This window comes from Hemibagrus wyckioides, linkage group LG26 (genome assembly GCF_019097595.1).
Source record: "Hemibagrus wyckioides isolate EC202008001 linkage group LG26, SWU_Hwy_1.0, whole genome shotgun sequence".
NCBI classification, from domain to species: Eukaryota; Metazoa; Chordata; class Actinopteri; order Siluriformes; family Bagridae; genus Hemibagrus; species Hemibagrus wyckioides.
Window position 1 is genome coordinate 4,275,032 of NC_080735.1, and position 144,179 is coordinate 4,419,210.

The window sequence follows — 144,179 nt, forward strand, 5'->3', positions numbered from 1 at the left end:
TTACTCTCTGATATATATTTTATTGAGGGAAGGGGATTGTTTTTTTATTGCTACTTAGATCAGATCTTCTTTTTTTTTTTTTACTGTGCTTCATAAAACTGTTTGTTTAGGTATGTTCTCAAGCAAGTGTAATTATACTAGATATTGTCACAATTTCATTGTATACACACTTTAATTTTGTGACTTTCTTAGCACTTTTTAGTAGTCATTGCAATACGTATTCAACCACCACACTGTTTAGTGTTTAGATTGATTCTGCATCCTTATACTTATGCAAGGCACTGTATTTTTAAAATAAGAATTAAAGAGTCAGTGGTTATAGATGTTTGAGTCATTTACAGTCCAGGAATGATTATGTCTTTAATCTAATCTAATTGAACATGAATGTTTGTTAAATTACATACAGAAATGAGAGAAACCAAGCTGCCTATACATGCATCTTGATCACTTGAAATTATTATTGATCTTAAAAAAACAAATCAGACTATCTATCTTAACTGGCAGTAGAGGTAAGCTCTTTAACAGACCGGGTGCTACAGTTAATATTCCCGCAGTGCTGTTGGATTTTCTCCCCACCCTCATTTCATATTCTCTGAGGAGTCAACTCCGAGCAGCAGAGGGGTGGATTAACATTCAGCACTGTCCACCGCACCAACGTCTACTCATTCATTCAGAAGAGAGCAGGCAGGGACTGTCAGCACACACCAGGACCCCTGAAGGGGCCGTTTATCATTCAAGGACCTGTGTGAAGTATTATTTATAATAGCAGAGTTTTTCACTTTTGACAAGTTTTCTACCACAGAGAAGTCTTCAGGACAGAGGACTGTGTGCATGCTGGTTTCTCAGTAAATTAACAACTTGCTTTGGTGTCTAATTAATTAAAAACCAACAAAAGGATCTACTTAATTGCTACTTGCTATTGCTACTTAACTGTTACTTAAAGGATCTAAATAATTGCTGTGGTTTAACATAACATTCTACAAATGGTTAAAATGTTTGACATAAAATAAATTACAAGGAATAAAATACTTTAGTCTATGTCATTATATGAAAGTTATGAAATTATTTTCTTATATTGTTACATACCGAAGTGTTTTAGTAAGGTAAGTGCTGACACAATCGGAAGAACTTTTTTATTTCTATTTCTTTCTTTTTCCAGAACAGCTTTAAGCATTCTAGGAGCAAAATCTGTGAAGTCTGTAAACTGCCTCGTACTGTATCTTGGCCATAAACTGCAACAATCAAGAGCAATCAATTAATCTAATGACTGAGAAAGGCCTGAATCGTTATATATTCACCCCCATGTTTTACTAGGTAAAAGAATTGCAGTTTGAAGGCATATTTTATTTTTCTCTGAAATGAAACATACTCAAAAAAAAAAAAAACAACCTCTCCTCTTTCAGGCTTATTCATGTTGGTGTACTGGTCATGGACACATGCAATAAGTTCTCGAGCTTGTAAAATGCTTTTTTTGACTGTGCTTTAATTAGGTGTGATTTCCTTCTTTGGTAATTTTGAAGAGTTGTAGCTTCTGCAGTGTTTAGAAACCATATTGGAGACTTTAGTTTTCCACCTTCCCTTTCAGGGATCCATTTTTAGGTCCTGACTCACAAATTGACACTCACCAACTAAACGGTGTAGATGACATTAGAAGTTAGCCTTAAATGAACTTTTTTTTTAAACAAAGTCAAACTAATTGGCTGTCTCTCTTCATCACGTATATTTCAAACACCTTTCACTCACCATTTGTGAAGGCTGAAGCTGTAACCATGGGTTTCACCTGGAGATCAAAGCTAAGAAACAGTGACCTTCCTGTCAGTAGTAATACAATGATTAAATGAATGAATAATTTGAAGCAGTTGGCAACTTCATGGCCTGTTTTGAGAAACAAAACAATTAAACTGGCACTTATTAAGTCAGGAAAAGAGCCGCAACATGGTCTCTGGGCTGTTCGAGGTGGGTCCTGGTTTGAGTGGTAGCCTTTCTGTCCTTGTGTCCATGTTTTACATCAGAGGACATTTAAAGAGCCATATTTTCTAGCCTTCAACAAGACTCTTAACTGTCTACTGCTCAGAGTCATCCTTGAGTTTTATTCGGTCTCACAGTCTACCCAAATATATGTCTGGGTAGTATAAGGTCCTGAAAAAAACAGCCTGCGATCTCCAGAGAGACTCAGATTCACAATGAGAAGCCAAGTTTAGTTAGGTTTAGTTATGATTCAAAACTTTTATCACTATGTTTCCTTACACCCAAATTCTACCCTGAGTATTTGCACAAATAATTACAATGAATACACTCAGATAACATCAATCCATTCTCAATGTATTTGCATCAATACATATATAACAAGTATTACTGGATATGGAATGGTTTTAACATTACATTCACACTAAATATGTGGAACAAGGTGCACCTGTGTTCATTTCATATCCACCTGTGTCCATTTGCATGGTAAATATCACAGGATTTGGGCGATGTTTCAGCTAAAATGGCAAACAGGATTAGCCTGTTGTCATGAGAGCCAAGGTGGCCAATTTCTGTAAGGTTGCATAGCCTATTAAAGAATTCCTGGAACTGTTTTTATATATCAGTCCAGCTAGAGAACAGCACACAAAAAAAGTATTTTGAGAAAGTCAGGTGGATATTATAGTGTGTATCTTATTAAACATGCCTCAAACTCATTGAGCTTCCATAGAATCATGTCTGAGTTACCTCTGGAGAGGCTCCTTCCTAAGAAGAACTCATTGGCTTGTTTAAACATTATTAGTTGTCTATAATGAAGTGTTTTGATATTTGTACTGTATTCAGGAGTGTACTCTAATTTAATACAGTTCTTTGATGATACATCAAGTACACCTTGGTTAAGTAAATCCTTGTAGTGGAAATCTGGACTATTCTATGCAAAAACCTTCAATCTTAGGTCAGATTCCACATTTGGTCAGCTATAGGTGGGAACATCACTCTATCTGTCAAGAGAATGTCTGCTGCCTACCGATATTTGTTGCTATATCAGAAGGGTAACTCCAGTTAGCACTTTAGACTGCTTGCACACGGTTGTGCCAGTACAATACCAGCATATATAACTAGATCATTTGCATGTATTTACAGGCATCCAGAGGACCAAAAACAAAAAATGTCCTTTTCACTCATAGAAGAGTCTAGATGATGAAATCTCCCTGCAAGTAGTTATAGCTTAGAAAGTGAAGATATCTCGAATAAATTAAAAGTTACCTAATGTTTCTCATTATTATTATTAAATAAATATAAGCCTATTATAAAAAAAAAAAATAAGACAAGTAGGTCTGTTTCTAGTGCTTGTTCCACTGATTGACCCTGGGGCTGCTGGGAATTTAATCGACTGAAGATGAGCAAAGAGACTTTGCAGTCTCACTACAACTTTCCAACGGCTGCTACAGACAGCGAGCTGAAGAGTGTATTTACCAAAGTGATTCAGTGCTTTGTGTCTTTGAAACTTTTCACATGTCTCATGTATTTAAAATAATAATAATAATTTACAATACCTTTGCTAGCTAGAAAGCTGCCATTCTCCTATATTCTTAATGGACGAGTGAATTTATGTGCTATAAGTTGTTCTGTATGCCACTCTCTGACAGTTTGTAAATAACCCTGCTAATCGTTCTCTCAACAGAAAACTGTTTGCCCTGAGCCACAGCCATCCCTGGCTAGGTGCCAAGGGAGCAAATTTGGGTTGAAGGGATGGCATATTCTTTCTCCCTTGTCAGTCAAAGCAACATTAACCAGTCATGTGTGCTGCAGAGGACAGATAGTGCATTTCTTCTAGTGGGTCGTGCTGCCCTATGACTTATCGTGAGCAGTTAGAGAAGGTGGTGACTGGCTTCACGTGTTTCAGAAGAAGATTGTGGTAACCCTCAGCCTCCTTAGTTGCTGTAGCTGGTGTATGATAAGGGATAGCTGACTGGTGGGTGGAAACAAACGAGAAATTGGGAGAAAATTGGGATCCTGCTAATCATTTACAGTTACTTTTATGAATACATCTTAAATTTCAAAATGGGCAGCAATTTTTAACAAATTGTCCTTCCTACAATTATCCAACCTCTTATGGGAGGGAGCACTCATGAATGCCTGTAGATCAAATGCAGCCATGTTTAAAGCCCTAGCAACTACAAGATCATGTTACTCAGTTAGCCTAACCACACACCAAGCATGGTAACCACAAAAATACCAGAAAATTTTAAAGATCCCAGACGAGCCGGTGAGCAACGGGTGGTTTACCAACTGACAGTCGGGGGAGGAGACCAACTCGGTCCATACAATAATTAATCACAGTAAATCAATAACAGTACAATATGTGGGATTCTTCTGGATGCTGTTCCGGGGCAGCGTCCATGTGATGTGGCTCCTCCCCTCAGTGTCCAGGACTGGGTAAGCGGCCAACTACATCACATTCCCCAGTGGATCACGCTGTAGTAACAAGTTCATCACGCAAACAATAACCAATATATGTGCCGTGGCATGTAACAGCCGTTTACTACAAGCTATCCAGCTACATGCTAGAACAATTCTAGCAATCTACTCTAATCTACAAAAATAGTAGCAAGTTATTGATAAAAAATAGTTTAATTGGCCTCAGCTTGTCAAGTCCTATTCTGCTGAAATAATAAGGTGGGATAGACTGAGTGTCGAGCTCTGCTGTTTTTCTCAGCCTGATTGAGTGTATATAAGTGTGTGTGTCAGAGTAATGTACCTGTAAAAGCAGATGGAAGGTGGACACTTGGTTGTTCCTAGCAAACAGCTGTCCTACTGATTGATTTATGTCAATTGTCTGTGGTATTGCTTGGCTTGATGCAGAGATTTGGATGGAGTGTGATTAGTCCGTCTTATTTCACATGAACATTTGATTTCCTGGGGTCTTGGATAAAATATTTAAATGGTTTTGAATAAATGTTCGTGGAACAGACTAGAAGGCACAGAATATAATTAGAAATAAACACAGTTCTCCATTCTGTGTCATAATGGTCTGCTGTCTAATTGATTGTTTCTTTCTGCACAGTTTTACATCAGCAGACTTTGTTATTGTAATAGATGAAATAAATAATATATGCATACGCACACACATACCTATGGCCCATGAGTTACCTAAGGTCACTGTGAATAAGTCATGAATCTCTTTCTGCAAGACTAATGACAAATCCCACAAACTGTCTGTCCCATACCTTAAAGACCTTCTCCCCTCAGAGGTCACCATAATTGCATTTTAATCCACCATTAACATAAAGCTATAAATCATAGCAGCATAGCAACTGAAACGCTAAGGATGGGGCCTGCCTGAAATTAAAACACAGAGGGTGGGCAGGAAGAAGCATGACAGAGAGGCACAGAGGAGATGAGAAACGGTCCCCTGTCTTACATAGTACTACCTGATTAGGTCTCACTCAAGTTTTACATTATTTTCTAAAAGGCGAGAATTGAATGGTTTAGTATCCAGTGTCCAAAAATGCACAATGCTTATGGGATTTATCAACAGTTAGGAAACGTTTGAGGGCAAGTCAGGATTTTTAGTGTGGAATAATATCTTTTTCATAGCATTTGGACAGGCTGAGCTGATGCATGTTAGACCTTTGTACTGTACTGAGACCAGTGCACTGTACTGTACTGGTTAAAGTAGTAAATTACCTACCACTCATCAGGGTTGCATCTCACTATATTTGTCTAGAAAGGCTAAAAAATTGCTGTAGTTAAGTGAATAGTGGCTCAAGTAGTTAAGGTTCAAGGTTGTTGATCGTAAGGTCGGGGTTCAAGGCCCAGCACTGCCAGTGTTAGGCCCCTGAGCGAGGCCCTTAACCCTCTCTGCTTCAAGGAGTGCTGCATGGTAACTTCCCCTGTGTTCTGACCTCAGCTGGGATATGCGAAGAAAAGAATTCCACTATGCTATAATGTATGTGCTGATAACAAAAAGGCTTCTTCTTCTTCTTCTTTCCTCTCTGATGATCTGAGGGTTACTGTCAGAGTCTGACAGACCAAAACAAAAGTAAAACTTGGTGTTCCAAAATGCCACTGTTTTCTTTCCTGTATGCTGTATACTAGCTATATAAAAAATGAAATTAAATGCTCATTATTTAAGAAAACCAGGTTTTGGACCTGAAGATAAAGCACTATATCTAGTATTGATTTTCCCTTGTCAAAATGTTTGTCCATAATAATATAATTTTTTGGTGTTCTTCTTCTTCCTCCTTCCTCTGGGTGAAAAATAAAGCAGGATGTCAATGAGCATAAAGGAAATAGAACAAAGTCATGTTGCACTGTTCATGCCTCCCCATGTGTCCTCCTCCAGGTGTCCATCTGTCCCTTGCTCTGTTTATAAGCTGACATCTAGTCACAGTGTCTGAAATAAATAAATATATTTTGATATCAATAGCAACTAAACAGTGCATAAGCAGTGTATTGTCTGTCAGATTCACCATTTGCTCTTATTCTTCAATTTGATCTTCAAAAAACAAAAAGTATAAAGAAATCCAATGAGGGTTTAATTTTCTTCCTACTTCCTGTGGGATACTGAGGTGTATAATAAGATGAGTGAACATCTGTGTGTAGCAGCAATGATGTAAATGATCACAGTAACTAACTTGTATTGGCTGGAACACATGGGATAGGAGATGGTGGGGGGAAAAAAGGAAAATTGATGCTTAAACCATGCTAATAGGTCCCTAATGGAGAAAACTACAGGTATGTGTGGGTGGGGATTTGGTTTTGGGAAAATAATTACACAAGAAATATCAATACCTTTTTGTGTAGGAGTGGGTAGAAAACCCCTAGTACTTTACTGTACATGTGACCTCCATGTTCACTTATTATCCTGCTTGAGGTTACAGAAAGTGTGTGTTGCTTCTACACGACTTCCTGACCTTCAAGGAGAAAGAAAAGTTGGCCACAGGCTGCAGGCTGGATTTGTAGTGAATGAGCATCCACGCAGACCCCAGAACAACGTTTGTGTGTCTGTGTGTGTGTGTTTGCCCTTGTGAAGCTGTACAGCTTGAAAACTCCTGTGGCTTTAGAAGGATCAACACTGCATCTTGTTTGGTCTTCTCTCCGCCCACTAATGGTTTGCATTCTGTCTTTGATCCGTGCTATGGAAAACAGGGTAAGTGCATGTTTATGGTAGTGATACAATAACAGAATCCAAATCAGCCTCAATGCATGGCACATTTTTATGCATCTACTGAACTGAACGTTTTTGATCCAGCTCAGTACTTCCCTGAATCAGATACAGAACAGGAAGGACAAATGCTTAATTATGCCATTCTTGGGGGTTTCCCAGGCACTGAGATGAATAATATGACTAACAACACATTTCAGAAGCTATAGACAGAATCACTGCATGAGTATTATAAAGACCTGACCTTGCATGGAATCAGATTTATATCCCTTTTTCAATTATATTTAAATCTTTTTTTATGATTATATTGTTTGCCAAGAGTGTGACAGTTATAGAAATAGAAATATAACATACAATACATACTTTTACAAAAACTTACCATCAGGGTGAAAATTATGAATAAGGGTTTTTAAAGGTGGTAACATTGTGTTTCCTGTGTTACAGAAATAAGCTACCTGAGTTTCCTGATCCATATCTTAAAAGGACTGTCATCAACTGGCTTGGGCTTTAAGACTATAGAGGAAATGTGTCCATATTTAATCAAGCAAAGGCTGCGCACTCATTTTAACAGCAAGTTGTGTCCGTGTAGTTAATCTCTAAAGAATTTATTCAAAATGAACAAATGAACTTTGCAAACATGTGCAAGCTACGTGCCACATCTAATATGCTTGAGTGTTAATTAACATGGCCCACGAGTTTCATATCAGACTCCTTCTCTGGTGACTTTTTTTTTTTTTTTTTTTTTTTTTTTGCTGGGTCCTGTGGGATCCCAGTCACACTACACATCTCTATTTAGCTCATTCTTTAATCGCGTAGCTCATAGCTTCAAATATTATAACACCTAATAAAACGTGTAACTGAATTTGATTATGATTAACTAGCTTAGCAGTGAATTCATAAATAGAATACAACAGGCACTTAAAGATCTGACTCGTAATTATAAGACTAGAGCCTAGAGCGTGTTAATGTTATTCATTTGTGATCCCACACTGCCCCCTGGTGAGAATCTTTACAGCATTTCAGTACACTGAATATCAGAACGTTTGTTTTATGTATAAATAAACAGCATGATTTTATTATCATCTCTGCTTTCAGTCAGCAAGAATAGACTATACTATTATAGCTTTATTTTACTGGCACTAGAACAATCCAAGTGGTCATGTTTTTTATTATTATTATTACAATGTGTAACTAGCTGTAATCTAACATTACAAGATGATGATGAGGTCTACAGGCAGCTAGTGATTTACAGATCAATAGTCTTCACTGAGAGAGGTATGGGACTTTATTTAATGTCACTGGTTAGACCTGAGCAATCTGACTAATATGCTATAATGGCAGTGATGTAGAGTCATTGGCCAAGTGCTGTGCTTGAAAGCACACAACATTTATAAATGGGAGCTTACTGTGCAAAATACATGCAGCAAAAACAAAGGATGTAAGCATTTCAACTAAGCTGGATTTATGATAAATGTACCAGAATTATGGAGATGTATACTAGCAGTAAATTGAATCTGAGAAGTATTTGTCAAGAGGACAAAAGCTTCTCATGTAGACAGAATCTTGGAAGGAAAACAAGGCAATAAATGACAAAATATACAACCTGAAGTCATCATAAGAAAAAAAAAAAAAGGAAGACTATGAATACCAAGACCTTCCCTCAATCTAAACTGTGGTATCTGGCACCAAGATGTTAGCAGCAGATCCTTTAAGTCCTGTAAGTTGTGAGGTGGAGAATCCACGGATCAGAATTGTTTGTTCAACAAATCCCACAGATGCTCAAATCAGATCGAAATCTGGGGAATTTGGAGGTCAAGTCAACACCTTGAACTCTTCATCATGTTCCTGAAACCATTCCTGCAGTACAATTTTTGCACTGCAGCAGGCTGCATTTTCCTGCTGAAAGAAGCCACTGATATTATGGAATAAGACTGGCCTTAAAAGGGGTCTCCAGGTAACGTGATGCACACTCACCTGAACATCCACAAAAATGTGATTCATCAGACCAGGCCACCTTGCTCCATGGTTCAGATCTGATGCTCATGTGCGCATTGGAAGCACTTCCAGAGGTGGACATGGGTCAGTATGTTAACAGTGCAAACTCTTACTATTAATAATGAATGCTTTCTCACAGAATAATGTCACATTATGAAAAGATTACACATCTGCGTCCACCATTCATGCCTCTGTGTAAGTTGTTACCATAGAAACACGAATGTATTAGAATCAAAGAATTAATATAAACCTGTGATTTGATCAATGAATACCTTCTGACCAATCAAGAGCTATTGTAGAATAATAACGTTTATGAGATTATGGCCTAGTTATTACAAAATAGACTTTTTTTTATTGCACTGAGGCTGAGAAATGTAGCATTTGAGCATGATGTAAACAGGCAAATTGTGTCAAAGATTTAAAATTGCTGATCTGACCCGCATATAATTAAGATAAGAGTGTACCTTGTGTTTTCCATGTTAGCAAATTATGGGTGACATTTCAGCTCTTCCTCTCTTTTTCTAAGGTAGCTAACAGTGTGTCAGGTTTCTGCTCGGCTCTCTTGACATTTCTTGCACTTCCACGTCAAAAAGAGAAGAGGTATAAAACGTGGCAGAATTGACAGGTTCATCAGATAAGGTAGTGCTTAGTGTTCATAATATGCTAGCACTTATAGCTGCCCTCCATGCTTCTTTTAAACCTGCCAAGTGCTTCCGAAATGTTAAACTGCTGTGCCGCGATGAAAAATAACCGGCATTTACCTCCGAAAAGATTTTAATCCCAGCCCTGATGTTGGGCAGTTATGGGAAGGAGTGGTGCACATTACAATGTCCGATTCATATGAATTTTCATTAAAAAATAAATGTCCTTCCTTTGCCTTCTGTTTTATGATATTAACTGTTTCCCTCTACCATTTCTGAGCAGGTGTTATTGTACAGAACAATGGTTGTGGTGCGATTAGGAACCTCCCATGAGAGGTTCAGCCTCCAATTCAATTACTCTCAGCTCTCATTTTTTAAAAAGTAGCTTGTCTATTAAGTCCATTCAGGGAAATTCTGTTAGCAATCGTTCTGACTAGGAAGGAGTAGAGGTCCAAGAGAGAAAAACATTTGAAAATATTTTGTGTTAAAAAAAAAAAAAAACATTGACCATAATACACTAGCACACCTCGAAGTATTTTATTCCTCTTATACTGCAACAATGTGTCTAATATTTACAATTATTTATTTAGTAAAGTATGAGACTTACCATGTTGTAAAACTGCATAAAAAATCATCACACTCACCATATCATGCTTCATTCAGCTGTTGCTATCTCAACTAGATGCTTTTGTGCGTTTCTGACACACTGTTATCTATAAAAATAGACAGAATGACATCACAGGTAGTAAAATAATAATCTTAGCTCAAACTACTTTATTTCTCAGTACATAATTGGTGTCACTACGCATTATACTAAGGTGCTGCGAGTTCTTAGAAGTAATAATCCATTTTTAATTTTTTGCACTTTTAGGTAAAAAATACTATTACTAAGACACTGATTTGAGTCAGGACTGAATTTGGCATTTCAAGCTCTGGTTTGAGACGACACTGTCACCCAGAGGACTAAACATGAAACAGCATGTATAATGCAGACTTTTCTGTAGTTGTTTGCTTTGTAAAATGACCTTGAAATAAATAATAGCACTATATATAAGTATCAAAACACAATGATTTTTTTTTTTTTTTTTGCTATATTTAGTGAGTAGGAGATTGAAGATTAATAATTAAAAGCATATATTTATCAGGTGGGTGGAATCCCTTTCGGATGTTGACTTCGACGTCTCACAATTGTTTCCTGCTTCAGGGCATGTTAGTTGTTTTCATTTGCGAGAACAAACTGCGCTTGCTACACTCGATTCGGTTCTGACATTCTAATACAAACAGTAGTCAATTATTTTCATGTGTATTCTTGTGCCTCCTCCAGATTAATGCCACAGCTGCTTGAAGAAATGAAGGAGAGACAGAGCTACACACCTCGCTGAGGCTCTCGAAAGTAATTGAACTTATTAGCTGTTGAGGAGCCTAGATTAATTTATTCATATGCTTTGCACAAGCAGTAATCCTTAGAATATTGAAAACACTTAATATACTACATCTGCTTATCTAGAAATACATTTTTCAAGGATAATTGTGTTCTTGGGTGGGGCTGGAAGTGACTGAAGAAAGTATGAAATATTAAATATTAATTGTTTCCCCCAAGTTTAAAGCATTTTGTTTAAAATGAAAGCATTAAGAAGAGAGATATGATAAAAAGCATGTTTTAGAAAATGACTAATCAGTCATGTGTCTTAGCTGAATGTTTCCCACCATACCTTGCTATTGTTTTACTAACAAAACATGCACATAATCATGGTCCATGGTCTCTGGTGTATGTATTAACTCACTGTCTGGGCAGATTTCTTTTGCATTACATGTGCATTGTATTATTTCTCAATAATTAGCAATATTATATAAGCTTAATGTATAAATGATGTGTGAATTAGAACTCTTTTTAATCATTATTGGTTATTCATTTTAAACAACAACAAAAAAAAAAGCTTGAAAGATTGAGATTATTTATAAAAATTAAAAAAGGCTTCTCACCAATCTGCCAGTTAAAGCGCAATCATTGTGATATCTCCCCATGTTTTTTCAATTCTCTTTCATACCCAGATAGCACTCATCGGAAGCTGATTTACAATATAAAGCCAATCATTTAGCTTTAATGCACAGTGAATACATTCATACACACTTTTATTTATTAAAATAACAGAGAAAAGTTATTCTTATTCACAGTCATTACCCAAATGATGCAGCTACATAAAAGAGCTATGTGGCACTATACTAATTACTTATACTTATTCTCAGCTAAAAGTCTAGATAGATTTTGCTGGCCCAAAGCATAATACTGTTCATTGTAGGTCATGGGACACAAACACAGCTGAACTTTATCCACTGAGGGCTTGTGAGTGCTTTTTGACCACAGAATGAAGTCTTATAGTACATTAGTATTCATCCTGCATTTCATCTCTCCTTTCATACTCTTGTGGACTGCATGTCTTATTGTTGAGAATGTGAAGGGATCACATTTTTAATAACTTAATCTGGCAGTTTCTTTACACAATAGACAACAGGATAAAGGAATTTTATGACTTACTTCTGTAAGAGGGTCATATTTAAATACTGTAAAGGCCCTCAAACCACCCTAGCAGGATGATACACAAAATCATGTAATCATAGACAGGCTGTGGCACTGACAGAAAACTGCAGTGCCTAAAACCCCTGCTTTTAGGAGGCACCCAAACCACAGTGATAACTGGAAATGGATGAGAAAGAAGTATGTTGGCCACACAGACCCAGAGACTGAGGGGCTCTTGATCTAGTCAAGCATAGCACTTAATAGCTTAGCACTCAGCACCTTCAGTGATGACACAAATACTGCGTCTGGTGCTGGATATTTGGAATTCAAGAAACCTCCAGCATACAATTTAAGCCTGAGAGCTCTCGTAACAATTGACCTTCAACAGGTTTCTGCCTTTTCCACTTCCAGTAGACCAAACCTAGAAATTACGAAAGCACATGAGCTGCACTTTTGCATTCAGATGATGTGGACAGACATTTACTGCTGATTGAGGAAGTTCTTGCAGGCTGATAATGACCTTTCAGCAGTGTCTGAGGAGGGGTCTAGTTCTGCCCCTGCCAGCTCACATGCACCAATGTCAAACTCTAAGCTATCTGTGAAAGCAGCAAGCTTTCCTGTGACAGCAGGGTGTGCTTTGCCACAGTCCAAGTACTTGACAGCTTTCGTTTGAGATTCAGGCAGGTCCTAGTTCAGCCATGTGACACTGTGTCACATGCCTGCTACAAACGCTTGTCGTGCATCACTGACTGTCTCAGCAGATGAAGTGCTGTAGCCAGGTATGCTCCATATGTGAGTCCAAGTGTGTAAACCCACACTCAGATAAAAAAATATAATTCTGCAAAACATGTAGATTGCAGTTATGTTGTATATGCCGCTGCTCATGTTGGAACAGTGCATCTGACCTGCCTGTTGTGTGCAAATAAATCCTACAGATGATATCTTGTTGGTAGAAGGGTGCCGGGTCCTAATCATTAAGAAAACAGGACCACTCATGTAGAGCCTTCAAGAAAGCACACTCGGTTTTGTCTTTCAAGGCCTACAAGGGACATACAAGGCCTACAAGGCTGACTACCTTTTGGAGAAGCATTTGAACTTCCCCACCCCACCTCACTCATTCTCACAAAGCAAACTTCTCAAGGGCAGGGACTGGTAAGAGGGTGTTTAAAATGCTATTAAGAAGTTTTAAAGCAAAGGGAATTTAGTCAATATAGTCCTGAAAAACAGATTCCCTTTATGGTGTATGTTGGATGACAGACGTGGTTTAAAGCTGTGAAACCTTAGCACTGGTTCCTGTCCCCAAACCTATGCAATGGTATCATTGTTCCAGCACACAGATGGCTCCTGTTTGATGCTACTGGCTTCCCTCTCACACACTTGGGCTGGTTGATGGTGGGTTGGCAGGATGACAATGTACAGTTGTGAAGTCGACCTCATGCTTAGTTGTGTTTGCACTCTGGCTGCCCAATTTAATACCATATCCTGACAATTTTTCCTGCTGTGGTTCCTCTGACTCTCTAGACTGTACCAGCTGATCCAATTGTAAAATTGTACCTGAACCCCATGGAAACGTACCTACTAAAACTGCTGCATCCCAGAGCTTCTATTCCCATGCCCAGTGTCTAATGCTGATAGTACTATAGAAATACAATTTTAGTGGGAAAAAAATGGAAAAGAAATACTGATGTGTGTTACGTTCCAAGTTAAGGCTGACTCTAGATTCTGGTGCCTTTTTTTATTTAAATAATATACATTATATATATAATGCTGTTCATATTAGTATTAAAATAAAGGGACAAAAGACAAAAATGGTTTAAAGGTAGAACTACCATTTCATGAAACATGATTTTCGATTCAAAATGTTCTGTATAGGTTTTATCACAGCACACAATTTAAGCCACTATTTTAGTTTCAAAACAAATAACAGATGAATGCAATATACCATTCAGTTCATGCGTTCAACAAGAATACAATAACATTTGCTACATAACATGCAAAACATTTTCGTTTCATCTTATTCGTCATTAACAGCTTTATCCGGAACAGGGGCCTAGTCACATGGTTCAAGATGGAAATACACCATAAATGTGACACCAATCCAACACAGGGCATCACATGCTCTTACATATTCACATCTAGGGCAATTTAGAGTATCTACTGGCATGTCTAGGTGGGAGGACAGAGAGAACACATGAAACTCTACATTACTCTGACCCTGAAGCTGAGGCACCAACACTACATGGTATGGCACCATGCTACCTGACTATGGAGCAAGGTCATCTGAAATCAGTAATCAGGATTCTTTTTTTTTTTCTGTAATATACTAAGTTGTTGCATTTTGTGTGTGGCTTTCCCCTTTTGTGTGAATGCGCTGGTGTTGTCGGAGGTTAGACCTGCAAGTAAAACTTTTTCCACACTGTGAGCATTGATAGGGCTTCTCTCCTGTGTGAATGCGCTGGTGTTGACGGAGGTTAGACTTGCAAGTAAAACTCTTCCCACACTGCGGGCAGTGATACGGCTTCTCTCCTGTGTGAATGCGCTGATGAATCTGAAAACCTTCTAGATAATTAAAACTCTTCCCGCACTGCGAACAGGAATACAGCTTCTCTCCTGTGTGAACGCTCTGATGTCGTTGCAAGGTACTCTGATAAGCAAAACTCATCCCACATTCTGAGCATTTATATGGCTTCTCTCCTGTGTGAATGCGCTGATGTCTTTGGAAACCTCCCAGCTGAGCAAACCTCTTTCCGCACTCTGAGCACTGATACGGCTTTTCTCCAGTGTGAATGCGCTGGTGTTTTTGAAAATTTCCCATTTCAGTAAAACTCTTCCCACACTGTGAGCAGCAATACGGCTTCTGTCCGGTGTGAACACGCTGGTGTCGTCGGAAAGTACGCTGGTAAGCAAAACTCTTGCCACACTGTGAGCAGTGATACAGCTTTTCCCCTGTGTGAAAGCTGAGATGTTGTTGGAGAAGACTCTGGTGAGTGAAACTCTTCTTACATTGTGTACATTTATACGGCTTATCTCGTGTGTGAACGTGCTGGTGTATGTGGAGAGTACTTTGTTGTGAAAACCTCTTCCCACACTGTGAACACTGATATGGCTTCTCTCCTGTGTGAATGCGCTGGTGGTCCTGGAGAGACGTTGGGTGAGTAAAACCCCTTCCACACTCTGAGCAGTGATACGGCTTCTCTCCGGTGTGAATGCGCTGGTGTATTTGGAGATTAATCTTTTGAATGAAAGTTTTTCCACACTCTGAGCACTGATACGGTCTCTCTCCAGTGTGAATGCGCTGGTGGAGCTGGAGAGCGTTTTGGCGGGTAAAACCCCTACCACACTGTGAGCACTGATACGGCTTCTCTCCTGTGTGAATGCGAAGGTGTGTTCGGAAATTACCCTGTTGAGCAAAACTCTTCCCACAGTGTGAGCAGTGATACGGCCTCTCTCCTGTGTGCATACGCTGGTGTCGTCTCAGATAACTTGCTTGAGTAAAACTCTTCCCGCAGTATGAGCACTGATACAACTTTATCTTCTTTCCTGCGTGAATGAGCTGGTGTATTTTAAGATCACTTTGATGAATAAAACTCTCTCCGCATTCTGAGCAGTGGTAAGTTTCAATTTGCATTTTACTGTTAGAGGCTGTAATGCACAAAGTACTGGAGGAGTCAGCTCCAACTTGATGACTACTGGAGCTGTTGGTAGGCATCAGATTTAATATCTCATATGCAAATGCCCCTGAATTCATCAGTCTCCCATACTCATCATAGTGGCATCTCTTGATGTGTTTGTGGAAGTGAAATAAAGCTGTATAGGAAAGTGCACACAAGGAGCAGGAGAAGGGGTGCGACAGGATGCCATTCACCTCTGGAGCAAGACAAAAAAACACAACTTGAAATGGAAAGCAAAAAAAATGTAGTTAACAATATTTATTATGGACTTCTATAACAGCAATTGTAAAAGACTTCACTCTCCCTGCTATAGTAAACCAGATTGTCATCCAGGCTATGTATAAAGTATACAGCTTCCAAGCCTTTATCTCTTGTAAACTACACTGCAGTCATATGACCAGTTATCCCAAGTTTCACATGGCTGCTGGAAGCAACTAGTATGAGCCCATACTCATCACTGCATTCTGTCAGATTTTTAGAAGAGACATGATTACCAAGTTGGCTAATTCTATTCTTGCTAGCATTTAAAGTAATAATAAAATCACTCAAATCAAGGCCAATGAACATCAGTTCCATGTACAGTAAGACTGTCTACTGGCCACCTAACAGGTTGCTCAACGTCCAGTCAACAAGGACACTATCATCTGAACAGTGCAGTACCCAAGAAATCCAATAGTACAATATTATAGTATTTCACCAAAGAAATTTTAATAGTTTATATATCCTGTCATAGTCCAGCGGTCAGACACCTTCATTCCTTTTACAGCACTCATTCATTGGGCAGCCAGCAAACTTAATAGACCTTAACAAAATACTGTATTTTAAGATATTTGTGTAACCGCTAAAGGACTCCATTCAAGTGCAAGATTTGGACAGTGGTTCACTGCTGTGCTACACCTTCACAGGGGGAAAATATCTTTTCTGCTTATGAAATCTCATTATAACGCCATTGTGCTTGGTTGATCCTGGCATTCTCAAATATACAACTAGGTGCACACTGTTTTGTTTCTTATTAACAAGAAAATACATTGGGTATAACCTTTTGTACTGAACTGTACAAACTCAAGAATTGGAGTTTGCAGCCCTGCAACACTGTCATTTGGACAAACTGAGCTGATGTAGTCACTGCACAATGAGCAACCGCCATTCCTTGCCCTTATTGGGTATACCACATAGAATACTTTAATACCAGGGTGCCTGAGGGTTTGGGCATGGCCCTGTCCACCGAAAGCACACATAAGGTCGATGGAATTTTTGTGGCTTTGTCCAACCTAAAAGTACCCTGTGGCCAGTCTATTTGATGCTTTCATGATTCTGAAAGCTGTGCTCTCCTATCCAGAGCTTCTTTAGCAGAAGGTCCAAGAGCAAACCTAGCACACAGGGCTGGTACCACAGGGCTAATATTACTCTGCCCTGCAAAACAGAGTAACCCATGGGGTAGAGTGAGGGGTAACCAGGCAAAGGTAACCAGAGCCCCTGAGTTATGTGTTAGGGGATAGACTCAGCCATAAACAATATGCAGTACGGGCAGAGAAACCCAATCAAACATGTTGGCGGTGATTATCCAAGCTTATCAGTCAGTTAGACAGTGAAGAAAGTGGGAAACAAATGGAGAGATGAGAGGAGAATGAAGTTAACCTGACTTCACCCCAGTTTGCTCCAACTAGTAGGGCAAATGTGTGAGGGGTTGACAGTAGTGCCCCAATTAACCACCCTAGCCAAATGAGAAAGAATGTGAAATCCTCAGAGGAGATGGAGCCAAGGGTAGAACACAACCTGGCAGGAGAAAGGAAGTAAGTGCCATTACTGAGAAATGGCACAAAGCAGTTTGTAAAACTGACTTGTGAACTGCGCAGTGAGTGATGCCAATAAGCAAAAAAGATGCCAAAAAGAAACCAATTCAAAAAGAAAGAGTCTAGAAATATATGAAATATACACTCACTGCGACAGAAGAGAAGATAGGAGTTGATAAGTGTCACCAGCTTTGGAGGACTGGATACTTGTAGCTCCATCCATGGTCCCAAGCTGCTAAGCAGACAGCTCCATATGGTGAACATGTAGTTTGATGTATACAAGGCAAGAAGGGGAAGAAAGATGGCTGTATGACAGCCATATTTAATGCATACGCTGTGTCATACATCATTGGCACACAAGAAGGTCTCTGGGTGACTGTCACCACCCCTAGTTAGGAGGGGTGGAATACTGCCTGGGTGCTGAATCAGCAGGACTGTGAATTGTTAGGATATGGCTTATGGCTATGCCAGTTACATGCATTTTTTTTTAAAAATGCAAATATGAATTTCCAGCATAACCCTTCAAGTTCCATCATATAGAATATGCACAATGAATCCTTTTATATTATTATTGCCCCTCATCAGCCGGATGAGATACACAGGGATACAGAAAAATAAAAACGTCATAATCTAGTGTCAATTAGTCAGCTTAATATTCTCTTTGCACATTTAATATTCCTTAATTTTAGAGTTCCATTTATATTTATCTTCTATTTGAGCCTACAACATTTTGATGTGTAAGAATGCTCTGGATTTTATGACCCATTGTTTCTTTAATACTCATTTTAAATTATGAACACATTATTTACTCAGACTGGATCTGATTTAATCTGACACATCACAGTAGAGCTTCTCTACACTCTCTACTCTTTACATAAAGCCCAGCAGTTATCTACCTAAAGCTCTCATCCCATTTGTTTGGTCCCATTGTTTAGAATTAGTTCTACAGCTTGATGCTATCCTTCTGTAGACCAACCATTTGTATATGTGACTTAAATCAGTGATTAACTTAGCTCATGCCATGTCCCCAAGCTAGCTGTTGCTAGGCCTCTCTTTAAGAAGTAGATTCCCATTAAATCTCCAACACATCTTTTTTACACAGGAGTGTTGGAGAAGTGTTTCTGGTTTCTTAATACAGAATCAGTGCTAGGTAATGTGGTAATTTGCCAACCGCATGTCTTGGGAGTGTGAGTATATGTGTTGGTACTACTGGACTTGAGTACAGCATTTGACACCATTTTAATCATGATATTTTAATAGACAGGCTTGAAAACATGCTCGTTTAGACAGACTGTTACCATTGTTTTAATCAATTGGAATTATCCAGTGCCTAAAACCTATGGTGTCCCACAAGGTTAGGCCTGCTACATTTCTGTCTTTTAGTAATCTGCAAACACAGCTATGGAAGATATATCTAACATCACATGAACAAAACCGTCCATCACCTATACGCTATTAAGAGAAATACTGCTGTTTGGTACTACATCTGTCCTCAGTAAGGATGTTTTTACTCTAGAGCTTGATTTCAATGTATAATTAAATTATAAAATAAACATATATAATGCTATTCATGTTAGTATTAAAATAAGATACGATACAGAATGTTGGAGAAAAAGAGTTCGAAAACCATTTCATGGAACATAATTTACAATGAAAATGTTCTTTATATATTTTAGCACACTATTTACGCTACTATCTAAGACAAAGAAAACATGAATGCAATATAACATTCAACACATGCTCTCAACAAGTATACAAGACCATTAGCTACATAAATTGCAGAACATTTTCAATTTCATCTCAGTACTGTGTAACAGCTAATTCCTCATCAGGTTGTATCCCGAGCCTATCCCAGAAACACTGGGAATATACCCCAAACGGGAAATCAAACAACAGAAGAAATCACACACTCATGCATTTATTCACACATAGGGCATTTTAGAATATCCATCTACTGTCATGTCTGAAAAGTGGGAGGAAGTCCTTGCACGAACAGTGAGAACATGTCAAACTCTACACTACTGGACCCTGGAGCTGTGAGGTACCAACACTACCTGCTATGTCGCCATGCTGCCCAACAATGAACCAAGTGAACCTGAGATCAGTAGTCATAATAATCAGGTTTCTTGCTCTTGTGTCTTCAAGGTACGGCTTCTCTCTTTCGTGTGAACGCGCTGGTGTTGTCGGAGATTAGACTTGCAGGTAAAACTCTTCCCACATTTCGAGCAGTCATATGGTTTCTCTCCTGTGTGAATGCGCTGGTGTTGTCGAAGATTAGTCCGGCAAGTAAAGCTCTTCCCGCACTGTGAGCAATGATACGGCTTCTCTCCTGTGTGAATACGCTGGTGTATTTTAAGACTACTGGCACTAGTAAAATTCTTCCCACACTGTGAACAGGAATATGGCTTCTCTCCTGTGTGAACACGCTGGTGTACTTGCAATTTATGCTGGGAAGAAAAACTCTTCCCACACTGTAAGCACTGATACGGCCTCTCTCCCGTGTGAATGCGAAGGTGTCGCTGCAACCTATGCTGGAAAGAAAAGCTCTTTCCGCACTGCGTGCAGTGATACAGCTTCTCTTTCGTGTGAATGAGCTCGTGTTGATGCAAATTACGCTGGTGGGAAAAACTCTTCCCACACTGTGCGCAGTGATACGGCCTCTCTCCTATGTGGATGCGCTCATGTTCTTGGAGATGAGTCCGATGAGTAAAACTTATCCCACACTGTAAGCAGTGATATGGTCTCTCTCTTTTGTGAATCGATTGGTGTTTCTGCAAACCTGCCAGTTGAACAAACCTCTTTCCACACTCTGAGCAGCGATACGGCTTCTCTCCTGTGTGAACACGCTGGTGTAGCCGGAGAGCACTCTGCTGAGCAAAGGTTTTTCCACAGAGCAAACAGTGAAACGGTCTCTCTCCAGTGTGAATACGCTGGTGTGTGTTAAGATTACTCTGGTGAGTAAAACCCCTCCCACACTCTGAGCAGCGATATGGCTTCTCTCCTGTGTGAATGCGCAGATGTGTTCGGAGATTACTCCTTTGAATAAAACTCTTTCCACACTCTGAGCAGCGATACGGCCTCTCTCCTGTGTGAATGCGCTTGTGTGCTCGGAGATGACTCACTTGCGTAAAACTCCTCCCACAATGCGAGCACTGATATGACTTTATCTTCTTTCCCGTGTGAATGTGCTGGTGTAGTTCAAGATCGCTCTTTTTAATAAAACTCTCACCACATTCTGAGCAGTGGTGAGTTTTTATTTGCATTTGACTGTTAGAAGTTGTAATGCACAAAGTACTGGATGAGTCAGCTCCAATTTGTTGACTACTGGAGCTGTTGGTAGGCATCACATTTAATTTTTCATAGGTAATCTCTCCTGAATTCATCAGTCTCACATACTCCTCATAGTGGCATCTCTTGATATGTTTGTGGAAGTGAAATAAAGATGTATAGGAAAGTGCACACAAGGAGCAGGAGAAGGCTTGCAACAGGATGCCATTCATTTCTGGAGCAGGACAAAAAAAACAGAGAACTTCAAATGCAATGTTTTTAAAATTGTACGTTTTTAAAATTTTTTAGGATTGTTTTTTTTTTTTTTTTTTAATGAACTGCTTCAAAAAAAAAAAAAAAAAAAACAACAATAATGTTTATTGCTAGTATCAATTGTGGTAGCCAACCAAGCCATGTAATTTAACACAACCAATAACAAAAAACCTCTACATCTGAGGCACAACTTCATAACAAATTAATTTTCACACACCACTAGAAGCAGTATGGCACTTGGTAAATAACAAGTACAAATAGGCTCATTAGAAAAGGGGCTGATCTAACAAGAAAGTAAGGCAGCAGTCTCTGGTAGCAGCTTCAGACCAGACCTAAATCTGAGCATTCCCCCATGGAATGCTCAGTACACAGAAATGTCCCAGCTAAAGTGACAAGACACTGATACCTGTTATCATTGGATTAGCACGTGTAGTGACTCCCACTGCACAGAGCAAAATCCCATTGTACCTGCGGATGCCTTTAGTACATTCACTAAGCCAAATCAATCCGTCACCCACCAAACCTCAAACCCCATGCACTGAGTACCAATTAGACTATAAAAGAATGGTACCAGGGTGCACATTAAGTAAAGACGACCTTAGGATTTAATGCCAATTTGGGAAGCATGAACCAGCCAGAATCAGCCACATCCTACAACAAGCACTGCAAGTCATCAAAAATGCATAAACCACATAGTAGGCTAAAGAAATCACCAGTAGAAAGGCAGATTTCACTAGGTGGACTACATATTGCTCAAAGGGTCAGTCAAAGAGAGAATACTCCCATACCCCATTGTAGGAATGGTAAAGGTCTTAGGAGCAATAAGTATATTATCAAAGAGGAGAAATAATTATATCATCAATGCCCTAAACCAATGAGCTATCCACCACTCACAGTGAACCTGACTACTTGGCCCTGGATGAAACAGGGCAATGAAACAGGGCAATGCCAACATGAGTTGCAAAAAATAAACTGGATGGCTCTTTTATGACATGGAGGTTTAGGGTCCACTTGTTCCTAAATCAATACAAAGTTTTCCTGACTGGTCATGATTCTATCCTGATACGAGTGGTTTCTTCTTTTTCTTGTCCCAGCCCCATCCACAGGATACTAAGGCTCACTGAGAGGTGTTTTATCAAAACACCAACTGAGAAAATGTCTTAACGAACAACGGTGTTCCATCTGTTCAGTAAAATAACAGACTTCAAGGAACACAGGAGGTGTTCTGGCTCATGCGTCGCAAAACCTGACTATGCACATTATGTATTTTCCTTCGTCATCCATATATATGTGCATAGTTTGCAAAATAGGCCTGGCTCTAGGGCTCAGTCTGGCAGAACTGATTTTTGGACCATAAGTGAACAGTCCAATGAAGATATATATGTATATATATATAGAAAACAATTTCTGTTACAGCAGACTGATGACTGCAATTATGTTTAATGGATCTGTTTATTACATGACTAAGCAAAACTTTTTCAAAACTTATTAACAGATTCTGCTGTTGTTGTATATGGCCTTAACAGTACACCTTATACCTTTCAAAGACTAGTGAAACAATTAGGTTACATATTTATCCACAGTCTATGCACTCTGGATAACCTGCAGAGTGGTGTTTCAATACCTTGATACCTTCTATTTTGCAAGTCATGTGGCTACCATATGACACTATAAAATGCCACTGGTAATGATCTATGAGCAGACGCCCTTATCAAGAGCAACTTACACTACCGCTCAAAAGATTGGGATCACTTGCATATTTCAGCTTGATTTCAGCTACGGAGGAAGACTCCATCAGCCAATCCATCTTGTGGGAGATGCTCCAGGAAGCATGGGGTGAAATCTCATCAGATTATCTTGAAAATGACAAGAATGCCCAGGCTGTAATTGCTGCAAAAGGCGTTTTTTTTTTTGAAGAAGAAGAAGAAGAAGAAGGCAAAGAAAACATTCATCATTTCCATCAAAATCATTATTTCTAACTCTGACATGTCAGCATGTCTTGTTCTTTTGCTATATTTTCTAATGAGACTAATTTCGTCTGTGTTTCCTTGGAAAACAATAAAATTTTTGAATGATCCCAAACTTTTGAGCGGTAGTGTACATTTGGGTTAAGGGCCTTGCTCAGGGGCCCAGAAGTGGCTGCTTGGTGGACCGGGGATTTCACCTCACAACCTTCTGATCAGTAGTCCAATGCCTTAACCACTAAGCTACCACATCCCCGTTCCCAATGGAACCTTTTCCCTGAGTTTGGCTTAGGTTCTAAGAGATTGGGAACATTTGTGGTTATCTGGAGTTCATAGAAAATGATTATACACATAACCTAACAGACCACATCACCACTCTTAACACTGCCAGGAAGTGTTTCAGCAGCAGGATAATCTATGCCAACATATTACAAGGAACTGACTCACCATCTAAATGGAAGAACATTCACTGCACTCACCCCACTCATGTACCCCTTAGATGATCTGAAGAGGTGTATGCCAATGCACAAGTAACTGCAGCACAAGTCAAGGAATAGCATGCATTTTAGAGTCCATGAGGATAAAACTCACCTTGTGGAATTGCCCATCACAATGGTTCTGTGCTTCTAGGCAGTAGGGTAGGGAATATTGTACAGTATGACTCTTGTCATACTACAAGGTCAACTTCCATATACTTGAGGTCCAAAAGAGGAATAAAAAGTTTGGACACAAAGTTACTCTGAAACCATACGGTTGTCAGAGGAGGCAAAGCAGTCTTATTGCCAAGCCAAACAGTCCTCCCAGTCCTCTGTCAGGGTGACTGGCCAAAAAATCCACACTATAATAATATTCAATTTATATGAGCATTCTTTCTGTATGGTGTGGGATTAAGATACCAACACAGGGGGAGATCCCATACCTGATTCATGGCAATTAAAGGACACCTAGTTTCTTTCAGAAACACTCCTACAGTAAAAGCTCTCGGCATAAGTACATTCATGCCGTGCATACTGCCCCATTGAGCTGTTCTAGTGGGTAAGTCATTCTCCAGAGGCTAACCACTGATAAGCATGCCTGAAACCCACAAATACTATAAGCATCCATGGCCAGGAGTCCAGAGAGCAAAACTGGCTGTGGTCTGTTTGTGGGGGGTGCATGCACATGTCATCATGAGATGTGCATGAAGAAGGCCAACATATTCTAGATGGCTTGTTCCTAGATGAAGGCCCATCTGAACCCATCTTATGAATATGGCAGTACCCTTATAGGGCAGTTCTTAGAGGTGATAAAGCAGTTTGCCTACACTCATTTCTTTGGGTAAATTGAATCGTCACAATGTTAAAAGGCAATCCCTGAGGAAACTGTACATGTTGCACAGAGCCACTGATATGACAGTCTAGCTGAGCTACAACTACGATGTAGTTAAGGAATGGGAAACACTGGAACCATGGTAAATAAAAGGCATAAGCATAAGCAAGTAAACTACTGTTTTGTGCTTTTCTGACAATAGTAGTAGGTCCTGACATTATACCACTGCATCTTAGTCATTAAACATGTCACCAAAGAATGTTTTGACCATAAACTTCCCATCAGCAGCCCTTGTATTTCATGAATGGTTCCAAGGGGTGCGGAACAATAAGTAATATAGTGCAGGCAATACATATCCTTTCAGATGCAGCCACAGACATATTATCTTTATCTATATCAGATTTGGAACAGGAGCAGCTTCAGTCCCCTGTTGGACATATTTTGTCATTGTTTGTGAGCTTGCTCTGTGTGAGGCATTGACTTTGGCATAACAGATAATCCATATTTGATGCTAAGCCACCCATCTGCCTTATCTTTTGGCATCACTGCACATTGTAGGGATTAGGCTTTTGAGGCTATGTGTAGTATTCCATCATCCTATGGTGACTCCTGAATATGCAGACTGACAACTATATGCTTGGAGAGGTAAAAGAAAGGGGCAGGGTTTGAAAAAATACCAGATAGCTTGGCCATTTTGTCATTTTTTGGGCTTAAGTACCCTTTAACAAGTTCAAGACTGCTTCCGAAACTGAAGTTGGGACTATAAATAAATGTAGTGAGCTTTAAGCTGTAACTAAGCTCATTATAAAATTCAAATGAAATTATAACAACTTTGTGCATGTGCTCTGTGGTAAAGCAGCAGCAGAGATCTGGAACTCTTGTACAGCAAAGCAGCCCTGATTAAGAATACTTTGCTTCATTTTCTTCATGTTAGAGCAAAGGAATTGCTGGCTTTGTCCATTTGGAAGTATAGACAACAGAAGCTAAGATGCATTAAAGAAAGTCTTCGTTGTTCTGCTCCAGCGACCAGAATATAGGCAAAAAGGAAAAACATATTACAGAATACATCACTTTTCATATTTTGTCAGTCAAGCTGCAGACACCACCATTTTCCAACAGACTGTTAAACTGTCCAAATTGACAGTCATCACAATATTTTCAGAATCTGCCCAGAAGGCTTTGCTAAGAGATACCAAAGGTAACCTTGCTCACTGTGGATGCAAGACGATGAAGGACTACTAGCCCATATATGCAGGTAAGTGAAGAGCAAACTCACCCCAGCACAAGCCTGCTTCATTGTTATTATCGTGTAATTCCGAAGACAAACCCACTCCAGCACACTCTGGCATTCACATATGTCATGGTACCCTGAGGGCCCAATACAACAAAGGACACAACCACCTATCCACCCCCTATCCACAACTGCAAAATAGGCACAACATAGATTAACCCATTAACATGTAGTCAACTGAAGACCTGAGAAACCTGATTACCAGTTCTGGAGGACAGGTTCACCTTAAGCTCTGACTGTAGACACAAGCTGTTACACAGATAGCTCTAAAATTCCTGATGTAAATGCTAAAATGCCAAAGATAAAAAGAAGTAAAAAGAATGTTAGCCATTATTTATGCTATTTTACTTTGTCAAATGGTCTCTACCTATGTAGATCTTTACCCTATGGGCACAAGGTATCCAGGTGTCAAAACACCACCCCTGGAAGTTAGGAAGGGTGAAACAGAACTATTGTTTCTTATACACTTACCTGTGCAGCCTATTCAGATATTTAATAGTATTTGAGAGAAATTATACATGACTGATTAAGGCCAGTCTTGTTTAGAAACTTCCTAACTTTAACGTTCCTAACTTTATCCCCAGTATCAACAACCAATATGTTCCCAATGCCAACCCTAGCCATAGTCCTCAAACAGAGCTTGATTTGGTGGACAACAAGGGGGAAAGGGGCGAAATAAACTCTAGCTGAACAACATGCACTTTCATCCCATGTTACTTCCATCCCAGGGATACACCAAGCCCTGAATATCAGCAGCCAGCTCCAAAATAACAGCTCTTCATCAGTCCAGTTTGTCAATAAATATCTAGCACAACTACTTCTAGAATCTAGTTCTAGTTCAAAGAATGATTAAGTTGTGGTCCCACCAACAAGGGAACACCCTGGATTAACCAGTGACATAGTTCTACTTGGCTAGTGTACAGTAGAGCAACTCAAAATATTATTAAGCTGAAGAATAAAGTAAGTTGGCCCAGAACGGACATGGTCTATGCAAATTGCGATCTCACACGGATCTAAAATGGCTAATACCTTAAACTGTCTGCAGAAGAATAAAGTGCATGGAGCACATATAAAATATGCTTTAAAATCTTGGTCTAAATTAGCATAATAATATAAAAATATTGGTACATAACCATTTGCGGAACACTTTTTGTTCCAGAGGTATTCGAACGCAGGACTGAGATCTTTGACGTATTCCTCTTGGTAGCCCACTAGTAGCTCCTGTCCTGGTTTGATGGGTCGACAGCAACGATAGAAAATTCCTCCTTGATACTGAAATGCCATGAGATTCTGATCTTCGTCCGCACAAGCACAATTCACATACCTGAAAAATGAGAAATAGAGATAAAGCAAGAGGGGGGAGGACAAAGAAAAAACTTAGACACATGATAACAAGAATTATGTGGCAAGTGAAAGACAAGGATTAGATTTAAAAAAATAAAATAAAATAAAAATACTCTAAATTACTACAGGCTTGCTCATTAGGGATAAAATAAAATAAGGATAAAATAGTTTAATAATTAAATTTAATAATTTATTTTTATTTCTAGTTTTTTTCCCCTCTCCTTTCTTTATTTATCTTCTTTTGTAAAGCTGCTTTGAGACAATAAAAGGCGCTATACAAATAAATTGAATCGAATAGTTCCAAAGCAATTAGCGGCACATTCCTCACCTCATCCAATTAGCATGGACCTCATTCGTAGCATCTATGTATTCCTCACGCTGCCTGTCCTTGTATAGCTGCAAAAAAAAGAAAGAAAAAGAAACGTACATAGTTCAATTCTATACATTGAGAGAGCTTTTTTTTTTAACTAGTTATGAAGATGTCCTAGTGATTCATCCATGCTTAGTTTGAATTTTATATATTTAAAATCAATTTATCGTATATGCGATTATATTACTCACCACCCATGAATAACCACTGTTCATTGCTTCCTCTCTGTCTACCGGATCCCCCTGGTAGGGACCGAAATGTGCGCCGACTGGAACAGTCTCTCCCTTATTAAACACTCCCAGACCTGCATCAGGAACATCAGACTTCTGAATCTCTAGACCAGGAGGAAGGGTTCGTCTGGCACGGTCAGCGACCCCCATGGGGACAGGAGCGTCAGGAATGAAAAGAGCAGGACCGTGAACCTCGCACTTGTTGACGAAAAAGCACTTGCAAACCTCGCAGTCTGGAAGGAACAAACGCAACAGATGAAATGAGGGGAGGGAAAAAAGTTATAGACATGATTGTGTACTTTAACAATGTATATTAAGTAATACTTAATAGTTTTCTTATCTATGCAATACATTTATCATTCCTGATTTATTCATATTCCAGTAGGTCATCTGTGTTAAGTCATCATTTTATGGTTCCTCCTAGTTTGAGTTAGTTTATTACATAAGCATTAGCTTGTGTGTTGAGCAAGTTTATGATTTATCCGTTTTATTAGTGCTCAGTTAGTTACTCCTTCATTGTCCATGTTCAAGTAGTTTGTGTGTTTCCCGTGGTCACGAGTTTTATTTGTGTTCATGTAGAAATCAATTATGCACGTGTCTGTGGTTTATCAGTGCTGAGGTATTTTATCGTTCATTTATCTGTGTTTGTTCTTATCAGTACTTTATAAGTGTTTAGCTATGCATGTACCCACGTTTAAAGCAAGACACTAGAGATAAATAAAATAATCACTTCTTGTGCCATGTCAATCTTTTCCGATTTCTTTTTTGATAAATGGCATCCATCACATCTTATTTCTTACACTATAATCATATTTGACTGAACAGTTCATAACCTATGTATATTTTAATATATTTATTTCTTTCATAAACCTTATATGGGAGCACAAATATATAGAATCACATTTCTAAATTGCATTTTAAAGACACATTTCCTCATTTAATTTTTTTTTATAATGAGAACGGACAAAATCTTCGTTTTTAGAAGACAAAGATTCAGGATATTACAGAGAACATTATCCGAATCACTGGATTGGACATTTCAAACAAAAATCCTTCATAAGCTGAAAATTTATATTAAATAAATAAACAAACAAACATTTCTGTAAACAGTGCAAGGAATTTTGTTAAACAACGAGATTATGTTCTTATAAACCTCTGTACATGCAATCATCCAAAGATTAAATTTCTGGCTTTATTTCCAGTTTCAAATGATCCAAACTTACAAATATTTATTAAACTGAAAGGTTGTTTGTATAAATGTTTTTTTTGTTTTTATTAAGATATCAACCCACTGTTTAAAAATGCTACCTGCAGTGTCTTGCCTTAAACAGTTTATTTCGAGTATATAAAAACCATATAGTGCACCACATAGGGGGTGTGACCGAGTGGCCGTCGATGTGCCCTGCTGCCTTACACAGGTAGTCGTCATCTTCAGGATCTTCCTCCTTGATGCAGATGATATTCAGTCTGTCGAGATCGTTTCCCTGATCGTCGCTGTTTAGCTCCTCCAGGTTCTCTTCCTTCAAGCAGTATCCTAACGTGGACACGGATGCAGAAACCCACAGTCAAGACACATGCCGTGAGAAGTTCAACAAAGTTTACAGAGGCCATGTATCTGTGCACCTACCGGACTCGTCAGATCCAAACTCCTCGTCGAGAAGTTCGTTCTGCTCATCCGTGGGGTTTCCTTGTCCCTCAGAGTTTGACGTTTCTCCACTTGTACACGTCTGTTGCTGTGCATCTTCAACCTGATTGGCAATAAAAAATTGTCAAATTAAAGACGGGTCAATTCATTGGGATTCTTGAGTGTTTATCTGCAGGATGCTTTCACATATGTAGTGTTTGTTAGTGAACTTTGGTGTGTTTTAAATAAGGTGAGGACCAAAAAAAACAAGCATCTCCATGGGCGCGGTTTAATAAAACGAGTAAATAAGCAAAGGATGTGATGAATAAAATGTCTCAAAACACCAGTTATTTTTCTAATTATTGGGTAATATACAGAACGCAGCTCAGTGTTCTCTGCAGTGGCGGCCGGTCAATAGGGGGCGCTGGGGCACCGCCCCCTTAAAGTTAGCCAGAGAAGAATGCCACTTTAACACATTAACAATAATTATATATTTTAATATCGAAATAAAATCACTTAGTCGTACTATTCCACTGTTTGTCATATTATCATTTATCTAAAATTAAAAAAAATCAAACCTGTATTTCGTTCACGTGTGTGTGCGCAGGGCGCCGGACAAACTTTTGAAAAGCACATGACTTGAGGCTGAGCTTCTGATTGGCTTGTTTCTAATCGTCCTTGGAGCGCAGCACTCTGCGCCCTGAACCCTCCCACTTTTGTTGTTAGCGAATCAATAGTTTTTATAAACTTGGCCTCATGTGATTGGACCATTCTCAACGAGTCTCATTACCACTCCGCAGTTGGTCAGTTAACGGACAGGTACTGAGGAAGCAAGCGAAATATCTGGAAAATTCGCTTTTATCTTTACAAAAATATCCTTTCACAAGGTCGTTCAGGTGAAGAAAAGAATCAGGGAGTGCTTACCAGCACTTCTTACTGAATGCATTGGCCATGCTGTCAGTGGAAAACAGACAGGTGACTTTAACCTGTCTTGAGGCTGTCCTGTTTTTGAGGCTCACTGAGAAATTTGGAAGCCAGGAAGAATTCCTTTCCAAATAGTGCCACTGGCCTGTGATTATACATGTGTGTGTTTTTGTTATTTTTTTTTAATGACTCCTTCATTGCATCATTACTGATAATAAACCCACATTGAACTCAAATCCACTGATTCATTACATTTATTGCATGCTTTAACAAACATTTAATATTTTATCTTAGCAGTAATGATACATAATCACCTGATAAATGGCTATTTACAGTCCTGCATTACTAACAGTTTGATTTCAAGTTTATTTGCACCCCCTGAAAAACATTTCCAGCACCGGCCGCCACTGGTCCTCTGTGTGTTGGTGGATATTTTCACTTCACTCAGTAAAAAGTTTCAACAACATGAACAAACAGCACAAAGAATTGAACAGAAATAAACCCTTCACATGGCTGTGTTTTACCTGTGAGAGAGCAGGATCTCGAGCCTGCGTCCGAGGCATTGCAAGAGACCACCGTCTGTGGAAAAGTATAAAAACCTCATTTTATTCAAAGTATTTTTTTTATAATATGCAACAATAAAGCTTCACAAAAAGAAAAAAAAAAAGACACACCAACTACGAAACATACATAGATTTTAGTCACTGATTTCAAATTAGTGCTTATTCACCAAGGACTGGGAGGAAAACATTAGACTTATTCCCGATCTCTGGAACGTTAGCTAGCATGCTAATAGCTAGCTGGAGGCTAATAGCTGAAGCTTTGGAGATGAATGCAAACATGTCTGCTTTTAGTGAACCGATTATAGACAGGTGCAAGATCTCAAACTCCCTGTCATATATTACATTTAACATTTGTTTGTGGATTTATTTGTTGCATCGTGCTAAATGACCACACACACACACACACACATCTAATATATATATAAATTATACACAGTGAATTATGTAGATGTTTGAAAATGCATCCGAAGAACAATGCAAGCTAGCGCAACGCTGCAGCACGAACCCAAAAAGCTCAATAAAATGCTTATTCGTAAAGAAATCAAATCAATCGCATGAGATAAAAACAAATCAGAAATGAAGAAGGGCCTCAATTCAAGTGAACAATGAGCTGAACCAGCACTGCAACGATTCACTATGGCTGAATCCCAAACACCTTCCTATGGGATATGGAGTGCACTACAAAGGGCGTAGGCGCCATTATCATCACAGCCTATGTAGTGTACGGATACAGGAGATGGAAGTCGATTTGGGATTCAGCCACTCACCGTTAGCCGAGTAGCTCAGCCAAGCGAGGTTCTCAAGCACAATTACGAGCTTTTTATTTTTTATTTTTAACTAGCTCAAATTAACACAGTGATATAAAAACTCGGTTGAAAATGTTTTAAGATGATTAGCTGCGTGAGGAAAGAGAGCGAGACTTTCCCGAGCCGAAAAAATGCAGAGCGTCGCCGTCGCCAGTGGAAAAAAATATTTTCTCTTCTTCGCTGAATTTATTCCGTTAGGTAATTAAAGCAATGGGTTTATCGCCACCTAGCGGTCTGGTGCTTTGTTTTTGTTTTTTGTTTTGTTTTGTTCTTTCTCATACCGCGGACGTTTCGGAGAAATTATCTATAATGAAAATGTATATCTGTATATCTCCAATTTAAAATCCTCTTCATAATCCCCAAGCTTAGCTCTCACGATGAAATATGACACTGGAATTAATTTTAAAAAAAATGCAGTCTGGAGCTTGTTGTCATTCAGTGTTTTTATGGCTTTATATTCTCCGATGTAAAAGTTTTTCACCCCCCCCCTTCACTGTTAATAGTTTAAATAAATTACTAAAGAAATAAAACTGTTTAAGTGATAAATCTGTTAGGCTCCGATTATTGTTGCGGTCCCATGTATTATATAAATCACTGCCGTGGATATGTGTCGTTGCGTCACTTGCCACCAGGTGGCACTTATCACAGACACTAGCCTACAGCGCATCAAATATACCGACACGAAGAAGACGCAAAGACACTGGGCCATGTTCTAAACAAACGATTCATGGACATAGTAGTGCACTATAAAGTCAATAAGATCCGTTATGTCATGCCCTAGCTAGTGTACTTAAATAATCAATGCACCGTTATTTGGGATTCAGCCCAAGCTTGTATGGTATGTTTTCGCTGCAGCGCAGCTTGGTTTAAATCATCCACCTTTTACATTTAAAACGTTTTTTGCATCTATAAGTAAATAAATATCTTGTGCATATTCTTAGTTTGCACGAACAAATTGTATATTATTAAATAAGCTATGGTCTGTACCGACGCTGTGCCGTGTTTGTGCTGTGTATGACAGCTGATGTAATAATAAAATGAAATAAATGACTATTTAGCTTAGCTACAATGCTATAATACACGCAGCTGTAATATATTGTCTTCTGATTCCTTTTCTCCAGTTCGACTCTATTCTTAATTAAGTGTAACTATTAATTAGCATACTGGAAAGCCATCATATATTAGGCCAGAGTTATTTTGTGATACGACACACGGGTGGAAAATGGCATCCTGGATAAGGTTTTTTTTTTCCCCCCCAACAGCTGTTCCATGTCATAACTCTAAAATGTGTCTTATTACATCATAGCGCTGTAGAATTTCTCCATATTTTTTGTTGATCAATTAATTCACATTAATAGTTTCTATACCAACAGCTCATTCACAGGATCCTCTGCCTTGGATGCTGCATAGAAACCAATGTAAAGCGTGTTTGATTGCTGATGATGACGTTTTCTGTAGCGAGACGTCTCTTTAACATTTACGGAAGGAGTCTCCAGTGTCAGAGCTTTGTAACAGTCAGCTGTAAAGACAGAACGTTTCCGCGATCAGAAAGTCTTCCTGACAAACGAGGTTGCACTTTCCGGTTTCTCGGTAACGTAACGTTGTCTAGATAATTGTTTATTTTTAATTGATGACGTTGCTTAATAAATTCATCCGTTGATGGTTTTTCTATAACAGCACCACTTACAGTGATGACTTCAGCAGTTCATTTGGATGTAGTTCATGGCTTTGACTGATGTAGTAATGTGGTTATTGTGGTTCAGTTCAGTACGATCACGTCTTGTATTACAATCTTGTTCAGCGAGGTGGAAAATGCCGGACCAGCGAGCTCTAAAGAACCCTTACCTGGACTATAATGGACCAGAGAGCACACAGGATCTGTTCGACTTTCAAGGAAAAGTAAGATGCCTCCTTAATAAACAACATGACAAATGTTAAACATTTATTGTCCGTCTAAATTGTAAACCCTTCCTACTTTCAGCTCACGCCCGCTTTCGCAGGTCGTATTAGCAGTAAGATTAAAGAGCTGCTGGCTGTGATGGAGAACGGGCTGAAGAGCGCCGACCCGAGCGACTGCACCGGATACACGGGCTGGGCAGGTTCGAGAAACGCAAGCTTGTCTGGCTTTATGACAGATAGACAATTAGTCTGATCGGACAATCAAGTCATTTTGAAAACAAATCATTATAACTGTAACCATTTTCTAGTTATTAAAGTGTGTTTATGAATTTATACACCATCATGAAAATAAGTTTATTCAGTACAGTTTAATTATAGGAATAAGTTGAAATTAGTTTACTTTTATTAGTAGAAATTATTATTTTGAAAAATAAACACATTTATTAATTTACTTTATGAAATAACATTTTCTTTAAATTAAATAAATAAATAAATACTATTTTCTTTAATATAATATATAATAATATTATTAACTAAATAATAATAATAATGATAATAAAATAATAATAATATTATTATTAACTAAATGTATTCATTTATTATCAGAAGCAATTGGTATAAATGTATTTTTATTAGAAATTGGCATCAAAGAAAAGTTAAGCTAATTAGCCACTGAAATATTTTTCTTCAAGGGTGCCAATATTTCTAGAGCCATCTGTAAATTCATACCACCTGAAGCCGCTGAACAGGTAGCCTCACCAGTCATCACTGGATTTATTTTATTTTTTTTAAACTGTCTTTAGGCATCGCCGTGCTCTACCTGCACCTTCACTCAGTCTACGGTGACCCTGCCTTCCTACAGAGGGCACTAGAGCATGTGAGCCGCAGTCTGAAGAGTTTAACCCAGCGATGGGTGACTTTCCTGTGCGGAGATGCCGGGCCGCTTGCCGTGGCCGCTGTTGTTTATTACCGTTTACAGAGAACCCATGAATCAGAGGAGTGCATCAACAGGTTACGATCACGATCACTTATGTTCGGTCCCGAAAGTTCAAGTCATTTGCCCTCATTTTTGTGCTGTTGTGTTGCACATTCCTAGGCTCATGCAGCTGCACAAATCAGTAGTAAAAGGTTCAGGCAGCCTTCCAAACGAGCTGCTGTACGGCCGTGTGGGCTTCCTCTTCTCCCTCATCTTCATCAATCAGCAGTTCCAGCAGGAGAAGATACCAATACCGTACATTCAGCAGGTCAGTAGGCATGAAACTCATCATCGATCCAAACATTAAAACTCTGGCCTTTTTTGTGTATTGATTATATATTACTAAATAAAGCATAGTCAAACTTGAGCATTTATCTAACTGTGTCCAGTGTCCACTTGGTTATGTCTCGCTATGAGTGTTTTGTGCTGCTGCTACCTCAGATACTTTGCCTCAGGTAAAGTATCCTAGGTAGAATATTCTTTAATTAACAGAAGATCTGATCCCAGTTCCACCCTTTGGTTGGCCATGTAGGTACTAGTTCATTAATCAGTTAATGACATTCACTGCCCAGATTTGAACTGGTGACCTCTGCCTCATGCCCAGTGTACTTGTGAGGGCTCCTAATCCCTCAGGATAAAAAGTTGAAATCTTTTTTAATCCACTGGCTAGATCTTTCTCAAAAAACTTGTGTTACATTTATAAAAGTTTGTTTTCCCATTGGTCTGTTATTTTCTGTAATGGTATATGACCCTTCCACACTGGTATTCCGCATGAGGACCATGTTCCTGCACAATGAGACCCAAACAAACAGGATGTAGGGTTAATGAACTGGGCTTTCTCACCTCGTGGTCAGTTGCCTTTTCTCCATTTTCCTTAGCCAAGAGTGCAAGAAGAATGCACTTCATGGTCACAACAGGCTTGAGGTCTTCCAACGGTGTTGTCCTGGGGTCAGAGTCCCCATCAGAAGCCTAAGAAAAGCCCAAGAATATACACTGTAAAAGGGTAGGAACTGGTTTTTTAGAGGTTATTTCCCTCCATCACAGTCCTTGATTCTTGGGCCCTGGTAGCTCAAGTCACGGCAATCCACCAAGTGATGTATCTGCCACTTGTCAGATACTTGTTTGATACTTACCCACGTCTTACCTCCATGTATACTAGAGCTGACAGTCACAGTTGCCCTTCAATGAATAATGGAATCTGTCATCTGGGATCCTACATCTTCACCTCCCCAGAAGCTGGAGTGCCTTCAAATGTTTGTCCCCCTCAACCAGATCTGCATGATCTTGAACTGGTGTCTTTTTATTCCGCATTTCATTGCAGAAAACCATTTGTAACCTGCCAGAATGACCTGGTTGTCTGGCACCCAGATCTCGGATGGTATACCCAACCTGCCGGGCTTTCTCTGTTAAATAAATGGCCATTCATCCTTGTACAAGTCCTCAGTCACTCTTAGGGCAATACATTATAATATAATTGGGCACTTTTTTTTTTACATTGTCATTGGTAGTCATTTTTTAACAGCAGTGACCTGCTTTTTCATACCTCATCTTTAAATGGTATTCCAGCCTGTGGAAATTTGATGTGCTCTGTCTGTAGATCTGTGATGCTGTGTTGGCATCGGGTCAGAATCTGGCTCAGAGGATGCGGGTGGAGCAGCAGACTCCGCTCATGTACGAGTGGTACCAGGAGCAGTATGTGGGTGCCGCTCATGGCCTTTCAGGCATCTACTACTATCTCATGCAGGTAGAATCTACAATTAGGCATATCATCTGACAAAAGTGGTATTTGGTTTTGATGTATATAATTGAATAAAAAGCGGTTCTTTTTGCGTCCCTGCAGCCTGGTTTCATCTCTAACCACTGCATTGTGCCAGCCCTTGTGAAGCCCAGTGTGGATTACGTATGCCATCTAAAGTTCCCTTCAGGTAATTACCCTCCATGTGTCGATGACAACCGTGATCTCCTGGTGCACTGGTGCCACGGCTCTCCCGGAGTTATCTACATGCTTCTGCAGGCTTACAAGGTACAAACAAAAGAATCAAAACCATAGAGAAGTGATTATAGACCAGTCTTTATTATACACCTTGTAGGAGTTCAGTTCTAGTTCATGCTAGTTTGTGTTAATTTTTGACCAAACAACACTTCAGCACCTGGCTTATGTATATGGCTAAAGTAATGTATAGAATTATATGCACTATGTTTATTTCTTCCTTCCCTAGGTGTTTGGTGAACAGCAGTACCTGCATGAAGCCATGCAGTGCGGTGAGGTGATATGGCACAGAGGTCTCTTAAAGAAGGGTTATGGATTGTGTCACGGCGCAGCAGGAAATGCCTACGCCTTTCTGGCTCTCTACAAACTCACCCAGGAGCCCAAACACCTCTACAGGGCCTGCATGGTAACACACTTTTCTGGATATTAACATACTATTTTTTTTTTTATATATTTTTTAATATTTAATATCACCCAGGAAAATGTGTAAATAAATAAATATTTAATAAATGACAAAGGTGGCTAGATTACAAAATAAATAAATGTTAAATAATGTGTAAATAAATAACAAGTAAAATTTATATATATACCTCTTATGAGCTTATGATTTTAAAATATATATCAAATTTAAAGTGATACATATAAACTATCAGCAGTTCTTTTCTCAATTAGCATAAGATGTTTCATTATTTAAAATGGGATGGGAAAACTAATTTCTGATTGTGATGATGTACGTTTTGGTCATTAGTTTGCAGATTGGTGCATGAACTATGGGAAACATGGCTGCCGCACTCCAGATACTCCTTTCTCTCTCTTTGAAGGTATGGCTAATAATTATATGAAAATTAAAGATAATAATAATAATAATAATACAAATATTCTACACATTTTTATTCTATAGAACCATGACATGTTACAGTAATTCAGGTTTACTGAGAAAGGTTCAGTTTGCTATTTTTTTATATATTTTTTTTTGGCATGTCACATATTATTATTTTGATTTATTTTTTAATGCAAAACTGCATGTGTTTTTTACATTTTTACCAAATTCATAACATCAGACATATTAAATACCTCTTTGTTGCAGGAATGGCAGGAACAATTTACTTCCTCGCCGACCTCCTGCAGCCCTCGACAGCCAAGTTTCCTGCGTTCGAGGTGTAAAGGTGTATAAAAAATAACTAATATAAAACCAACAATCAACCACATTTTGAAGAGATTCCTGAGACTGAAACTGAGATTTTTCTGATTGAGTGTATAAAGGAAATGTCTTAATGACACATAAATTGACACAATGAGCATTAAACAGGCTTTTAAGGGATAGTTGGCATGACATGAATGTTTATAATAGTAATTGCTAATTGATTTAATAAACAAATTGCAGTAGGATTAGAATAATGTACAACATGTTTTTGCAGTCTGTCTAAAAATCTGGAAAGATTATGTTTATTCATATAGTTTTTAACTGCACACGAGGAAAATGAACATAATTTTTTTGCTGTTGTTTTGCATCACAGGTTCACTGCTACACAACGTCGCAAGCTAATCAACGCTTGAAGTGCAAAGCCTCAGCCTGGAGTTTTAGCTTCCTCCAGGACAGGAGACACAAACAAACAAACACACACACACACACAGCTGTTTTCTTGGTACATGTTGCTGTAGAGAACGTGTGCATGCCGCTTGTGGGGTCATATCCTCTTCATTCTCCATCTTCACGCCTCCAGTTTAACATCGTGAACTAAAAACAGGAAGTGGAAAGCTAAATCCGTGCACTATATTAGAAAATCTTTGTATTAGAGTTGTTGTCAGTTATAAGAGATATAAAAGATTGAGAAAGGTGATATTTTTGTATTTGTATATCGTCTCGCCATTTGCTTTTCATATAACAGTGAGCTGTTAAACAATTGTAGTGTAAAGCACTTGAAGCTGCTTGCTTAATTAGTGCTTTAATTTAAAATTGAAATTATTTCTGGCTCTCATAAATTTACTCTGCAAGTCTTAATTGTTCATGATCATTTTAGGGATTTCTTTTTTTTTTTTTAAGGGTGCAACACTACTGATTTTTGTGTTCATTTGCATCTGCTCAGTAATAAATGCTAAAGGAAGATGATCATGAAGTTTTTATTCTGAATCTTTTAAATTATATATGATGGTAAGGAAATGGTATTGAAATGTATAAAGCTCTCCCAAAAAGTGGAGAAGTGTAGAATTTGTAATAATTTATTTTATAATATTGCGATAATAAGTATTTTATTTAAACTACTGTAATGTAATGACAATTTTATTGTTGTATTAATCCAGGTTTCATAAAGTATTTAAATTGTAAACAAATAATAATATAATATAAATTTATTTATTTTTCAAAGCTGTAACCCATATGAAAATATTCAATACTTTCATCAATTAAAAAAAAAATAAATCCACAATCATATGCTTAAAAAAAGAAAAACACACAAACACACAGGCGTGACTACACAAGGCGTGGATCAGGAGTAAAAACTCCTGAATCCAAATAAGGCTCCTACCTCCTCTACTATGTACAATACAGCACACTCATGACGGCTTTTTTTAAACCTCGTTCTGAGATCAGCCTTGCTGTACAGTTATAAAAGTGTAAAAGCCCATTAGCCATATGGTGAAGCTGATCCTGGATCAGTTTTAAGCCAAGGAGTAACCTGATCTACCGCAAGGCATCTTTACGATCTGTAGCCTGCTTCTGCAGGAACATGGGTATGGGTGTAAAGCATGTGGGACTCTTGGGAAGACTCGGAGTGAAAGAAATCGACACCTCTGGACAGAGAGGAACCAAAGATAGATCTCACAGAGGAGGGGGGGAAGACTTAAAGGAAGAAGCATTGCTTTTTATCAACAAATAGTCTACAAGATTCTTATGGTGTCTTTAATGGTTATTTTTAACACACAAATCTGGATTGGAACAAGTCAAGCATCCTACAGCTTTGTTTATTTCATATTCCTGTTAGGACACATGTAAAGGGAAAAAGCAAACAACCCATGCAGGAAAAGAAAGATTAGACTGCTTACTAAATTTAAACACCAAGTGTCCAAGATAAAATTTGAACCATGAAACAGGACCACCATATTCAAGAAGTGCACTATACAGTGAAAATGAATAATGTCCACATTCCAACTAGGTCACATTTTAGGTGCACGATTGCCACATGCCCACCACTGGGGAGGTACATCATGCAGGTTTGAGCACTTTTGTCATTTGTAATAACAGTTTGGAAATAGTTCCTGCAATGCCATTCATCCACAAAACAGGAACCAGGAATTGTAAACTTTAGTTCCACAAAAAAATACCAGAACTATTTCAGAAAGGTGTCTAATATATATAATGTCTCCGATCAACCTTGCAAACAAGTTGTACTACTGTGTATCAGATTCTTTCCAAATGCACTGCCCAATCAGTCCAAATAGGTTATGGAGTAAATCACATCCTAAATGAAGGTTAAGTATTAGAAACCAGGCAAATGAAATGTCCAGTGGTTCTTAGACAAGTTTGCTTTGTTAATTTTGCACTGGAGATATGAGACAACTGTATCATTACCAGATTCTACATTGTGCAAACTTTTTTATTTGGCTCAACTATTTCTTTAAGATCCATGTGATATCCTCCATGCAATCTCAGCAGAACTATCAGCAGTCTGTAACACCTCTTTCAAGGTTGGCAACAAGAAGAGACTTACAGGTATAGATGCCACACCTCTACTGGGACTGACAGGCACAGTGGTTACCACTGCTTCACTGAGACTGACAGGCACAGAGGCCACACCTCCTCCACTGTGGCTGACAGGTATGGAGGCCATACCTCCTCTCACTGGACTGGCAGGCACAAAGGCCACATCTCCACTGGAACTGACAGACATAGAAGTCACACCTCCTCCACTGGAACTGACAGGCATGGAGGCCACACTTTCTCTTCTGGGACTGACTGGATTACATGCCACACCTCTTTCACTGGGACTGACAGGCAAGGAGGTCACACCTCTTCCACTGGGACTGACAGGCATGGAGGCCACACCATCTCTACTGAGACTTACTGGCTTATAGGCCACACCTCCCCTACTGAGACTGACAGGCACAAAGGCCATGCCTTTTCTACTGGGACTGGCATGCACAAAGGCCACATCTCTTCCTCTGGAACTGACAGACATAGAAGACACACCTCCTCCACTGGGACTGACAGGCATGGAGACCATACCTACTCTACTATAACTGACTGGATTAGAGGCCACACCTCCCCTACTGAGACTGACAGGTATAGATGCCACACCAGCTTTACTAGGACTGACAGGAACGACAGAAATTCTCACTTCTTTCTCTGGAACTATCAGACCAAGAGACAATGCCTCTTTCACTGGGCCTCACCTCTGAATTTTGCTTTCCTTCAAGGGGATTTAGGAAAGCTTCCACTTAACTCCATGTGTGTATTGGTGCTCACCACATGTTAGGTTGAGAAATGAAAGAGAAGACAGACAGGAATTACGAATCATTTTAAAGAATTTGTTCAAGCACAGAAATGCATGGTGATGAAGGCTTAATGCAAATAAAATTTCATGGTGATGAGCAACCAATGACTCACAACAACAGTCACAGGAGTTCAGACATGAATATTCAGCTTATATTTTGACTGATTGTACTCTAGAGGTTCATTCGGTTGGTATTCAGAACCCTCAGTTTCGACTGGGACATGTTATTCTTTTGTAGACTATGGCCAAATAGTTGTGAAATCATTGAAATGCTCCACACTATTGTGTTAGTTCTGGACTACAGCCTTCTTTATTAAAAAACTTATGATGTGCTTTTGATTTTTCCTAATCAGGGAGTTTAACGAGACCATTGTCTTCAAATTATGTATTCATGTTTGCTAGCTTAGTAACTAACTTGCTACTGGTTTTAATGTTTGCTAGCTTGCTAGGTTTTCCTTTTACAACTTTTTAATTTTTAGTTTCTTCTTAAACTTGGTTAGCTGCTGGAGCAGTGTTGTTAGCTAAACTGACAGCTTAGCTGGCTAATTTTAGTGCAACTGCTAAATCAGCATGTACATTTCTCTTAAAAGATTGTAGAATTTTCTTTAACCATCAAACAGATCCTTCCAGTTTGAAGTTGTAGGGTTAAATAATGTTATGATAACTGTGATAATAACATAACATTGTGCTTCGTTTGGATAATAACATATTATACTGTAAAATCTTTCATACCCTAAACAAAAATATTCTGTAGTGGCTATTTGGGTTATTTATTAAAAACACTGCGTAGGCAAAAAATCATTTAAATTTAAATATTATATTCAAATATAAAACAAAATATGAACTTCTTATTTACAACACAAGTAAATACAGACTTTTACCAAGCTCCTCATATAACCATATGTGGCTGAGCATCACAGGTTAAAAATATCACTGCTGCAGACAAGAAGACTCTTAATTATCTTTGCATTAAAAACTCACAAAACACATCCAATTACCTTATTTTTTATCATAAATCATTTTTACAATCAGTTATTACAATTTAAACATGATGTAACGATGCACTACCAAGCAATATAATGCTGACCAAAAGTTAAGAAGGTCTCAAAAAAAAGTGGCCAGGAGAGTAAGTCTAAAAATACCAAGTGCCCTAGAGGAGGGTGCGTCTAGAGCAATCAGCTTGCCCTAAGAAAGTTAAAGAAAGTCACGATGCGTCAACTGATCCTCCCTGTGACATCACTGGCCTGGCTTAAATAAGAAGGCCTTGAACCGATAGATCAGGACCACTCTCCTGGGACTACGGCTTCTTCACTTCTGCCCTTTCTCCCCTCCATCTAAACTGCATCATGGTGTGTACTTGGGAATATTTCTTTCTCTCTCCCTCTTTCTCTCTCGTTTTTTTGGTCTGGAAATCTATCCTTGCAATCTCTGCACAAAAATTTGGGATTACTTTTTGCAAAGGATGTTCGTGATCCCTTTTTCTCGAAGCTATTTGAGACAAAGCTGCGATCATTTAGTGTACAAAGATGGACCTGACAGATATTTTGAAATCAATGTATTTTTTAATAAATTCCATGATTTATCAAAAAAAACCCTAAATATTAAGAGTTTAGTAATGTTACTGCATTTATTAACCATTTGTAGTCATGTAATCAAGAGTGATTTTGTGTTTGTGTCTTTGATAGGCTGATTTCACTGCTGACCAGATTGAGGGTGAGTATACAAATGTTCTGTAGAATTGCTGTAAAGGTTTATTTATTTATTAGTACATTCTTATATTAACCTAAGTCAGCAAAATAGTCCTAATTATACTCCTACTTCCTACTTCTATATAATGCTACTAATTTGCCATGGCACTATTTCTGACCCATATCTCTCAAATTCCCATTTTCCCGAAACATCTGACATTTAATCCAATATGGTCACACAATAGACCACTTTTAAGGCTTCATTTTATACAATTCTGTCCACAGCACAACCAAAATCTCTTCATTTCAACCTTAAGCCTAAAGATAAATCTCAGTAAGTTTAGCTTTAGCACCGTAGCTCTGCTAATCTCTAATCTTTAGTGAGGATAAATGTCAGAATTGTTGGTTGAACGGTTACATTGTCAGGCATCTTGTCATACAATGAAGATGTTTAAAGTTTCAAGCATTAGCATGGAATAAATGTGTGTCAAATTAGCGTAGATGCATTTTAACTGTCGTCGATAGCATGTTGAACGTTATGTAATTGCCCTCTAGTGTTGAAATACCAATCAAACCCAAGAATACCCCAGGAAAATATATGCACGTATATACCAGATTTAACTGAACTGATCTAAGGATTCAGTGCATCTGTTATGTTGGATATTTAAGGTGAAGGCAAATTAGCATTGATTCCAAACTAAACTGCTGGGATGTGATCTATTGATCCCACATTTTTGACTATAATGAACATGCTAATCCCTAAATCTCCAACATATTTCTGTGTGCTTTTTAGATTTAATGTCATAATTAGCCTGCTATGCTCCTTCCTGTTTTGAGAGGTCCACAGGGATGTGTATAGATGCAGTCCCTGAAAAAGACATCTTGTTAACTCACGGTTGCATATTACACTTCAGTCAGCATTCCTCTGTTACTCTTGGCCATGTTTGGCAATAGCTGCTTTCTTAAGCAGTATCGGCTAACACACCACCAAATGGCGCCCGAAAGAGAGACAGCTGGTCTGTACAAGGCCATCAATCTGTCACTGGATCACTTTCCATTTAGAATCATAGAAATAGCAAAGCCAACTGAGGGTCACTCCTTGTCTTCTTTAACACACAGTTGGCCTTGCTAATTAATACAGGGTGTTGAGGGCAAGGGAAGCCAACTTCACTTTCTATCTTTGACCTTGAGGACAAACAATAAACAGTACATCAATGATATTTTAGAAGTAGATGAATATGATATGATAGATATGAATTATAAATGTAGAAGTAGATACGAATTACAGATTTGTAAGAATAAACCCATTAGCCTTTGTGACCACCATGCTTCTACCTTGATAAATCCCATATAATGGCCAACTTTAGGGCTGAATATATCTTAATCTTCTTTCTGCAGACTTCAAAGAGGCTTTCGGTCTCTTTGACAGAGTTGGCGACAACAAGATTGCCTACAATCAAGTTGCTGACATTATGCGCGCTCTGGGACAAAACCCAACCAACAAGGACGTCAAGGCTATTCTGGGTGACCCATCCGCTGAAGGCAAGACAACAACCTATAATTTCTTTCCTTACAGATTTTGTTTAATGCTAGGAGATCGAATTGAACTGAAAACACAAACTCCATTCTTAAATTATTGTTTTTTAAAAAACAAACAAACAAAAACTTAGACATGCTATCAGCTATGATACTTGGTCTCCTTGATAAACTTCGGATTAACTTAACCCAAAGAAAGAATTTAGTTAAACCTTGTACTTAAATCTTAACTTTCTAAGCCTTTAAACTTTAAATTATATTTTCCTTTGCTAGGTTATACAAAACTTTATCCATTAGCAGAGGTAAAGATACAAACAATCATGGTTTAATATTTTTTTCCTTTTCTTTTTTAGTTATTTGTTTAATGGTGGGAGATCAATATGAACTCAGAACACCAACACAGTCCTTCGAATGATTAAAAAAAACAGGCATATTACAGGCTAAGACCTAGGGTCACCTTTAAATGTACATTGCCTGCTTATACAATTAGCTTTAGCCGTTGTTTTAGTTTATGACCTTAGCAAGCTAGCTGCATTTGACCCATTGATGGCTAACTTGTGTGCTAGAGATTTCTACACAGGAAGCTCTGATTTGCTAGTACAGAGCTTAATTTTCCCAAAATGTTAGTGATTCTTGGTGCTGTATTATACAATTGGTGTTAATGAGTGATGCCATCTGTTTCCAGACATGGCCAACAAAAGGATCGACTTTGATGCTTTTATGCCCATGCTGAAGACTGTGCATGCCATCCAGAAAGGAACCTATGATGACTACGTTGAGGGTCTGCGCGTCTTCGACAAGGAAGGCAACGGCAAAGTGATGGGTGCTGAATTGCGCATTGTGCTGTCCACACTGGGTAAGTGAACGAGTAAACAAATGTCAGACATGGCTGTAGGCTCCAATAATCTTGACTGTCTTTGTCTTACTGTTGCCTTTCATAGCTTGGTCAAATGGGGGAATGTTTAAGAACCTCAATGATTATGATAGGAAATGTTGGTTCCAAATATGCTAGTTAGACGTTGATGTAATTTCTGAAAGGATGGTCAAGAAATGATGGAATGATGGATGGTTTTAACCTTTAACATCCTGCTACCTTCTACAGGAGAGAGGATGTCTGAGCCTGAGGTTGATGCTTTGATGCAAGGACAGGAGGATGAGAATGGCTCTGTCAACTATGAAAGTAAGGCATCCAAACACACCAGGCTGACATTCCACCCCAAAAATAATAGCTGACTTGGTGCATGGTACAGCATTATGCTTTGCTGGGCCCTTTGTTGTTTTTAGAAACCAGCTTGTCTCAAGTGTTTGTCCCTTTTTTTGTTTTATAGCCTTTGTCAAGAACATCCTGTCTGTGTAAGAAGCCCCCCTCTCCAAGGGAGTGGTGAGAGAAAGGTGGTGTAGCTACAGACCCCATGGTGTCAGAACGTCAACTATGTTTTCGAAGACCAACCGAACAACAAAAAAGGACTATGAGATGTCATTTCTAAACACATTCTCTCTATTTTTTTTGCCTTTTGCCCACATTTTTCTCTCTCTGGAAGTCATCCCTTGATGCAGTTTTTTTGGCCGTCGCATCTTTCCTTTCTGTTCGGCCCGGGGACAGCGTTCCACAGTTGGGTGGAATTCGAGGGAATAGTCACCGTCCGCTCATCAAGTGAGGGTGCGTTTTCTATTCTACTTGGCCACCCGTGACACTCCAGCCGTGCTAAAGGCACGACACGTGGCCGCTGTCCCCATTGCCCAGACCTCACACACTCAAGTTTCACAATAAACTCTTTTTCCAAAAGTTCCTTTTGGTCTTTGTTTTTGTTTTTATGAAAGCACATTGCTGCCATTTCCCATATATGACATATTAATATAGAATACATATACAGTACATATTACAGAATACATATACAGTAATACATATTGCATCACAAACAGGCTAGCACTTTAATAATGATAAAAACAAACAAACAAACAAATAAATAAATAATGTTTAGATTCTCCAAGTTAACTCTTTGCTAAATAATCTTCATAAAATTTATATTAATTTATAAATAATGGGGGACCAAAGGTTTTTTTATTATTATTATTGTTATTATTATTATTGTTATTATTATTAGTCGTAGTAATTTATTCACTTGTTTTTGTTTTGTAATTAAATCAAAATAATTTTCATATAATTAAATGATAATTACTATAAGACAGTGTGCATAATGCTAACTGATAAATAAACACAGAGCAAGTACAGATACTAATTTGTTATCTCAAGTTAATAAATTTATTTCCTTGGATATTTTTTTATTTTCTAAATTGTGTTTTAAATTCTATTCCACATGGGAGGAAGTTCTAACTTTAATAAATTGTGTTTGGTCTTTTGTTACTTTGACTAAATAATTGTACACTAGGCAAATTTTATTTGTAATGTAAATTTTCACAGTGGGCAAAACATAACTGAGCAGAGATTTCGCAAAAGAGACATAATAATAAATAATAAATAAATGTGCATTTCCAGAAATATCCATGCCTGGCTAGAACCTGGGTGTCATCTGATGATGGGATGGAAAAGATAAATTAACTATCATCAGTATGAGAGAAGCCATCTTAGATCTGTTACAGGAGGAATTAGGAGAGGACCAAGCACTCAACCTTGTGGGATACCGTTGCTGTGCTGAGCCAGTGATCCCAGAGATGGTGGTCTGAGTATTTCTCCAAATGATGTTGAGTTAGAAATGTATCAATGTTAATTAAATTTCATTAAAATTAAAATGAACAATGTTTCGTTTTATTATTATTATTATTATTATTATTATTATTATTATTTCCAAATCTTTATTCAGTCTTGTGGTGTACGTGCGTCTCTTGGATTTTACAGTGCTAGTCTGGATGTCAGCGAGAAAATGAAAAAAACTATATTTTTTTATTATAGATTTTTTGAGAAAACTAAAAATTATATTCATTATTTTTCTTCATTTAAGGAAAGTTTCAATCCCGTTGTCGTCGAGAAAACGTAGCGCGTTTCGTAATGCGTCCGGTTTGTCCCTTTTCGACACCCGTACGCGGTTATATTTCCTGAAAGTTTTCACTACAATGGCGACTGCTCAGCACCGCGGCGAGGGGCCTCGGGCTGGAGGTGAAATTATCAACGCTAATTCTCATTTTAGTACAAAAACAAGTTTGCCTATAGCTGTCTAATTTCATTTGGGCCTGCATTATATGAGAAATTACAAATGATGCACAGAATTTTAATGGCAATCGATCGCACTCAGCTAAGTTAGCCTAGCGAGCTAAGCTAACGTTGGTTCGCCGTGTTGTTTTGGGAGATGGGGGGTGGTGGGGGTAACTGGGGAAGCTGTGATTTTTATTTCAAAAGGTTGAGAACGAAAGGTTTGGGTTTGCTATTAACACAGCAGAATAAATGTTCGTAATTGTATCAAATAGCTTACCTCTTTACTTGCTATTGATTTAGCCTATTTTAGCTAATAAGTAATGGAAGCTTATGGCGACCAGTTTAGCATCAGGCAAACTGAAGGTCTAACTCATCACACGGTTCCCTGATCAGTGCTCTCAGACTGTACTATACTTTCATATGTATAATGGTTCCCTGATCAGTGCTCTCAGGCTGTACTACACTTTCATATTTCGATTATACACAGTATCAGGAATATAATACTTCTGAGGTGTGCTGGTGAAGGGAAGACATGGTGGTGTAATACTGTGACATTTTGACATGATTTTTCTTGTCTTATACCACAGCGATTTGCCAGTGGCTGCATGTTTTATTTATTAAAGAGCGACAGTTACAGATCCATGTCTTAACAAGACATACATAAACGTGCATTCTGATCTTGAGCTGCTGTTAAAAATGGGGGAAAAAAAAAAAAATCAACAATTTTCCCCTGACCAACCCAGTGTTCAGCAGCGATGTGGTGTAATATAAAAGGTAACCGGATAGAACAGGAAAATTCCTTGTGAGGGATCACAGAGACATGAAAACAAAGATCTAGCAGGTTAGTTTAGCTCAGTAAGCTGATGGAGGTGGATAGACGAGTAGAAGTTGAGCTTCTCTGCTGTGCAGCAGCACTTCTGAGCAGGTCCTCCTGACATCCCTCATCTTTCAGGTAACTGTAGCTCTCCTTTGGCCACCACGGCTACAGTCGCTCACCTTGGTAAGTTGTTTCGCCTCCAGCAGGAGCAGAGGAGAAGGCAAACGATGGGAAATGTAACACTGTCTCCAACAGCCCTGGAGGAGGAGGAGGAGGAGGAGGAGGAGGAAGTGGTGGTCTAGGGAAGCGGCCAGGAAGCAAAGACGAGCTCCAGAACCAGCCGGCGCCTCCCAAAATCCCTAAGGCCAGCATCAGTATCGCTAAAAAGACTGCTCCGATTTCCATCAAGCTAGGAGCTAGCGTAAGTAGTGCTAACAATAATAATAATGTTTGCTAACTAACCATACATTAGCACTAACAAGAAGGATGTCTTGTTGAACACTTGCACCATAGGTTGAGTCTGAGGAATCGTCTGGATTTCGAGGAAACGTTTGGATTTGTTTTGTCTTTCAAAACAAATTCTAGCTAATTTGAACATAATTGCGAATATCCTAATTGTGTTTTTTTAACAGTTCAGTGTTTTTTTGTTTTTTTTTTATATATATAAAAATAATGATGGATATCCTGACTCTTTTTAGTGAGTCAGACCATTTGGTTCAACTCCCCAATAAGAGTCAACTCTTTTACCTTACAGACGATTCAATTCTGTGAGTGTTTTTGTTATGATTAGAATCAGTTTATGAATTTTATAATAAAATAACGTCACAAGACGGCTCTTGCTGGTGAACTGAGCCGATTCTACTGCAAGGTTTTTAAATTGTGATTTTGCTAGATAGCATGTTCTCTTGTGAGAGCTTATTTCCTTTTTCTTTTGATGTTTTCTCAAACTTTTTTTGGAACATTTTTGTAAGGCAGCTGTAAACCAGCTAGCTAATTGGTATAACGTATCACTCAGTTAGCTGACTTTGACTTTGCAGTCTAACTGCTTGACCATTCTGTTGGTTTCATTAATGTTTATTGTGGTTGATGTGACCCAGGCGTCTCTCTAAAGTGTGTAAACCTTTTCCAGAAACCAAAAGAAGCAGCGCCGATTTTACCCTCCAAAAAACCTGCATCTGTTTTCGATGACGATGACGACGTGAGTGATTTCTCCCACACATAGAAAGGAAGATGTTATGAGACTAGCATTTGCCGTCAATTTAGAAGGCTATTGTCTGTCTTTATAGAGTGAACCAGAGGAGATGCCTCCAGAAGCGAAGATGAGGATGAAGAACATTGGAAGGTTTTTTAAATTATTTTTGTCTTGTTTATTAAGCAGCCAATCACTGAAGTTGCTAAAGCATCGTATTGAAATTGTATGTTTTCTCTTTATTATTGTTTTACTTCACATGGCAGCTTGTAGAAAGCATAATAATATTTTTATGAAATTTGGCACATTCATAGAGGACAGTCTCAGTTCCTCTCACAGCAATTTTGAGTTATGCCACTTAAGCTGTTTAGCACCACCAGTAGGGCAAATTTGAACATGCATTTATAATAATAATCGACAATGGTTAAGCTGAGTTGATATGAATTGCCACCATTTTGGATTTTCTGTGATTTCACATATTTTTTGTTCCTACAAATTTTGTCCAGTCATCACAATCACCAAACAATGTCTTTTTTTTGGAAGGTACAGTTTATCTATAACACTCAAATAAATTTGATGGCGAAGCTGCCAAACAGGAAGTGAGGGCATATCTCAGCAACACATGTGGTTTATGCTTACCAAACATTTTTAGATAAAGTTAATCGTAAGGAAGTGCAAGAAGTTTTGTCTAAATTCACCATGATACGGCACTATTGTTCATTTTCATGAACCTTCTCCTAACTTTTGAACCACTCAACATCAGTTCATGGTTCTTGTTTCTCTTGATTGTTTTGGTCTTCGTCTGTCACTAAGGTTGTGGATAGAAAGAGCTTGGCTCCCTTAATCGTTGTAGCAATATTTGGATTGTTGCATGTAATTTATTATATTTTTATTGTTTGTTTTGACGATGTGAATGACCTTATTTGTTCATTGTTTGTCAGTCACTATTTTCCATCTCTAATTATTTAACAAGTCCTTTGCCATGTTATTATAGGGACACCCCGACATCAGCAGGCCCTAACTCATTCAACAAAGGCAAGCAAGGATTCTCTGACCACCAGAAGCTCTGGGAGAGAAAGCTCAAAGCGCAGATGGATCAATAACTCCTGCCATTATAACTCTGCCTTCAGTCTTTTTTTTTTTTGTCCCTTGTTCTTTCTGACAGACTTTTGTAAAATATACGTGTACATATGTGATGAGACTTTCCCACGCTGACGCCACTTTTTATGTGTGATAGTTGTTTTTTTCTTGCAGCATCATAGCCTTTCATTCGTTTCTTTGACAGTGATGCATATTTTCCTCCAGATGTACCACAGTTATTTGATCAGTTGTATTACTGATTAGACAGACATTATTAGCAATAAGGAAGTAGATGATATTAGATAAGACGTAGTGTTCCTGATGCTGATATAATGTGTGGCGTCACCAAAATGTACGGAGTAAGAATGCGTGTTCTCTGTGTTGTGTGATGGTTTCTTTGGGAAAGATGATTAAATCTATATGATGAGACATGACTGTGATTCATTCACTTCTTTCACTCACTTGTCTGAGAACTAAATCAGTTTATTACAGCATAAATAAACATGTTCATATAATCTACATTTTGTTTCTTCTATCTTCTCTTGCCTTAAAGTAATCAACAGTAACGTCATTTCCAAAATAGACACTATGTGCGGCTCTAAAACTTGACCAGGTAGTTGCGGGCCTCCGACAGACGCTTCAGGCGGCTCTGCAGGTTGTTGCGTTTGCTGCCGATGTCATAATCTTCTTTCAGCAGCTGATCTGTGTTGCCTTTGTCCTGCAGGAGCTGTAGCATTTCTCTCTGCATCTGCACTGCTGACTCTTGCAGCAGCAGGTATCTGATTACCAGCGGCAGCTGGTCAGCCAGACGCTTACTCGCAATCTAAAAATTAATTAAAAAAAATTTCTCATAGCTGGAGTGCAAAACTAAAAAAATCAACCAACAGAGAACAGAAGAGGTCTTGGCTTGCTAAGGCTATCTGAAAAAAGAATGCTATCCTCAAGCTAAAATAGATTCTAATAACAAACCAGAGCTAGCATGTACTCGCCTGACCATTTTAGCCAGGCTAATATGCTAACATGCACCAGTTAGCATTATGGTATTTGCAAGAAGTGAACTATAGTTAACAAACACTTACGCTGTAATAAGACTTGAGGTGACGCATCAGTTCCTCAAGAGTGGCTCTGTTGTCTGACTGATTGTATAAACTACATGAAGTAGCACTAGGATATTCTTCCTCCTCCTGCTTCAGTATGCTCAGGGTGTTGCTATACATGCTGTCTTGAGTGTAGACGATCAGCTCCATCTTAAACTGAGTCCTCAGCATTGACTCAGCCTCTGACTCTTTCGCCTGCTTTATGGACTCAATCTTAGTCTGGTGGAACAACAAAGTACAATACTTGAAAATGATATTCTTTCAGAGCTTCATGTTTATTATATACACCTATCAGGCATAACATTACGAGCAGTGACAGGTGAAGTGAATAAGACTGATTATCTCCTCATCATGGCACCTGTTAGTGGGTGGGATATATTAGGCAGCAAGTGAACATTTTGTCCTCAAAGTTGATGTGTTAGAAGCAGGAAAAATGGACAAGCGTAAGGATTTGAGCGAGTTTGATGAAGGGCCAAATTGTGATGGCTAGACCACTGGATCAGAGCATCTCTAAAACTGCAGCTCTTGTGGGGTGTTCCCCCCAAGAGTGGTCAGTATCTATCAAAAGTGGTCCAAGGAAGGAACAGTGGTGAACTGGCAACAGGGTCATGGACGGCCAAGGCTCATTGATGCACATGGGGAGAGAAGGCTGGCCCGTGTGATCTGATTCAACAGACGAGCTACTGTGGCTCAAATTGCTGAAGTAGTTAATGCTGGTTCTGATAGAAAGGTGTCAGAATACACAGTGCATGATGGGTCAGGGCTGTTTTGGCAGCAAAAGGGGGACCAACTCAATATTAGGCAGGTGGTCATAATGTTATGCCTTATCAGTGTATAGTCATCTGGTTCAGCAAACTTAAAAATGGGGACTTACCTTTGCCGTTTTGAGGAGATTAGGGAAGCCCACGAAGCTGTATTGAGCAAGTTGAATGAAGCTCTTCCTAATAAGATCTAAAAACATATGGGGAAATCTCTGTAAATACAACTTCCTGTAATTATAATGTGTCAGAGCATTTAACTTCATGCCATTATACCTGAGATTTCCTTCAGTCTCCTGATGGCAGGTTCCTCCAGCTGCTTGATTTGGTCCTTCACCATCACCTCAAAGGTCTTGTAATTGATGAATCCTGGCAGTTCTCTGCCTCTGTATTTTTCTTCATACTCCTTCACTTCTTTCTCAATCTTAATGTTAACTAGAAAATTCCCCAAAGCATGCTTCATTAGTCAAACTGGGGAACAGAACTGCAGTTATGTGAAAGCAGGGGGCCAAGCCCCATGTCACTAAAATCTGCATTAACAATCTACAGTACAATCACACCACTACTCACACGTGTATCCTGAGTTGTCCAAATGAGTCTTCCAGAGAACAAACTGCCTCCGCAGGCTTGAGAAGACATTGAGATTTTGGACATTCTTTAGCTCCTCTCCAGTCGTGAGGTTAATGGCATCCTGAGTGAACGCTGTGACCTTCTAATATGCACCATTAAAATGAGAATCATTAGTGAAATTGAATTTAATTTTTAAACCACTAAAGTTTAAAAGAAATAGAAAACAAACTACATGGTTAGTTTTATATCTGCCATTATTGTCTGAATATCTGACAATGCTTGCTTTTTACATGGCAAATAACATTTGAAAAGCAGAAAAAGGCTGAGATGCAAGACTGTATATGAGTGAATGAACAACTAAATCTATACATTATTTGCTTTCTATCTATACTATATGGGCAAAAATTTTGGGACATCTGTCTTTACATGAACATGAACTTTCATGACATCCCATTCTTAATCCATAGGGTTTAATATGGAGCTGGCCCACCCTTTGCAGTTCAACTCTTCTGGGAAGGTTTTCCACGAGGTTTAGGAGTGTGTTCATGGGAACTTTTGACCATTCCTCTAGAAGTGCATTTGTGAGGTCAGACACTGCTGTTGGACAAGAAGGCCTTAGCTCGCAGTCTCCTCTCTAATTCATCCCAAAGATGTAATATCAGGCTGAGGTCAGGACTGTGTGCTGGCTAGTCAAGTTCCTTCACGCCAAACTCACTCATCCAAGTCTTTATGGACCTTCCTTTGTGCACTGGTACTCTGTCATTTTGGAACAGGAAGGGGTCGTCCCCAAACTGTTCCCAGAAAGTTGGGAGCATGAAATTGTCCAAAATGTCTTGGTATGCTGAAGCATTAAGAGTTCCTTTAACTGGAACTAAGGGGCAGAGCCCAACCCCTGAAAAGCACCATTACTCCATTAATCCACCTTCACCAGACTTTACACTTGGCACAGTGCAGTCAGGTAAGTACCATTCTCCTGGCAAACACCAAACTTAGGCCCTGTCCACACGAACGCGGGTATTTTTAAAACCACTGCTTTTTTTATGCGGTTTGGCCGTTCGTCCACACGCAAACACAGCTTCAGGTCACTTAAACCGAACATTTTTGAAAACTCCTGCCAGGGTGAAGTTTTTTAAAAACTCCGGTTTCAGTGTTATCGTGTAGACAGGAAAACCGGAGATTTTTGGCTTGTGAACAGGATTGCCAGATTGGACTGAAGATTTCCAGCCCAACTACAGCTTAAAACCCGCCCATTTAAAAAAAATACCAGCCCAAAATGTACAGTTATAACTAATACAATAACAAACAGTTATAACAGTTAATAACTTTGTGATATTAGCTTAACGAGTAGAACGATTACAACAACCTGCTAATCAAGACTGAAGTCTGTCTGGACAGGACTCTCTTGAACCTTATTGGCTAAACGGAACCATATAATTAAAACGTCAACATTACATATTACACTTTATTTAATCTTTTGAATAGAAAATAAAATATCATGTTTATAGTCAAAAATAAAAACCTGCCAGTTGCATAAAAAAACAGCCCAGATTTTATCAACCCACCCAATGCACTTTTTCCCGGTGAGACATGACCAAAAGAAGCCCAATTGGGCAACACTGCTTGCGAAGTCAGTGTCTCAGGCTTTTGATTGGCCAACACGGCTTTACGGTTGAGATTATATTGCCACCTGTTGGTTTTGCATGCTCTTGACAGCACTTCAGACCACGTTTTTGCGTTTTCATGTGGACAAGATTTTTTTTAAAAACAAAGGAGTAAAAACTCAGTTTTTAAAAATACCCATGTACGTGTAGACTAGGCCTTAGACTTGTCCATTAGATTGCCAGAGAAGTGTGATTCATCACTCCAGAGAACACGTCACTACTGCTCTAGAGTCTTGATTTTATACACCTGTGGCCATGGAAGTGATTGGAGCACCTGAATTCAATGATTTTGGGACCAATGAACAGGAACCTCACTTACATCAATCAGGAACAAGATCCTCTCTCCTGGTTCTGTAGGAGGCCCTGAGCCATAACGATCCAGTTCACCTTGAGTTTCAGCCAACTTCGCCTCAATCTGCTCTTCCAGTCGTGGCAGAGACCGCTAAACACACATACGCACACACACACATATGTACACACACATTTTACTTCTTCCTGGATTGATCATTTACTTGATAATGTGTGGGATAGTGGAACAAAACCTCATCTTTACCTCAATATGATTGACGAGTTCAAGCGTGAGCTTCTCTGCCAGTCTGGCAATGGTGGCCTTGCCTTCCACATACAGCTCACTGTAAAAAAAATAAATAAATAATAATAATAATAAATATTATTTGTATGTATGTATTATTTGTATTATCAGTGTAATTCAAAAGACTCTCAAATTTTAGAATATTACTAATAGTAGAGAAATTATTGAATTCTTAAATCATAATTAATTCAATTTTTAAATAAAAATAAGAATGATTAATGAATTAACATGACAACATTCTCATGTAATCTATTTCATGTATTCTTTACATTGTAAAATTGTACATTGTTAATCAAATATCTATCATTAACTATATTAACGCCAAATAATTATTATTAATCAAAAATAGGATGTTTACTATGATTAAAAAAATATGATGGAGGTTTATTAAGAGCTGCATTAAGCTATATCTTCTTAATCGATTCCAAATAGTACTGGTTCAAATTATATTTCTCAATTTATTGGAATAAATTTCCAATTTTCTAATCAAGATAGCACCTGAAATGTGGGTGGTCTTTAAAGAAGTCCTTCTCCTTCTCAGTGGCTTCTTGCAGAGAGACGCGGTCGATGATCTCTTTCTGCCCTCGGCACCTGACGATCATGTAGCCTTTAGTGAGGTAAATGATTTCGTTGTGGATGACGGACACTACTGTATCCTCGGTGCCTTTATCCACCAGGTCAGGCTTTGTTAGGATGCCTGTTAGAATCACACACACAAGCTCATTCTAATTCATGTGGTAGAGTGAGAGAAGAAGAAAAAATAATGTCTACGGTTTTGATGTAAAGGACAGACACACCAAGGGTTCTCTCGCCACTTGGATCAACTTCCTGAGCCATCTTTAACGCTTCAGTAGTGGCGATGTCCACGTTAGACGGCACCACCACCAGGTTGATGGTTTCTTGCTTTGTGATGAACTTTCGGATCAGCCTCTTAATCTGAATGAAGGTCATTTGTGTGCATTAGCGTGTATTACTAAGTGACTGATTGTGGTACTCATCAGTCAGATTGAGTTGAACTTTCATGGTTTATATTTGAACTTTTGATATTTTCTAAGAGAACAGCTTGGACAATGGACATATCACCAATGATATATATAAGAATATATGCTTTACCTGTTCTCCGATGTTCTCTGGTTGGCCTTTGACTGCCACGCGGGCAATGCCAGGCAGATCGATGAGTGTGAGGTCAGGAACATCAGCTGATGTCACTTCCAGGCTGATGAGCTCGTCACTAATGCCCACGCCGACCCCAGCCATATGGTCTTGTGCTAAAAAAGCACATAGATAAACCAATAATAATGAATCATCTACACATACAAAAGTGAACTACTAAGCAAAATAGCCAGCTACATTAAGGAATACAGTTTGTTTGCGTGAGCAGAAAAGAGTTTCAGGTTACCTACCTTCCCTTATCTTTTTCTCCACATCTGCTGGATCGTCGATCTCTTCCTCATAATCTTGATCATTATCTTTCTTGTACTTGATCTTCCCATGCCAGAAGTCTTCCTCCTGGCCCTTTTTCATCTTCAGCTCGAGTGGACATCTTGTCACGATACCTGTGTGTATGGACCATATCAGAATGTTTGCCAACACTCAGGTGGGCAGTTCTTAGTTGATAAACTGTAGCCAGGCAACAGTGAAACAAGTTTGTTTCAAGGTAGGTATAAATATGAAGAGTGATGAGATCATGGTGAAAACATTGTGTGTTTAACAAATACCAAACAGCTTTCTCCTGTTTCTCCCAGTAATGTGAAACCTTTTTCCTGTTAGCAGCAGTTAATCTACTTTATCACTATCTAACAGAGGCACAAAGGGTAGCTAAGGCTTTCATCATGAAAATGTTCAGGTTTTCATTGGGATGGTACACAAGCAACATGTATAAAACAGGAAAACTTCTCTAAAAGTTACAGGTACTGTTGGACTTAGCATCAGAAAAAAAATTCTGGCCTTTTTCAAACTTTTCTATTTTAATAAAGTGAAATCTAGTAAATCTACATTAAAAGGTGTGCCCATACGTGCTTGTTTAGCATCCCTTTCCATCCCATGCTGTAACAGCCTCCACTCTTTTGAAAAGGCTTTCCATTACACTTTATAACTGTCACGTCCAGGACCCCCACCCTGTGCGGGGTTCGAACCGGGACTGCCATGGTGTTGCATGCACATGCCTTGGAGATAGAGACCCATACACAGGATTCAGCAAAGCGCTGCTTTTATTACATAAAGACAAGACAGAGGGCAGCTAACTTAACACTAGACATTGCAAAAACTAAACAAAAGACAAAACCAGAACACAGAACCAAAACCTGAACCTAACACCACAGCACAGTTAACAATCACAGACAAAACCAGAACACAGAGAACCAAAACCTGAACATAACACCACAGCACAGTTAACAATCACAGACAAAGACATGACCGCAAGGATCCCTATTTATAGGGAGAGAAATTAGGGTTAATGGGATACAGGTGACACACCAGGAATGAGAACAATGGGAAAGGCGTAACACAAAAGACACACAAAAAAGCAGGCTTCCAAGGGGCCTGGCAGGGAACTGTACAGCTGTTCCTGACAATAAAATGGATATTGGAATTTTTGTCCATTCTGACGCAGGAGCATTAGTGAGGTTGGCCACTGATTTCGGGTTTGATCGGTGTTCCAGTTCATCCCAAAGGTATTCATTGTGGGTGAGGTCACGGTTCTGTATACAGGTGCATCATTGTGTTGTAACAGGTTCGACCACCTTAATTTCACCCTGCCAGTATTCTAGTGCAAACTTCTTATCTTATTCTAGTGCAAACTTCTTATCTTATTCTAGTGCAAACTTCTTATCTTATTCTAGTGCAAACGTCTTATCTTATTCTAGTGCAAACTTCTTATCTTATTGAAGTGCAAACTTCTTATCTTATTCTAGTGCAAACTTCTTATCTTATTCTAGTGCAAACTTCTTATCTTGCTATATATATATATATATATATATATTTTTTTTTTTTTTTTTTTTTTTAATAATATTATACTCATGGTGTCTCACCACTCCCGCGGGGCAGCGCGACTCCGGACAGCGCCTCCAGCACCGAGCTCTTCCCCGAGCTCTGGTCTCCGATCACGGCGATGGCGGGCAGCGCGAGGTCCTTCTCCACACCGAGCGCGCGCAGAGAGTCAATCAGGTCGATGCACGGACGCACCTTCTCCTCATACTGCTCACTCAGGCTCGCGCTCATCTCTCCCAGCTGATAATCTCGCCGGATAGATCAGTAATTATTAACAAGTAATCTTACTTCGTTTACAATATACGCCTCTGCGCAGCTTCACTACCACTCTGTCCCCCTGTAAATGGGAACTTATGCACAGGGATGCTTTAAATATCATGCAAAACCCACGAATCGGTTCATTCGAAATGATTCGTCTAACGAATCCTGGAAGTCGCAATCACACATAAATTAAGTCATTTTCTCACAGGAAAATAAAATAAATTTTTCGACTATATAGACTAGTCTACACAGTAAATGATTGCTAGTGTAGCCCATTGTACTGTATACATTAAACCTAATATACAATTAAAGCTTTGCGTTAAAGAATCGACTCAGTGGATCGAATCAATTTCTCTGCCAAAAGCTCGAAAACGAAAGTGATCACCGGCTTTTGTCCATTGTTAGGTTTCGTTTCCACCAAGTTCCCCAGAAACCGTGAATGGCATATTTACATATAAACTGGCGAGTGTGATCTACAGAATTACAGCTACAAAGTGCTTATTGACAGAAATGCTACAATATTACTGGATAATGCTAGGAATAAGAAGTATCATAGAAAACAAATTGTACATTCTTTATGCTGTCAGTCATATGTTAATAGTTCAATAATATAATAGCCTATAATCTTCTTAATAATAATAATAATAATAATAATAATAATAATAATAATAATAATGATAAGGGCAGCACGTGTGTGTGTGTGGAGTTTGCATGTTCTCCCTGTGCTCCGGGTGCTCCGGTTTCCTCCCACAGTCCAAAGACATGCATCTAGGCTGATTGGAGTCTCTAAATTGCCCGTAGTGTGTGATTATGTGAGTGAATGAGTGTGTGAGTGTGCCCAGCGATGGGTTGGCACTCCGTCCAGGGTGTATCCTGCCTTGATGCACGATGACGTCTGAGATAGGCACAGGCTCCCCGTGACCCGAGTATAGGGTATAGACCCGATCTATATCTCCTGTGCTTATCTCAGGAGTCATCAGGCATCAAGGCAGGATATATGAAATGAAATGAAAATAATAATAAGCTGAAATATAGGAATGCAGAATGTGACAAAACAAACAAACAAAAAAGAAGATTTAAGTAGTGACTTCAATAAAACTATTATGTAGCTAAGAAAACCTGTTCTAGAATGTTCTGATAAAGCGGTATGGAATGAATGTTTTTGTTTACATGGCTATCCTGTAAGCCATTTTCTAGATACGTCTTCACACCCCTTCAGTCCACACCCAGCTAAAATGCTAATATATTAGATTTTTTTTTATTTAGCAGATGCTTTTATTCAAAGCGATTTACAAATGAGGAAATATGATTTATCAAGTAGACGATACACTATATACACTATATTTTCAGGAGTTGGGCTTGGCCTCTTAGTTCCAGTGAAAGGAAGTTTTAATGCTTCAACATACCAAGACATTTTGGACAATTTCATGCTCCTAACTTTGTGGGAACAGTTTGGGGATGACCCCTTCCTGTTCCAACATGACTGTACACCAGTGCACAAAACAAGCTTCATAAAGACATGGATGAGTGAGTTTGATGTGGAGGAACCTGACTGGCCTGCACAGAGTCCTGACCTCAACCTGATAACCTTTGGGATGAATTAGAGTGGAGACTGTGAGCCAGACCTTCTCGTCCAACATCAGTGCCTGACCTCACAAATGTAGAGGAACAGTCAAAAATTCCCATAAACACACTCCTAAACCTTGTGGAAAGCCTTGCCAGAAGAGTTGAAGCTGTTACAGCTGCAAAAGGTAGGCCAACTCCATATTAAATTCATTGCATGTAAAGTCGGATGTCCCAAAATTTTTGGCAGCATACTGAATGTAAAGCAGAGGACAAGGTAAGCAGTGCTACTCTACAAGATTTTTAATTGAGGGCTAGTGGAGCAAGGTGCACATAGTAGAGGTGTTAGAGTTAGTGTATGTACTGGTGACAAATTAGCATTTAGCTAGTTAACACCACAGCTTAGTGCTAACAAGATTATGCAATTTAGCAAAAAGTACAGCAACTACACCTGAGAACAATCACATTATGATGATTTTTAATAAATCTGATTAAACACTAAATGCTAATGCTAACTCTAATTGAACCACCCCAGTGTGATCATGGGTGGGGAAAGAGGAGTAAACTCTGAGAATAAAAAAAAGAGTAAAAATAATAAAAAATAAATTCAAATCTTATTCTGATCCACCCACTGAACTGATAGAGACATAATCCTGACAAACGTTACGAAATCTACTATCACAATATGCTTACTCTAATTGAACCACCTCAGTGTGGTCATGGGTGGGGAAACAGCAGACCTAATCTTGACAAACGTTTAGAAATCTTAATTAAGGCAACTTTAAATGAACGTTGTCCAACTTATTAGACAAAATTATTGCCTCTATTAATCACTAGATGGCGCTGTTTGTCATTGTTTGTGTTTAATGTTAATGCAACTTTAATGGAATCAGTCAGTATTAAACTGGTAATAATATTGAAATCAAACTTATATCATATACATATAATCTAAATAAGTATAAATAATAAATATAATATAGAGGTAGTTAATTTATCCTTGAATAAATGACTTGCTTTATCAGCCATTTTAAGCTAAATTTTATTACTGTCATGCTTTTTGTGTGTATGATCTCTGATCTTCGCAAAGAGCAAAGGTGATTAGTTCCAGCTTTTGATTTTGTTTAATAGCATGTTTCTTGAATAATTCAATTCAATTTAAAATTTAAGAAGGGGTAACAACGAGCATACGGTCACTCTCATTAGATTATACTGTCAGGGTAATGACAAAATTAACCACTAGATGGTGCTGTTGGGTATTGTTTTTTAATTAACTTTCCAACCAGTGGATTCTCATCGTAGACCTAAAATGCATGTAGTGATTTTCCTTCCTTCCTTCTCCTTCCTTCCTTCTTCTTCTTCTTCTTCTTCTTCTTCTTCTTCTTCTTCTTCTTCCTGTGTATGTTAAGTAAGTATAATAATGAGAACCTTACGATTTAGACTAAGGTTTAAGGCTACATAGACAATGCTGGATGTCCAGCCTAACTCCATCTGAAAAATAAACAAAACACTTGCTTTTCTTCTTTTTCTCATTTTTTGTATTAGAAACAAAGTCTCCACGGTGCACATGGATTTCTTATGTACATCCATCCATCCATCCATCCATTGTCTCTACCCGCTTAATTCCTAATTAGGTCACAGGGATCTGCTGGAGCCTATCCCAGCACACACTGGGCGAAAGGCAGCGGTACACCCTGGACAGGTCACCAGTCCATCGCAGATGTGCATACATTATATCCATATAATCATATCATATAATCCACAATCTAAATAATAGGTTTTTGCAAATAATGAACACACTTTTTGAGCTTCCACTTTGCCTTTGCTTGCAGAAATTAATTAGATTGCAATTATTTATTCTAAAACGTTGCTCATTCATATAGAAAGCATGTAGTTCCCATTTTGGCCACTAGGTGTAACAACGGTAGCGAACTAAATAATAACAAGTAAACAAGATTTTATTCCTACTTATTCAGTTCATTAATTTAATATATATATATATATATATATATATATATATATATATATATATATATATATATGTATCCACACAATACAGTAAAAATTGCATTTTGGATTATGTTTTTTTAAACAGTATACAGCAAACAAAACTATTTTATAGTTTTATAGCTATAAAAATATTTTGTATAGCTAGGTGAACTGAAGTGATTGACCAGCTATACAATTTTTCAGAAATCAATGTTTATAAAAATCGTTTACATTATGAAAAGTTATAAAAAAAGTTATTTGACAAAATTAAGACAGATAAACAAGAAAAAAATTTAGTGAGCCCACCTTTGTCAGGAAATTTGTTTGTTATAATCAGGAAAATCTGTTTTATTATTATTTTTGAAAGGAATAAGCAGTATGTCAGAAGATCTTAAGTCATTTCATATATACAAGGAAAACGTAAATCTAAATCACTGACTTTTTAACTTTTTATGTAATAATTGAGTCAGTGTAGGGATGAATGTAAGATCAAGAGTATAATCTAGCTGTGAAATGATTATCTTGTCTGTTCTACAATGCCATTTTGGGTGTGCTGTTTGAAGGTAGAGTACATAATATTTGCATTAGTACATCAAGTTTATGGTATAAGTCCAATTTTGACCCAGAAAACAGTATATAGGCTAAAGGATACCAAGAAACAAAAGGTTTGTCTATTGAACATTTATCAGCTAAACTAAAAACATAAATGGCTTTCCACAGCCATGTTAAATAACAAACAAAATCATTCCAAATTTTCGGAACCTCACTTTTAGGATTTATTTAGTTTTTGTGTGCATCTCACATCTGTCAGAAAAAAGATTCTTCTTCTGTAGGAGGCTCAGAGCCTAAATTTCATCCACCTTCCCTAGATTTGCTCCTCCAATCATGGCTGAGACACAGACACGTTTTACTTCTGGGATGGATTTTACTATGTGAAGGGATTTTACTACCAGTAAGGACATTTGTGTACCAAACAATCTGCAGGCTTCATGAAAGAAATATTTTTGCCTCTGAATGGTAAGGACAGGTTTGAGTGGGAATGGGGGCTTTTGCTTCATTATACAGCATTCTGTGACAAATTTCAACCAAATTGTACACCCATTTTACTCATTTTTTAACAGAATTTAAGTTTTCCTCGATATCTGAGCATTATGCCTCATTGTCTAAGCTAATATTGTTAATATTCTTGAATTAAAATAGAAATTCTAATTACTGCACTTTTAAAGTCCTAAAGGAACTTCCATGACAAACTTCAAATAATTAACTTAAAAACATATCTGCCCTGAGGTAAAATATATACTGGAATTGTGGGTGATTTTCAATGAAGCCCACATAGCAGATGGGTCTGGGCCAGATCTGGCATTAAGCCGGCACTGCTGGCTGAGTTCTGGCATGGCAAGTGGTATGTCAACCAGATGTGGACCAGGTCTGGCAGTGATGGCACTGTTTATATGATGGCATGCCAGATGTGGCCCGGTTATGGTTTGGTTTATGTGGTGTGGCCCAGTGCTAGCCTTGTGCTGGCCCATGATTGGCCCACCTCTGGCAAACCAGAGGGCCGTCATTCTTTGTGGTATGTGGGCCGAGTGTAAGTGCATTGTGTGGGCCAGATCTGGGCCAGACCTATTTTGCTATCTGAGTTCTTTTCTGTCTCAACAGCTTCATACAGAGAGACATGGTCCTTGATCTCCGCTGTCCACAGCAACTGATGACCATGTAGCATTTAGTGAGGTAAATGATTTTATTATTGATCATTGACACCACCCATCTCCTCTATGCCTTTTTCCACCAGGTCAGGCTGTGGTACTATTCTTGATTACACACAAAAAGTCATCTCAAGCTGCTGAGCTTTATTTAGTTTTTGTGTACATCTCACATCTTTCAGAAAAGAGATTCTTCTTAGGAGGAAGCTTGGAGCCATAGCAACTCAAGTGAGTCTGAATTTCATTCAACTTCCACTGGATTTGCTCCTCCATTCATGATAAAGACAGACACATTTTACTACTGGCAAAGATTTTACTATGCGTAGGGATTTTACTACCAGAAAGGACATTTGTGTACCACACAATCTGCAGGTTCCTGGAAATAATTATCTTAATAAGTAAAAGTACCTGAATGTGAAGGACAAGTTTGAGTGTGAGTTTCTCAGCCAGTTTGGGAATGGAGGCTTTTCCTTCACACACAAAAGGTCATCTACCCATCTAGACAATAATAAGTAGAATCACACGTTTTAAGATTCACTATATATTAAAATACATACAGAAGATTCTCTCTCCCAATGTAATCTTTCAGTCTTTCAGCAAGGACATTTGTGTACCACACAATCTGAAGGTTGAGTCTGAGTTTCTCAGCCAGGTGGGAAATGAATGCTTTCCCTTCATAGGACAACTTTTCCTTGACACGAATGCACCGTATTTTACACTCATTTCACTCAGTGTTTTTTGTTTTTGGATTTAGCCTTAATGTTCTTTCACTAAAATTGAAATTCTACATCGTCCAAGGACCCGTCACCTCTCTCCTCTCTAAATGCTTTTTTATTAACCAGCACACAATACCAGGAAATAATAGGTGTGCCTGGTGAATATTTATGGACTAATCTAAAAATCTAAATGGCTTTCTAAGGCCATGTTAAATGACATTATGCCAAATCTAAGGAACCTGATTGTTAGGATTTATTTAGTTTTTGTGTACATCTCACTTCTATCAGAAAATACATTCCTCTTCTGTAAAAGGCTTGGAACCATAGCAAGCCAATTAAGCCTGAATTTTATTCACCTTCCCTTGATTTGCTCCTCCACAACAGACACATTTGACTACTGGGAAGGATTTTACTATGCAGAGGGATTTTGCTACCAGTAAGGGCATTTGTGTACCATCAGCAAGCTTCTTAAAAGAAATATTTTTACCTGAATGTGAATACCAGTTTGGGAATGGAGGCTTTTCCTTTATCGAACATCATTCTGTGACAAATATTAACCAAACTGTATCCCCATTTCACTCAGTGTTTTAACAGAATACATTAACAGAACACAGTTTTAACAGAATACATTATGACTCCTTGTCTGAGCTATTGTTGCATTAATGCAATTCTTGCATTAAAATTGCATTTCTACATACTACACCTTTAAAGTCCTAAAGGAACTTCCATGACAAATTCTAAATAATTTACTTAAAGAAAAAAGAGATTCTTCATCCAACTTCCACTGGATTTGCTCCTCCATTCATGGTAAAAACAGACACATTTTACTACTAGCAAGGATTTTACTATACGTAGAGATTTTACTATTCATAGAGATTTTACTACCAGAAAGAACATTTGTGTACCACACAATCTGCAGGCTTCTGGAAATAAGTATCTTAATAATTAAAAGTACCTGAATGTGAAGGACAACTTTGAGTGTGAGTTTCTCAGCCAGTTTGGGAGGCTTTTCCTTCACATACAAAAGGTCATCTACGCATCTAGACAATAATAAGTAGAATCACAAGTTTTTTACCAAGGATTCTCTCACCCATTGTCGAACTCTGGAGTCATCTTCAGGTCTTATTACTAACCATGTCTATGTTATATGGCACCAGCACCAGGATGTCTTTTGGATCATTGTTTTATTCTAAAAGAATGTCAGGTATGTGTTGATATTACATTTAATAATGGTTCATTAAACAATTAACCTGTTCAACCATGTCCTCAAAGTTCCAGGCAGATCAATGAGCATGATGTCACCTCCTGGCTGAGGAGATTGTTTGAGATGCCCACCTAAGATACTTTTCCAGGGAGCAGGCCTTTGACCAACAGATGCTTAAAATCTTGCTGCAACCCATGGCACTTCTTGCTGCCACCCCTTTAAAACCCTATTTAGACCAGCTGTCATGTTCCATAGGGATGGCCAGAGTGTGAGTATGCTCTGCACCACCTCACTTTGCTCTTGGGAGAGGCCAGCTGGAGTACCAGAGCAACATGTGAGCCAGATGCAGAAGGAACACCGATGCCATTTTCAGTCACAGTCACTCATGGAGGGTCCTCGTCCATCTGCAATTGTGCAACAGCTCCAGGACTCCTGCTGGGCTGGCCAATTGTAAGTTCATTCTCTGTTGGTCTCTCTGTGATGCCTCCATATGCTCCTGGATAATCGGGGCCACTCTGTCAATCTGCTTCTGCATTTCTTACACATGTTCAACCACTAAGTGAAATAGTGAGGGTTGCTCCACCCAAGCCTGTCTGGACATGTCCAGCAGGTTCTGGGGTCACCCAGAACTCAGGAGCTTAAATGGGGTAAATTCAGTGCATGCCTGGGGAGTCTCTCAGACAGAGAAGAGGACAAAGGGTAGGGAGAGATCCCAGTTCCTTTCTTCCCTGTCTCCTACCCACCTAATCCTCTTTAGTGTTTGGTTAAATCTTTTGATACGTCCATCCGTCTGCGGCTGGTAGACAGACATCCTCAGATGTTTAACCAGCAAAAGCAGACATAGATCAACCAAGAATTTGGATGTGAATGGCATACCTTGTTCGGTCAGTATGTCCTTCTCAGCTGAAAAGGAGCATCAGCTTATTGGCAACGTTGTGGGAGGTGGCCTTCCAAAATGGGACTGCCTCATGGTATCAGGTGGCATAGTCCACTAACACAAGGATGTATTCATGACCCCAGGCTGACTTTGGCAGTGGCCCAATGAGATCCATACCTATTCTCTCCAATGGGATGCTGATGATGGGGAGTGGGCTGAGGGGCACAGGCACAGGCTTTTTGGGAGCAGTGCACTGGTACTGGGGGTATTGCTGCCAAAACTCTTGAATTTCCATACCAGGCCATGTGAACCTGTCCTTGAGCTTGTCCATCTTGTTTCTGGCCCCACGTGGCCTCCAAACAGTTGCACATGGGCCAGGTACATAAGCAGATGTGATTTGGCTTGGGGTACCACTAGCAACATCATTGACCCCATCACTCTGTGTTGTAATACAGCAGTACTCCATGGTACTCCTGCCCAAAGGCCCCTTTCTGCATAACCTGCATAAACACCACAGAGACTGGATTAGAGTGTTTGTGTCCTACCTTTGGTTGTCAACCTGCCATCCTGCCGAGTTTGAGCCATGCAGACCCTCTGTGTGTTCTGTGTTATTTGGATCCAGTGACGTTAGGCAGCACCTTCCAGTTTTGTGGTTGCCATGGGGAACCCTGGCCAATCTCTCCTCAAGAAACAGTGAAACCGAAAGCTTCAGGACCAGTCTGATAAAAAGGCGCCACTTTACACTTTTTTCATTGTTTCTCACCACAATTGGAATAATGCATTTTTCTGGGTGAAAGCAACTACACTACAAGCAGAGAGATATCTGATGAAGTAGTCTGCTGGAATTTTACTGGAACTATTTGCAGTGTAATGACAGCGCACAAAAATAAAATCATGATTGAGTGCCCATTTTAAGTTGCAATCTCCTTTCAAACAACTCTGCCATGTAAGAAAAAAATACTTTTATAACAGTTCTTCTGAAAATGACTAAAATTACGTATAATACAGAAATATTATACCTTATCTTATGAAACCTGACCTTTTACTGTTATTTATGCCAGTGCCCACATCCCACAAGTTTCTGAATTGCTTTAGATGCAAGTAAGACGTCAAATACAGCAACAAAAAAAAAAAAATTCATTTGTAACTTTGTTACAGTGTCCATTTATAAAATTTGAATTGAATTAAATGGATGTGTGAATGCTTTACAGTGGTGGTCAAGGCACTATGACGAGAAGATGAAAAAAAGTTTCTAGATAGTGTAAAAATGTAATATTTTTTTCTTTTAATTTTTAAAAAAAGGAAGCAGTGAACCATATTTGCTGCAATAATTGAGTTGTGATGTGATATCATTACATTACTTGAGTATTGGGGAGAAATAGAAAGTATTTTAAAAAGTTTTGAAGTAAGCACAAGGGAACCTTTTAGGAGTGTAGCTCAAAAACATCACCATCACCACATTGCCACCCCAAAAAAGAGCAACATCTGCTTGTACAAAGCATATTGTATATGCAATTAAGAGAGAAGAACAAGTAGGGCTTAATTTAGAGCCAAGAAATACACATACAAATTTTATTTTATGATTTTAATTTCGAGTTAATCTTTCTTAATCAAAAACACAACAATAATAATAAATTATCCCAGCAACTATAAGCAAAAAGATCATTTTGTGACAAAATCAATACAGTACAGAAACAAATTGTTTTAACAGAAAATTACTGTGTGTTTCTGTGGAAATTTAGTAACAAACAAAATCAAAGGGATTTTTAGTTGCTATATTAACCTAATCTTATTCTCAGCTACCTTCTTTTGGCAGCATCTCTCAGCCATTTCTGGCGGCTTTTCAGGTTGTTCTTTTTGCTGGAGATGTCATGATCTTCTTTCAGCAGCTCATCGAAGTTGACGTTGCCCTGTATGAGCTGTAACATTTCTCTCTCCAGTTGTTTTGCTGACTCCTGAACCACCATGTACCTGATCACCAGTGGAACCTGATCAGCCAAACGTTTTGTCGAAATCTAGACACGTTTAATTAGTTAATGAAAAATTCTATTCATTACAAATAGTTAAAGTATGCATCATGTACTGGTAATTTTTTTGCAGTGGAACCATACGGCTAAATTAGCCAGCAAGGCATAGAAGGCTATCAAGACTGTTAAGTCCAAGACCAAGGCTAGCTGAGATCATGTCATGAGCTTGGCTTGAGTTGACTTGACTGACTTAAGGGAGTTGAAGCAAAGTAAAGATCAAGTCCAAAAGAAAGCCACACCAAGTCAAGTTCAAGACCAAATCTTTTTTGCAATCAAGACATTACTTTAACCAGTTTTAACCAGCTTTATTTGTGCATTAGGATGCTTTTTTTTAGAAGAAGGTATTACTTCTTGTCATGCTTTTTAGAATCAACCTTAGGATAATTCAAGATAAATAAAGTCAAGAGAAGTTCAAGTCAAGATAATAAAGTCAAGATAAACATACACTACCAGTCAAAAGTTTGGACACACCTTGTAATTAAATGTTTTTTGTTTAGGGATTTATTTTCTACATTCTAGAACAATACTGGAGATTTCAAAACTATGAAATAACACACATGGACTTAAGTAATCCATATGTAATGACAACAAAAAACAGTCAGTTGTTATTTTAAGACGCGAAGGTCAGGTGTTCTGGAATAGTTCTTGCAAGAACAATATTGTCAAGTGCATTTGCAAAACCCATCAAGCACCATGATGAAACTGGCTCACATGAAGACCATCCCAGTAAAGCAAGACCAAAACTTACCTCTGCTGCAGAGGAGAAGTTCATTTAGAGTTACCAGCCTCAGAAATCACCAATTAACAGCACCTCAGATTAGAGGCGTTATGAAGGCTTTACAGAGCATCAGTAGCAGACATATCTCAATATCAACTGTTCAAACGAGATTATTGTGGATTTCGGCCGCCTTCAGCATTGTTTTACAATGTAGAAAGAAATAAACATCAGGAAAGACCATGGAATTAGAAGATGTGTCCAAACTTTTGACTGCTAGTGTATACAAAAGTCAAATAACATCTTAATTCACACACACACACACAGACAGGGTCAATAGCAATATTTCTGTCCAGTAGTGCTGTTGTCAAGCATGCTAACATTGCAGATGAATGAGAAAGGAAATTAACTATAACTAGTAACCGCTTACACTGTAGTAGGTCTTCAGGTGGCACATCAGTTCCTCAAGAGTAGCTTCGCTGTCTGATTGATCATACAAATTATGAGAAGCAGGGCAAGCAACACCATTCTCATCTTTCACCATTCACATCTTTCTTCTTTTTCCTCCTGGCTCCTAACCTTGTACAGAGCCTCCTTATATATGCTGTCTTGGGTAGAGATCATCAGCTCCATCTTAAACTGGGTTCTCAGAATTGATTCAGCCTCTGACTCCTTTACCTGCTTTATGTTCTCAATTTTGTTCTGGAACAATGAATCATCACACCATGACATGCTTAAAAATGATATTCTTTGATATAGCTTGATTTTGCTTCATCTTAATTGTATGTTGTCATTCAGTGCCCATAGCCCTGCAAATATAGGCAGAGTTTATCTGTCTGTGGGTGTAAATATGAGTACCTACCTTTGCACTTTTGAGGAGATTAGGGAAACCTGGGAAGCTATATTGAGCCAGTTGGATGAACTCATTCCTGATGACACCTATATCAACACAATGTTTATATGAACACAAAGGGTAGAGTGTGCAAGAGAAATTTAAAATCTTTAATTATAATATAGTAGCAAGCCATGGTGTTTTCCACTTATCTTTTACCTTTTACATGCCCAAAACACCTTGTATAAATAACAATGACTGCTTGTTATTCCAATCCACAGAATGCAGGAAAAAACATACAGCCTGAGAAAACTATAATCAAGTTCCTGCACTATACCTGAGATTTCCTTCAGTTTATTGATGGAAGGTTCTTCCAGTTTTTCAAGCTGGTCCTTCAATATCACCTCAAAGGTTTTGTAGTTGAGAAAGCATGGAATTTCTCTTCCTCTGTATTTCTTCTCATACTCACGCAGTTCCTTCTCAATGCTCTTATTAACTAGAATTGTTTTGCAGGGTAAAGGTAAATGACATTAACTTTTGATATGGTCCATTCTACACTCCCTCCACAATAACGTCTTTGTAAAATAAAATGGGATGCTCATATTGTATTTAACAACACTTTTAACACAGTTTAGAATTTTATCACAATACTGGATTTTTATATCATTAATTCTATTATAATGATGTACATGTAGATTTCCACCACTCACTAGCTTTTCAGATTAGATAAAAACATGGTTAAATGTCTTTAACATATTTACTAGCCATTAATTTTCAGAATGTCTGTAAAATTTCCATTTAAATTAAATAAAAATTATGCTGAAAGAAATGGTAACCAAATATGCTTAATGGAAGGTAGCCTATGCTAATTAAATTAGTACATTTCATAATATTTCATGCATGTAAATGCATATCTGCAATGCCCTTGACATATAGCCACACTGTTATACCATTAGACCACATGTCACTCACATTTTATTCCTGATCAGTCTAGATCACTTTTCCATTCATCAAAGTTTTTCCTCAGATATGAGATGTTAACATATGGCATACTCAGCAGGTTTTCTCCAATTGTTAGGTTGATGGCGTCTTTAGTAAATGCTGTGATTTTCTAATAAACAAACAAAAATCTGTGATCAGATTTAAAAACTCATAACTATATGTTTTACAGTATTATCATGGTTCCATTACAAACAACATAGAGTCATATTAAAATGGTAGCACATAAATATACAGAGTAAATATATAGAGTTATGCAGGGTTTTTCCTCCATAGAATATTTTGCTGAAATTCTAATGTAAATGTGAATAATGTAATATATGTAGTGTTTTGTGTTTTAGTGAAGGATATCAATTTAAACTTTCCCTTGTTTTTTTATAATGTTATTTTGTGCAGTGCTGTTTGTCTCTCAGCTTTGATGAGGCCTAAATCCTGAAAGTCTAGTCTTTACGTTGTTTGCACAACTTTTGCCTTTTCTTTGGATTTAGATTTTGTCTCACACTTTTGGCCTGTTTGCCTCTATTGTTATCATTCTTATTATTGTTTTTATTGTTAATAAATCTTATTCAACCTGATTCGGAAGGGGCAGCTCCTAGTGCAGAGCTGCCTCCAGAGGCCAATAAGGTTCCACAACGAGGCTGAAATGGTGGTCTCTAAAGTCCTAAAGACCAATGTGGTGGCCTTAAACACAGAGATCCCTCCTGAGGCTGGTGGCATGGTCTCCCAAATCCTGCTCTATGCTCAGGCCGAATGCATAACATTGACAGCATGGCCTCTCAAGTCTTCCAGCTCCAGCCATCTAACTCTGGTGAGCATGTCCCTGACTCTGGCTTTATTTTAGTTTTATTAGGTAACTTTATTTATTTAAATTAAAGTTGTTTCTGACTTTGGTTTTATGTAGGTTTTGTGTACAACACATCAGTCAGGAAGTTTTTTCTTTGGCTTGGTTCTGTAGGAAGCTCTGAGCCATAGCAATCTAGTTCAACTTGAATTTCATCCAACTTCTTCTGGATTTGCTCCTCCAAATTTGGCAGAGAATGCTAAACACACACACACACACACACACACAGCCACATTTGGCAAGGAATTTACTATGCATAGAAATTTTACTACCAGCAAGGATATTTGTGTCTGCAGGCTTCTAGAAAGAACTCGTTTTACCTCAGTGTGATAGAAAAGTTCAAGTGGTGGCTGTACCTTCATCATACAGGGTGCTATGAAAAAATATTGACTACATTTTACACTCATTTCACAATTTTCCTGGACTTATGAGCATTATTACCCCTTTTACAAGTTAATTGTGCACCTTTAAAGTCCTGAAGGAAGTGGTATTCCAAATAATTTTCTTAACAACATATCTGCCTAACATACATAAAATGTACACCTGAATTGTGGGTGGTTTTCAAAGAAGTCCTCCTCTGTCTCAGTAGCTTTATACAGGGCGACACGGTCCTGGATCTTCTGCTGTCCTCTGCACTTGACTATCATGTAGCCTTTAGCAAGGTAAATGATATCATTATTGATGATGGAAATCACATCCTCCTCTGCACCTTTATCCACCAGGTCAGGCTTTGTTAGAATCCCTGAAATCACACACACAAAAGGTCATAGAAGACATCTACCCATCTAGATAATAATAAGAACCATTAAAAAGTTTTTTCAATTCACTGTATATTAAAATTATGCAGGTATAAAAATATGATGCAGACCGAGGGTTCTCTCGCCATTTGGATCAACTTCCTGGGCCATCTTTAGTGCTTCAGTAGTGGAAATGTCCACGTTACATGGCACCACCACCAGGATGATGGTGCCTTGCTTTTCTATGACATTTCGGATCAGCCTCTTACTCTGAAAGAATGTCAGATTCATCTGATAATGGTTTATTTTTATATTTTATCAGGATTTATAGTGTTATTATAATGTCATATTTAATGAGCATACCATATAACAAATATTAAATGATATCTAACAATAATTTACCTGTTCGCCAATGTCTTCTGGTTGGCCTTTCATTGGCACACGAACAATACCAGGAAGATCAATAAGTGTGAGGTCAGGAACATCAGCTGATGTCACCTCCAGGCTGATGAGCTTGTCACTGATGCCCACAGGCCCAGCTATTTTTCTCTGAATGGTGATTAGACAATAATAATTAAGAGAATACTAAAAATACTTTAAAATACAAAAGTAGAAAAAACAAAAACAAAACTGGCTATTTAAACAGCAAGATGTGAGTGTGATATTGGGTCAGTACCTTCTTTAATCATTTCCTCCACATCTGCTGAATTATTAATCTCTCCCTCATAATCCCCATAGTGGATCTTTCCATGCCAAAAGTCTTTGTTTCTGCTCTTGGTCATCTTGAGCTCAAGTGGACATTGTGTCACCATACCTGAATGATTAATAGCAGAAGGTTAAAGAGACACTTATGCCTATTTTTTTTTTTAAATAACCATTTATACACCATAAGTTGAAATGTTATAATCAGGCTTACTTAAATCTTACAGGAACAATCCCACAAGCACTGAAGTGAGATTTCCTGACTTGAATAGTGTTAAATCCCACCTCAGATATGTATCGTGATGGTAGGCACAAAATTTGAAAAGACTACAATGTTTATGGCGTATATTTGGGTAGGATGGGGATGGGATAGGGTAGATGGGGGTGGGGGGGGTGGGGTAGCATTTTTGGTAGAAGGCCCAGAAATTTAGCTTGCTTTTAAAAATCAAGAGAGTCCCATGACATGTCCGACAAATTTTTCTGAGGTATCACAAGGTATTGTAATGATGACACCAAAGGTGGAGGATATTGGATCCAAATGCAGAGTTTTAATAACACACAGAAGCAAACAGATCTAAAACAGTAATCCAGAGAGCAGAGTAGAAAAAACAGGCAAAAGGTGAAAACCATAACGTGAAAAATAATGTGCAAACAAATCCAAAAAACACTGCAAAAATCAAAGCCAGTCATGAGAGAGCATAGTCGTTCAGGATATTACTGATCAGAAAAGGGCCGATGTAACAGGGACTTAGTTTGTGGCAGTAATTCAGAGAGCAGAGTAGAAAAACAGGCACAAGGTCAAAACAGCAACATAAGAAATAAAAGACAAACAAATCCGAAAAACACTTGGAAAGTAAAGTTGAGAGAATACAAACAGAGGTCATACACAAGCAAACTATGAACAAAAAAACGTCTTGGTATGGACACAAAGGAACGATACTTCATGCTGAAGTTAGTGTGAATGCTTGCTTAAATGCTCATAAATTCCTGGAAGTAACCAGCCCCTGGAAGTGGGTCAATATTTGGGTGATGGTTCCCTCTGTCGGTTATGAGAGGTCATAGTCATTCGGGATATTACATGTATTCAATGTACTGAAGGTTTGCTGGATTTGTGTGGTGCCCATGCACTTCCATGACCATCTGAGAGCAATTGAGTCTTTCAGCTCAGTGTTATCCCACCCATGTTTTTCAGTGATAAAAGATAGATTAATGCATGATATGATGCAGGACACTGAGACTAGGAAAAAGTCAATCCAGTTGTTGCTACCAAAGAGCTGTAGGTAACTGGTCTAGGGTCAATAAAAAGGGAGTGCCAGATCCAGTCCAATGGAAAGACACATGCAAGCCAGCTTTTTTCCAGGCATTTTTTCATGAGGGCCAGCTGTTGCATTCTCTCCCAAACTTCTCCTTTCCTTTTGTTCTACAGACTAAAATGTCTGACAGAGGTCTGGGGGCCATTTTGTCCTAGGTGGTGGAGGGGAAGAAGCGGACCCTTGCCTGACTCAGGTGGTGGGGGTATGTGGCAGCAGGGGGTCTGGTTGAGGGTCAGCTGTGGGATGATCCAACAGGTAAAGCTTGATGATTCTCACCTGTGTGTGATTAATGTAAACTAATTTCTATGTGTTTTGCTTGTCTTAACATAAATCAGTGAGCCAGAGAGACAGAGAACTAGAGACAAAACAGTACTAACACCAGATACATCTGAAATTAAAGTATTAATTTGAACTAGATGAAAACCACAAAATATTGAACAGAATTTTTGTTTGATGATTTCAACTGATTTTTTAAAAAGCTGCTGAAAAGGGTGGGCAGGACAATAAAAGAAACCTTAAGGTCTAAGAGAATTTTGCCTGTTCTCTTAATCCTATTTTCTTAACATACACACACCAGGGCTCTACAGCAAGATGGGTTTTGTCAATTCTATGAAAATACCTAATTTTCACAGCATGGTAAAGCAACAAATCCAAATGATTGGATCAACTAGATCAATCCTTAGATTAATCCTTGGGTGCATGTGGTCTGATGTGTCTTTTTTTTTTTTCATTCACACCCTGATTTACACATATCTAGAATGTTAATTCACACATACCAGCAGTTTCCTATCACAGTTTCAAGTACAAATCTAAAGAGGTTAGCCTGTCTACTCTTGCAAGTGTACGACTCAAAAATGATTTTCACCTTACATCCTGTAATATAGGGAACTATCCCTGTCCTTTTTTTTAATCCTTTCCTAAATTCAGTCGCATTCAGGTTAGACTCACACATTGATTTCGCTGCATTCACAGAAATGTCATACATACTTCACATAATATTAAATAATACCACTAAAATTTTGAATTAATTTGAATTATTTTAGTATTTAGTGAAATATTTTAGTGGTGTAAAGTCATTAAATTTGCGTGTGATTATAACACATTTATTTTAAAATCACAAATCTGAGACTGAAAGTGGAGTGAAAGTAATAGGAATGTATATTGTAGATTTTAGGTATTTAATGGAAGATATAAGGCTAATTAATATAATCGGAACACATTGTAACATCTATGTTGAGGCAGCGCGACTCCGGACAGCGCCTCCAGCACCGAGCTCTTCCCGAGCTCTGGTCTCCGATCACGGCGATGGTGGGCAGCGCGAGGTCCTTCTCCACACCGAGCGCGCGCATCAGGTCGATGCACGGACGCGCCTTTAATTCGTACTGTTCATACAGGCTCGCGCACATCTCTGACTGCTGTTAAACTCGGCAAATAGATCAGTAATTATTAACAAGTAATCTTACTTCGTTTGTAATGTGTGCTTTTACGCAGCACTGCATGAAACTTGGCACATGTAAAAGAGTAAGTGATGCTCCTGGATGATTTACCTGTCATGCAAATTGCTTTCTAATCGTTTTTCCCCATGATTCTTCAATATGCATCAATCGATTTTTCAAACAAATCAGATGAAAGGCGATATGCTGTTGCTGTTTACACAGACTATACAATCTTGATTTCACTAGGTGTTTGTCACTATAGCTAGTCTACCCAATAAACTCTAATCATTTATTTAAAGGTCGCACGCATGTATGTGCTGAATTGATTCAGTAAAAAGAATCCTATAGATGAACCAAACGTAAAAGCAAAAGTAAGCATCTGTCTTGTACTTTTAATGCTTCCACAGAAGGGAAGGCAGGGGAAAGTAATATTTAGCCTAGACTGAATAAATGATACCAATCTAAAACATTTGTAAATACTGACATTTAAATATCAATCTATTTGCCAGTCTAAAGTATTTATTATTCTTATTTTTAAAATCCAATTTCTTATTGTTCTTCATCATCATCTTAATCATCATTATCTTCTTCTTCTTCTTCTTCTTCTTCTTCTTCTTCTTCTTCTTCTTCTTCTGTTTGCAACCCAGCAATCATCTACACAAAGCATATAATAAGAATACAGGTTACAGGCAGTGGTGGGTGGAGTAAACAGAAACAGTACTTTAGTATTGATACTTTATAATTATAATGACTCATTACTCACTATAAGTAGAAGTAAAAGTACTAATAAAATGTGTAAAATACTGAAGTAAGAGTAAAAAGGTATCCCCTAAAAAACTACTCAAATATTGAGTAACATCATATTGTGCAATTTATTACATTGTACTCCATGCAAATTTTATTTAAATGAAACAAATGTCAACTTTTTTATTAGAAAAATGACATAACCAGGCAAATGTCAGGCAAAATAAATGCTTTACTAAATGCTCAAATTGGACAATCAGATGCAGTCTGCATATGTGATTTTAGAGTGTCCATTCTCCTGAATCTCACTACTGACAATACAAACCATCGTCTAACCTATCTATATGGGAGCCAAAGAATCCCCTCCTGAATGAATGAAGATTTATTACTGGCTTTTAAGATGCTCTCTTCTTTTTTCCAGCTTGTCCTGACCTTTGGCAGAAGAATGTAGGCAGTAATGAGCTGTGGGTCCTTCATGATATCCTAAAACACTTCTGGATGCCATGATTTAGAGCTTTAAGGAGTGGTCCACAGACTGTGCTTCAACTTTTCCTGCAGCTGGTAGAGAGTCAGCAGCGGGAAACCCGTATGGACAGATGATTCTCCTTGGAGGACATTTAGGGCCATCGAAACTGGCTTCGTCACTGCAGCATATTCCCCCAGAAAGCCTAATTCAACTTGAAAACAAATTCTTTAAATCTATGAATTTTGACAGTAAAATAAAAACATTTGTATAATTAAAAGAATAATCTGGTATCCTGTTGCCTATTAATTGGGATATTCACTACCCTTTGTTCTGGTCACACTCATCTTTTCTCCACTATTGTGTCTAGTTCATCTGTACATGTATCAGTGAACCCAAAATAATGATAAATCAATGTCATCAGCTCAACTAATAGCTGTCTTTGTATGATGTGATCATACAAAAATTAATTTATCACAAAACTAGCTTTGGGTGTTCACTGTTTTATACAGATAGTGAGACTACCAGATAGACAAAATATAAAACTGTATGGCCATCGAACACTAGACTATGTTATTTTGGTGTCACTCACCAGAGGGAGGCACTACTTAACTATCATTGTATTGGTTTAGCTGGCTACAGTGCCATGCAAAGTAATTGTCCTAATAATCTGGTCATATCTTCACATAACTTGGCACTCACATAGACAATTACACACCTTGTTTTCCTAGCTCAGCATGAGAGGATGTTATAGTTTTTCAACACCTTTTATCCCATATATCCCGTGCATTAGCTGAATGTGTGTTCTGGCGTTTTATGTGTCGGGTATTTAGCTAGCTGTTCCAGAAGTTCTGGCTAAATTAAAGTAACTTTAACTAATAAAAAGTATGTCATAACTGTATAAATATGCCTTCACTTATGTTATTTGGAGCAAATAGCAGGACAGTCTCACTTGGTAACTCAAACAGAATAACTAATGTGTCCTCAATACTCCTGTGTCCTTCCTGGGAATCGGTTTTAAACAAATGACAAGCAAGGAATTAAGAAAATGCGCTTTAGTAGAAACTTGCTGCTCTACAGATTCAGAGGAAAAAAGTTTAAATTCCGCACAGTCAATATTTCAGTATTTAGTTTACTAATGCTTTGGTGTGTAATGGGTTTACAGTGTTTGTGCAGTAATCCTGTCCTGCTTTACATTAAAAAATTATGAAAAAGAAATTTTACTTGGTGACTGGTTAAATGTCAACGATAAAAGTTGACCCGTTGAGTTATTGGGTTGCTGTCTCAGCAAACAATTTTTGGTCCCCAGAACATTCCCAGAACATTTTTGTTTGTTTTTGGTTAGACAGGAAAGTTTTATAATTCAATACATTTAAAAGAAATTGAAAAAATTGCTATTCCATTTGTGTAACAAATAACAGTTTGGCCACTATTATTTCTTCCATTTTTTTGTGGCAGGAGCAAGGTTGAGGAAAAGGGGCTGGGAAAGCTATTGTAGCAAATTACACTAAAATACTTTAATAATACACTATCCGACTATGCCACCCTATAGGAATTTCACCCAAATAATTAACATGCACAGATTCAAATCGCCAATAATGGTCAGAGACATTGTCCACCATACAAAAATAGATCATTTATTGACCATAATAAAAGCAGCATTTAAATAATCACATATACATTTGTTCCTTTCTCAGTAAAGCACAAAAGGGGCAAATCAGAGAAAGAGGGTCAAGCTAACCTCTCTGCAAAAGTACCTTCCTTGCACACATGCACACACACACACACACACACACACACACACGTGAAGATGAAGAGCACAACACACAATGAGGAAAACACCACTACCAAGGAAGGACCAGTCCTTTACCCCAAGTGCCCAGGCCCTGCAAAGTCAAAGAAGATGCACATCAAGGAGTAGAGCAATGAAATTGGCTTAGTTTATCAGGCTCCATTAACCAAACAGAAACAACAATTTAAAGCAAATACAGTGATAAACGGTAACATTCAACATGGAAAAAAATAATAATAAACCGACTCAAATCATCCACAAGAAACCTGAGCATCAAATAAAAATCGGAAAACATTAAACAACCCACAAAAGAAAATAATTATAATACAAAATCAACGGATTTAAACTTTAAAAACAATTGTATAAATCAAAATAAGTTCAACCAAATCTAAACAAAACTTAACACAAAAATACAAAAAAAGTAACAAGAGATCACGTGACCCACCGATGGCATGCGGTGTAGTTTGATTGCTCCCTGACTCGGTATCCTAAATCTTCTTTTGTTTTCAGTAAAACCATCACCATTTGACTTAATTTGATCGCTATGTTAACAGCGAACGAATGAAGATGGCAAAACGTCAACTAACGCTAACTTCCCCGAGAGAAAAAGCGGGTTAAAGATCCTAGTAATATTCCAGAGGGGGAACTTCGCGCTATTGTTGCCGACGAACTAAAGATGCATCTTAGCTTCGTCAGGGAAATGTTTAAGGAAGAATTCACCCCTATTGTGGATAGACTTGGAGTTCTGGAAGAAGATGTTCGTTTGATAAGAAACAAATTTGACAACATGCAGACAGCTCTTTGTAACGCAAAGAAAGTCACAGTGGAAGTTGAGCTAGCCGTGGATTCCCTTCAGGAAAAGTTAGCAAGAATCGAAGATAAGAGCCACCAGTCTAATATCCGTCTAGTGGGGCTGAAAGAAGGCGCAGAAGGAGATGATACCGTGCGATTCATACAGAACCATCTTCCTAAATGGATCCCATCTCTCACCGGCAAGGTAATGGAGATTGAAAGAGCCCACCGTATATATAGTGGTGAACGCTCAAAAACAACCCCTCGTACATTTATATTCAAGATGCTGCGCTATCAAGATCAGAATATGATCCTAAATGGAGCTCGAGATGCTGGACGGATCTTGTGTATGGGAACGACATTGTTGTTCTTCCCAAGAGGAGAGCGATGGCATTGGCTCAGCTAGGAATATCGTCTTTTATGCTCTACCCCGCGGTAGTGAAAGTCACGCACCGAGGGAAGATTTTACTTCTTGAGTCACCGGCGGAGGTTGAAAAAGTTAGCTCTCAATCTGGATCCTGTCGTAAAGTCTTCTCTGAAGGGAGCTGAAACAACTGTGCCACAAGAGTTCGGGGTGAAGGAGGATGAATCTGTAGTTCCTATGGAGGACCTCTCTGAGAAAATCTGACTGGTTTTGCATCCAAAAATGACCGGGTCAGGTGTTGACAAATGAACCGGACTGCTAGGTTGGCCGCGCATCCAAAGACTTTTACTTTAAGGGCAGGTAGAAGAGTGTGTTCTAACTTTTCGCTTACTGCCCACTTTGATGTTGTTCTTGTTTTTGTTTTTTTGTTTTATGCCCGAGACCGGCCACGTAAGTTGAATCTGTTTTATGCATCCGTTATTGTGTGCAACATGTCTATACTTATGTATGTATATGTTCTGATCGCCGCTATATTTTCGAGGGATTACCTTAGGATGTTTCCACCTTAGTTCTGGTTGATCTGCTTTGCCTTAACAATACATGGCAATAAATATAATGTCATGGAAAGTCAATGGGTTAAATAGCCCTATTAAGCTTACCAAATGTTTAGATTACCTAAGAAACAAAAAGGTTTCTATCGCCTTGATACAAGAATCATCTGATGTGCATCGTTTTCAAAATAGATACTTTAAAGTGATTTCCTCCTCCTCTGCCGCCAACAGAACCAAAGGGGTGTTGATAGTATCAAAGCGTAATTTTGATTTCTCAATTACAAAGTTGGGTGGAGATACTGAAGGTCGAATTACTTACGTTATTGGTTCCATAAATAATACTAAATATGCGTTTGTTTCTGTATATGCACCCACAGAGGGTGAGCCTTTATTTTTTCAAGAATTGATACGTTTAGTTGCAAGTTTAGATGACTGTCCTGTGGTGATTGGGGGCGATTTTAATGCGGTGTTGGATCCCCAGTTAGACAGATCCCATTCCTTTAAGGCTGATTCAATTATTTCTGGTTGTTTTAATTCATTTTTGCAACACTCTAATATATGATGTGCTAAAGATTACACATTCTTTTCAGCTCGTCATAAGAGTTATTCAAGGATCGATTATTTACTTTTTAACTTATATATAAACTTATATACATTTATATACTTTTACTTATTTACTTATATATATATATATATGTATGTATGTATATATGTATATGTATATATGTATATATGAGTGATGTATGGGGTGTATGTATGCATGTGTACATGTATGTGTGTATCTATGTCTATATATATGTAACGTGGGAGGATCTTGGGCTTTGTTGTACATAGTTGTAATCAAAACGTTTCAGAAATAAAGAATCAAAAAAAAAAAGTATACAAAAGAAAACTAAAAAGTTAGCTGAAAACCCCATATTCAGAGCGGAGACAAACTCCTAACTAGAGTACAATTACAGGCCTTCACAGGGAACCAATCGTCAGATATATTAAAAGGAAGCAATACTGCAGCAACTTTCTGTGGTGAATTAAAGCAGGAAAATCCCAACCCGGTGGTTGCATCAGGTGCTCACAACTGCTCTGATGTCCACATAAAATGTCATAAAATAATGACAATGACTGAGTAAACAAAGGTTAAAGCAGGAAGTACCAGTTGAAAGTGAAAGCACACTTGGAAATCGCAGTCTTTTCAGTTTTTTTTAAATGCTAGGATACAGCAAACAAAACTATACCTTTGTATAGAAAAGTATAGCTCTAAGAAATAACCACAGAGGCACAGATCGCCCCTCCTGCCACATTTTCATAGTGTCTTATCCCTGTCAGTGCCCTAATAGCATATTGTACAGATGGATTATGAAGAGTTTGATCTCCACTGTTCCTTTCAGACACAGGGTAGCATTTGGTTCTAAACCCTCACTGCAATTATCAGATGACAAAATTTAAGACACTGTGCACTGTAAGATTGTCAAATGTAAATAAATACTGTTTAAGCACAGCATGATTTAGCACATGTATGTGACAAATATTTGTCAGATGATGTGTGTGTGAGTTGTTCAAAACACTTTGCATTTCATCTCATCAGTTGACTAGTAAATTTCTTCCAGACCTGAAATGGGTGCTTCTGCTGGGGCTTTCTAGCAAAAGGGTAAGCAAACACTGACAACATTGTGCATGAGCAGCCACTTCTGTCTGATAATGGTAATGTAATATTTTCTCAGGCTTGTGGAACTACATATGTCACGGGCATGCCGGCCCCAACAGCACTTCCCCGCTCTCAATCTCCTGATTAATAATCAAGCCACCCGCACCCAATCTCCCCGACGCTTATTTAAAGCGCTCACTCGTAGTATTAAGTATTCGAGTATTAAGACTTTAAGCTTAGGTGCTGCAAGTCTGTCTATGATATTTCACAGCACGTTCTGTTTGCCTGCCTGCCTGATTTACGTTTTACCTACCTGCCTGATTTACATTTTGCCTGCCTGCCTAAGTTTACCTCTCTGTCTGAGTGACGCTTTGCCTTTTGTGGTGGATCTCCTGCCTGCTGCTTCATTGCCGGCTATAGTAAACACACTGCTCCTCTCGCCTCACTGTTGCGCAATCAACCCAAAGCGCTAAGTTGGATGACTTCCACGGTCGAAGCCTTCCAGAAGCTGAAAGCCGCCTTCCACTCCGCACCTACCCTGCTACATCCCAATCCCAACCGACCTTTCATGGTGGAGGTAGATGCTTCGCCTGTAAGAGTAGGAGCGGTGCTGTCCCAACAGGGAGGTGAGCCTCCGGCACTCCATCCGTGTGATTTCTTTTCTAAAAAGCTAACCCCGGCGGAGCAAAACTATGACATCAGCAACTGGTAGTAACTAGCCATTAAGCTGGCTCTGGAAGAGTGGCTGCATTGGTTGGAGGGAGCTGTCCATCCCTTCGAGGTAATTACTGATCACAAAAACCTCCAATACCTCAGGAAAGCAAAACGCCTGAATCCCAGACAAGCTTGCTGGGCGCTCTTCTTCACTTGCTACCTACTGTCCCGGGCACAAAAACACCAAAGCCAATGCACTGTCCCGGATGCACTCACCAGATCCCCAACCGGAAGAATGCGATCCCATGCTCCCTCCAAATATCTTCATCTGTCCTCTACTTTGGGCTATTGACGAGGACATCCGTGCCACCACTACGGCAGAGCCTGCTCTGCCGGGAGGTCCAGAGGGGAAGATCTATGTCTCTGCCCTCCTCTCCAAGCTCCGGACATTCTGGGCAGTCAGCGAACCCTCTCACTCATCCGGAATAAGTATTGGTGGCCTAACATGATGAAGGAGGTGCTCCAGTTTGTGAAAGGATGTCCCGTCTGCGCTGTGATTTCCACACCACGCCATCTCCCGGAAGGCAAGCTCATGCCACTCCCGATTCCCCACTGACCCTGGTCCCACCTGGGGATCGACTTCGCTACTGACCTGCCTCAAGGGCCTGCCCACAGCCATGGAAACAGCTGAGGCTCTCTTTACCCACATCTTCAGACACTTTGGCATCCCCGAAGACATCGTGTCTGACAGAGGGCCCCAGTTCGTGTCCCGAATGTGGCGTGGGTTCTTTACACAACTGGGTGTATCAGTGGGCCTGTCCTCCGGTTATCACCCCCAGTCTAACGGCCAGACGGAGCGTAAGGTGCAAGAAGTTGGGCGTTATCTTTGAGCATACTGCCGTGATCACCAGCACGAGTGGAGCAAATATCTTCCCTGGGCTCACTCCTTTTCAGTGCATGCTCATTTACCAGCCGCCTCTGTTTCCATGGTCGAGTGAGCTGTCCGAGGTACCATCTGTTGACCACTGGTTCAGAGAGAGTGAGAGGGTTTGGGAGTCAGCGCACGTCCACCTGCACCGCACGATTCGCCGGCAGAAGAGCCTCGCTGATGTGTGCCAATGAGAAACACCGCAGTACCATCCGGGAGATTGATTCTGGCTCTCTACGCAAGACATCTGCCTAAAACTTCCCTGTAAAAAACTCAGCCCTCATTACATAGGTCCCTTCACCATCCGGCAGCCCATCAATGAAGTGATCTATGAGCTCGATCTCCCAGAGCGCTACCGCATCTCCCCGTCTTTTCATGTTTCTCTGTTAAAACCGTACACTAACCCTGTTCTCCCTCCTTCCACAGAGCCCGTGATCTCACCGCCACCCTAGATCGACCGACAACACAATCTACCAGGTCTAGGAGATACTGAACTCCAGGCGACGAGACGGCCGTCTGCAGTATATGGTCGACTGGGAAGGGTATGGTCCAGAGGAAAGATCATGGGTGGGCTGAGACGACATCCTCAATCCTGCGCTACTCACAGAGTTCCACCAGCGCCACCCGGATTGACCTGCTCCCAGAAGCTGTGGCCGCCCCCGTTGTCGCTCCCGGATGTCTATAGACACCCGTGGAGGGGGGGGACTGTCATGGGCACGCCAGCCCCAACAGCACTTCCCCGCTCTCAATCTCCTGATTACTAATCACGCCAATCTCCCCGACGCTTATTTAAAGCGCTCGCTCGCCAGTGATAGTGGCAAGTATTAAGACTTTAAGCTTAGGTGCCGCAAGTCTGTCTATGATATTTCACAGCACATTCTGTTTGCCTGCCTGCCTGATTTACGTTTAACCTGCCTGCCTAAGTTTACCTTTCTGTCTAAGTGATGCTTTGTCTTCTGCCTGCCTTGTCTAATAAAAGTGGCATTTGATTCTCTCTCTGCCTCTTGAGTGTGTCGTTACAATGTAACTGATTGTAGTTTAGGTGAATAAAATAAAACACAAGTATAATCTACATCAAAGTAGTATAAATTGGTTATTGTCTCTGTCATTAAAGCATGTTTACCTGTATTGGTAATAGTTCCTGTATTGACTTGCTGGAGCTGGAAGGAGTGGAATCCATAAGCAATTTATTAGACAAACACAGCAGGCGAAAACGTAGTCAAAAATGTAGCGAAAAGGTCAAAACCAGGTAATCAGAAAATCAGCAAACAAATCCAAAACGCAAGGCAAGAATCACAAAACGAGGTAGCAGAAAGACAAGGTCATACACAATATTCCAAAACTGATGCAAAACAAAGGCTTGGTACGAACACGGGAACGATACTTCACACTGAGTGAAGTGTTCGGGCAGCTTTCATGTCCATGGGGAAACCTAGAAGCACGTGTTCAAAATTCGGGAGAGGGCACCCTCTGACGTTCAACCTCCCTGTGTGACATGACAGTTCCTTTATTAAAAACTCCCTAATGGTCATTAAAGTAAAACCTAAAAATAACCACTAGCAAACATTCTGCATGGGTTATATTGAGGTTATTTAAAACAAAACAAAACAAAAAAAAACATCACTTTCTGGGAAGATCAGTTTTCGAGTTAAAAAATTAAACCTAAGAATAACCATTAGAGAACGTTCTATATAGGTTCTCTTTAGGTTGTTACGAAAGAAACTTACTGCAACATTCTGGGACAGTTATTTTTTGGTGATAAAAATAAAACCTAAAAATAACCATTAGAGAATGTTCTGTATAGGTTCTCTTTAGGTTGTTATAAAAAAAAAAAAACCTTCCTGCAACATTTTCGGAAGATTATTTTTTGGTTACAAAAGAAAAACACTACAGAAAGTTCATAGAACGTTATTATTTGGTTACCAAAAAACATAAAAAACGGGAACCATATTCTAACATTAGGGGAACGTACTGTGTTTGCTGGGTATCTCTGCACACCTGTTCCTAATGTGTCATTAGTACTTTCTCTATTTATACTGGTTGTGTTGCATTTGTTTTTTGCTGAGATCTCGTTATAATTGTGTGTCTCTTCTGTTCTCTGTATTTTGGTTTTTATTTTCTCTTGCTGAGTTTTCTCCCCAGTGTTTCCTGTGCATGTCTTTGTTTTTGTTAAATAAAGTAAAATACCCAGACTGTCTGTTATCCCTACATTTGGGTCTGATGCGGCTCTGTTGTAGCACCCTAGTTACTGACAAATTTGTCAACAATCCACACAATACAGTAAAATGGCATTTTGAATATATTGAGTCATAGCCTCTCTTTCGGGTCCCGAAAGCTGGTAGAGCCGACCCCGAGGAGGGGTAGTGCCAGGCAGGAGGTCAATAGCACAGTCATATGGGCGATGAGGGGGTAAAGAGGAGGCTCTGACCTTGCTGAATGCCATCCCCAGGTCATGATAATCGGAGAGTACTGAGCTGAGGTCAGGGGGTGGTTCGTCCATGTCAGACACCTTGATAGGAGGTACAGATCCTAGGCAATGGGCTAGGCAGTAGGTCCCCCAATCCAGAATACGGCCGCTGGTCCAGTCCACGTGAGAATTGTGCTTCCGGAGCCATGGAAAGCCCAACATAACAGGGGCAAATGGTGAAGGGATCAGAAGAAAAGACAACCACTCTTGGTGATGTTCAGAGATGGTGATAAGCAAGGGTTTAGTGCGTTGGGAGGCATGATGGAGGACGTGGCCGTCCAAGGCCCGAACTTGGAGGGGCGAGAACAGAGGCACCGTCTCAAGGCCTAGTTGTTTAGCCAGGTCTTGATCCATAAATTCAGAGTCGGCTCCGGAGTCCACAAAGGCAGATAGGTCGTAGCCCCGCTGGTCAACTGAGATGTGGATCTTGAGCAGTGGCTTGGAAGGGACTGATGGTCGTAGACTCGCTGCTGGCCCCTCTTTCAGCGACGAGCCCGGCCTTTTACTGGACAGGAAGCGGCAAAATGTCCAGCCTCTCCACAGTACAGGCATAGTCCTGAGACCCGACGCCTGTCCTTCTCAGCAGAGGATAAGTGACGACGACCGATCTCCATGGCATGGGAGAGAGGAAGGCTCCTGGATGCAGAGACAGGGAGGGTAGGAGAAGGCGGGGGGCGAGAGACAGTGGGTCGGTAGTTGGGTTGTCCAAGACGTCGGGCTGACCTTTCAGTTTGGCGTTCCCGAAAGCGTCGATCGATGCGGGTAGCCAGGGCGATCAGGTCATCGAGGTTGGCTGGTAGCTCCCGGGCAGCGAGCTCATCCTTAATCTCAGAAGCCAGCCCGCGATAGAAGGCATCGTAGAGTGCGGTGGCATTCCACCCGCTGTCGATGGCAAATGTGCGGAAATCCACCGCATATTCCGCCACGGTTAGGCTCCCTTGTGAGGCTTCAAAGAGGGAGCGTGCCGCATCCTGCTGAGGAGCTGAGGTGTCAAAGACCTTGCGGAGTTCATTGGAAAAAGACTCAAAGGAGGAGCAGAGTACAGACTGACGTTCCCACTCGGCGGTTGCCCAGAGCTTGGCCTTGCCTGACAACAGGGAGATGACATAGGCTACCTTGGAGCGGTCTGATGGGAAGGAAGAGGGTTGAAGTTCAAAGATCACTGAGCATTGCATCAGAAATGCACGGCATAGTCCTGGTTCACCGGAGAAGCGCTCGGGGTAAGGCAGGTGTGGCTCCCGAAGATGACCTGGTGAGCTTGTGGGTGTCGTTGTCGCCAAGGGAGCTGAAGAGGGTGGAGTGACTGAAAGCTGATTCATGCGATGGATCAGTTCGTGTGTAGCCGAGGCGAGATCCTGGAGACGACGTTCGTGAGAGGTGGAGGTCTCAGATAAGGAGCTTAGAAGGGCCTGCATGTTCTGTGGCTCTGCTGGGTCCATGTTGGCCAGATGGTACTGTCAGGGGAGGCAGGTGAGGACCCAAATGCAGAACACAGTCCGAGTTCAAAACTTAGAGTCTGTATTAAGAACGGCACAAAAATGGCAGAGTTCTCAAAAGAAACTGAATAAACCAGGATACAGCAGGCTGGTAGAATCAGTAAAGGAAACAACCACCTACAGTCCAATAATCCACAATCCAGAGAACAGGTTAAACGTAGGACAGGCAGAGTCATTAACAGCATACACTCCAATAATCCAAAATCCAGAAAGCAGGTTAAACGTAGGACAGGCAGAGTCATTAACAGCATATAATCCAATAATCCAAAATCCAGAAAGCAGGTTAAACGTAGGACAGGCAGAGTCATAAGCAGCTTACAGTCCAATAATCCAAATACAGAGAACAGGGTAAACGTAGGACAGGCAGAGTCATTGATTGAAGGAAGGCAGAGACAAACCAGGCAGACAGGAACTGAAGAAAAGGGCAGGATGCTGTCTCAGAAGCTCAAGGCTGACTGAAGAGACCATCTGGCAAGGAGCATGGACTGCTCGCTAGCTTATATAGGACAGAGGAGCATAAAATGGCGGAAACCGGAAATGAGATCGCGAAACCGGAAGTTGCGTCCCGGAACCGGAAGTAGCAACATGGAACCCGGAAATGCATGCCTGACAGTAAATATTATTGCATTAAAATTGAAACTTTTTAAAGTCTGAAAGGTGAGAAACCAAAGTTTTTCTTGCCCAATGAATTGACTTCTCCAGCCATCTTCAGCCCTTTATTATTGTCAATACCTTGTCTATTTTACCTGGCACCCCTACTAGGATGATGGTGTCTTTTGTGATTGCCTTTTGGATTATTCTTTTATTCTTAAAGAAAGTCAGGTGTGTGTTAATATTACATTTGATAATGGTTTACCTGCAGGACAGTACTCAATTAAATTTGATTGCTTTTGTTGTAAGCTGGACACTACTACTACTACTACTACTACTACTAATAATAATAATAATAATAATAATAATAATTATTATTATTATTATTATTATTATTATTATTATTATTATTATCATGTGGTTATGAACAAACTGCTCACACTTCCTATTCTGGTTCTGGTCTGATTGATGTTCAGTGATGGAACAATAATAAACAAAATATTTGGCCATTTTGTGTCCGAAATATCAGTGACTTAATTCATTTTATTATAAAACAGTTATAGATCACAGCTGTGAATCGGCCAAAGACACAAGTGTCACATGCAATCACAGCCCAGGCCCACAGGCCCACCTGGAACCTAGGATGTAGGCGCCTGTGGTGGTCTGCTTGGATATTTTGTTGTTGTATGGTCCTCTGCAGCCTGATGTGCACCCTCCCAGATCTCCACAGCTGGAACACCAGAGGGTTCACCCGACCATGTGAACAGGGGTGGCTGGTAGCCCAGGATACACTGGAATGGAGTGAGTCCCGTCAATGAGTGTGTGAGAGAGTTTTGTGCGTACTCTGCCCACGAGAGGAACTCACTCCACTATTGCTGTTCACTGCTGCAGTAAGACCACAGATACCAGCTAATCTCCTAGTTCAGCCGTTCCGTCTGCCTGTAAGATTGTGGGTGATAGCCTGAGCTGAGACTGATGTTGATTCCTATGTGTGTGCAGAATGTGTGCAGAACCGAGAAGTGAACTGCGGCCCACAATCTCACATGATATCCTCTGGGAGCCCATAGCTGTGAAAGACCTAGTTCAACAACAATGTGGCAGTCTCCATGGCTGTGGGCAGACACTTCAGGAGAACTGGTTGGCAAGCCTTTGAGAACCGGTCAGTAGCCACTAGGATCATCGTAAAGCCCCCTGAGTCTGGGAGATCGGTTACAAAATCCAGAGCTATGTGGGACCAGGTCATTGGGGAACAGGCAGGGCTTCTAGAAACCTAGTGGGGAGCTGGAAACTCGTTCAGGACTGGGCACAGGTAGATTCGACATAGTCCACAAAATCCTGGGACAGGGAGGACCAACAGAAACTCAGGAGCACATATAGCTTGGTGGCCAGTGTGGAAGAAATTCTGTTCTACTCACTAACACTACTTCACTACAAAATCTGACTCCAACTCCACACTGACCCGACAGCTCAGTCTGAGTGAGACTCTAGCTAAATAAGGTGAATCATGCAGACTAGATGAATGCAGATATGAGATTTTATTTGCAATCAGCGCTGATACATGAATTGAGATGCTCACACTCATGCTGTCCTCTGGTTATTTTATACAACAACAAACAAGAATTCCATACATATACACTCCAAACTATAAAATTATTTCCCACACCAGGCAGGTGGGCAGTGGGGGCTTGTTAACCTGGGCCTGCTAGATCTCATCTATGAGGTTCCACCGGATTGGTGCGAGCATGACTGAGGGCAGCAGTATGGGTTCTGGCATCGAGGAAGTACTTGGACGATTGTGACAGGGCATCTGCTTTGCTGTTCTTAGATCTGGGACGATAAGTGACCACCAACTGGAGCCTCATGAAGAATAGTGCCCACCGGGCTTGGCGCAGATTCAGATGTCGGGTGTTGTGGAGGTACTCGAGGTTCCTGTGATCGGTTAGCGATCGGCCACTCCTCAAGAGCTGCTTTGATGGATAGAAGCTCCCAGTTCCCCACATCATTGTTTGCTTCTGCTGGGGTTAGCTTCCTGGAGAAGTATCCACTTCGACGATGAACAGGAGGCTGGGGTCTGGATGTCCAAATATGGGCCCTATGGTGAAACTTTTCTTCAGCTGGATGAAGGCTGCATGGTCCTGCTCTGTCCACTGTAGCCACTTCGGCTTGCCCCGCAGGAGGGAGGTCAATGAGTTAGCTATGCTGCTGTAGTTGTGGATGATCCAATGGTAGAAGCTTGCGAACCCCACGAATCGCTGTAAATCCTTAATGGTCGTCGGTTCAGGCCAATTCTTCACTGTCCTCAATTTGCTGAAGTTCATTTCTACTCTAACAGATAACATACCCCAGGAACATAATAGAGTCTCTATACACTTCTTGGCTTTCACGAAAAGCTGATGGTGCAGCAGCCAAGTGAGTACCGTGCTTGACATGGTCATCATAGGAAGCGGAGTAGATAAGGATGTCATTGATTTAGGCGATCACGTAGCAGTTGATTAAGTCCTTGAAAATTTCATTGATAAATGCCTGGAACACAGCTGGGGCATTTGTACATCATCTCATTTTATTTCATTTCATTTACATTTCATTGCACATGTTCTTTTCCTTTTTTCGGCGCTAAGTGTCCTGTGTTTTTGTGTCTTTTTGTACTTATTGTTTTTGCACTGTCTTGTCGTTGCTTTGTTTGCACCTAGCTGCACACTTTGCACTTTATGTGGCTTGGACAAACCTTTGGTCCTAGCTCTGTGTTGTTTTTTGTGTTTGAACTATATGTTGTATGTTTATGCAGCACCAGGTCCTGGAGAAATGTTGTTTCATTTCACTATGTACTTCATCAGCTATATGTGGTTGAAATGACAATAAAGCTTCTTCAATCTTGAATCTTGTGAGTCATATCATAATGTTCCTTGGAGGTATGGAAGGCTGTCTTCCACTCATCCCGCTCTCAGATCCGCACCAGGTTGTAGGCACTGCGCAGGCTTAGTGAAGATCCAGGCCTCTCTTAGCTGTTCTAAAGCCACTAGGACCACTGGTAGCGGGTACGGGGTAGTGCACCATGATCGTATTCAGTCCCCTATAATCAGTGCAAGGTCGGAGACCAAAATCATTCTGCTCAACAAAGAAAAATATGAATATATCTCATGAAATACGCAAAGGAAGTTTTTACCTGTGGGTCGTAATCCCAAAAGGCAGACACCCAGTCAAGGGCCCTCCCAGTGAGTAGTGACAGAAAGAAGGTGCTACTCTTCGCGGTAGATGTCAGGCTGGTGCAGAAAGAAGTTGTAGCACAGCCGCAAAATGTCGCGGCAGTCATATGGGTAGGTGGAGCTTGCTGTTGTAAATCCTGGGTGGCTTGCAGGGCAGCCAGTTGCTCTTGAAAGAAGGTGCTACTCTTCACGATTGACGTCAGGCTCGTGCGCAAAGAAGTTGTAGCACAGCCACAAAATGTCACGGCAGTTATATGGACAGGTGGAGCTCGCTGTCCTAAATCCTGGGCGGCTTGCAGGGCAGCCAGTTGCTCTTGATAAGTTCGGATGATAGCTCCCTGGCGTGTTATCACTGCCTGAAAATAGACATACTCTGCAGGATCCACATTAGTGGAAGTACTCTGTAATGAATCCCCAGCAGCAGGTATGTTAGGATCCATGTGCATAGAATAGCTAAACAAGCAACAGGCACAAAATTGGAAACCATAAACTAGCGAACACAAGTCAAAAACCGGTGACAATGAAACTGGCGACAGTCCACAAATCAAAAGTCAGAATACAGGATAAACACAGGTCAAAGCACGGATAATCCAAATAGAATCCCGAAGTGTTCCTGAGTTAGTGGCACTAAAACTCAGGAGAGGGCTCCCTCTGGTGGACTGACGCCAGTGGTGAGTTTATTATTGGTTCATCTTCAAGTCAAGTCAAGTCAAAGAAGCTTTATTGTCAATTCAACCATATATAGCTGATGCAGTACACAGTGAAGTGAAACAACGTTCCTCCTAGACCAGAGGTGCTACACATACAAAGACAAAGTCAGAGGTGGACAGTAAAGAAGTACATTTACTTGAGTACTGTACTTAAGTACACTTTTTGAGTATCTGTACTTTACTTGAGTATTATTTTTTCTGGATACTTTTTACTTTAACTTCACTACATTTGAAAGACAAATACTCTACTTTTACTCCACTACATTTCTGTCAAGGTCATTGAGTAGAAAGTAGTTACATTAATCATAGGATGATTTATTTTCACTCTTGTAGCGTCACGTGTTGTAAAGTTCAGTGGTTTTCCATAATTTTTTTAACTCACTTGCTGACAAAATGGACGAATATATGCTTGGTATATTATACACCACCAACGCATCGGTAATGATGTTAGTTAACACACAAAAACGTATGCTGTGTCCAAATTCTCATACTATGTGTCCTAAATAGTATTCAAAAATAGAATTAGTATGCCCCAAATCATAGTATACTGAAAAGAGTATTTCAAAAATTCCTGGATGGTCTACTACTTCCGGTAGAAATTCAAAGTGCAGAACAATGCACACTCTAACGGGTAATATTGCCCACAACGCATTGTACACAGGAGGGAGGAGCCTGGACAATGGTGTAAATGCATATTAAAATGGTGTAAATGAATTGTGGAAATATATATAACTCTTTGTTAAATTAGTGTTGCTGTTGGGTGGTTGTACAGCTACAGTTGTGTAGCTGGGATTTAAAGCAGGTTAGATTTTTTTTTCTGACCAGTCTTCATTTACAGACCATTTGATTGAAATGTGCATGAATGGATACACATAGATGTGTACAGGTACATCTCAAAATTTAGAATATAATGAAAAAGGTCAATATTTTTTGTCACTCAGTTCAGAAAGTGAAACCCATATATTATATAGATTCATTACACATAGAGTGAAATATTTCAAGCCTTTATTTCTTGAAATTGTGATGATTATGGCTTACAGATAAGGAAAAACCAAAATTCTGTGTCTCAGAGAATTAGAATATTGTGAAAAAGTTCAATACTGGAAAGTCATGGTGTCACACCCTAATCGGCTAATTACCTCAAAACACCTGCAAAGGTTTCCTGAGCTTTTAAATGGTCTCTCAGTCTGGGTCAGTAGGCTACACAATCATGGGGAAGACTGCTGACTTGACAGTTGTCCAGAAGACAGTCAGTGACACCCTCCACAAGGAGGGTAAGCCACAAAAGGTCATTGCTAAAGAAGCTGGTTGTTCACAGAGTGCTGTATCCAAGCATATTCATAGAAAGTTGAGTGGAAGGAAAAAGTGTGGTAGGAGAAGGTGCACCAGCAAAAGGGATAACCGCAGCCTTGAGAGGATTGTCAGGCAAAATCCATTCAAGAATTTGGGGGAGCTTCAGACGAATCCTAGACATGGCCTACAAATGTCGCATTCCTCGGGTCAAGCCACTCCTGAACCAGAGATAACATCAGAAGCATCTTACCTGGGCTGTGGAGAAAAAGAACTGGACTGTTGCTCAGTGGTCCAAAGTCCTCTTTTCAGATGAAAGTAAGTTTTGCATTTCATTTGGAAATCAAGGTCCCAGAGTCTGGAGTAAGAGTGGAGAGGCACAGAATCCATGTTGCTTGAAGTCCAGTGTGAAGTTTCCACAGTCAGTGATTTGGGCTGAAATGTCATCTGCTGGTGTTGGTCCACTGTGTTTTCTGAAGTCCACAGTCAATGCAGCCATCTACCAGGAAATCTTAGAGCACTTCATGCTTCCTTCTGCTGACAAGCTTTATGGAGATGCTGATTTCATTTTCCAGCAGGACTTGGCACCTGCCCACACTGCTAAAGCTACCATAAGCTGGTTCAATGACCATGGTGTTACTGTGCTTGATATGGCCAGCAAACTCGCCTGACCTGAACCCCATAGAGAATCTATGGGGTATTGTCAAGAGGAAGATGAGAGACACCAGACCCAACAATGCAGATGACCTGAAGGCTGCTATCAAAGCAACCTGGGCTTCCATTACACCTGAGCAGTGCCACAGGCTGATTGCCTCCATGCCACGCCGCACTGATGCAAAAGGAGGCCCAACCAAGTATTGAGTGCATAGAAACAAACATACTTTTCAGAAGTCTGACATTTCTCTTTGAAATATCCTTTTTTATTGATCTTATGTAATATTCTAATTTTCTGAGACACAGAATTTTGGGTTTTCCTTATCTGTAAGCCATAATCATCACAATTTCAAGAAATAAAGGCTTGAAATATTTCACTCTATGTGTGATGAATCTATATAATATATGGGTTTCACTTTCTGAACTGAGTGATAAAAAATATTGACCTTTTTCATGATATTCTAATTTTTTGAGATGTACCTGTATTTTTTTGTTGGGGGTGGTAGGAGTGTTAAATTAAAAATGAAAATGATTATACCTGTCTTTTTTGTCAATTCAGTTGTTTAATTTCTATAGGTTCTATAGGTTTTGTAACATTCTAAAAGCTCTTAATTCCATAGATACTACAAACTGGTCAGTATATTCACTAGGTTGCTACAAAAGGTACTGTAAGTATTGCATACAACAATGCAACAATAACAAAACAATGCGTTGACATTTACTTTTGATACTTAAGTACTTTTAAAAACAAGTACTTCTGTACTTTTACTTAAGTAAAATCTGTCTTTACAACTTTTACTTGTAATGGAGTAATGTTTGACCAGTAGTATTTGTACTTTCACTCAAGTGGGAAGTGGAAGATGAGCCTTCCTCAGCCTTCGCAGGAAGTAGAGACACTGCTGGGCCTTTCTGGTGATGGAGCTGGTGTTGAGTGACCAGGTGAGGTCCTCCGCCAGGTGAATGTCAAGGAATTTGGTGCTCTTGACGATCTCCACGATGGACCCATCGATGCTCAGTGGAGAATGGTCACTCTTTGTTCTCCTGAAGTCAACAACCATCTCTTTAGTCTTGTCGATGTTCAGAGACAGGTTATTAACTTTACACCAGGCTGCTAGTTGTTGCACCTCCTCTCTATATGCTGACTCGTCGTTCTTGCTGATGAGACCCACCACGGTCGTGTCATCGGCGAACTTGATGATGTGGTTGTAGCTGTGCATTGCTGCACAGTCGTGAGTCAGCAGAGTGAACAGCAGTGGACTGAGCACGCAGCCCTGAGGAGCTCCAGTGTTCAGTGTGGTGGTGCTGGAGATGCTGTTCCCGATCTGGACTGACTGAGGTCTCCCAGTCAGGAAATCCAGGATCCAATTGCAGAGGGAGATGTTGATGCCCAGCTTCTCGATCAGGCGCTGAGGAATGATCGTATTGAATGCTGAACTGAAGTCAATGAACAGCGTTCCTAGGTAAGTGTCTTTATTGTCCAGGTGTGTGAGGGTCAGATGGAGGGTTGTGGTGATGGCATCGTCTGTGGAGCGGTTTGGACGATATGCAAACTGCATGGGGTCGAGTGAAGGTGGCAGCAGGTTCTTAATGTGTCTCATGACGAGCCTCTCAAAGCACTTCATGATGATGGGTGTGAGTTCAATAGGGCGATAATCATTGAGACAGGACACTGGAGACTTCTTCAACATGGGGATGATGGTGGTTGACTTTAGGCACGTTGGGACGACGGCGCTGCTCAGGGAGATGTTGAAGATGTCCGTGAAGACATCTACTAGCTGTTCTGCACATTCCCTGAGCACTCTGTCAGGAATGTTGTCTGGTCCAGCAGCTTTCCGTGGGTTAACTCTGCATAGAGTTTTCCTCAAGTCAGCCGTGGTGAGACAGAGCACCTCGTCCTCTGAAGAAGGGATGGTCTTCCTCGCTGTCATGTCGTTATGTGCCTAGCGTAGAAGCTGTTCAGCACATCTAGAAGGCAGGCATCACTGTCACAGGCAGGTGGAGCTGGCCTGTAGTTGGTGATGGACTGGATGCATTGCCACATGTGCCGAGTGTCGCCGCTGCTGTGGAAGTGGCCGTGAATTCTCTGGGAGTGTGCACGCTTTTCCTCTCTAATGGCTCGAGACAGTTTAGCCCGTGCTTTTCTTAGGGCATCCTTGTCTCCAGTTCAGAATTTTGAAGGCAGAGTCTCTGGATCTTAGCAGTGCACACACCTTTCTGATCATCCACGGCTTCTGGTTGGAGTGTGTGGTGATGGTCTTGGAGACAGTCACGTCATCGATGCACTTCCCGATGTAGCCGGTCACTGATGCCGTGTACTCCTCCAAGTCAATAGAGTCGCCGTTGGTTGCGGCCTCCCTAAACATGTCCCAGTCGGTGCACTCAAAACAGTCCTGAAGAGCAGAGATGGCGCCTGCTGGCCAGGTTTTAACCTGTTTCAGAACCGGTTTAGAGCGTCTGATGAGTGCTCTGTATGCTGGAATCAACATAACAGAGATGTGGTCTGAGTAGCCAAGGTGGGGGCGGGGCTCCGCACAATTCACACTGGGAATGTTTGTGTAAACAACATCCAGCTTGTTCGTCCCTCTCGTAGCAAAGTCCACATGTTGATGGAATTTAGGGAGCACTGTTCTGAGATTTGCATGATTGAAATCTCCGGCGATAATAAACAGTCCGTTGGGGTGAGCATTCTGCAGCTCGCTAATAACTCCATACAGCTCACACAGAGCCTCCTTAGCATTAGCGCTGGGCTGAATGTATACTCCGATAATGAAAGTGGTGGTGAATGATCTGACAGTCACAAACTCCACTAGCGATGAACAGTAACTAGAGACAAGTACAGAGTCCTTACACCATTCCGTGTTGCTGTAAACACACACACCACCACCGCAAGTCTTACCGCACAGAGCTGTATTCCTGTCGGCACGAAACACGGTTAGCCCGGCTAGCTGACTGGAGACGTCTGGAACTCTGTTGCTGAGCCACGTCTCCATAAAAACAAAGACGCAGCAGTCTCTGTACTCACGCCGTGCAGTTCGCTGGAGTCGGATGTAGTCCAGTTTATTGTCTAGGGAGCAGACATTCGATAGAAGTATGGAGGGGAGTGCCAGCTGGCTAGGGTTTGTTTTTAGCCTAGCACGGACACCCGCCCTATTTCCGCGCTTCCGCTTCCTCGCGCACCACTTCCGTATTTCCATGATCTTATTGGGTCATGACCATCCTTATTCATTTCCTTCATGAAAACCTTCCTATTATATTAATAGGCAGGTTTTTAAACTGTAAATTAATTATCTCTCCAGCCTCCACAATATCAGCTCTTCCTGGACCTATGCTGCGATCAGTAGTAATGATTTCTGGCTATCATAAGGAAGCAGGCCAATGCCTGCTTGAACAGGCACTTCAAGTTTTGCTGCAACCCTTGACTCTTGTTGAGCAAATGACTACTGCCTGGGGATGGTAAGAAAATGAGTAGACTCTGCAGCTCCTCCCTTTGCTGTTGGGAGAGGCTAGCTGGATTTGTTCATTCAAGTTAATCCATCCATCCAGACAGGAAATAAGCCAGGGCGGATGATGTTGCAATTCTCCTTCAATCAAGCAGGAATTTATTGCATGAATCATTGGTGGAAATTGGGTAATGCGAGTTGTGTACATAAGAATGCACACAAGTATCCACTGGCAAAAGACGTTATTGAAATCCAAGGCTAAAAGTATAAAAAAGACTCAGTGATTAGTCCTAACCTCACCCATCCACTAATTTTTGGAATAATTTGATTTCAAGTATAAATACATGAAAAAACAGGAAGGGTCCTGCAGGTGTGGAATGTAGTGTGGACTGTGTACATGTTGTCTGGAAAGACCGTGCTGGGGCGTTGAGATCAGCTCCACTTCAGAGAGACATGGAGATTGAGGAGTGCTTCATCGTGATTAATCCCTGGGATTTCCTCGGCCAAATCCTGAGGCACGTGTTTGACCATGTAAGAGATTCAGCAAATTCAGCCCAGTGTTGTTCCACCCAAATTTTTTAGTCGTTAAGGATACAATATATTGAGGAAAGTGACCTCATTAAAAAGGAATTGCCAGATCTGGTCTAGTAAACAGATATAAGCAAGCCAGCTTTTTACTAGATAAAAGCATTTTGTCATGAGAGCTGTTGCATTCTACCCCTGACTTTTTTCTTATAGAAACTGACATGTTGGATAGAAGGCCAGGGACCTCCCTGGCTGTATATGAGCTATATGCTCCCTGTGTGGGGGCATTGATGGTAGTAGGTTATTACCTCTTAGTAGTTGTTCCCTGTCTTAGGCAATATTTTGTTTATATTGGGCCACAATTGAGGTATAGTGTTCCTGTAGTTCCTGTTTGTTAGGTAAAGTTCCACTGAAAATGTCTAAAATAACATATTATACAGGCATATTATGACTTGTCTTATGAAACCTGACCTTTTACTGCTACACTCAAAAAAAGGAATTTTGCTGCCTGTTAAATTTACTTAAATTTAACATACATTCTGTACAATATAATTTCATGTTTACTAAATGAACATGAATTAATCATGTAGAATTTTGTATGAGGTCAACTACAATCTTAAAACAAATGGTTCTATTTAGAACCAGAAATGGTTCTATCACTCGCTTTATATATGGAATCCCAAAATGGTTCTATATAGAACCATTTTAATGTGTTCATTAAAAAGAACCCCAAATGGTTCTTTGAATCCAAATGAGATGGTTCTTTTTAGAACCATGTAAGGGTTCTTTATTATTGAAAGAGTTGAATAAGAAAATATAACCAGTCCAGAAAATTAAAAATGTTTAAATTTATTGAATTTATTATACAAAAATATTAGTGTCATATTTAAAATTGCACCTCTGTATACTCTGTATTAGACAGCAAAACCTTAAATCATTTTACATTTAAAATGTTTAATTACGTTCAACCATTTAGTTTTAATTATTTTACTTAAGTATTTTCAATTTTTAATAAACATACATAAGCTTGTTTATGTACTGTATGTACATATATAGTATTTAACTTTTACATGTATCTCTGAAATGAGGAAAAACAATTCACAATGCAGATAAAAACAGTACATGAACAATTAAAACATCTATTAAATAGCACAACAATTTATACTATTTATACTTCTTTTGCAATCCTGATGATGTTTGGGGCCATTTCATTTAGAGATGTTTCCATGTTCTTTGGCAAGTCTGTTCCAAACCTCATCGTCATTTCCTGCAGCATCTTAAATAAAAAACATTTGTTTACTTCAGGTGCATATATCCAAATTACACACTTTCAAGTCCCTTAAAGTCAGCATGAACTGGAGGTTGCAACTGACTACCATATAGTGATGTATTTCCGAGACAGAATGTTCAATAAGAAAAAGAGTGGCCACGGAAAAGTAATCAAAATTACTCCAGGCATTGAATCCCATATGATTAAAATAACATGAACTTGATTAGAAATACAGTGTAGACATCTAGATCATATTTTCTATTCAATTTGCAATTCATTTGTTGTGAAATTTCATTAAAACACTGACATTTCTGAGTGACCTCAATTTTTAACAGCAGTATATAAAATTAAAATAATAAAATTAGAATAAGAATAAAACAAAAAAAACTTTATATCAAATAAAATACTTTGTATTTGGCAGATGCTTTTATCAAAAGGGACTTACATTGCATTTAATCTATACATTTATCAGTATGTGTTCCCTGGGATACTCTTTTGCATTGCTAACGCATTGCCGTACCAAATGAGCCATAGGAATTCACAGACATATAATATACACAGATTTTTCTTATCTGCCTGGCACAAAATGTAACAGTGTTTACTCAAAAGCTGTGGCACTCCAAGAAAAGGAAAGGAAACTGCTCCATTACTTCAGCTGCAGGCCTCTCCATAATCTGTACTCTTTGGAAAAGAGTGAGCTTCATCCGGCTCTTGACCTCAGAGTAACTGGGGTTGCTTTTGCGCAACTCCAGGGTGATGGCATTAATGTGTTCCCGGAAACTTTTCTCATCCTAACCCGTTACTTCCAGGTCCAACTGAGGTAGGAAGACAGTACTGTGCAGTATGTAAATATGTCACAGAATAAAATATTTAAGATTGAAACATCAATCTTAAAAACTGATGTATCACTTAAGGAAAACTAAACCAAATACCTCCTGTGAACAAGCAGAATCATTATATGCCATTATATCCAATGGTTCTCTTCTACATTTTGCAATCTGAAAAAATAAAGTCAACATGTGTTTTATGTTAAGACAAATTTAATCCGCCTTCGACATAAAATTAATTTAACTGAACTTGCCTTTTGTTGTCGACTAAGTCCCTCAGAGTCTGTTTGTCCAGCACACTTCCTTTTGATCCCATACTTCTCCTTCATTTGCAGGACGATTGATGAGCTAACCATGGGAATCCTTTCTTTTTTAAAGGCATTCCAACAAGGTATCCTGTAGACACATTTATACTTTCTTTTAAAATAGATTTTTTTCTGTGTGAGATTTTATAATGAGCAATGACCCCAATATTTTCACAGTTTTAAAAGAGCAGCAATATGTACATACATAACCAGAGGAGCTGTCATCCTTCAAAAATGGAAAGCGGGTGATCAAACTCCCCAGAACATCTCCATACATTTTATGATTTGGGTACCTAAGAAATATAATAAAATGTATTATTTCAGTACCCAACAACCAACAAGTTTGACATTTACCTGTTATAAAATACAATGAAATACAATACTGAAAAGTAACAGTCTGATCAATGTTGGAGCTAAAAATTGCACGAAAGTGGACCTCACAGGCCAAAGTTAATAACTTCTACACCTGTTAACATAGGCCTGAGAAAAATACTCACCGCAAACTGAGTATGTGTGAAACTGCGACATTCACATTCACATATCATACCCTCCGCCTTCCACCTGGTTCACTTTTATTTGAATCGGTGCCTATCGTTAGCTTACCATTAGCGAACAGCGCGTGCACTTCATTGAAATTAAAATTCATGCTTCTGTCTTGAAGCTCGTCCCCTTATAAAACAACTATTTTATTGTTGTTGACAATTTAATTAACATTGAAAAGGAAATAAAGGGAGACTGTAACTTAATTCATTTAAAAACCGGAGCAAAATCAATTTAACAGGGCTTTCTGAACCGACGGCTGACAAAGCCCGTCAGTGCTACCCAGCAGTCTTTTTAACTGAGGTAAATATTATCCATTTTGCGTCTAGTATTACTATTTAACACAAGGGCTACTCTAACAATTAGAAATATTAACTGATGATAGTAAATATTTCAGTAATATGATTTCAAAAATGTATAAACTTAACTTACCTGAAGGTATGAACGGGCAGAAATGGCAGACTCCTCAGTTTGAAAAATTAACTGTCGCTGTCTCTAGGCTCATCTTCGCCAATCCACGAATAGGAATTCAAGGATGATGAAACACATCTACGTCACCAGAGGGCATTTTTACCATTATTTGTTTTTAATGCCCCCTTCGGGTTAACCATCACAATATGGTATAGTACGAAATAAAGAAAACATCTGGTTAGTTTATTTATTTCACAAAATGATTTGTCAAAAAGGCAAACTATAATGTATGAGGAAATAAAAGCTTCATGCTAATGTACAAAATGCACAAAAAAGCTCAAATCATACATTGACTAAATATTAATATTTGTTGACTCTCTTGTTTTTTACTACAGCAGTCATTCTCCTGGGTCTTGACTAAAAAAAAAAAAAGCTTTGTGAATGTATTGTGTAGGCCTATAATTATTGTGTAATCTTTAGTTTACATTTCAGTCATAAAACATGAATTATAGAACCATTTTAATAAAAAAGGTTCTTTGCTCTCCAAGGGTTCTACATAGAACCATTTATTTGGTAAAAGGTTCTATTGGCCAAGTACAGAACTCCAGCGTTCTATATAGAACCTCAAGGAACCCTTTTTTTTTAGAGTGTACTTAGCTTTTAATAAATTCACTCATGTCAGAATAACATAACATGGGAAAATCATCACTTATGTCGCGAGATAAATGCAAAGTCTGGCTTCGGGAATTCACCTGTTTTTCATGAGCTTGAGAAAAGTGAAGAGCAAATCTTTTGTTATACACTTGTGAAATGAATTGAAATGCAAACTAAATCACTTTTATTTCAAGGCCACAATATGTCCTCATTGTGTCATTAGTCTTTTTTGTTGATAATCTACCGAATGTAATGTTTTTTGTTGTCAATCGACAAAATGTAATGTTCATTCGGTTTAAGAGCAAGCTAGCTAATTACCATTCACGATTAGCATGGTGGACTTTACTATAGGTAATGACGTTAGCAGTTCAATTTCATAACATAATGAGTTTATGAGAAAACACCCGTTTAATTAACCAATCCTGTTCAATTTCCAGATGTGTGTTTAAATGAAGCTCTTCTTTATTTTGTTAATAACAGGGTAGTATTCAGATTAGCATTAATTGTTGCTGGTCTAAACAACACATGTGGCATAAATGAATCTTGCACACTCAGCTCAACAGGAGAGGGAGAGACCGTGCACAAGTGATTCTGCTTGTTAAGAAAGTAAGAACTGTAATGAAAACGGAACGATTCTGAAATAAAACTGTTACAACTGTTTCATGTATGTTTAGCAGTTGCTATTTTCAAACAAACATATGTTAAACATTTCACTATCACAAGCAGAGAAAACACAACAAACATGCATTCAAAGATTTCAAGCCAGGAATAGTTACAACCACTCAGGTTTCACAAGACTTATCAAGATAATAATGTTGTTGAATCAGACAGTGGATGCTGAAGTTAGAGCATTTTGCACATGTGCCTTGCACTTGATGAATTATTACGTTCTGCTACACTGCCCCTCTCAGTTGACATTCTTCAGTTGACATCAGATAAGTCCATAATAAAAGAGGTAGCCAATGCTCTCGCTGCACCTAACCCCTTGACGAAAGCCATTGGGAAGGGCGGCCCGCTTAGAATGTCATCTCCACAAACAGTCTTACAAAGAAAGCTTTAAAGTGGTAGAACCAATTGAGTATATTCTTGATTCCAAGGAAAAAAGAAGCTTTCAGTATGTGCCTATACTGAAATCTTTGCAGCAGCTCTTTGATAGAAAAGATTAATAGGGCAACTGGTGAGCAGAATATTTACAGATTATTTCAGGATGGCTCACACTTTCAGGAAAACAGTTTTCTGTCAGGGAATGAGTTGAGAATTTTGTTAAGCTTATACATATATGATTTTGAGGTTTGCAATCCTTTGGAAACTTCTCACAAAAATCATAAGCTTTGTGGAATCTACTGGACTACTGGAGTAATTTGCCTCCTGGTTCACATTCATCACTGTTCTCAATTTACTTGTCAGTCTTATGCAAAGCTGTTGATTTGATCAAGTACGGTTAAGATAGGATTTTATGTCCACTTCTCCAAGATGTTATAACTCTGGAACAAGATGGCATTTTTGTTCCATCACTTGGAAAAAGGTTTAAAGGCATGATTCAGGTTGTTGTGGCAGATAACCTGAGTGCTTACAGCATAGCTGGTTTTAATGAGAATTTTTCTGGTGTGTATATGTAGCTGGGGAGGTGATCAAGGGAAAATCCCTTTCCATGGGACATCGATCAAGTAAAGTAGTTCCTCACATCTGAAGGAATGGAAGGAACACATCTGAAACTCAGGAACTCTGAAGGAACACATCTGAAACTCAGGTTGTTGCTACATGTGAAGAGAATTGGGTTGTTAGTTCTGAATTTGCAGAATTGAATGATATGGTTCTAAGACAGCAAGCACAATTGGATTTGATTCTAAAAATGTTGAGTACTCCAGATGGGGTTGTAGGTAATGCTTAAAGCATTATAGAGACTTAAAGCACTTTTGTACATCACTCTGGATAAGATCGTCTGCCAAATGCCAGAAATGTAAATGTAAATATAATGCAAGTTTCCAGAAGTACATTTCGCAGGACACCCGTTGGCCAACCCATATGTATCAAATATAGTCAAGCTGGAGATGGGGACATTGGGCTCAAAAGTTAACTCTCAAGCTTTTTCTAGTCTGGTCGGGTCTTTTCCAACATTAAATGTTAAAATGGGAATTTGTTGATGTGCTAACTAGATGCAGACCCTATGGTTACCATTCTAACAGAGAGTTATTTTAACCATTACTTTTCTGATTTGAGTAAAAGTGGTCTTTGTGACTGTGCATGGTTGCCGTTGAAAGCTGCTAATGGGATGGATATTCCATGCGTGGGGTATGTAGAACTTGATATCAGTTTATTTGGCGTCTCATTACCCAGGAAAGGGATTTTGATTGTAAAGGATGCCTGTTCCCCTACTATGTATGCTCAGGAGAAAATTCCAGCTGTGTTGTGTATATATATCAATCAAGAGGGATTTGTTAATTTATTTAACAAACATGGTGCTGAGCTTTTTCAGATTCCCCAAATATGATCAGCTACCTTAACATGGAAACAGGCACTTTGTCAAAAAATTGAAGCTGTTTCAAATTCTTCCTCTGTATTTAAAGTGAGAGTGCAGTGTAAAACCTCTGTTCATGTTGCTGCAGGTACTATGATTATGGTTCCTGTTACCTGTCCTCAAGTTTAAGATGCAGTGATAGAATTTCTTTTAGAACCACTGCCAAAATAATCAAAACGCTGGCGCATTGTCTTGGCAGGCCTTGAAGCGTTGCAGTTATTGGCCAGGAATACTGAGAGATGTAGAACGGTGGTGTAGGGAATGTCAGCGGTGCATTCTCACTAAAGCAGTCCAACTGAAGGTCTTTTATGGGAACATTACAAGCATCCCAGGCTCATGAAATTTTGGCTGTTGATTTTACCTTGTTGGAGCCTACAAGTGATGGGAGGGAGAATGTTTTGGTGCTCTACCCTACTTGGGATCAACAAGCAAGTACTGTGGCAGAGGTTTTGGTCCGGCATTGGTTTAATTTGTTTGGGGTCCCATGTCATCTGCATTAAGACTAAGGGCAGAATTTTGAAAGTAACCTTACTGGCCAGTTATGTAAGGTTTATGATGTACAGAAGAGTCATAAGACTCTGTACCATCCACAGGGTAATAGGCAATGCAAATGTTTTAATCAGACTCTCCATGACCTGTTGTGGACTTTTCCCCCAGATAAAAAGAAGCGGTGGCCTGCCACAGCTTGTTCATGCTTATAACACCGTGAAGCAGGTCCATCAGATGGAAATGCATAAGGCATTGATTGACCTTGTTTTAAGTGATGTGGGTTCAACTGAGTTTGGTGAAGCAGTTAGCTCCAACAGTGGGTCTGCTACTGATTCAGATAGTGATTCAGCCTCATGTGTATTATTGCAAGGTGATTGTGTGTCACCTCTTACGATAGTTGAGGGTAGTGCTTTGGAGAGTTCTTCTGTAGCTCAGACTCAACCGTTGGGGCCGAGGTGTTCTAGGAGAACTACAGCGGGTCAGCACTCAAATCCATATAGATTGCCCAGGACAGTAGTTGCACCTCAGGAGTTGTAGCTCTGGAAACAGATTAGATATTCTGTTTTTGGGTAATGAGTTTTTTTTTGTGTGTGCATTGGCGGGTCACAGATGAATTCCTGGGCGGAAGAATGTAGCCGGGGAGGTGGCTATTAGTAGAAGACAAGCTTGAAGTATAAACTTGGTAACTACCGAATAAAGCTTAGATGTCTTGAATGCCCAGAAGTATCAGTAAATGCTTTTATAAACAAACCTAATGATAGATGCAGTCCTGCTTATGGTGTGAAAAAGCCAAAAAAAAAAAAAAAAGCAGAAGTCAATTACTGCCCTGCTTATCCATCTGGTGAAACAAAGAAGACTCAAGAAGTTTTAAGAGTGGCTCTCCTCTCAGAAGTGGAAAAAAGAAAGAAGAAGTGGCAAGAAGTGGTTCAAGATGCACCCATGATAGCAGATTTCAAAATGAGTTGGCCAGCACTCTTCAGTGTGCGTAAGGTAAGTAAAACAAAATTATCCTTTTTGATAGAGGATGTAGCATGCAATGAAAACTTAATACAATGAAAAGACTCATAAACTGATGATTTGCTGATTGTCCAAAGCAATAGTTGGCACTTCAGTGGTTTTATTTGTACATTCAGTTATTAATACATGGGTTATGTATTTACATTTTTATTCATAGGTGTGTGTAGAATTCAAAAGGATCACAACAGTCCATTTGCAGTCTACGTTTTTCTCCCAGCTGGATGTTCCCAGGTCTGCAAATCTAATCAAGGCATATAGCAAGAGATTTATAGGAAGGAGACTCAAGAGCTTCATGGTACCCATGACCCAGGTGTTGAGTTTTGAAAATCAAACACATGCTCACAGAAATGTCCTTTTTGCTTTGATTAGGGAGGTGATTTGATGACATTCCTACTTACTGACATTGCTCTATATGGTATTAGGAGAAAGCCAGACATCGTGTGTGAGTTGTCATGTACAAAGTTTAGAAGCAGCTCTAAATGTGACCTTCACAAAATCTCTTTATTTAGAGATAAACTACCATATCGTCATAGGGTCTAGCACTAGCTGGATCTCAGGGTTTCATATACTAATGAAAAAGATACTGAATCTTACTCATTCATATTTGGGATCATTAAATTGTTGTCCTAAACATTTTCAGAAGACATTATTAATAGAATATTTAAAAAGGGGGTCCAACAGACTTCACATTTTTACAGGACATGTATGTCTAAACATATTTTGAAATCTTAATTTCAATGCTATGGGGAAAAACTAGCCTCAAGGTTCTTTTCCCAGAAATTGCATCACTGATAGGTTTAGGGTGAAGAAATATGGTCTGTTTAAAATAGTTATATAATTTCATTTTGTTCTTCCATGTAGAAATTAATGTGTTTATTCTCTGATCTGCAGAATGACAGCATTGATATTGGACATGAACGCATCCTAAAGCGACTTTGTGTGTACCTAAATGAACATCTGGAGAAGCTGGTGAAGGAATACTTGGTATGTTATTACCTTCAGCTTCGGTAAGGGAATAGTCTCTGTAATAATTCAAGGGTATTCCTTGTGGTTCACATCAATTTAAAATATGTACATGAGAGGCATTTCAAAGATCTAGTTATAATTATTGATAATTTAAATACATGTTAGCAGTAGTACAATAATGTCTTTATAACATGTTATGAAAAGGGATTTAATTAAGTGATGGGATGGGATGTAATTAACATCAAGGTTTAAAAAACTGATTATTTTTTCATAGGCAGATGATGTAAGCAGACACAAAGCCATGGAAGCCATGGAGACCCTCGTTGGCATCTATGTTATTCGACATGAAGGTGCCGAGCTTAATGATCCCCCAGAGGACGTGAGAGTCATTCTGGTACTCTGTGAATTGGGGAATGTACCTTTTGCATTGGCCATATTGCTTGCCTTAGTGTATTCTTTAAACCTATGCTACCCTCTAAAACATAAATATACGTTTGAAGTTTTGCAGAAAATAATCCTAGAGCTAAATGGGAACAGGCTTTCTGCAAAAATTCAGGCTCTTAAAACAATTCTGTTGTGTTGAGGATTGTTGTCCACTTGAAGTAAAGTGAATATTAGCCATGTTTAAGGGACAGTTCTAATTATTTAATGTGGGGTGCTATAAGATGATTAAGAATCCAAAGGTAACATTTTCTTACCTGCAGTATTTTTGGTTCAGATTTTATGATCATTTTATCCTGGTTTTCTTATTAAGTTTAAACAGTGCCAGGTACTACATTTCATTCTAATTGTGATAAAATTACAGAGGTTTTTTATTAAAAATATTCTATATGTTTCTTGTTTTCAAGAAATTTGTATTCTCAAAATGGTACAAAACCTACACCTTTATGCAAAGAATGGTGTGCACTTATGTGACTTATTTGCCTTTGTTAAATAAACTTTATGATGTCTGGTGGTTTTGTGTTTTATTTCTACCCTTACCACCTAGTCAACTTTGCTGAAGCACAACCTTTTAATATCAATTCAAATGTAATACTTTACTTAGAATGTACTTAAATAAATCATCGAAAGTATTTTCATGTAATTCAATGACTCTCTTTCAGCATTAAGCAATTTTGTTTGGCCAACTTGTTTAACAGGAGTTTTTATGACTTAATTCAATTGAGTTAGATCATCCCAAATAAGTAAATCTAAACATCCACTAAATTGTGTTAACCCAGCGCAATTTCTAAAACAAAAAAGAGTTTTGGGAGCATAGCTCAACAACATCACCATCCCCACACCACCACCCCCAAAAAAGAACAACAGCCACCTGTATAAAGCATATTGTATACGTAAATAAGAGAAAGGAACAAATTTGGTTTAATTTATTGAGGGCCATTGGATTATAAGACTTTTCTAGCTAATCATTAGTAATCCATAACAAAATAATAATAATGAATTCTTCCAATTAATATAAGAAGCAGAAAACAGTACAATACCTTAAAAAAAAATCCAAGATCATTTTGTGACAGAATCAACACAGTACAGAAAGAAATTGTTTTAACAGAAAATTCCTTGTGTATCCACCTAGTTGAATAAGTGATTAACAGTTACATCATTTCTTTAAACTGTAAATTATAATTCACCAAAACAGATTCTATAGCTGCATTTATGAATAACTCGGAAATTCTTCCAGGTTTTTGAGAGCATCTGTCAGCCGTTTCAGGCGGCCTTTCAGGATGTTCCGTTTGCTAGAGATGTCCTGATCTTCTTTCAGCAGATCATCAATGTTGACTTTGTCCTTTAAGAGCTGTATCATTTCTCTTTGCAGTTGTGCTGCTGACTCCTGAATGACCATGTACCTGATCACCAGTGGCACCTGGTCAGCCAGACGCTTACTCACAATCTAAGCAAATGTTCAATTAGGAAAAATGAAATTCTACTCAAGGCAAATGAAGTCAGTAGTTAAAGCATGCATGGTGTACTGATGTTTACAGAATACTTTTTTGCACTGGAACTAAAAGGTTAAAGTAGGCAACAAGGAATAGAAGTCTGTGTCAAATAGGATTGTAGTCAAGATTGTCATTGTTGGGTCCAAGACCAGGGCTAGCCGAAATCAAGTCATGATTAGGATTAAAGGCATTGAGGCCAAGTAAAGATCAAGTCCAAAAGAGAGCTACACCAAGTCAAATTCAATACAAAAATCATTAAATGCTTTTAAGATCAAGTCTTTACTTTAACTAGTTAGCTTCATTTGTGCATTAGGCAGTTACAAGTCCACATACAAATAACAGTATATCAAAGTAAATTATGAAATTGTCTTGACACAACCCTAACCTCTACCAAACAATTCTTTGAAATAGCAGATGTAGTCCATCTTTAAACGTTTACTGAGTGGAACTGGATAATCTGTATTATCATCCACAGAGACTCAAATACTCTCTGATGGTCATGGGATAACTCTGAGTATGCTTGATATAATCGAACTGCTAATTAGGTAAAAGTGGTGGACCAGTACAAAAAATGAGAGTTGTTTAGATGTTGGGTGTTTTAGTCACCAACCTGAGGATTTAGACTGGACTAGTATTGTTTAATTTTTTCTGTGAAATGCTTTTATGGGTATTAGTCAGATTAGTCAATCAGTAAAGTTTCCGACAGCTTATGTGGGCTTGAACCATATGCATTGGTAAGGTCTTGCCATAAGATCTCCCTTCCCTTACCAAAGAGCCTTTTGTATTAGCTGCCACGACATCTGTGTTTTCAGTGCATACATCCTCTTTTGGGATCCACCCACCACAAATTTTCACTGCTGATCTAAATTCCCCCCTGGTCTATACCTTGATCCTCTATAGACAGTGCAAGTCTGGTGCACCTCTTGTAGACCATGTATGCCACTCTGTTGTGGCATGATGCAAAGCTTATTTTGGTGGCTCTAACAAACTCCTAGACATTCTTCAAGGTGAGCTTAGCGGAATTGTAACTCCTGACCCCTGTGGGGTGATTCTGGGGTTTCCTGTTGGCTCCTCCTACATATCAAAAGGGGCTGGACACTAGCAGGTGCTATTCTATTAGTTTAGGTCATTGCATGTTTTTCTATCCCACTGTACTACCCACAAAACCACCTCAACCTCCCACCCCACCCATGCACACATCTGTTGGTCTGTCTTAATAGGACATTTTGCATCTTTGTTGTGAGTTCTTTCTTGTGGGAGTTGCAGGTACTCTCTTTCTTGATTACACTGTGCACTATACACTGGCACTCCAATTTAATGGTTTTGTATTAATTTTTCATTATTTCTCGACACTAGGTCATCAAAGGTCAAACACATTGCAGATGGTCAAACACATTGCAGATGGTCAAACACATTGCAGATGAATCAAAAAAGTATTGAATTGTAACTAATAACAACTTACACTGTAGTAAGTCTTCAAGTGGCGCTTCAGTTCCTCAAGAGCGGCTCCTCTGTCAGAGTAATCGCACAAACTATGAGAAGCAGTTTGAGCCACACCATATTTTTCTCTCTCTTTTTCTTCCTCCATGGTCTTCAGTATACACAGGGTAGCATTATATATATTGTCTTGGGTATAGACCATCAGCTCCATCTTAAACTGGGTCCTTAGCATTAATTCAGCCTCTGACTCTTTTACCTGCTTTATTTTCTCTATTTTGTTCTGGAAAAACAAAAAAATCCATCACACTATGACATACTGGAAAATATTCTCTGACAGCTTGATTAATGCTTTTGGCCTTTGCTTCATGTTTATTGTATAGTGTAATTTAGTGCTCATGGCCCAGCAAATGTAGGCAGAGATTATGAATGTAAATATGAGGACCTACCTTTACCATTCTGAAGAGATTAGGGAAACCTGGGAAGTTGGAATGAGCCAGTTGGATAAACTCATTCCTAATAAGATCTAAAGACAGATTTATATAAGTGCAATGTTGATATAGATACAAAAGGCAAAAAATAAGTGTGGAAGAGAATTTTAGGATCTGTGGAATTATAAAATCGTAGTAGTAGCAAGAGTGCTTTTCACTTTCACTTACCGTTCACATGCAAAAAAACAATTGGGATAAATAAAAACAATGGCTGCTTGTTATTCCAGTGGCAGGTTTACAATGCACACAATGCAGGTAAAGAACATAAGACCTGAGAAAATACTCCATAAATTTAACTTTACACAAGTATACATAATATACCCGAGATTTCCTTCAGTCTTCTGATGGCAGGTTCCTCCAGTAGCTTGATCTGTTCCTTCACAAACATCTCAAACGTCTTGTAGTTGATGAAGCCTGGAAATTCTCTACCTCTGTATTTTTCATCATAATGTTGCAAATCCATCTCTAGCTTCTTTTCAACTAGAACATTTAGTAAGAAAGTGAAAGTAAATGAGGGTAAAAATTGAGGGTAATCCATCCTACAACACCCTCAATGTCCATGTCCTTGTAAAACAAGAATGGACTCGTACTGTCTTGAACAACACTTTGAATGCAGTTTGTAAAATAATCACATTATCTGGTTCAGCTTGGTTATTCTTCATGACAAATGACACTGTGCATGAACCATTTCTTCAATCACTCGCTTCTAAACTTAGATAAAAAAGATTCTTTTATGAATTTGCTTGCCATGAATTTTCAGAAAGTGATAAAAATTCCCATTTAAATGTTGAAAAAAATTATGTTGATGGAATGATGCCCGACTGATGGTTTTGAAACTTGTCATACTTAGCTTTAGCATATCAAAGCCCTATATAAATTAGTAACCCTTTAAATAATTTTACCAAACATCTGCAGTGCCCTTATTATACAGCTACACTTACATACTGTCACACTGCTACTCACAGTTGTGTCCTATACTCTCTACATCTTTGTTCCAGAGAGCAAAGTCCTTCCTCAAGGCTGTAAAGATGTTTAATTTTGGCATGCTCTTCACCTCCTCTCCAATCGTCAGGCTGATGGCATCCTGATTGAATGCTGTGATTTTCTAATAAACAAATAAAGATCTGGAGTGAGATATAAAATACCTGCACATGGAAAAGTCAGAAAATAGCTTAATACAGTCGTATAATAATAAGTCGTACTTGTTTTGGAATGGAATGTATTGGAATAAAATAATTCCATTACACTCGAAATAGGCAAGTTACCTTTGGCAAGTACCTTAACCTGAATATATTATGCCGATATTAAGACATTTGTTAATTCAACAAATTGATGTTTCCTTTTTACTTGAATTTTACTTAAATAATTCAGTAATTCCTAAGATCAATGTATGTTGCAGACACAGGCTATAGCATCAGGAAAGGCCATCAGCATTGCCATGGTGGACCCCCACTATAAGTGCTGCACCTGAAAAGAGAAGTCCTGCAATGAGAGGAACCATCACGTCACCCTGCCATTGGTTTCTTTCACATTGGCCAGCCACTGCATTGGAGCATAGTGACCAGTGTTGGGAAGGTTGCTTTGGAAATGTAATAGGTTACAGATTACAAGTTACTCTGTTTAAAATGTAATAAGTAGTGTAACTTTTCAATTACTTTATAAAAGTAAAGTAACTGATTACATTTGATTACTTTTTGATTACTTTTAAGTTTCTAATGGATATTTTCAATGAAATCATTTCCAAACATTTATACCAGGCAGGGTTAACCTTACAGTCGTACTCAACTCTGTTTACTGTTAGAAGTAAATCTTTTCATCACTTGAATTAAGATTATATTAATTTAATTTTAAGCACAGCCACCACAAAACCAGACTTCAGAACAAAAATTGTTTAATACTGTTTTAGGAATCAAATCTTTGCATAGCTATGACAGGACACACTGGCAAGTAACAGTGCCTTGGAAAAAAAAAACCATAATCCGAAAAGAGTCATCATAATGTATGCTACAGCTCTAAAATAACTAAGTTATATTAGATCTGACATTACCAAGACATTTACAAGGAGGAAATGTGTGAGCTATATATTTTCTGTCAAAGGGTTCATAAATAGAAGTGTGCCTGGTAAAGGTAGCTATTTTAGGATTTTCATTTAAGGGGGGCTCAGCCCCCAATGAGGATATAATAGTAAAAATAATAAAATAAATAAATAAATAAATAATAAAATGAAACAAAATAAAATAAAATACAGGTTTGACTAACAGGGTAGGATGGTTGCAGAACTTATTGCAGCATTCCACTGTATTGCATAGATGTGTATAACATTTGAGTACTGAACAAGCCAAATATGAGTCTTCCTGATCTCACACACACACACACACTTGTCCTCTGTTCCTCGCTCTGTGACTCCGCGGTCTGCGGATTGAAGAACGCGCTGAAAGACGGGAGGAGCTGAAGTCTGCCACCGTTTTCATATGAAATGTAAAGTGGACTGAGGAGATCACTTATTCGTGTACAGTTTATGGACAATCGCAGAATTTTAGGGGGGCTTTAAAATGGCCTAGCGACGCCCATGGCTAGCAGACTAGCTAATTTGTTGTGAATGTTTTGAATACAGGTCTTGAGTACACTATGGGCTCGATGAATGCGCAGGCGCGTTTTAGTGGATTTTTTTCCACATAGCGGCTACAGTAAATCGACTGACCACTCCGTCACTTTTTATTATACAGAAACGAGTAAAATATCATTCGAAACTAAAGGGTCTGTTTTTATTTCTGTACACTCACAATAATGACAAAAATTTTACATTTTAAATATATTATAAAATAAAGAAAGGCTAGGTTCCACACCTGCAGATGCTTCCTCAGGTTCAACATTGAAGCCTTTGACGTCTAAAGCATTTTAACAGCTGGCAAACTAATTTTGCACTGAACTGTTATATTTGCCCCTTATTGGATTTTAGGATTAAATTATTTTTAAATTTCCAGGACTGAAATGCATTTTTATCACCCGCCATGGTGGTAACTCTCAGACAGTGTATTAAGCCTAAAGCTTTCCGAGGCAATGTGGATTAACGTAACTGGCAGACGCGCCGCAAATTCAAACCAAAGAACCAATCAAAATCATCAGAATAGCACCGCTTTAACAAACTCTAACAACAAATTAATATTTATTCAACATATACCAGTTTTTTTTAAAGAAACTATTCAGATGTAACTCTATTTGTAATCTTTAACATTTTCAATAGTAACTGTAATTTTAATTACATATTTTTCTAAATAACTGTAACGAGTTACTGTTACATTTATTTTGTAATTAAGTTACGTAACGCCATTACATGTAACTAGTTACTCCCCAACACTGATAGTGACAAGTGTGAAGTGGCAGCCTGCCAGGTAATAGCAGAGGGAGAGCTTCTCTCTCTCTTTTAATAGGATATAAAATATGGTCCTTGGGGAAACCCATATTGCTAATCAGAAGTATGAGCTCGTTGGCGATGTTCTGGGAGGTGACTTACCAAAGGGGGACCACCTCTGGATATCTAGTGGTGTAATTGACTAAAAAAAGACGGTCTGCAGTGGTCAGTATCTGTCAAAAGTGGTCCAAGGAAGGAACAGTGGTGAATCGGTGACAGGGTCATGGGCAGCCAAGGCTCATTGATGCACGTGGGAAGTGAAGGCTGGCCTGTTGTAAAATGGTTCAGGCAGAAATGGTTCAGGAATGGTTTGATGAGCACAAGTTTGAGGTGTTGACATGGCCTCCAAATTCCCCAGATTTCAATCCAATTGAGCATCTGTGGGATTTGCTGGACAAACAAGTCCCATCCTTGGAGACCCCACCTTGCAACTTACAGGACTTAAAGGATCTCTTGCTAACATCTTGGTGCCAAATAACACAGCACACCTTTAGGGATCTAGTGGAGTCTATGCCTCAATGGTTCAGGGCTGTTTTGGCAGCAAAAGGGGGACCAACACAATACTAGGCAGGTGGTCATAATAATATGCCTGGTCATTGTACGTTCAAATTCGTAACAGTTTCCGAAGTTTAGAGATAGGACATAATGTTGTCCAAGTTGATATTTCTTAGAAAAATTCAATTTTCAATAACCGTTAGAATGTACAACACTCTTTAATCTGGACATTTTAATGGTTATTGAAAATTGAATTTTTCTAAGAAATATATTTTCTTTAGAAAAAATTTTCCTTAGAAAAAATTTTTCTAAGGAATATCCAGAATGTTGTACAACCTGGTTTGAAGCAAGACATTTAAGAATTCAGAAGCTACTGACTTTCTTTCTTTCCACACAAAAATTCATTAAAATTTTGTAACCATCCAAGGTACACTTTGTACTATGTTCTAAAGAATCTGGAAAATATTTTAAGTCAATAGGTTTAACAATTCTGAAGTTATTGAACTAGTGAGAGCCGTTTATGACATTCTCCTAACTTCCAAAAAATGTAATCATTGGCCTGGTGAAGACCCAGCTTGTCCACTCTGTGAGAAATGAGCAAAACTCAAACTCATTCTCTCATCCTGCAAATACATCACACCCGGTTTACAAATATATACACCTAGAGACTCATCAGGTCCTGAGATGCCTGGCAGCAATTGTTGGCAGCCAAACTGAATAACAATGCCTCCTGTGAATGGAAGCACCAACATCACTAGTATGGTTTTGGTACAGTAGGAAATAGGAACCTGCTTAACAAAAGGATTCAAACATCTAGTTCTATGTCCTTGAAGCTGGTATTTGATTAAAGGAAGATATAACAATTTAAAAGTTCACTTGAGCTCACTTGAGCTTTTTTTTTTATCACTCACATCAGTCAGAAAGCAGATCCGATGTTCTTGTTCTGTAGGAGGCCCTGAGCCATAGCGATCCAGTTCACCCTGAGCCTCAGCCAACTTCATCAGGATTTGCTCCTCCAATTCTGGCAGAGAACTCTTAAAATACATGCAGTTATAGTGAACTATAAGGCTTTTTTATTTATCACACAATCTGCTGGCTTCTAAAATCTTTACCTCAATGTGAAGGACAAGTTCAAGCGTTAGTTTCTCAGCCAATTTGGGAATGGTAGCTTTTCCAATGTCACATAGCTTGCTGTGAAAAAATTTAAAAAATGAGAAAATTAATTTTGTATTACATTCAATTGTCCTTGTTTTTTTGACCCCTTCTTCTAGTTAATATGGTTAATATTCTTGTTTTAAAAATTCACATTTTACATACTGCACCTTTAAAGGGCTGTAAATAAATTCCAGAAACAAATTCCAGATAACGCTCTCATTAGCTTAATAAAATGTAAACCTGAAATGTGTGTGATCTTTAAAGAAGTTTCTCTCCTTCTTGATCGCTTCAGACAGAGAAAAGTGGTCCTGGATCTCCTGCTGTCCTCGGCACCTGACGATCATGTAGCCCTTATTGAGGTATATGATCTCATTGTCGACAATGGACACCACCATCTCCTCCATGCCTTTATCCACCAGGTCAGGCTTTGTTAAAATGCCTGTTATAATCAGTACAAACACTGAAGCTCACGAAAGATAAAGCACCATAAACTTTGTAATACATTACAAATTTAAAATTATATGCATATTAATAAAAAGGCTGCACACACCCAGGGTCCTCTTGCCATTTGGATCAACTTCTTGAGCCATCTTCAGTGCTTCCGTAGTGGCAATGTCCACGTTACATGGCACCACCACCAGGATGATGGTTTCTTGCTTTTCGATGAACTTTTTGATTAGTTTCTTAACCTGCATGAAAGTCAGACATGTGTTAATACAGGGTGGGGCACAGAAACTACCTTTTCCTGAAGGTGCATTGTGAAGGGTGGTTAGGTTGTAGAAAAGTGAGGATGGGTGTGGCCCGAGCTTCGATGCCAGTTTTGAGGGCAATGTTCCCCGGACGGCTCATCTCGATTCAAGGTGGCATCCTGTGGGCAGCGCACTCACCCGATCTAACACCCTCTGATTTTTTTTATGGGGATACCTCAAGGCAGAGGTTTTTAACTGAAGAATGTTATTCGGCAGGAAATAGCCTGAATTCCGGTGGACATGTTGGAACGTGTAGAGGGACATGTCAGAAATCGGTTGCATCAGTGCATAGAGAACGGTGGCCACCACCTTCAAGATATTTTGTTTAAAACAGCATAATTTGAAATTATGTTCTTTCATTATCAAAAAATAAATTTTGTTTATCAGCAACAATTTTTCTTTCATTCACCTTCAAGTTTTCAAGTTTCAAGTTTTTGTGCCCCACCCTGTATTACATTTCCATATGACAGAACATATTTCCATATGTTCTATTTTTTATCTCTTATCTGATGATAATTCAAATTTACTTGTTCTCCAATGTTCTCCGGTTGATCTTGGACTGCTACACGGGTAATACCAGGCAGGTCGATAAGTGTGAGGTCAGGTACATTGGTTGATGTCACCTCCAGACTGATGAGCTTGTCACTGATGCCCATGCCACTGCCAGCCATTTGATTCTGAGCTAAAAAAAAAAAAAAAAAAAAGTACATAAGATGATAATAATTAAGATAGATCAAGATAACTACCTTAATATTTATGATATTTAAGGTATAAAGGTATTTATAAGGTATTTATGACCTTAATATAATACTCATATAGCTAGTGAGTACTCTTTATATAGAAAATAATCTTGCAAACAATATAGATCCCTCTTCAGTACTGTGTACTACTTTCTACAACTTAATACATACAGTATAATCCTAATGATCTATTTAACCTTAAATAATACAATATTATCAGTTTAATTTTTAATTTCTAACCCTGCAAGAAATTACTACAAAACAGAATAAGGGATAAGGGATAAGAATAAGTATAATAATTGCATTTAGGCAAGAACTAAAATTTTAATTTGATTCTGTGAACTACCTTTTCTAATCAATTGATCTACATCTTTTGGATCTTCAAACTCTTCTTCATAGTCCTCGAAATTGATCTTTCCATGCCAGACATTTTCCTTCCTGCTCTTCTTCATCTTCAACTCGAGCGGACATCTTGTCACAATACCTGTTTGGTTATTGGCAGAGAATTAATGAACACTAATTGTACTAATTACTTTCATAGGTACAGCAGCTCATTGTTAGTATTTCAAGTGGATTTTTAACTGTCATTCCTCTATTCGTATAGCTCATATAAACTGGAATGGAGTGTTGTTTCTTCAGAACTGTATATTGCAAACATAACACTAAAGAAGTCAGTACACAAGATTAATTAAAGTGCAGGTACACAACACAAGACTGTGATACACTTACACAGAATAAAATACACTAAACAGTGAATATGGAAGGCAATGACAGCACAGTGACAACAGTATTGTGTGAGAAAGCTATTACAGCAATGGACTGTAAACTACTGCGTAGTGTAGCAGCAATAAGTGTAGCATCAAAATTGGCAGAAAAATGTTTAGTAAGTGTGGTGTGCAGCTGTGTTGAATCACACTGGGTTAGGGCTTGACAATCACAGGCAAGGTGTTGAGAAATCTGTCTCAGGGAAGAAACTTTTTTCCTTGCAACATCATTCTAGAGCTATCAAATAATTAGGACATCTCCTGTGCATAGCTTGATTCAGGTCAGCCCACAGATTTTTAGTTGGATTCAGGTCTGAAACTAAGATCTTCTTTTGGTTAAGTCATTCCTTTGTTAATTTGGCTGTATGCTTTGGGTCATTGTCATGCTGAAATGTGAAATTCCTTTGCATCTTCAGCTTTCTAAATACCTGAAATTTTAGCACTAAAATCAGAATAATTTCTTTGTACAAAAATCCCCTTTGAACATAAGTGATTGGTTCATTCTGAACATAGCCACATTCTCATTTATTAAAGGGTGTGCGCAGTTATGCAACCACGTGATTTTAAGTAAGCTATTTTGCAATGTTTCTAATTGTGCATAGTCTTTTGTCAAGCTGGAACAAGTTTGGAACTAGTTCCAGTAAAAGGAAACTGTTCACAAACCTTATAAGTCATATAGTCAGTCCGACCCAAAAGTTTCAGAATTTAAAGACTACTGAAAGCTGAAATTCTGTTCTATCATTTCATATTTATTTTGATTTCCAAACCAAAATCTGCAGACCACAGTTGGGTCAGAGCACCTATGCTGACACCTCCGAAAGTGTGTCAAATGGTATGTGAGCTTCAAAACTGGTCCATGGAATAGTGCCTGATCTGATTAATCATGTTTTACTTTACATAATGTTGATGGCCAGGTCCAGCAAAGTGTAACAAAGATCTCATCAATGTTTAGACCTCAACCCCACTGAGATGATTTACTGGGATCTTAAGAGACCTGTGCTTAAAATGACCTCAAATTGATGAACTTAAGCAATGTTGTAAAAAGAGTGGGCTGAAGTTTCCCTAAAATGATGTGAAAACCTGATAAACACCTACAGAAAATGTTTACTTCAAGTTTGTTCTAGCATCATATCTGTCTGAATAATAGGATCTACTTAAACCACAAAAACCTAAAATACCACAAATATAAGACACAAAAGAAAATGCTACTATTTGGCAAGCGAATTTCTTTACATTTAAAATGCCTCCCATTTTCTTTAATAAGAGCATGTAATCAAGCTGGAATGAATTCCACAAATGTCTGTAAATCAGGTTAAACCAGTACCATGGCATTTCCATCTGAATAAGTGCTTTAATAGAGAGAATAGAAATCTTGACCTTTTGTGTAAAGTAATTAATACATTTGCTTACATTTAAACAGGGACCTAGAAATAGTGCAGAATGTTGTGTTTTTCAATATTATAAAAAGCTCTTTTTATTTCCAAGTTTAAATTAAAAGAATTTGGTCATGGTTTGGATTTGTTTTCGCTTTTAATAAAGCATATTTTGAGACTGCATCCACTTCTGACATATATTTAATGTATGTGTGAGAAAGACCAATTCAGTAGCTGGTTTAAGAATGTGTTTAAGCTGTAAGGACTTATTTCAGTAGTGAAAAATAATAAAACCTCACCCTCATGAGTGTCTCACACATTTATTGTTTTATTTCTCAATATGAGCGTGTCATGTTTATTACTCAGCAAATTAGATTATAAGTTTGAGACTTAGACATAAATCCGATTTACTGTTGAAATTATTTTCAGTTACATCAAAGAAATTTTGTTTTATGATGTATTATTACTTTTTTTTTTCCTTCAAAGACGCTTTTAAAAGTTAGTTATCTCATCTCACCACTCCCGCGGGGCAGCGCGACTCCGGACAGCGCCTCCAGCACCGAGCTCTTCCCCGAGCTCTGGTCTCCGATCACGGCGATGGTGGGCAGCGCGAGGTCCTTCTCCACACCGAGCGCGCGCAGAGAGTCAATCAGGTCGATGCACGGACGCACCTTCTCCTCATACTGCTCACTCAGGCTCGCGCTCATCTCTCCCATCTGATAATTTCGCCAAATAAATCAGTAATTCTTAACAAGTAATCTTACTTCGTTTTCTAATGTGCGCTTTTACGCAGCGACGTTTGCTCTGTGGCACTTGGGAAAGAGTAACTCTCACCTGTCATGTGAGTCACCTTATGCCAATGAGTCAGTCCTTTCCAAACGACTCTTCCGAGTGAGTCAATTTAAAATCAAAGAATCAAAGAATATGTCGTTGGCTTATGACTATGCATACACAACATGGGTTTCTGACAAATTCATCAAGGCAAAATTCCAAAGCTTAGAACCGCAGCAAAAATTTAAAAGTTAAAAATAAATGAATTAATCAATCAATCAATTAATTAATTAAATCATTGTCATAATTTATTAATGTAATGAATTAAGTAATTGTGTCATTAAGTAATGAATAACTTAACACACCACGTGACTAAAATACCTTACAGCCCTTGAGAGGGACAGCAATAAAAAACGGTCAGAAAACACAATCTTCTTATTCAGATAACAGTCTAACTTTAAATTTTTAATGTTAACACAGTTGATAAAAGTAGACTAACAAATGTATGTTGTGTCAAAAAGGAGGCCCATTGTTTTTGATTATGAGGAGGGAAGGGATAAGAGAAGGGAGGGAAAAGAGATGTACAGGAGGAAACTGGAAAAGAGTTTGCAGGGGAGGGAGGTGTGGAGAGGCATGAGGACAATCACTGGCTACAAGACCAGCAGAGAGTAATATAGATTATGCAAATGAGCTTATTCTATTCTTCAATAGATTTGACGTCAAGCCTCAGATGCAACTGTCCCTCTGCCCCATTACATGTTCACCAGTTCATCCCCCTCAGGTAGTGGCTACTATTCCAGATTCCTCTGGAACAGTCACCATCTCAGTGGATCAAGTGAGAAAGGAACTAAGCAGGCTTCACCCCTCAAAGGCTGCGGGCCCAGATGGAATCAGTCCGAGAATACTGAAAGCCTGTGTCTTGCAACTTTGTGTAGTACTCCAGAACATTTTTAACCTAATCCTGCATCTAAGGGAGGGTCCCGGTTCTATGGAAAACATCATGCCTAGTATCGGTACCAGCGGTAGCACGGCTAATGATTACAGTACTGTAGCACTGACCTCTTTTGAGAGACTGATCCTCAGTTCCATGCAATCCCTTTTCAAACCCTTCCAGTTTGCCTACCAGCCTTGGGGGGGACGATGGCATTATCCATCTGCTTCACCGCACCTACGCCCACCTAGAGAAACCGGGGAGCTCTGTGAGGTTTATTTTTTTCGACTTCTTATGTGCTTTTAACACCATCAGGCCCGCCCTACTGGGAGAGAAGATGAAGAACATGAATGTGTCCACTCATCTGGTTTCATGGATTATGGACTACCTCATCGGACGTCCCCAGTACGTGTAGAACTGTATGTCCGAATACAGAACTGTGTGTCCGATACTGTGATCTGTAGCACTGGTGCTCCTCAGGGAACAGTTCTTTCTGTCTTTCTGTCTCTTCACCCTGTATACATCAGATTTCAGACACAACTCGGAATCCTGCCACCTTCAGAAAGTCTCTGATGACTCTGTGATTGTCAGATGTATTTAGGGAGGTAACACCTTTCACCTGGTGTGAGCTCAACCACCTACAGCTCAATATTGGGAAAACAAAGGAACTGGTAGTGGACTTTAGAAAATCCAGAACCCCAGCCTCTCCTTTGTCTGTCCTTGGAGAGAAAGTTGAGATTGTTGAGGATTACAAATACCTGGGAGTCCATATTGACAACAAATTGGACTGGACACTAAACTCAACAGCGCTCTACAAGAAAGGACAGAGTAGGTTGTATTTTCTGAGGAGGCTCAGGTCCTTCAAAGTCTGCAAAACCATACTGCAGATGTTCTATGAGTCTGTGGCGTCTAGTGTCATTTTCTATGCAGCAGTCTGTTGGGGAAGTAACAGGAAGGTGGCAGAGAGAAATAAACTGGACAAACTAATCAGGAGGGCTGGCTCTGTACTTGGCATGGAGCTGGACCCAGTTCACGTTGTTGTTGAGAGAAGAATGCCGTCAAAACTCCATTCAATCCTGGACAACCCTTCCCATCCACTACACAGTGTGCTGGTTGATCAGAAGAGCACATTCAGCCAGAGACTGACTACTGCCAAGTGTAGCACTGAGCACTTTAGGAAATCTTTAATCCCTGTGGCAATTAAACTGTACAATTCCTCCCTTTAAGACATTTTCATGTGCAATTTCATGCGTAATAAATAATAATGGGTGCTATAGTAATTATGGGCCTTTCATGCACATTACAATTTCACCATTATCTATTATGTACAATACAACTTTACCATCATCACTTGTTAAAATTATCACCAATTTCCAATACTTGTGTACAATATTACAACACTACACTATTATTTGTACAGTATTTGCATTTATTTATTCTATTTTACAGTTTATATAATGGTGTATATATTTCTTTCTTTCACTCTTATATTTTTATTTACATTAGAGCAACTGTAATATGGCAAAGGAATTTCCCCCTGGGATTAATAAAGTCCTTTGAATCTTGAATCTTGAATAAAAAAAGGCACTATTTGATGGGAGGAGTCAGAAAAAAGATTGAATGAAATTTTCTAAAGTTGCATACTGTTTGTGTTAATTTGTGTTTATTATTAAACAATATTACATAAAAATGTTTTACAAAACGTGTTATTCTTGCTAACCCCCTCTCCCTAATTAGCCCCTTATACAGCTTATACAACTTATGCAACTTATGCAACTTACACAGCTTATAGTTGATAAGCACATTTGAACATCACTAGCATATGAATGCCATGAAAATGCTATTATTTAATACCATATAGCCTTTTTTTTTTATTAAACAAAGGTGCCTCTTAAAATTATACTCCCCTCCATCCGCAACAGTGTTCAGCTCTTCCTTTGCTTCTGCCTTATTTGTAGTTTTTCCCTAGTTTTGGTTAGCAGACAAAATGGGGATCTTGCAAAGCAACTGGATCTCACATTTTCAAACATTAGATTAAATGATATACATTTACAGTACAGTTTATTTACATCAATGAAAGTGACACTAGAACAGAAGGATAATCATTCACGTGTATGAATTGTCTTTTTCTCTACACTCTTTTATTCTACATGTAGATTCTTAAGAATTTGTTAAGTAAAAGTTTTCGTTAAAATATGAATTGATAACTGTTTCTGTGCATAAACTGTGTATGAAATGTAATCATTTCAAAAGGAATAATGCTCAAAGACTGTGAAAATCATTCTGCTTTTTAAACCCATTCTACTGATGCTACAGGGAAAGACTTTGAAGCACACCACCTCCATGACAGGATGTTTGTGCAGAATAAATATGGTGTGCCTGTGAACTTGTTAACCAGTGTTGGTGAGGGGAGTATAATTTCAACAGGCGTAATGGTAAGACTTTGGAAATTATACTCCTGCATTTAAACCCATCCTATTGATGCTACAGGGAAATGCTTTGAAGCACACCTCCTCCAAGACAGGATGTTTAATCAGCATATGATGTGCCTGTGACCAGTGTTAGTGGAAATAATTTCCACAGGCGTAATGGTAAGACTGCGGAAATTAAACTCCTCCTGGGAAACCCATCCTACTGGCTCTAATGTGTTGGAACAAAATCCTTTAAATGACTGTCTTTTTAAGGGTTAATCTTCATCACTGTGACTAATAATTGGGTTTCTTTCATTTGTCTAAGATGCAATGAAACATACAACTTGCAAAAAGGTGCCAATACAATGGCAGAGTACCAGAGAATGCCATCTACAGGCCTATTGTTACACACACATACACACACACACATTGTGCACGATGAACACTATTCAAGCATGGAAAAGGTAATATGTGATTAAATAAAAGTATTTTATGGCAAGTGCAATGGGAAATAAAACAGCACTTTACTACGAAACTCCATGTGCACTAATAAGAAATGTCTACAGCACAAACTTGTCTATGAAAAATGTCTACCTGCATCTTCATACAGCTGGATTAATTCATTTTAATGTGGAATTAACGGTTTTGCTTTAGCTAATGCTGTCGAATCCCCAGCAGCTTCCAAGTTGAATGGATCTGGCATGTGTTTTCTTTATCCTTTATCTAAACTACTTAAAAATTCAGCTTATAGGTTTAAGTTTATATAACACTTCCATAAGTCATACAGAATAACTAATGTGTGCTGGACACTCCTGTGTCCTACCTGGTAATCAGTTTTTAAACATATGACAAGCATGGATCTAAACAGATTCACTTTCACAGAAACTACGGATTTAGAAGGGAAAAAAATTCAGCATAGTTAATATTTCAGTATTTTGTTAACTGGTGTGTGATCAGCAATTACAGTATGTGTGCACTAATCTTATTTTACATTACACAAAAAAAACTATGAAAAGGAAATTTTACTTGGTGACTGTTCAAATAACAACAATAAAAGTTGAGCTATTCGGCTTGCTGTAGAACATCAGTAACATTAATATAGACTGCTGCTCAAGAGTTACTAATTAAATTATAATTACGTTTTAATAAGAATATTAAAAAAGAAACAAGGCAGAAAACAAGAAGGCATTCAGACTAGAGAGTCAAGAACTAAAATACTGGGAATCGTTATTATGTTTTTGTGTGCTCAAAATGCACGTTAATCGTTTATAAGATTAAATAAATCCATGAGTTAGGGAGGCGGAGGCAACCCCCAGGAGTGAAAACTACTTCAGGTGAAAAATTATTCTAGGCTAAGGAAAAAAATCTTCTGATAACAGATAAAAATAAGATCATACGGTCCTTAATAAACAGTTATTGTGTTTGAAAATATATAGGATATAGCTGGCATTAAACACTAGGTGGCGGTATTGGCCTTTTTTCATTTTCTCAAAGTTGCCTTAAAATTAAAACAGTCAGGGGAAGTACGCTATAATATGCTAAAATATATCTACAAGTATGCAAGGTAATAAAATAAATAAATATATTTTATTTATTTTATTTAATAAATAAATAAAATTAAAAATATACCCTAAAACACTAATAAACATTTAAAAAAATAGAGCTCATGCACTGTACAAAGTTAGCAATATGCCTAAAGATGTGACTAGATGTAACAACACAAAAGAAGTCTTGCAAAAGAAGTCTTGTGTGTTAAAGTGACCACACAAGCCTACAAAAATATGTCTATACGCCATAAGAAGTGGCCGAACAGTGTCTATAATCTAAACAGTGATCATATGCCATATAATATTAGCTACATCCCCTAAAAATTGATTGATACCATAGATTTAAGACTTTCCCCTAAACAAGAATCACTAAGCTATCAGGATTTTAAAATCTTGTACAAGACAATGTAACTATACACACTAAGAAATTACCATTCCTACTTAGAAAACAAACTCTGACCTCACAACCCCAGAAGTGATCTGATCTTCAAACGTATGAATGTTCTCAAGAAAGTGACCCTATATCCTTAACATGGGGCAATATGCCATAAAAAGCTCAAAACCACAAAAACATTCCCCTTAGGAAGATTATTAGTTATATAGTGCCCTAGAAAGTAAAGAAACAAAATAGAAAAAGTGACACCATGTCCTAAAAAGTTCTTACACCCTAAAATGTGGCTATATGCCCATACTCGATATAAGTAGCTATATGCCCTTATGATAAAGTCACCATACACCCTATAAAAATGAGCACACACCCTAAAATTCTATTTGACAGATAACAATATGCCATACAACCAAAAGTGATCATGTCCCATTAAAAAGTAGGTCTAGAAATAAATCTATACACTAAACAGGGGGCAATACACCTCAAAGTAAACGAACAAAAATATGTGACATTATTTAAAAAAAATAAATAATAGAAAATTAATGTGATATTGTAGAAAGAAGATGCTTCAAAATGTGCTATTATAGGAAAATAATACACTTCTGGGTAGTTGTTGATTATTTTCCTAGAACAGCAGCTACTTTCTATAATTAGTCCTAATAATAAAATCGAACCCTGGCCATGTTATAACACTCAACCCCATGTAAACATGCCAGAGAACATCGTCTCCATAAATAATCACTACAATTCACCGTGTCATCATTTCCATTCAGTGTTCATGCGATTGTCTATTTTTGTGCATGGGAATGACCTCTTACCCTCCCAGGATAACAGTCTATAGAGTATCATGTATTATCCCAACCCTTTCCTGTCTAAATCAATCAAACATACACACACACACACACACACACACACACCTTTCCCCTCATTGAGCTCGGTTTCCTTCCGTTGATTTCAACAAGAACTCATAAGAGCCTGGCTTTGAGAAAAGTCTGAGGGACAAAAGAAAGACAGCACATAAAACTTTTTTTATTCCATTTTGACTTCACAAGAACAAATTTACAGATTTTGTTTACTTATGGAACACTTTTGTAAGGTATAGTCTGCTTCGGAAATAAAATCAACGTCAGGATGTTGAGCTACTGTTATTCCTCTCCGCCGTTTCCCAGTAATTACAATTATGTCATTAAAGAACATTACATTACATATTCCACTGATAGTTTTTACTTCTGACTGTTACAATAGAAACGATAACGTATTACAACGAGCGCATTATAACATAAGCAGCTGCACTGCTGTCCAAGTTGCTGGTATTGGGAATGAATCAACACTTTCTGACCAATCAGAATCAAGGATTCAACATTTTAGACTCTGGAATAACATTTTACTTTAAATTTAAAAATAAAGTATTTTTAACTCCTTTCATGATATTTTAGCATTTATTGCTTTTTTTTTTTTACTAGTGTGTTAGTACATTCTGGCAGAGTGACTGTGTATTGAGGGAAATTTAACACCGAACACAGACAGAATTTGAAAAACGTTTAGGCCATGCGCACATATTCAGGACTAGAAGTACTAAACCTGTGTAACACATAGTTTTAGACCACCATAGTGTGTGTGTATGTGTGTATGTGTGTCTGGTCCTCCTCATGTGTCATTTTTATCTCTGGACTAGGCAGCCTAATCAGGCCTAATTCTAATGTAAACCAGAAATCTTTTTTTCTCTATGCTCTGCTTATTTTTGCAGTCCAGAGCCTTTGAAATGTATTTAAACAGAATGATTTTAAAGTCGGAAAGAACCGTCCTGATTTGTGCATAAAGGACGGTATGACGGTGACTGTGGGAGTATCCACAATATGTTCAAAAATGTTTGTAGTAGTTGTGTGATCGGCAGGAATTATGTGTATTAGTATTTAAAAAAACAAAACAACTTAAACTTAATCCTTACGTTTAACCTATAATCTCTAGTTTCCTCTATGCTGAGGTAATAAAAAAAACCTCAACTAAATAGAAAAAGGTTTTTTTTTTTTAACCGTAAACATAATTCAATTACTGAAAAATTTAGTTTTATTATTTACACGTGTGCAGTGATCATTTCTCTATTACTATTATTCTTATTCTGTCTAAGAATGTTTATTTTGTCTGTCTTTTGTTTGCTTGTTTTGTCTGTCTGCATTGTTTTATTTGTATTATAGTGTTTTGTCTGTTTTGTATTAGTTGTCATTATTTTCTGTATTTTTTATTTTTTCTATATGTTGTCTGAATTTATCATTTTTGTTTGTGTCTTTTCTTGTATTTTGTCTGAATGAGGTTTTTTTTTGTCTGTGTTCATCATTTGTTTGTTCTTTCTATTATTCTCACCCACATACAGTATTTTCCTGTTTGTACTGTTTTGTTACTTTACATCTGTTAGTCTTTTTACTGTTTTGTCTTGAGTATTTCATCTATATGTAATATTTTAAGATTTTTTTTCTGAATTCTGAATGAATCGTCTACCTTTGTAATTTTTTCTTTTTGTATGCTTTGTCTGTAAGTTATATTCTCCAGCATGTTTATTTTGTCTAGTACTATTTTGTCTGTTTGTATCATTTTGTTTGTTTTGTCTGTATGTATGGTTTTGTTTGTTTTGTCTCTATGCATCATTTTGTTTGTATGTATTGTTTTGTTTATTTTGTCTGTATGTACTGTTTTGTTTGCTTTGCTTTGTCTAATATATTAACTGTGTTAGTATTTAGTAGCAGTCAAAATACTTTCTATGAATCATGTTTTCTGTTTTCTGCATTCTTTTTTATGTTTTATTTGGTGTTTCCTTCAAATGAATTTCATTTTCTCTGGAACTTGGTTCTACATACATCGATCAGCCATAGCATTAAAACCACCTGCTTAATATTGTGCATGTCTTTTATGGCATGGACTCCACAAGAGCTCTGGAGTTGTGTTGTGGTATCTGGCACCAAGATGTTAGCAGCAGATCCTTTAAGTCCTTTAAGCTGTGAAGTGAGGCCTCCATGGATCAGAGTTGTTTGTCCAGGACGTCCCACAGATGCTTGATCAGATTGAGATCTGGGGAATTTAGAGGCCAAGTCAACCCTGAACCTCTTGTTCCCCAAAGCGTTCCTACTGGTCACAGTGTAGCAGGGAGCTATTATCCTGCTGAAAGATGACACTGTCATTAGGGTATACCGTTACCATGAAGTACTTGATCTACAATAATGTTTAGGAAGATGGTATTTGTCAAAGTATCCACATGAATGCAAGAACCCATGGTTTCCCAGCAGAACATTGCCCAGAGCATTACACTGCCTCCACCATCTTTCTTTCTTCCCATAGCCCATCCTGGTTCCATGTCTTCTCTAAGAAAACAACACACACATGCACCCAGTCATCCATGTGCTCTAAAAGAAAATATAATTCATCAGACCAGACCATCCTCTACCATTACTCCACGGTCTAGATCTGATGCCCATTGTAGGTATACAGGAGTCAGCATGTTCAATCTGACTGGTCTTCAGCTATGCAGCCACTTATACACACCAATCTGGTATGTGTTCTGACTCCAGCTCTTCTGTGGAATCGGACCAGATAGCTAGCCTTCACTCCTCTAGCACATCAGTGAGCCTTGGGCATCCATGACCCTGTGGCTGGATCACTGGCTGTTCTTCCTTTGAGCACTTTTGGAAGGTCCACCTCACGAAACCTGCTGATTTGGACATGCTCTGACTCAATCGTCTAGACATCACAGTTTGGCTTGTGTCAAAGTCTCTCAGGTTCTCACGCTTGCCCATTTCAACTTACTGTTCACTTGCTGTGGATAATGAGATAATCAGTTTAAAGTTTGTTTTTTTGTATGTAGTGTTTTGTCTGTTTCTTTTGTCTAGATTGTCTTTCATTTTATCTATATAATATTTTTGGCTGAATGTTTGTTATATTTATTTTGCATACCTCTTATTTTTCAGTTTTTGTTTCTCTGGATTTTTTTTTCCTGAAAGATTTCATGAATGAGTTGATTCTTTGTCTGAATTTTTTTCCATTTCTTCCTCCGTCACTGGGTTTGAGAATTTAGCTTTATTCAACAAAAGAACTTTTATTGTCATGTTTCAGGACAGAAAAGCAAAGCAAAGATTTGTAGCTGTCAGAAATTAAACCTGGTCCAAGAAACTTCAAGCAATTCGATAAACAGAAACTGATCTGTTGTGAGTGATGGCTTCACCCCTCTGAACAGATAGATTAGATTTGCCCAATTTGTTCAAATCCCCCTGGTGATATCATCTCCTCTGGCATGCCTGGGGTTATTACTCCCAACCACGCTGTATATCTTTCTGAATTCTTTTTCACTGTTGATGGTTGTATTATATTACAGCACTCATTCTGGAAATTCACACCATACTGACACGCCGTTTAGCCCATGCCTTCAATATATATCAAACGAATTCTCCACAGATTAATCACCAGTGTTCTGTCGCAAGCCATTTGGCATAACGGCTGCCAGTTCGCTGGAGCTGTAGCATAAAATCCTCTCGTATTCTACATTTCTGGGATATTGAACAGATGTTCTCTGCTCAGTGGCCGTATTGCGTTGACTATATTGCTTCATACACACTGCTTTCATACGCAGTCAAACCTGTGTGCAGTTGGAGATGCTATCGAATGGCCAAGATGAAAGATGGAAATTTTCCTCATGACTTTATGATCTAGGTAACCCACCTGGGAAAATAATTTAAACATTTCTCAAAGTCACATGTTTATATACCTTGCCCTAAAAATACATGGCTGAACGCTACTTTCTCCACTTTGCTAAATCAATCATGATTAGCAAAAACAGCATACAAAATCTTTTTCCTGTCACTGTCCTTTACCGACTTAACATAAGAACTTAAATAGTCAGGAGGAAATGTAAAAGTTGTATTATTTTGATTTCACACTATCCACTCACAGCTACAAAAAAAAACCTTACTATTTGTTTTTCCATGCTAACACACTTCCTGCCTGTTTTTGCTACTTGGAAGTTTACTTTAGAAAATTTTCATTTTCATTTTTCATAAGCCACACTAACTCTTTTGGAATTTAATAATTATTTATTTAATGCTAGAAAGTTAGCGGTTATACAACAGCTGTTGTTTTGCCATTCCGAAGTACAGAAAGTCTTGCTTTCATGTTTGTTAGCTAGCTAACGTTTATGTAATGTCTATAGTCAAGTTATGGTGTGGAATTCCACACTAACTCTTCAGAAACTGATCAGTTTAATACATTTATCATTAGGAAGTTAGCATTTTGTTGTTGATTCCATCAATATCTCTATTGCTAACTGGTACTTAGTTTCTTTTTTCTTTCTTTTTGTTTTCAGATGATTGTAAGGAGGGAAAGAAAGGAAAAAAATTAGAAAAAAGAAACAAACAGATCCAAAAAGCATTGATTAAGCTCAAACACTCTCATCAGTCCAGCTAAGGTCCATTTTCCTCTCACTCGGCACTGTGCCCAAGTCATGATTTGTGTCTTCGGGTCTGTGCACAGAATCTGACAGACTCCTCGTCTCAGACTGGAGGCTTGATGCTAAATACAATACATAATGCAGAGGCGACTTCCTCCATTGTGCGGCGCTGGGTGGGGAGCTCTGTCACCACAATGCGCCTCCTTTTCCTCCTCCAACACACACACACACACACACACGCACACACACACGCACATGCACACTCTTTCCCCTTTCAGTACATGAGGTTTAAATACTAATGACTCCTTCGCTGTATTTTTTTTAACTCCAGCAGTAATGTAACACATCTGTCGAGCTCTCAGTGCTCTCAAGTCTGCCAGTGTTAAAGGTCTTCAACATCTAAGCATTTTTCCTCAGGAAAAAAGGATAATTTTGGCAAATGGTGCATAACACTTTAAGAAATGGCGAGTTTAGGAAGATCAGTCACTGACAAATCTACTCTGACTCTAACAGAACCAAATGTGTGATTTTTATTTTTTTTGATCTGAACAGCAAATGAATGAATGAATGAATGAATAATCTGAGCTAAATGGAACAAACCCCAATAATAAACCATGGCACCGTGACATCATTAAATTAAATATTTAAATAAATGATTACCTTTTTATTAGTATTTATTTAAATGTTAAATTATCATTTTAATTTCATATACAATATTTCAATGTAATCCATTAAGACTCATAATTAATATGTAATAATAGATTGCATATATTTTTATAAACAAATAAACAAACATAAATACTGTGATGGAGCAGTTTTGCTGAATATAAATATATATATTTACACGTACATATTGAATTATTCATTACAGTGTTTTTGGCCATCATGTAGTTATTTGACCTATTTTATTTTTACATGAAATTACTGATTAATCCAGTAATAAATAATGTAATAAAAATAATGAGCCATATGTAAAGACAGTTAACGCTTTCCTTCATTAACCACAATGCTTTTTGGTATTTCAACAAGAGGGCGCTTGTGAGTAGATCAGATAGACCTGTGGACTTGACGGGTATCATTTAGACAGATATATAAAAAGACATTCAAAATTCATTCAGAAGTTAGTGAGTCAAAGAAAGTGTGTGTGTGTGTGTGTGTGCGTGTGTGTGTACTTGATTTGTGTGCGATTTGCTTTTAACAAAGAAACGACACACTACATTTGCACTCATATGTTCTCTCTCTCACTCTCTCTCTCTGTCTCAATCACCCTCTCTCTCTCTCTCTCTCTCTCTCTCTTCTTTCTCTCTTCTTTCTCTCTTCTCTCTCTCTCTCTCTCTCTCTCTCTCGTTCTCTCTCACTCTCCACACACACACAGGACACAATGGCCTGGTGTTATATGTGTGTAAGTGTGTAAGTGTGTGTGAAACATTATAGAAACATTACTCCATGGCACATACACACAGACACACACACACACACACACACACACACACAAATATACCGACTCACTAACATGATTTATATCAACATTCTTTTTAGATTTTAATAAACTCTTTGAAATTCTATTCGGATTATTTTGTGACTTTATCGTTCTATTTATATTGAGGCTTCCTTTTTAATCATTTTTTTTTTCGGAACTTGTTCACCCTAACAATTCAAATATCTTTTTATTTCATCCTGCATTTTTTAAATTTGGAATTTCTTTCAAATTTGTTTAGATTTCTTTTGACATTTTAAGTGTATTTATTAATTATTTCGATTTTCTTTTCCTGTTTTTAATTTTTCTCCTTTGAGATCTTTTCTTAATATCTATCCAGTACCTCTGTGCATTATAGCTGTTTTTTACTCTTTTCATCTTCGCATTAATCCTTATTTTTTCACCCAACGTTTTACTCCCACATTTCTCAAATTCTTAATTTCTTTTTAACTTTGTTTATTTATTTCTTTTGCTCAGGGGTGCAGAGCAGATCTCCCAGCTGTGTTGTGGTGATTGTCAGGAGCGAGTTTTCTGAAGGAAACCATCAGGAGGTGAGACAAACACACCGCTCTGTAATTTATGACCTGGGCGTTTGGAAGGCCAAACACACGCTGTGAGACGCGTTTATTAACTCTCCCTCACCGCACTGGACTCGCCCGGTGACACTGAAATGTTTAGTTAACCTTTTTTTTTCTCAGACTGGGCGGACTGAAGCCATTTTTGGGGTCTCATAATTATATATTTTCAGCCATTTTTCTCTGACATGTCGAGTGTGCCCTCCTCCCCAATGCAAAATATACACTGTGTGCGGTTAAATTGGAACCTTCTGGCCTGGAAAGTCACTTACACACACACACACACACCGTAAAGGGGCAGGGAATCAAGTGCAAGTGCACATGAGAGCAAAGGAACAAGGGAGTATGTGTGTGTGTGTGTGTGTGTGTGTGAGTGAGTGTGTATGTGTGTGTGTGTGTTTCATGTAGACTTCACACCTCACAATCTCTTTAAACAGTTTGAACGTTAAAAGAGACGAATGAACAATGATAAATTAGGGCAAGATTATGTGCAAGTGGACATGATGATGGGAGACAAGTGCGAAAGAAAAGAGAGAGAGAGTGAGAGAGAGAGAGAGAGAGAGAGAGAGAGAGATATGACATTAATAATAAAGACCCAAAATATAAGTGCGTAAAGATAAGAGGATAGAGAATATATGTGATGAATGAGAAAGCGGGAAATGAGGGAAAAAGGGAAGGAGGAGAAAAGAAAAGACATGTATGGGGCAGGGTGAAAGACTAAAATATACAGACTGAAAAAAAAGGAGAAGAGAGGAGAAGAGGAGAAGGAAAGAGATGGAGAAAGAGAAAGATGGGAAAACAGGAAATTAAAAAAGATAAAGAAAGAAAATTGAGAGAGATGGGACAAAAAAGTCGAGGAAAAAGGAAGAATATTGAGATTTAGAAGGGGAAAGAAAGGAACACAGTAAAATGAAAAAGAATAAGAAATAAAGAAAGAAGAAAAGTGATAAGGAGAGATGGGAAAATGGGAAAAAAGGAAAGTGAGATGGAGAGAGAGAGACAGAGGTGTTAGGAAGAAGGAATGGAAAATAAACAAAGAAGAAAGAAGGAAATAGACAGGAAGATGGATGAAGGAAAAGAAAAAGAAGAATGAGTTCGAGTCAGGGAGAGGGAAAAAAATGGAGCGACAGAAATGAAGAAAAGCAAACAGAAAGAGAAGAACAGTGAGAGAGAATAGACAGAATAATGAAAACGAAGAGTGAGATAAGAGAGAGAGGAAAAGAGGAGTCGAAAAGCAGGAAAGAGAGAAAAAAATAGAGAGAAAATGAAGGAGAGAAAAACTATGGAGAAAAAGGATGAAGACAGAGAAGAGAATGAAAGAAAGAAGAGGAGAGAAATGTGGAGAGAAAACGGAAAATATACAAAGATGCAAAAGATAGAAGATAGAAGAAAATGTATATAATAGAAAAGGAGGATGAGAAAGACTGGAAAGAGAGAGAGAGAGAGAGCTAGCATAAATGAGAACAGAAATGGAGGAGGGGAAATACAGCGAGAAGGTGACTAATGGGGAGAGACAGACGAAAACAAAGTGAGAGAGGACAGATGATAGAGAAAGGGAAAGGGGGAGGAGAAAAAAAGACGTAGAGTGAGACAGAAAGACAGAGATAGAGACAAAAACGAGAAAAAGTAGAGTGAGCTTAAGAGAGAGAGGAGAGAGAGAAAGAAGGACAGAGAGAACAGTGTCAAGAAAACAGAAAATAAGAGAGATAATGAGTGACAGAGATAGATGGAGCAGGAAGAGTTGGAAGGAAAAGAAAAGACAGAGAGTGGGAAGGAAAGTGTGTGTGTGTGTGGTGGGGGTAGAGAGAGAGAGAGAAAGAGAGAGAGAGAGAGAGAGAGAGAGAGTAAAGAAAAAGAGGGACAGAGAGGAAAAGAAGGGGAGACAAGAAAGAGGAAAGAAAAAAGAAAGATAGTGAATGGGAAATGGACAGAGAAAAATGAAAAAGAACTGTTTTAAAAAAAGAGAGAAACAAAAAAAGTGACAGATTATTCATTTTTATTATTAAATTGTTTATAAATAATGACTAGTCTTTCGTCCTTTTTTACTTTCATTTTTAATTTTACTTTTGAGACTTAAAAAATATATATTTTCACTGTTAAGATATTCATAAATATTACTAAGGATTCATGTGTTTGTTTACACTTTAATGATATGTCTATTAATTTGTATGTAAATGTAATAATTTAAGATTTTCAAAATATTTTTATTCACTGCATTTTTTGCATTAATTTTGTAAAAAAAAATTTATTTGAACTTTTTAAGGAATTATTAAATCTGTATTTTATTTTTATTATTATATTTATGATATTACTTTATTTATTTTTAGTCATAAATTGTTTTTACTGTTACATATTTATGATCTTATTTATTCCATTGTTTTGCAGAATTTAGACATTTTTTAGAACACTCTTGTATAAAAATTTCTAACCAGTTTAGCCTGTACATTTTCAAGTTTAATGTATTTTAGAATAATTATTGATGCTTGTTTTGGTGGGAGCATTATTTTGACCAGATAAAGTAAAAGAGCAGCTTGTAAAATAGCAGCTATGCATTTCACTCTGAGTGAAGACAGTGTGATAGGAACAGAGCCGGATCGGTTCCTTGTGCTCGACTTCAACACTTGCAATAAATCACTTTTGAATCTGATTAAAGGAACACTTCACCTGTGATGACGAATGTGTCCAGAGCTAAGTGAACGCGAACGATTTAGCTCACCGTCATGCTCTTATTTGCACTTCATTCCTTCTTAGCATTTTTTCAAAAAGCAGCCTTGGATAAAGATCAGCCGTTTGATTCAGGACCCCACAGCTCTGAGGGAGAAGCCATAAAGTTGATATACGCCACCCGCATGCACCTCCAGACGAGTGGTGTTGAGTTATGATGTCATGCTGGTGGAGCGTGTCACAGGAAATTATCTTTCTCACTGAAGAAAGAACAAATGCCTTCCTGTCCTCGCCTTCTCTCTCTCGAGTGCCTTAACACGATGCCTGAAGGTGTGCAGCTTGGCGCTCACAGGTAGCCATCAAACTTCCATATCTTCATAAAAATTACCCTCATTATATCGCAGCTAATGATATTATAATAAAATACGTGTTATCTCCTTAGACAGTATTTAATCTGTCATTTATTTTGCCAAATATGGAACATGTTCAAGCAAAATCTTCAAAGATTAAGTCCATTTAAGAATATTAAGAAGATAAGTCCGAACTTAAAAATCCTCTCAGCAATCCTGTCGGAGTAGCTTATGTTAGTGAACTAGCCATTATAAGATGTGAAATTATTTTTAATGAAATGTATATGGCTTAAAATCCACCTAGAAACCTGTGACATTAGTTAACTAGGCAGTACGCACACTTAAATTGTATTTTAACATACAATTATTTGAAAAATCCTGTCAGGCTAGTGTATGTTAGCTAATTCTCTAGAATTACATTTTTACGAGTTATGACAGTGGCTTTGAGGTCTCTCCAAAATCCTTTCAGAATAGTTTGTTTTAGCTAACTAGCTAGTATAAGTTGTAAATGAAATAATAAAATCTGATTACACCCATCCTGTAAAACTATGTTAGCTAAATAGATTATGAACATTTATGCATATTAAATTATGAACATTTATGCATATGGACATTCATGAATATTTATACATACTGCTTAGAAATCCTCAGAGATCTTAGTTAACTCTAAATATCTAAGATATCCTGCCAGGTTACCTTTTGTTAGCAAGGCGTATAAATTATAAAGAATACGATACAATTTCTCTTGTCAGATTATATTTGCTAGCTAGCATCAGCAGTAAAAAGTACATCCATTTATAAACTTGACTTAAAGTTCTCTCAGAAATTCTGTAATGTTTATTTTTGTTTTCTTTAAGTAGTAAATATTATACATATTTTTGGCTTAAAAATCCTTTAAGAAATCATGTCAAGTTAGTTAATATTATCAAGCTACTTAGCATTAGACTATGAATATTCACTCTTTAAGACCTCAAGTAAAAAGCTTGAAAAACTGCCAAAAAATTGACAGAGAGGATTATAAATGTTTACAATTATGACAAAATTATGCCACATAATTGTACATTAGCCAGCTGACTAGCTTTAGCAGTAAGCAGTTAGGTCATGAATATTTATGAATATTTCAAAACATTTGCTCAGAAATCATTCTCTTGTACAAATATCCTCTAAAAATTCTGTCAGATTATCTTATTTTAGGACAAGCAATAAAGATTATAAATATGACTTAAATTCCTGTTTGAAGTCATGTCAGATTAGCTATCCACTTGGTTAGCATCAGCAGTGAAGACTAAATATTCATGCTTAAAAAAGCAAAAAAAAAAAAAAAAATCCTGTCAATTTAGCTCATGTTGGCCAGCGAGCTAGCAATTGGTAGTTAATGTTTATAACGTTTATGTTCATAATTATGACTTGTAAATGGTATCCATTGGCTAGCTTTAGTAAGGGTCATGAAACTTTAGTGAAGGTAAGGGACATTCGTCACCAGTTATTCTTGTTAGTTAGCTAACTAGCCAGTAAAAATGCTATCCAATTATGAATATGAGTTAAAATCCTGTCTGATATCATGTCAGGTTAACTAGCTATCCAGCTTGTTAACAAAAGCATCAAAGACAATCAACATTCATGCCTGAAAACCTTTAAGAAATTTTGCAAGGTTAGCTTATGTTGGACCGCTAGCTAACAATCGGTAACCTCAGCTAACTAGCTATAAACTGTAAATATTTATATCTATGTATAAATATGAGTTAAAGTTCTGTAAGAAATCCTGTCAGGTTAACACTAACACTAATCTATCCAGTTAGCTAGCATTAGCAGCGAAGACTAAACATTCACACCTAAAAAATCCTGTCAGATTAGCTTATGTTGGCCAGCTCGCTAGCAATTGGTTGTGCATTTTATGAACGTTTATGATTATGCCTTGAAATTTCATTCCAAAATCCTGTCAGCTTAATTTATTCGCCAGCTGGCTAGCTTCAGCAGTGAGGGTCATGCACTTTTATAAATTTAAAAATCCTTTCAGAAAATCTATCAGGTTAGCAAGCTAGTTATCCAATACCTGCAAAAATACTCTTTAAGAGGTTTTTGTTATGAATTAGGTATAATAGTATTCTAGGTCTTTTAGCTGAGCTTTGTTTTTATCGTCTTGAAGCTAAAACAAGTTTTCACTGATCATTTTTATAATTCAAGTCACACATCCTCCAGACGTCCCAAACGGTGTCCCTGAATTATTCACCGTAGCTGGGTCGCAGTGTGTCTCCAGAGAGATGTGTGGACGGAAATTTTCGGCCCCGGTGTCAAACGAATGTAGCGTGGATGCACTGACGTGTCCTGGAAGACTCGCTCACACGCTCAGCTTCACACGGAGGCTTCATCAGATTGCTGTGTGTGGCAGATTGGCTGAACTAATTCAGGATTAATTGCATGCTTGTTGCAACAGGGTGCCCATATGGCCTCCAGCCTACTGGAGCGCCACTTCTGCGGTAGATCTCGCACGTTGGCCCGAAAAAACAACGGCTGCCTTGGAGGAGGAAGAGGAGGAGGAGGGACAAAGTGTGAGGTCCTTTTTAAGGATGATGAGCTTGGTGATACAAACAATTCTGGAAATAAGCGTGAAACGATTAGAAGATGTCTGGCCTCTTATTTTCTATGCAGTTCTTTTCACATCTGTTCTTTTGTACACTTTTCTTAATCTTCCTTTTTCTTCTTCTTCTTGTTCTATCTTTCTTGCTTAATTTATATTCTTCTTTTCTTTATCCCTATTTTTTCTTTAATTCATTCATTTATTCATTCTTTTTCAATTTGTTGAATACATTTATTCCCTTTTACTTCCTTTCTTTATTTCTTTTGAAACTATTGGAACAGCAAGGCCAATTCATTGGTTTCTTCATTACACCAAAGACATTTGGGTTTCAGATAAAAAGATGGACATGAGGTGATGAGTTTTGGATTTCAGCTTTCATCTGTATCTGTTTACACTTAGATTTGCTAAATATATAGAACATAGAACCTTTTGTATGAGAACCTCAGATTTTTCACTGAGCAAAAGTATTGGAACAGACACGTCTCTGTTGCATACCTTGCTTGCACTAACTGCCTCAAACCCTCAGTTTATTCACATCACCAAATTGTTGATTTCTTCTTTTGTGAAGCTTTTTACCACAACCTCTTCAGTCTCTTCTTCAGGAGATTAGCTTGGCCAGTTACATTTAAAACCTTCCATTTTTCCCCCTGAAGATTCCCCCAGTGTGTTTTGGTTCACTGTCTTGCCACATGATGAAGTTCCACCTGATTATTTTGGATGCATTTCTCTGTAAATTGGCTGACAGAATGTTTCTGTAGACTTCTGAATTCATTCTGCTGCTACTGTCATGAGCTACATCATTAAGGATTAGTATGATGAGTATGTTCCAGGAGCAGCCATGCAAACCCAAGTCATGATTCTACCATCACCATGTTCGACAGATCAGCTTGTATATTTTGGTCATAAGCTGAGCCTTTCTTTTTTACACTTTTTTTTGTTACTTACTGTTTGAACAAGCAATCTAACACCTGGGTGAAAAGAAACACTTGTCAGCTACATGTCCTAGTATTTTTGCTCACTTAAAAATTGAGTGGTCTGATACAAAATGTGTTACCAGGAAATAAAAGCTGAAATTCTAAATTCTCTTCTCCATCCATCCATCCATTTTTTATACCTGCTGTATTCCTAATTAGGGTCACGGGTATCTGCTGGAGCCTATCCCAGCACACACTGGGCAGGGGTACAACCTGGACAGGTCAACTCTCTCCTCATTTTCAAAAAAAAAGAAAGAAAAAGAAAAAAAAAAACAATGTATTTGACCTTGCTGTTCCAATAGTTTTGGAGAGGATTCTAGTTTTCCTCTTGATGTCTTTTCTTTGTTTTTTTTCCCACCCCTGCTCAATTTATTACATTCCTGTAACCTTTATTCATTCTTCCTTACACACTTCCAGTTTTTTCTTTCTACCGCACAACCTATTTAACATGACAATGTCCTGTTGTGTCAAAAGCCAAACAATTGTCATGGAAAACATATATGTCTATATGTCTATATGGATGATTAGTGGTCTGGAGTGAATAGGGGTAGTTCACTGGTCAAGGTCATGTCCCATTTATCATAAGTCGGGTGCTTGAGCAAGAAACTTAACCTTGAACTGCTTGCCTGTAAGTTTGCTTTGGATTCTGTTTTACTTTACTGTAGACAACAATTGAAAATAAAAAAACACGCTTTAGATATGGTCCATTGCACATGAGGCGTTGAAAATTGTGAAAATGATCGAAAACTTTAGCTACTTTTAGACTACATTTCAAAAACCAGTGCCATAACTGGTCCTTAAAACTCAGCCTGGCCTGGAATCTTCTTCCATCTGAAGGAACACTGAATGAGCTCGGTTAGTTACTTTCCATCAGTCATGTTCTTCAATTTCTCTAATAATGAGGCCATTACTTAATCATATCTGTACAAGGCCTGATGATGATTGAGATCGAGAAACTAAAGAAGAAGAAGACAGCGATTCGGCTGAGGAAGGAGCCGCTTTCTTGCGTTCAGATGTCCAGGACGGGACGGTTCATCTGAAGCCATTAAAATCAAGCCGTCCCTGTACGCTAGTTAACCTGCGACCCGTCTTAAATGTCAGGGGAAAATGTGATTATGATGGAGGATTTGGGCTTCACCCGAGAGAGCACTTTCCTCATCCATCAGTCTGTTGATAATCAGCGACGGCCTGCAGCGAGTCAAACGAGGCTCGATTGGCTCCTCCAGAAACTCCTTGAGTTTAAGAAGGTTCATGATTTATCCTGCCATGCTACAACACTAATATGTGTTTTTAGACACTTCACAACATTTTTCATTATGTAGTCCATGTGGTTTTATTTTGAACTCAGATTTTAACAATTTTTTCATTTTATTTTGTACATGTAGTAAAAGTATATTTACACTGTTTGTTTCAAATAATTTATTTATTTAAAAAATTTTGTGAATTGTAAAAAGTGAATTGGTTACACAACTAATTTTTTTACATTTTGCACTGCTTTTTTTCCATTTGATTTCTTTTACAATTGACTTGTTTGACTTTGTTGTTTGCCTTTAACAATTTTTTTATTTCAATTTTTCATTATCATATCCGCATATGACATATGCTCTTTGTATATCGTTCTTTATTTTCACATTCATCATGTGTTGTTATCACGTGATTTTTACACAATTTTTATTTTTATTTAATTTTTGTTTGAGAATTTTTCATTTATTTTCATTTATTTTTTTTCCCACACAATTCATATGTTTATGTTTACATGAACTGTGTGTTTTTATTTTTTACTTGAACTCAAATGTGATGTCATGAGAAATTAATGTGATTTTAGTATTTATGAAAATTCCAATCTGAATTTGTTCTAAATTTTGTAGACATTTTAAATGGATTCACATTAATCATGTGGATTGTTTGTAATATTTCATCCAGTTTGCAATTATGCCTGGTTCATAAATGCTTTATTACAATCAGTTTATAAAAGTGTAGTTGTACAAATTTCTAATTTAAATTTAAACAAAATTCTGGTAAATAATAAAAAATACCTACCTTGTTTTAACCACTCATAACCGTACCTGTGATTTGGGTGAAGTAAGCAGATTTTAATCTGTACAGACATCTAATCTACACAGCATTATAGACATAAAACAACACATTACTGAGGGTTTTATGACAGATATATATGGCTCTATGTGGGATGTTATGAATTCACTTCGGTTCATCGTCTGCCTGCATTCCTTCCCGACATCCTGTCACAACACTGAACCATCAACTTTCTTCACCCCACATATGAAAAAAAAGAAAAAAAGAAAACTTCAGAGCAGCTTCGTTTTCTTTTTTTTTTTACAGCTATCATTTGCAACAGATGTCTCTGTAGCTGATTGTCTACCTGACAAGATTTGACTAATTTTCACACCCCTAATTTAATTAACAAAGTGTGGCAACCAAAAGGTCAAAGTGTTCTGGATGAGCAAACGTTTGAAATGTTTCAGCTCTTTTTTTTTTTGCTTCTTTTTCTTACTGCCAATTAGCAATGTGTGAAATCCGCCACCTAGAGAAAAGCCGTTTAAAGATTTACAGCGCTGGTGAGGCCAGACGACCAGCTGGCTTGGAAAAAAAAATAAAATGAGGAGAAAAAGGAGGTGGAGGAGCCTCAAGGCTGTATCTTAGGTCTTCACCTGCTTCCCTGGAAATCGCTTCATGCATCTCGAACGTCGCTGTCACACTGTGTTTTCATGTTTGTCGAGGAAACATAGCTTTGTCCACTCTCCGGCTGGTCACATAAGTGTTAGTGCTTTTCCTGAGGTAAAAAACAACAACAAAAATGATTACTCTCATTAAAAAACATGGCTACAAATCCATAAAAACAGAGCGTATTAAATGCAAATCTGTTTGCTATTGAGTCTATCTCTTTTATAATCATTTTTCTATAGGATGCTTTGGTTGCTTCTTTTCCTCTTTGTGCTTTCCCCTGTTTAGAAATTCATCTCTTTCAGTCCAATCACCCTGTATACCGTTCTGTTACAAAAAGCAATCAGATGGTTACTAATCCCTGTTTTGTGCCTCGACCCCGAGGGTCAAAGTTCAGCTCCATGAAGCTTTTCAGGCTTGGAAACCTTAATTGTTTCTTTAGACCGAGGCTTAGACCCTCTTAAATGACTGCTTTCAGTCTGTCATGATTTTTCTATGTAACATCTCGGCACAATAGACTAAATTACAGACATGGCCCAAAGGAGCCACATCTATCTTAAAAATCCTGAAAGACTGAGACGTCATGTCATTTCGGCTTAGCGGGGAGAGAAAAAAAGGGAAAGTCCTTAGCCTGGAGCAGAAGGCTTGGTGCTGCCAAGACGAAAGCAGACAACGAACGGCACATCTGGTGACTAACATATGCTTGTGAGTTTGGTTGGTATATGGCACCTTGCATGACGTTGTAGCCATTGGCCCCTAGGCGTAACCATGACAGGGAGGAGTTAATTGCGCTTTTAACCCCGGTGCTGGCCAAGGCTGCCATTTTCTCTTTTATAAAAAGTGAAATCGCTTCATTTCCCCAACTGCGCCGAGAAACAAACCAGGCTACGTTTTAAACCTACAGTGAGAGATTAAAGCAGCAGTAGAAGGTGAAGATGGTGCTCCAAGGGGCCATAAGTCACTTGTCTGGAGTTTTTTGGGGGTACTTTGCAAAGGCGGGGGTGTAACAGAAATGTTCCCCCTCTTCCACCCCCCTTGCATTACTTTAATTGTTTCCAAACTGTTCGGCCTTGACGGTGCCCGAGTCCATACTCGGCTCACATGCTCAGACCACACTTAACATTCCTGGGTGCGCAAGCCCTTAATCTTTCCTCCACTTTCGCTGTCACTTTGCCGTGATCAGGGTGATATACGGCACTGAGAGACGTGCCGAAAAAAAGGAAGGACTGTATGGGGAGGAGGGAGCTTTGAAGACTGCAGCCAAAAGCAGTGTGTGTGTGTGTGTGTGTGTGTGTGTGTGTCAGAGAGCATTTTGTCTTTTGGCAAGACTTCCTTTGCAAGTCATTACAAAGTCCCTATAATGCATTCGGGATATTGCATCTAGCACTGTGTATATCAGAACACATATTGGAAATGCCATTATGACACAAGCCATGTAT

The 144,179-nt window shown here is 38.6% G+C and overlaps 6 protein-coding genes and 1 pseudogene across 11 annotated transcripts; 3 read left to right on the forward strand and 4 right to left on the reverse strand.

Moving 5' to 3' along the window:
* Positions 1–10,451: 10,451 nt before the first annotated feature.
* Positions 10,452–31,921, reverse strand: LOC131346435 (zinc finger protein 345-like). 3 transcript variants are annotated; one of them, XM_058379861.1, is made up of 8 exons: positions 31,836–31,920; positions 30,873–30,927; positions 29,428–29,548; positions 29,215–29,334; positions 27,762–28,033; positions 27,529–27,596; positions 26,990–27,180; positions 10,452–16,156 (listed from the first exon to the last, which is right to left on the reverse strand). In XM_058379861.1, the coding sequence occupies exons 2-8, from the start codon at positions 30,909–30,911 to the stop codon at positions 14,613–14,615; spliced, it is 2,355 nt and encodes a 784-aa protein (XP_058235844.1). In that variant the 5' UTR covers positions 30,912–30,927; positions 31,836–31,920; the 3' UTR covers positions 10,452–14,612. The 3 variants fall into 3 exon arrangements, with proteins under 3 accessions (XP_058235844.1, XP_058235843.1, XP_058235845.1); XM_058379860.1 differs by having other exon boundaries at positions 10,461–16,156; positions 31,679–31,921; XM_058379862.1 differs by having other exon boundaries at positions 16,014–21,255; positions 31,679–31,919.
* A 573-nt stretch (positions 31,922–32,494) lies between these two features.
* On the forward strand, positions 32,495–38,692 carry lancl1 (LanC antibiotic synthetase component C-like 1 (bacterial)). Of its 2 annotated transcripts, none has more exons than XM_058381170.1 (11): positions 32,495–32,555; positions 33,519–33,616; positions 33,699–33,816; positions 34,420–34,627; positions 34,713–34,860; positions 36,190–36,336; positions 36,433–36,615; positions 36,812–36,988; positions 37,331–37,403; positions 37,670–37,748; positions 38,100–38,692. In XM_058381170.1, exons 1-10 carry the CDS (start codon positions 32,519–32,521, stop codon positions 37,744–37,746), a joined length of 1,266 nt encoding a protein of 421 aa, XP_058237153.1. In that variant the 5' UTR covers positions 32,495–32,518; the 3' UTR covers positions 37,747–37,748; positions 38,100–38,692. The 2 variants fall into 2 exon arrangements, with proteins under 2 accessions (XP_058237153.1, XP_058237152.1); XM_058381169.1 differs by lacking the exon at positions 32,495–32,555 and adding an exon at positions 32,650–33,307.
* A 3,597-nt stretch (positions 38,693–42,289) lies between these two features.
* mylz3 (myosin, light polypeptide 3, skeletal muscle) lies at positions 42,290–46,085 on the forward strand. The gene is made up of 6 exons (XM_058380916.1): positions 42,290–42,421; positions 42,758–42,785; positions 44,159–44,302; positions 44,982–45,152; positions 45,399–45,476; positions 45,625–46,085. The coding sequence occupies exons 1-6, from the start codon at positions 42,419–42,421 to the stop codon at positions 45,651–45,653; spliced, it is 453 nt and encodes a 150-aa protein (XP_058236899.1). The 5' UTR covers positions 42,290–42,418; the 3' UTR covers positions 45,654–46,085.
* A 1,259-nt stretch (positions 46,086–47,344) lies between these two features.
* pcnp (PEST proteolytic signal containing nuclear protein) lies at positions 47,345–50,962 on the forward strand. 3 transcript variants are annotated; one of them, XM_058380913.1, is made up of 5 exons: positions 47,345–47,411; positions 48,468–48,685; positions 49,394–49,462; positions 49,551–49,606; positions 50,448–50,962. In XM_058380913.1, exons 1-5 carry the CDS (start codon positions 47,369–47,371, stop codon positions 50,554–50,556), a joined length of 495 nt encoding a protein of 164 aa, XP_058236896.1. In that variant the 5' UTR covers positions 47,345–47,368; the 3' UTR covers positions 50,557–50,962. The 3 variants fall into 3 exon arrangements, with proteins under 3 accessions (XP_058236896.1, XP_058236897.1, XP_058236898.1); XM_058380914.1 differs by having other exon boundaries at positions 47,352–47,411; positions 48,471–48,685; XM_058380915.1 differs by having other exon boundaries at positions 47,365–47,453.
* A 49-nt stretch (positions 50,963–51,011) lies between these two features.
* Positions 51,012–58,460, reverse strand: LOC131347059 (interferon-induced GTP-binding protein Mx1). The gene is made up of 12 exons (XM_058380912.1): positions 58,241–58,460; positions 56,615–56,767; positions 56,325–56,479; positions 56,009–56,147; positions 55,710–55,908; positions 55,173–55,251; positions 54,939–55,061; positions 52,959–53,100; positions 52,665–52,823; positions 52,505–52,581; positions 51,613–51,849; positions 51,012–51,356 (listed from the first exon to the last, which is right to left on the reverse strand). Exons 1-12 carry the CDS (start codon positions 58,428–58,430, stop codon positions 51,132–51,134), a joined length of 1,878 nt encoding a protein of 625 aa, XP_058236895.1. The 5' UTR covers positions 58,431–58,460; the 3' UTR covers positions 51,012–51,131.
* Positions 58,461–66,606: 8,146 nt separating this feature from the next.
* Positions 66,607–76,081, reverse strand: LOC131346400 (interferon-induced GTP-binding protein Mx2-like; annotated as a pseudogene).
* Positions 76,082–108,766: 32,685 nt separating this feature from the next.
* LOC131347058 (interferon-induced GTP-binding protein Mx2-like) lies at positions 108,767–120,808 on the reverse strand. The gene is made up of 12 exons (XM_058380911.1): positions 120,482–120,808; positions 118,174–118,311; positions 117,615–117,769; positions 116,889–117,027; positions 116,579–116,777; positions 116,296–116,374; positions 116,095–116,217; positions 112,240–112,381; positions 111,598–111,756; positions 111,235–111,311; positions 110,811–111,068; positions 108,767–109,302 (listed from the first exon to the last, which is right to left on the reverse strand). Exons 1-12 carry the CDS (start codon positions 120,678–120,680, stop codon positions 109,066–109,068), a joined length of 1,905 nt encoding a protein of 634 aa, XP_058236894.1. The 5' UTR covers positions 120,681–120,808; the 3' UTR covers positions 108,767–109,065.
* Positions 120,809–144,179: the final 23,371 nt, after the last annotated feature.

What these genes read in the sequence shown, in the direction of transcription:
- LOC131347058 (XM_058380911.1), bottom strand. Translation starts at nt 120,680, where the DNA reads ATGGGAGAGATGAGCGCGAGCCTGAGTGAGCAGTATGAGGAGAAGGTG. An exon ending in GGATCTGCTTTCTGACTGAT is followed by an intron (nt 112,382 to 116,094) that starts GTGAGTGATAAA and finishes TTTGTTTATTAG; the next exon opens with AAAATCACAGCATTCAATCA. An exon ending in AGAGAGTATAGGACACAACT is followed by an intron (nt 111,757 to 112,239) that starts GTGAGTAGCAGT and finishes TAAATGTTCTAG; the next exon opens with TTGAAAAGAAGCTAGAGATG.
- LOC131347059 (XM_058380912.1), bottom strand. Translation starts at nt 58,430, where the DNA reads ATGAGCGCGAGCCTGAGTGAGCAGTATGAGGAGAAGGTGCGTCCGTGC. An exon ending in CGCGCTGCCCCGCGGGAGTG is followed by an intron (nt 56,768 to 58,240) that starts GTGAGACACCAT and finishes CCATACACACAG; the next exon opens with GTATCGTGACAAGATGTCCA. An exon ending in ATCTCCTCAAAACGGCAAAG is followed by an intron (nt 51,850 to 52,504) that starts GTAAGTCCCCAT and finishes TTGTTCCACCAG; the next exon opens with ACTAAGATTGAGTCCATAAA.
- mylz3 (XM_058380916.1), top strand. An exon ending in GGGTGACCCATCCGCTGAAG is followed by an intron (nt 44,303 to 44,981) that starts GCAAGACAACAA and finishes ATCTGTTTCCAG; the next exon opens with ACATGGCCAACAAAAGGATC. An exon ending in TGGCTCTGTCAACTATGAAA is followed by an intron (nt 45,477 to 45,624) that starts GTAAGGCATCCA and finishes TTTGTTTTATAG; the next exon opens with CCTTTGTCAAGAACATCCTG.
- pcnp (XM_058380915.1), top strand. Translation starts at nt 47,369, where the DNA reads ATGGCGACTGCTCAGCACCGCGGCGAGGGGCCTCGGGCTGGAGGTGAA. An exon ending in TCATTTTAGTACAAAAACAA is followed by an intron (nt 47,454 to 48,467) that starts GTTTGCCTATAG and finishes TTTCGCCTCCAG; the next exon opens with CAGGAGCAGAGGAGAAGGCA. An exon ending in AGGATGAAGAACATTGGAAG is followed by an intron (nt 49,607 to 50,447) that starts GTTTTTTAAATT and finishes ATGTTATTATAG; the next exon opens with GGACACCCCGACATCAGCAG.
- LOC131346435 (XM_058379861.1), bottom strand. Translation starts at nt 30,911, where the DNA reads ATGCCTCGGACGCAGGCTCGAGATCCTGCTCTCTCACAG. An exon ending in TGAAGATGACGACTACCTGT is followed by an intron (nt 28,034 to 29,214) that starts GTAAGGCAGCAG and finishes TGTTCCTTCCAG; the next exon opens with ACTGCGAGGTTTGCAAGTGC. An exon ending in CAAAAAGTGTTCCGCAAATG is followed by an intron (nt 16,157 to 26,989) that starts GTTATGTACCAA and finishes GTCTTGCTCCAG; the next exon opens with AGGTGAATGGCATCCTGTCG.
- lancl1 (XM_058381169.1), top strand. Translation starts at nt 33,157, where the DNA reads ATGATGACGTTTTCTGTAGCGAGACGTCTCTTTAACATTTACGGAAGG. An exon ending in TCAGAGGAGTGCATCAACAG is followed by an intron (nt 34,628 to 34,712) that starts GTTACGATCACG and finishes GCACATTCCTAG; the next exon opens with GCTCATGCAGCTGCACAAAT. An exon ending in ACCTCTACAGGGCCTGCATG is followed by an intron (nt 36,989 to 37,330) that starts GTAACACACTTT and finishes TTTGGTCATTAG; the next exon opens with TTTGCAGATTGGTGCATGAA.